This window comes from Cavia porcellus, unplaced genomic scaffold (genome assembly GCF_034190915.1).
Source record: "Cavia porcellus strain 051 isolate PalLab524CR breed Dunkin Hartley unplaced genomic scaffold, mCavPor4.1 scaffold_1, whole genome shotgun sequence".
NCBI classification, from domain to species: domain Eukaryota; kingdom Metazoa; phylum Chordata; class Mammalia; order Rodentia; family Caviidae; genus Cavia; species Cavia porcellus.
This window is the reverse complement of record NW_026947484.1, coordinates 208125143-208269321: the sequence shown is the minus strand read 5'-3', so window position 1 is coordinate 208269321 and position 144179 is coordinate 208125143.

The following is a 144179-nucleotide window of genomic DNA, read 5'->3' as shown; positions in this document are numbered from 1 at the left end:
TTTAGAAGGGTAGGGGTTGACCAGGAATTAAGTTTAGGGCCCAGTGCTTGCCCTGCATCATTGCTGAGCTACATCTCTGGGCCTCATATTGTTTATTTCTAATTGTATTGTTTTGCATCTTTTGTTTGCTTTTATTGGTAAGATCAGATGAGGATCTTTGTATTTTGCTGATTCATTTAGAGAAAGAGCTCTTTGATTCATTGATTCTTTGTATTTTTTTTAGTCTCCATTTTATTGATTTCTGCTCTGATCTTATAATTTTTTCCTTGTACAGTCTCTGGATTTAGATTGTTTTCATTTCTGTAGGACTTGGAGGTGGTTTATTGCATAATTTTGGGGGGTTCATTTTGTTTTTTCCATGTGAGTGTTTATATCTATAAACGTCCCTTGAAAGGCTTCATTCATTGTGTCTCATAAATTCTAGTATATTATATTGGCATTGTTGCTTAATTGTAGGAACTCTGTTATTTCTTCCTTAATTTCTTCAGTGGTGTGCTGTTTAATTTCTATGCATTTACGTAGCTTCTGTGGTTTCTTTTCATATTAATTTTGGTTTATCACTCTGTGATCTGATCATATGGGTGGTAAAATTTTGATGTTTATTAGCCAGTGTGTTATCTCTCTCATAGAAAACAATATCATGTGCTGGTGAAAAGAATGGGCAGTCTATCACTGGGTGGAGCACTATATATCTGTGAAGTACCTTGTTCAAAGTTTTGGTTCAACCCTAAACTTTCTTTCTCTTTTTAGTTTAGTCCAACTACTTACTTACGATAGTGGTATACTGAGGTCCTCGACTATAATTGTATTGATGTTTATCTGATCTTTTATGTCCATTAGTGTTTGTTTTTTAAGAATCTGGATGCACTACGGTCTGATGGATATATAAGCCTTTAATTGTTACCACTTCCTGGCAAATAGCTCTGTTAGTCGTTTTTTAATATCCTTCTTTGCCTCTTTAGGTAGCTTTGGCTCAAATTTCACTTTATCTGAAAATAAGATAGCTAGTATTCCCAGATTTGGGGTTCCTGTTCAATGGATTCTTACATTTTATCTTTTTTGACCTTTAGTCTAGGAATTTTTTGTTTGCTAAATGTGTTTCTAGTATGTAGCATACTGTAAGATTTTGTTCCTTGATGTATTCTGCTAATCTTGTCTTTTGATTGATGAATTGAGTCCATTCACATTCATAGTTAATATTGATAGTTACTGATTTAATCCCATCATTTTACTATTTATCTGTAGCTGCTGACCTCAGATAGATGAGCTTTGACATCATGGGTCTAAGATATAAAATAATGTCTCTGCTGAGGGTTGCGTGACTGTAGGGGAAAATTCCTTCCCAGAATTGACTAGAAAGCAGGTTATGCATTAACTCTAGTCTAAATCTGGCTGTTCTGTCTCTTTCACAATAATGCTTTACTCTCTTTTCTAAGCCTTTCCTAACCACTTGTCTAGCACATGCAGCTGCCATTTTCCCAATGTCAGTGTGATTAATAAATACTAAGGTTCTGACCACCTTGTGGCCTTTTGTTCCTATGAACACCGGGTCATCCCAGATCCCTGCTGCATCGCAATTTTGACTGTTGCTCTTTCTTTTTGCCACATGCTGTAATGCCTGGCATGAGATTGGAGCTCATGCAAGGGTCCCTAATGGTACATAGTGACTTCCTTTATCTCTTCTAATCAGTTTTCATTTGAACTTTGAAAGCAAAATTGCTATCCATGCTTGTTTTAGGGGTCTTAGTGCATATATCATTATTTTCTGTTCTTTGATTTTTAGTCTATAAATAGATATTTGGGTCAGATGACTTTTTTGAGTACAGTAGTGTTGGGTTGTGCTTTTCGATTCAGTCTGCCAGTCTGTGTCTTTTAATTAAGGAAATGAGGTCATTAACATTAAGTGTTGTTACTGAGAAGTCTGGATTTTATTCCTGTCTTGTGTCCTTTTTCTGTTGATGGCTCCTTTTTGTTTCACTGTTTGCTTTCTTTATTGCAGCAGGATTTTTGGCTTTGTTAGGTTCTTTGTATCTGTCTAGGATGTTGCTGAGTAGTTCTGGAGTTCTGATTTGGTGCTCGTATTTCTCTCAAGTTGTTATTTTTCATGGAATATCTTTATTTCTCCATCTATTTTGAAAGAAAGTTCTGGAGGGTATATTAATCTGGGTTGGATTTTTTTTTTTTTTTAATTTTAGATTTTGACATATTTCCCTTCAGGCTTTCCTGACCTTTAAAGTTTGTGTTGAAAAATTTCCTGTAGTCCTCATCTATTTACCTTTATACTGTGATTTTTTTGTTTTGGCTTTCTGTGATAACTTTTAACGAATCTGCTTTTTAGTTGGATACCTGAGATTTTGACTAAGTTGTATTGTGAGGAGCGTCCTTTTTCATTCTAGTTAGTGAATGTTGAAATCTTTCCCCATATTTGTAAGGTTTTCTTTTTATGACTTAGGTAAATAGATTTTTAAAAATTCTAAGTATGTTGTTTTCTAGTTTCTCTCTAGCTGAAATTAACTTAGCATGGTCTTCTAAGACTTTTCTAGTAGCTTTTGGAAGCCTTTTTCTTGTCCTCTTATCAATTTTAAAGCTTCTTACTGAAATTCACTGTAATTTTCCATTTTGTCCTTGATTTCACAAACTGTCTTCCCATGATCATTTCTCAATTTCTGAATTCTATGCAATTTTTATTTTCAGTATTTCTGACACCCCTTAATAGACACTATATCTTCTGTGAATTCCTTATCCAAATTTTAAATTATTTGATCAACTCGTCCAATTTTTTATTTCACCATATTCACATTGGTCAGTTTGTATGAATGTTTGATAGTTTCACGAACTTTTAGGTCCTGCCCTTTGCTTGACAAGTTTCCTTACCTCTTCTATAATCAGTTTGTAACTCTCCACTAATTGGTGTTTGTTTTCTTCTTCATCCACTCACCACTCCACAGCCCCCAGATCTAGCTTGGGAGAGTTGGGAGATATTTGAAGACTTTTTTTGCCTTATTTTTCCATGTTCCACATATGTGCGCACACGCAGACCAGAAGAGAAAGAAAGAGAAGGAGATTATTTTTGGTTTTGGTGCTGTTGGTTGAGGTCAAGTGCACTGGGGAGAGACTGTAGTTGATATGAATATTTTTCAGTTATATTTTGCATTCCAGTGTTGTGCATGTGACTTTATCTTGTGAATCCCTTCAACTATTTAATTTAAATGACTTGGATCCCATTAAACTTTTGTGAGGAAAGAATTATTATTGATTAGGACATCATCCACAAACCTGATCATACATCAATTATATCTGTTAAAAAGCTTATATTTACATTTTTACTCTCTATCCATACCCTTTGCAACCTATATTATGTTTTTATTAACATTTATTGTTATGCTGTAGAAGACAAGAAGAGATGGAGGAATGAGTGAAAGAAGGATGGAAGTCAGATAAAAAATAGTGAATAAAATAATTACAGAGGTCAAACTGTGTTGGAGGTCTTATATAGCTGGAGTAAATGGTTAACGTTGAGATTTAAAAAAGTTTGTAGGAATAGGGAGATGCAGAAAGAGGAAGGTGTACTTTCTGATTGAGGAAAGCTGTGAGGTTGTCAGCACTGTTTGATTATAACAAACCTGTAAGGTGGAGAAGGGAAAGACCAAGGACTAGATAAAATATCAAAGATCAACCAGAATAAAATGTAAATGACAGATAATGAATATATAATAAGGTAGAAAAGACTGAGAGAAAAATATCAGAAAACAAACTTGAATAATGTGGGGGGAATAAGCAGAAAAACAAGAAAATAGTATTGATATAGAAACTAGAATTGAAGCAAATAAATAAGGAAAAGAAAGACAAAATAAAGAACGAGTACATTAAACAAAAATGAAGGACAGCAATAACAGTCCCCTAGGAGCTCTAACCAAACACTCCAACCAGCAAGGGTGCATGCATTTCCATGTTTGCTATTCCACAGAACCTGACCACTACGCGGTTTCCTTCTTGCCATAACTGTGGTCAGTTTGCATGCAGCCACACCGACTTCCTTCTTTCTGTAATGACGAGTGTCCATTTCTTTGGGCCTTTATAAGTAATGCTAGTTGTGCTTTGGGCACAGTTAACTGCAATCATTTGTCTCTGTTATTCAAAATAACAACCTCAGTTAATGGGTAAGGAGGAGGATGTCACATATTTTTTCTGACACCAAGCTCTTTTCACCTACTGTCAGTGTCCTATGCCTCCTCACTTCATTTGGTATTGGCAAACCTTTGTGTTCCTGCTTCGGATATCTTCACTAATATCTATCTGCCCCAGCCTGTTCCATATCTTTCTTTCTGTTTGCACTCAAATCCTGAACCCACACTGTCTGAAGAATTTCCCTTTCCAGCTAGAATCTGATTTGGTCCAGGGCTTGGTTTAGGGATTCCACCCCAGATCTAGATTAGTATGTGATCACTGTTGATGGATTTTTTGCTAAGACTTTTCTGGCCTTTGTGAAAAGAGCAGAGAAGAGGTCACTCTGCTCAGCCAACCAGTCTTGCTCCCTCTACTCTGTCTCCAGAGATGTGGCCTTTGGTGGTTTCCTTCAGGGGCAAAAGCCATTTTCTATGATTTTCCTCTCTGTGTAGGATGAGGAGGGGTTCCTTTGCTTTTGGTGAGTGCTGGGGAGGATGTTGCAAAGATGCAGTAATCCCCAGGGCTTGGGGGTTGATGAGAAGAAAGGGACCATATGTGCAGAATCTCTCCCAGGAGTCCGGCTCTGCAGTGCTCGTGCATTCCTTCAGGTTATTTGGGATGGATGGTCTCATATGGCTGGCTACTCCCTAGAGGAGCAGGCTGGAAGTGGTATGGTCCAGCTATGGCTGCGCCATTTCCACTTTTAATTATCCAGATACTTTCTTTGAGCTACATATATTATCTTTCACATTAATTTTTCCACTTTAGAGTGTAAGTACCTCACCTGCTTTGGATTGAACACCTACCTGTATTGCCAGTGGATTTTCTGAGTATCTTTGATGAGACTCCTCTACCCTGGCTTTCCTGGTTCTATTAATTTATAATGTTTCTATGATCAATATTTATTTAGATTTACTAGCATGTTTTATCTTTCATTAGTTTTCATATAGTCTTACATTTTTGTCCTTAAGCAACTTATTTTTCCATGGAATAAAATATAGCTTTATGTGTTATTTATTATAATTAATTTGTTATAAATATTCTGTTACCTTTTATCTGAAAATACTAGTATTGCATCTTTTTTCTGAAAATGTGTATTCCTGAATTTAGAATTGTAGAATAATTTTCCCCCCACCATTTTGAAGATATAAAGCTGTCTGAGTTCATTGACACATGAGTTCTTTAGGAAGGTAGTGAATCCTCAGTTATTTTTATCAATTTTATCTCAGACTTTGGTTTTCATCAGTATTACTAGGATGTATTTCTTTTTTTTATTTGTATATTTAATTGATGTATTTTAACGTGGTCTAGTTTTCATTACATTTCTTCATACAGGTTCATATATATATTTTTAGTTTTGGAAAATTCTCAAATGTTGCTTTTTCTCCATTCTTTCTTTTTTTTTTTTTTTTTTTTTTGTTTGGACTGCTGCTCTCTTTTTCTGATTTTTTTGCTTCTTTGAATTATGTTGTGGTCATATTCTCATCATTTTTCCATTCTAATTCCTTTCAACTGTGTTTAATATGATGACACTTTAATATTGCTTACAATATTGTATTTAAAAATTATAAATCTTGCTTTTTGTCTGTTAATTCCTTTTTTATGTTTTCTAATTATCTGTCTAAATTCTTAACTTTTTCTTTTAACCCAGAATATATGTTTGTTTTTATTGTCTTCTCCTATGAATACCTACACAATGTTTTATACGCTGATATCTGGGATTTTTTTTTTTTTTCCTTTTCTTTTGTACCAGGGAATGAACTCAGCAACTTTGTGCTTGCCAGGCAGGCGCTTACATAGCTGAGCTAAATCCCTGGCCTGTGTTAATTTTTTATTGTGTGCTGAAAGATGTCTTTAAGATATTTCCTGTGGAAATAATATGAAAAGTAGGCTAATATTGTCTTTCTCCATAAAGACTTCAGTTGGTTTCTATATACCTCTGTGGACACTGCCAGTACAGGACTTTATTAACTTTATTAACTGTACTCTAGGAATTGAGATGGCTGCAATTCACACCCAGTAGAACTAGAGTCTTTGCAATTTAATCTTTAATATTCTGATCTATATTTTCATCTGTTTTCCTAACTTGTTCAGCACTTAATTGCATTGTCCCCATTGTTTCAAAATTCCTGTTCAGCCTCTTATATTTTTTTTCTCCTGAAACTAGGAGCAACCACTTGAAAACATTAATGTTAGCTATGTTTACCTATGTAAATGTCTGTCTTTCCCCAGATTTCAGTTCAGTAATTCTGTGTTCTCATATTGCTTTCCTGGTGTCTTTCAGCAGAATTTTATATAATGTTTTTGGCTATTTCCAGTGGAAAGATGGTTTCAAATACCCATGTTACAATTAGAAGAACTCAGAATTATCAGTTTTCAAATAACAATGTTGCTCTTTCTTAGGGAATATTTTCTGAATTTTTCCTTTCCTCAGAAGAATAGAAAGTTGACTCTCTTTGCAGGTGTGGGACACTGCAGGTTGAAGTGCTGTAATGACTTAAATGTGCTTGCATAAGCTTATTTTTGACGACCATCAAAGTTAGTTTTCATTTTTTGGAATTTTTCCAATCAAGGATTCTGGATCATTTTATTTTCTTCCTTGACTTTTCTTTTCTCCAGTAGTTTTATTCAGTCTCTCCTCTTGGATGTATTGCTGAAGGGTGCTTCTGTTATCCCTTCTTTCCAAATAACCTATGGCTTCTTTGTTCATAATCTGGCTGGATCCCTAGTGCTTTAGCATCCCATCACTGCTCCAGGGTGCAGAAACAGCTCCATTTTGTTAGAACCTAGCACAAAAAAAATTGCAAGTTCATGATTCAAAAATTACTTTTTTTTTTTTTTTTACCTTCCTGGAAACTCACTCAAGATGTGATAAATCTGTAAACTGGGCTCTGTGTCTTTGCTTTTCTCATGTAAATTTCCCTTTTCCTTACAATCCTTCATCCTCGAGACAACAGCAAGGTTAGTGGGGCCAGCATATCTCAATTTTGAACACATGTAAATGGTTTGCATTTTAACATTGTTTACCTAATGAGTGACCCGGCAGACAGCAGAAATATTCATCCTGTATCACCTTTTTAAGGACACCCTCGAGACCACCGAATAACCCCTCAATAAGAAATCTCACTACTGTGGATCTCACTCACTGAATGCTTTTACTCCCTCTGAATGTGTAATCTTGCTAAGTAATTCTTTTCTGTGCCTAATAATGATGAATCCTAAAAACTGTTTTTCTTGATGATAGTCAATAGACTTATTCCATGATTGGGTGAACTGAGAGTTCTCATTTTCTCATTGAGAAATTTCATAGAGACCCTATCCAGTAACAATAAACACCAACCCTGGAATAAGACAGCCTTGGCTCCCCTACTTAGTAGCTATATGTGAACACCCAATAAATGATATGTTAAAATTCTGACCGCCAGTATGTAAAAAAATGAAGTTATTTTTAAAAGAAGGATTTGTGCAGCTAAAAATAGGTAAGATTCTTTCATAGTGAAATAATAAATAGGTTGGGCCCTGTTATGATTTGTGTCTGGATGTTCCCCCAAAGCCTCATGTAGTCATGAGGTAGGAGGTAGGGGTGGGTTTTTCTGAGGCAGCTGAATTCAGAGCTTGTGATTGGTTCATTGTCTAGAGCTGGGATTAGGGATTTGGTTGCTATAGCTCCCCAGGGTGGGTAGCCTGTATGCAGTATAAGGGAGGTAAAGAGGCTTGCTTCTCCCTCTTTACTCCTGTTGTCTTTGTTGTTTTCCCCACATGAACTGTTGCTCCTATGCCGTGCTCCCCTGTCTTAGAGCCAACTGATTATGGAGTGAAACCTCCACAACATGTGAGCTAAATAACCCTTTCCTCTTAAACTTTAGGTGTCAGGTATGTTGTCTCAGCATTAGAAAAGTTACTAAGATAGATCCTTACTCAAGTATGACTAAATGAAGTCTTTATAAAGGGACAGAATCACACATGGAGAATCTCATATAACCAGAGGCAGATTATTGCAAGGATCATAAATCATCACCAGATGCTAAGACATGGTCAATAAAGAATCTGTGCAGTTTTCAGAGGAAGCCAGGGTCTATTGATAGATTGACTATAGGCTGATAAAATCAAGAACAGTGAGAGATGAAATTGCTATTGTTTTTAAGGCATCACTGTTTTGGTACTTTGTTATAGAAGTTATAGAGAACTAATTGTGTAATTTCATTTTTTCTACTTTCATCATTGCAAAATGAAGTTAATAACAGTACTTATTCATACTATAGAGAATTTCTTTAAATTATGTAGTAATTATATAGAACAGTGGCTGGCTTTTATAGTTAGATCTCCCAACATGAAGCAATACCTGATGCTCACAAGTTAAAGAAGGAAATATTTGATTTAGCTCACATTTTTAGGAGATTCAGCCTATGATTGGCTGCTTCCAAGTCAGATACTTTATGGCAGAAGAACACGGCCAAATGAAGTTGTTTAGTTCATGGCATCTGTGAAATAGAGCAGGATAAACAATACCAGAGATGGACAAGAGACCCAGATGCAGTACACAAGGCCATGTGGCTCCATGTCTCATCAAGAGGTACTTATCTGCTTGACACTTCTTAATCCAGTGAAATTGACATATCAGGAATAATGGTCACAATTCACCCCTGTCAACTTCATACCCAAACACATCTCTGTAATCTCCAAATAAAGACAATAGCAAGTTCATGATTCAGCCTAACATAACAATCCTGAATAAAACCAGAATTGCAATAATCATTCCCCCAAAGACTCAACAGTTGCATCATTTTTTAAAGGTCTAAGACCCGGCCTGGGATGTAGCTCAGTGGCACAGCAGTTACCTTGCAAGCTCAAGATCCTGAGCTCAATTCTCGATACAAAACAAAACAAAACAAAACAAAACAAAAACAAACCAAGACCAGATCACTTCTGTGACTCAAGGTAAATGCTTAACTGTTACAAAAATTAAAATATGTTGCATAATCCTATGGTTTTACACAAGATAAATGTTGTTATTCCAAAGGGAAAAATTGATAGAAAAGAATTGGAGCGAAGCATCTGGACGCACAGCAGTAAACTGTGAGCTCCAAATAACTTTAGTGGCCCTAAGCACATGGCCTCTCTCTTGGCCTAACTCCATTTATAACCCACAGTTTTCTTGGGCAGCTGTTTCACATTATTGGCATCTCTGAATTTCTGGGTCTCCACTACACCTTTGAATTCATTCCAACCACTTTCTATATTGCCATTTCAGTGGTTCCTCGCCTGGCCTGCAGGCCTGCCTTGAATGAAACCTGGAGAAAGCTCCTGTGACTCCACAGAATTTACTTTCTACATCACCACAAAACCAGCATCATGTGATGATGCTAAGGGCTTTTGTCAGTGTAAGCAGCAGCCGAGCCTCCAGGGACTGTGGATGTAGCAGCCTCTTCAGGGTTGGATATTTGAACATGGTAAAATGAATACTATGAACCAAATTCCATGGGAGACCCCTCTTCAGCATGAATACCAGGGACTCTTCTCAAATGAAGATTTTACACTTTTGCACCCTTGAGCCTGTGGTGGACGGCATCTTGCTGATTTCTCTGATGCTCTAAAGGCATCTTCTTCTTTGTCTTTGTACAAAGTACTTAGTTTCGTTTTAACGGTGCTAACCTTTTCAGCAGTCACACTGCCTTTGTCCTCCAGTTTATCCATGTTTCCTTCAGGGTCAAAATTTAATTCTTCAATTTTTTTTCTCTACTTTTTCTCACTGATTCTGATGATAAATCTGGTAAATTAGCCAACTGTATCATGCTGCAGCCTGAATGTAAGACTGTCTTGAAATTTCCCCTGCCAGGTTAATTAGTTAACTGCCCTTAATCTCACCCTCCTGTGAAGTCTCAGGAGCTGGGAAAATGTAGAATATTTTGATAGAATGTAACAGACATGCCCTCTATTCCTACTGCCAATGGAATCTTTATTTGCATCTGAGATTTCCTGAGCCTGGGCTTCACTGTCTGCACTCTGGTTAACTTTCTAATGTTCTGAGATATGACCATAATCAGCTATCAGAAACTGCTTACAGCATTGCATGGTTTCTCTAGCCCAAATCTCCAAAACTCTCCAAAGTTTTCCCACAAACTACTTATAGAAGTTTCTCAAAGCGATGAGTCTTCTTTTCCAGTCCATTTATATTAGTTTTCCTATCTCTGAAACACAACCAACCACCACAAATGTAAGGAGGAAACATTTAATTTAGTTCATTTTGGGCATATTCAATCCATGGTTAACTGATTCCAAGGCATAAACATCCTGGTTGAATGGTGTGCAGAGCAAGCTGTTGGGCTGGGGAGTGGGGAGACAGTGCCAGAGACAAAGGGGCTGAGGACCATACAGTACCAAGGCTACACCTCACCCAGACATATCGAGGAGCATGGTCTGCTAATTGGCAAGGCTTTTCTTTCTTTTCTTTTTTTTTTTTTTTTTTTGGCAAGGCTTTTTTTGACATATCAGAATTAATGGTCCTAGTACCTCCTCATAAATGCTAGGTAAGACCTGTCTACAATAATTCTGGAGTATGAAATTTGACCTTGAGATTGGTGATAATAATTTATATACCTCATGATTCCTCCAGTGTATCTAGTGGAGGACTAAATTCATTGCAAAACTGTGTAAATATACACTCAGATATAGAAATGGAAACTGTTGCATTAGTTATTATTTCTCAAGTTTGCTATTGTATGATTTGCAATTTTTGGTCTTTCTAAATTAACTTTGTGTGGCTTGGTTCATGTGACAATGTCATTTCAAATATATTCCTGTTGCTCCTCACCTCTATGCTTATGACAAATCATGCATTAACATGTGGTTTTTGTACATTAATGTGATTGTAGAAAGCGAAAGCAAAAAGGCACCTAAAATAAAAATTTTCAGATGACTGTTGAATCTCAAATATATTTTAAGTGATATTCCTTTCTCAGTGACAGACCTGCAAATGACTTCATGTACCCCATTAAGTATTATGAACTTTATTTCCTCAGCTGGATTATTAGGAGAAATTAAAAATGTTGAAATATTTGATCACTTTTATCAGGTTTTTAAAAAATTATTGTTTCCGTATCATCTGAATTTAACCCTGACAAGGAAAAGCTGGTTGTTTTGCTTTGATTGCATGGCGCATGCAGGAAGCAGCCAGTATCAAACACAACATGTACCTATGAAAAGGCACCTGGGCCTACTCATGGAGGCAGGGGGATGTGTTCCTATATTGTTCTTGAACAGCTGGCTTGCACAGGTGAACCTCACCTGTGCAATCACAGGAGAACGGACATCCAAACATACCCTGTGTGTAAATCCACTTAGTTTAATCTCAGATAAAAAGGGCTCATTGTTCTAACTTACTTCTCATTCATGAATGAGTCATAAAGAGAATACAGTTTATTTTTATCTTTCAGTTTATTTTTACCTCTGCGGCATGTTCCTTTTGCTTATCTGGCCAATTAATAATAATTTTTTGAAAAAAATTAAGATGAACATTTCAAATAGTATTCAAATTTTTAGAAGAGTTTATTCATTCTTTGATTTATTTCTTCTTTAACGATTATGATGCAGTTGCTTTCAGTCTGCCTTTGGTGTCTACTGAAAACTGCATTCTGTTTTGAAACTCTTGTCTTTTTTCTTTTAAAAATAAAAAAGCCAGGGGTTTAGCTCCGTGGCACAAGCACTTGCCTGGCAAGTGCAAGGCCATGAGTTTGATTCCTAATACAAAAAAAAAAAAAAAAAAAAAAAGAAAAGAAAAATAATAAAAAGAGTATTTACTGTATCGTGGCTCCTTCCACTCCTCAAGAGCATCATGAAGGAATATCTGCAGTGTATTGCGCTTTCCAATCCAGCTGCTCTGAGTTATGGCTGATGTCCTGGGCCGCTCTAGAGTGAAGAAGGACAGGGAGAAATCCGTCTTCCGTGGTTCCTGGGTGTTTTCAGTAAGCGAGTCAAAGTATCTGGCACATGGTATTTTATATTCAGTAAGCTTCTTGTTGTAAAGTGTTACCCAGCAGTAAAGTAAACAGTTAGGAAACTTGTTATCTATTGTAAGCCAGAAGCATACTTTCATTTCATAATCATAAACAAGACAGTAGCTGAGCAGTATGCAAGTGCTCAAGAAGCAAGGTTGCTCACTTTGAAGAGCCTGTGGGTGTATTTCTCCAATGGAAGGCCCTTCGGTGGGCAAGGAAGTTTCCATTCCCTGGGGATAAGAGAAATTAGCATGCTGGAATTACCTACTTAGTAAGGGATTTGTAAAATTTGAAGATCACTTTTTCTTTTCTTTCTTTTTTTTTTCAGGCAACAAAGATATTTTACTAAGACTTTTTAAAGAAAGAAGTAGTTACCAGTGTAATTCAGAACAACCTATCTTGTTTAATTTTTTTATATCATGCAATGTTTGATATCTTAAACCATTTCCCACTCTTACTATCTTCCCTGATACAGATAGAAACACTAAGTTTTGTTACAGTCTCTAAGTATAAAAACCTGCATTAACATGTGGTTAATCTTAAGATTAAAAACTTTAATCTCTAAGTATAAAAACGCATTAATAAAGAGATTGAGGGTTAGGGGTTTAGCTCAGTGGCACAAGTGTCTTCCCGGCAAGTGCGAGTTCCTGAGTTCCATCCCTGGTACAAAAAGAAAAAAAAAAAAAAAAAGTGATTTGTAGAAATCACTGTATGGTCACCACTAAGACTGAATGAAACATGGGGCTATAAACTAAATATAGGTACTAAAAGGTTTCAACACAGAAATACTGATTTTCGAGTACATCATAGATTCTAATACACGTAAGGGGTGTGCTATGAGGTTTTTAGAGCACTGTGATCTTCTTCCCACACAGAAAAGATAAAGAAATCAGAACATAAATCTATTGTACATTGAACACAATGATGAGGAGGTAAACCTGTCTCTCCTCAAAACTGTCATTCTGCATCAAGTAAGAAGGAAAATAAAGGTTTTTGTGGAGAAAAGTCTGATTGAAAACACATCATTCAGGCCAATGACATATTAACCTGAAACTCAGGTTTGAACATGTAACCAGCGTGTTTGCGGTACACTGAGCCTTCCACGCGCCAGGAGTCAAAGGAAGAATTGGGGAACAGAGCAGAAAGCATCCTGCTACCCTGAAAATCAGATTAACTGAAGGCAGGTTCTCTCCGAACGCGTGAGGAGGACTCTACAGACTGCAGAGCGGTCATTTTCAGAAGCAAGAACGGAAGCACTACGGTTTCTCCTATCCATTCAGAGAAAATCAAATGCCCAAGGCATTATGCAGGAAGGCGAATTATAATATATTCAGAGTTTTAGGTGGACTTGCCCAGGATTTAGCTCAGTGGCGCAAGCGCCTGCCTGGCAAGCACAAGATCGTGAGTTCGGTCCCTGGTACCAAAAACAAAAACAAAAACAAAAACAAAAAGGAAGAAGTAAAGAATTTTAGGTGGACTGATACACGACAAGGACAGGTTCCAAATGCCCACCGGAGTGCTGGTTTTGAATTAATTTCCATAGGATTTAATGTAGCTTTATGGTATACCAAATATGCTTCAGTACTGGCTGGAAAAGTAAACAGCAGAAGATGAAGCAAAGAGATCCACCAAAGCCTAAAAATGCAGCATGGATTTTTAAACATTTGAAGGAACGTCACATCCAGAAGCGGATCACACCTGCAGAGAAGGAAAGAGACTTAGAGCCCCAGCTGGAGGAAGCTGCATTCTCCAGTCTCAGGCTGAAGTCCAGGAAGCAAACCCTTTTAAAAACATAATGCCCGCTACTTTGTGGTACTTTAATTGGGGCGCATGTTTGAAGAAAGTGAGCTTCTAAGATATTCTGCACTCACAACAATATCTAGCTCTGCTCATAGCTGACAAAATCGAGATCACAGAAATCCTTTGTTGATCAGAAATCCTTTGTTGATCTTTAATCAGAAGTTCTAGAGAGGAATGTGTGAGTAAGGTTAAAGTCACAACAAACAGAGTAGATAACAAAACCTCTTTGATTCTACCCCACAGGGTGACTGTCGAGCTGCTGTAGCACACGTGAGAGCAATTAGGAAAATATTAAGCACGTGACAGGTGTTCAAAAATGACGACAGATCTGAATCCTAGATTCCCTTTTAGTATCTTATTTCCTCAGTACAAATTAGAGCAAATATGATTTGCTCTGTCTGCTACAAAGTATTGTCAGACCATTGAGGAGAACAAGAATGTGAAAGTGCATTATGTGATTTTAGTAATTGTACATCCAATTGCTTCTTTGTTCCATCCATACTTATGGGCCAGTAATTTTGGTTGTTACTGTTACTGTAACCTTAAATAACTATAAAGAAATTAGCACAGTTTCTAGTGTATACTAAATTCTCAACAATTGTTAGCTCTTATTATTAGACTGGTACATTTTTATTATTATTAATTCTGATGTTTTACAGAAATTGTTCTCATACCTCTATTACTCTGACATGGATCATGTTCCAAGAAAATAATTTAGAAATTAATTTGAAGTCACAAATGAGTAATTCCATTTTTGTCTTAAAATGGGCATACATTTGTGAAGTCGTGCTTTTTGAATAATGATTTTGAAAAAATATTGCTTAGTATATTTTTACTGTGTATTCTTAATTTATATTTTTGGTTGTTTAAATGTTTTGCTATTTAGTTATCTCTTCCATCAGTGGAAAGAACAGAGACATTAAGTAGTAGGAGCTATATATCTGTGTAATAAAAACTAAAAGATTGATATTTTCCTAAAATAATTTGTGAAATTATATCCTATTTAACATAAGGTGTTTCTTGTTTCCCTTTTTCTTTTGAAGGTAGTAAAATTCAACAGAACAAGACAGAACAGGGCCGGGGATTTAGCTCAGTGGCATAAACTCCTGCCTGGTCAGCGTGAGTTCGATCCCAAGTACCAAAAAACCAAAATAAAACAACAAAAAAACCCCGATGTTTCTATAGTACAAAATTAGTAGAGATAGTCAAATCACCTTAAATAATATTAGTTTTTGGAATTTGAATAAAGAAGCCATTTAGAAACTGGATTTGTCACATGGATTTGAAAAGACTTTTGAGTACATGTAACTGCTTTCCCTGTATAGCTGTAATTACATTTAATTGCTAGAACCCACTTGCTAGCTGTTATGGATTGGTAACTGGTGGTCAGCTTAAATACCAGCTGAATAGAATCAGCCTGGTCCCGAGCACAGATGGCCCACCTGAGGACTGTTGCCAGCATAAAAAAGACCTGGAAAGGAAGAGTAGCCTTGTGGATTCTCCTAAGTGAATGTTGTTGTCTGGAGCTGTTAGTTCTTTGGGAGCTGTTCCGTCTTCAAGAGAAGTTTGTCATGCTAGCTTCCTGATATGGACTTGGCTATTGTCATGGTCAGAGGAGCTCAGGACTTCATTGTTGCCGAGGATGGCAATGGCACTTTTTGGGGGAGCCCTGGTCCTTATCTTGAGTGTTGCATCTTGGCTCCAGTGCAGAACCCTCAACCTACTAGCACAGATCCTTCACCCCACTGGCATAGACTTTCTAGCTTCCACTGCTGACTTTGGGGCCTTCTCAGCATAGATTCATGAAGCAAACTTGCATGAGTCATTGTCATGGAATCCGGGCCTCCAGTTAGACTCATGGAAGGCATTGTCTTGGGCTCTAGGTTTTCTGCTGAACTCATACAGGATATTGCCTTAGGATCCGGGTCCACAGATGGTTTCTCTAGGTCTTTGATGTGTAGACAGATTTCCTATACTTCTTTTATTTAACTCTTTGGGTGACCATAATATAATAATATAAATTATGTGTCTTATTTTGTCCTGTTCTCCTTGCAACCTCTGACTACAACATTAGTGAACTCTAAAGATTTTTTAATACTAAAATGTCCTTGTCCTAGTATTTATAGTATTTTAATTTTGTTGAGGGCCATCAACTACTTCTTGTTAGGTAGCAAACTATGCCAAAACTTAATTAATTTAACACAGCAACCATTTATGTACTCCTGAATCCATGGATTAACAATGTAGCTCAACCTCAAGGGAGATGTCTCGTGTTGCAGTGATAGGGCTTACTGGGATATTATGGGCTGGGTGCCGACAAGGTGAGTAGTACACCATGTGTTTTCACCAAGCAGGCCTTCCTTCTTCCCCCCAGTGGTAGTTGTGAGGGGGATAGCAATAGCTGTAAGGCTATTCAAATTTTGAACAAACAACCCACATAGCATCACTTCCATCATATTCTTCCAGCTAATATAAAACTCTAAACTCCAGGTAGAAATAGCCACACTAGAGAAGGGAATGAAAATTGAAATTAACAAAATTATTACCAAGATTTTTGTAAGTAATCTACCACATGGGAATGCAATGTGTAAAACATGAGCCCATTCCCAGAAGCACATGGAGTGTGGCCAATTGTACTTGGAAAAGGTGAACATTTTCAAAAAGAGACGGTATCCTGTTCAACAATTTATATCAGTGTAAAGCATGAGAAGTTATCTTTCTTCAAAAATTTTAGTCATGCCTAGCATTTATTGGACATTTAACCAATGCTTTTTGAATAAGTAAATGGGTCAATTTGCCTATAAAATAATTAGATTGCTACCTTCAACTGCGGGCAATGTTTAATACTTTTTAAAATGTTTCCATGGAATTGTCTTCAGCTTTATCATGTTTCTTCTTTATATTGACTTAAAACATATGAAATTTTGTTTAAAAGTATTTGCAGTCATCATCTAGTTCCTTACTTTGTATCACGTGTACGAGTACCTGAAGTCCTAAGTCTTCATCTTCCATAAAATTCCCTCACCCTGTCATCCTTCATTTTTTCTAGTAGTAACTTTACTTTGTAATTTTTAAAATTAAAGTAAAGATTCTTGCATTAATGCATTTCTCTTCAATAATTCTTCTATCTTACTGTTTCACATTTGCAGAGGAAGGTATTTTCCCTGCTTGATCATCTTTGCCATATATTACTGAGATATTTATGTCTAGTGGCTCCCAGTGTCAGGGCAAAGTTGCTGAACTCAAGTTGGCAGGAGATTGAGCAGCTGAGTCCAAGGTGGCAGGAGACACATGGAGTGTTAGAAGCTGAAAGAATCAGGCTCCAATGACAAAGTCAGAAACCAGCCTGAACTTCAGTGGATCCTAAAATACAGGCTTACTGGGATAATCCTCCATCTAGCCAAAAAGCTATGGTTGGCTTGTTTGCTGGGATTAATCAACATGGATCTGGACTTTGTCTACCCAATCTCTATCAGTGACAGCAGAGACACAGGCTTCAAATAGACTTCTTTTCCTTTGCCCTTCAGCCTTGCTTGTAATCTCATCCTCTTCTTCTATTTCTTTATTTTTCCCACTAACTCCCTTTAAATTTTCTTCCCCGAGGGCATAATCATCATACTGAGGGCCTATTTTACTGTATACAATCTCTTGCTTTGTTTTAGATATTTTTACATCACCACAAATCTACTTCATATGGTTAAAGGCGATAAATTAATGGTTATTACAGTTTGTCATTTTCTGGGCTGTGTGTGATGCCATTGTTATTGCTGTTTGTACTGCTTTAGGTAAGGTGATGTAACTATTCTAATCAGTTTTTCTTCCCAGGAAGCCAAGACTGAGATTGTCTCAGGATCATAAATAACACTATAGGCCAGTGTCAAAAAATCAGGGGCCAAGGAGGCAGTAAGGTCTCCTTCCCAATAAACTGAAGGGTCATGAGGTAGCATTTTGCAAAACACTCAAAACCCAAAACCCTGTTACACCTGGAAGACTGCTCTGAGAAACAGTCATTTCCTAAGGATTCTAACTATTAGTAAAAAGGTTTTGGCCCAGACAGGACACTGTAGCTGGTGAAGCCTTAGAGGCAGAACCAAGGAGCTTTCTATCTCCCCCACCCCTAAGAATTTACCTGTGATGCCATTTCCCTGCCCCTAGGAATTTACCTATGGCACAAAGTAGGACCAATGGACCACCCATGCATCCCTGATACCCCTTTAGGTTCCACCCCAAACCGAGGCTACTTACATACCCCCACACCATGGGTCTGCCAGAGAGAAAGCCAGACTCCAGCAGTCGGGGGTTTTGGTTTTCTCTCTCCATATTCTCAGAATAAAGGCCTCTTTTGTTTTATACTTCTCATCTTTTGGATATAATCTTATCATTGGGTGCCATGACTCGATTAGCAGGCGATTGACTCCTGGGACACACCCAGTTGAGTCCCCAGCCGATTCATGAACCGGATTACATCCTGGATTACTCTCTGCTTTTCCTCTCCCGAGACCTGCTTGACTTGTCACCAACCGCCTGCACAAAACACCAGTCCAATTAATCTCAGGTGAGCAAACTCCAGAGAATTCTTGGTGCTGGGCTTGGCCCCAGGGGGGTTTTCTCCCCCTTTGCTTGGGTTCGTGACACTCTCACATCCTTAAGACAGCTCAGGGCAGGGTCTTTCTGGGCAACCTGTGTCCACATTCGAAAATCTCTCACTTCCTTTGGGTTTGGATAGCCCAAGGCAGAGTTTTCTGGACTTCCCACACTGTGAGACCCTCACGTCCCTCAGAGCTTCACGCTCTCTGGGGCAGAACTGTTACTCACCCCACGTGGACTCCACTTGTAAATCTCTCAGTGATGACTGGAATATATGAGTTTTTGGAACCCTGTCCACCATGTGGTGCCACGGAATGAGTGACAGCTTGCCCTCTGGACCATAGCTCGTTTCTTGCCTGAATTAGTCATGGGAAACGTTTTTTCTAATTCCCAAAAGATGCCTCTACAATGCCTAATTTCCAACTTTTGTATTCTTAAGATTAAAAGCACCATAAAAACTAAATAATTAACTTTTTACTGCCAGGAGGTTTGGCCAACTTACCCACTTATTGTCAACCCTTGGCCCAGAGAGGGGACATTTGACCCCTATATTCTCAAAAATCTGTACAATTTCTGCCAGGCTGGCGACAAGTTAACAGAGATCCCTTATGTACAAGCTTTCCTTGTTCTGAGAACACGCCCATCTCTCATTAAATCTTGTACTTTCACTCAGGTACCTTTAGCTAACTCTGCTGTGCCACAAACTCTCCCCTCCTGCCCTCATGAAGTACCCCTGTTTTTTATCGGCTGCCACTGCCTACCCCCAAAATCGTTCGTTGCTGTTACCTCCTGCCATGTGACCGTCTTCCCCTCCCTCAAACCCTAATTCTCCCAGTGGCTCCAATCCCTCTGTTAGCGCTTCCTCAAAGTCTCCGACCTCTTATTCTGAGAATTCTCTATCCCCTACAGCATTCTCACCTCCAGCCCACCATACTAGGTCTCAGTCGCTGTTTCCTTCTGGCAAGCCGCGTGACTGTTCCAGCTTGTGCCAGGAACAGTCACCATGTTGCGGCTCTCTGCCACATGACAGGGCACCGCCATCTTGGGATGGATCTCACAGTCAATGGCCCCCCTCTTGTGGCTCCTCTTGTGATCAGCAACAGCCACCCTGTTGTGGACCACATAATGGTTCACTGTGGACAGCAATTTCATCCCTGCAAGGCACACAGTGAGACGCCATCTGCCAGTGTTTCCTCATCCCAGGGTAACAGGCAGCTGCTTTGTGGCCAATCTACAGATAATCACTCACACACGTCTACCGGACGAATGGCTGCCCAATGGCCATCTACTCCACAATCTTCTCCTCAATCTCTGCTACCACTTCAGGAGCAAGCTGGCACTGAGGGACTTGTTAATATACATGGGTCTTTCTCCCTTTCTGACTTATCACAGATTACCCATAAATTAGGTAGCTTCTCTGTTGACCCACAGAATTATATCAGGCAATTTGAATTTATAACCAATTTTTATGATTTACATTTTAAGGATGTTTATGTGATTCTAAATACCACTGTCAGCTCACAAGAGCGAAATCAGCTGTGGTAAGCAGCTCGAGAAGCTGATCGCAGACGTAAGGCAAACACCGCTGATAATGACCCTGGGCCTGCAGCTGTGCCAGAACAAGATCCTAACTGGAACTATCAAAACGGTGAAGGTTCAACAAAATTACATAAAATGACTGAGTGTCTGATTGTGGGCCTTAATAAGATTGCTCACAAACACACTAACTATAACAAACTTTTAGAACAGGTCCAGGAGGCTAATGAAAACCCAGCTGTGTTCCTAAATCGGCTTCGGGAAACCTTAATTAAGTTTACTAATGTAAACCCAGACTCTCATGAAGGGATAGTTGTTGTTAACTCTTATTTTATTTCCCAGTCTGCTCCTGATATTCGTGTAAAATTACAAAAAGTTGAACATGGCCTTCAAACTCTGCAAGGGGATCTTCTTAAATTAGCTTTCCATGTCTTCAACAAGAGAGAAAAAATTCAAAAAGAGGAAAAGCAAGCTCAAAAATTAATGTTTGCTAAATATCAGTCTGATCTCTTAGCAGTGGCACTCGGAGCTCCCAGGACAAGAAATCCACAGCAAGGTATGGCTGCCCAAGTCCCACACGGACCGTGCTTTAAATGCAGCAAATAAGGACACTGCCCCACCCCTGGCATCCCTCTAGGACCATGTCCATACTGTGACCCTAAGGGCCATTGGAAGAGTGACTGTCCTAGCTGCCAGTGAGCGGTAAGCCATCCTCTAATCCCTCGCCCTCACAGGAGACTTAGCTTCCTAGTAATCCCAACATGTCCCACACCCCTTTTAGGTAGAGACCTTCTTCAAAAGCTTAATTTTTCCTTAACTTTCTCTCTCCCCACAGCCCTAATCCTCCAAACAGCCTCACAATGCATCTCAAAGCCATTCCCTCCCCTTCCTTCTTCTCTGGTTGACCCCATAGTTTGGGACACATCCAATCCCACTCTGGCTACCAATGCCACGCCTGTTTTAATCCGACTCAGGGATCCTTCAATTTTTCCCTGCATTTCCCAATACCCCATAGCTCCCCAACATTTAAGGGCACTTAAACCCATAATTAAGTGCCTTTTGGACAATGGTTTTCTTAAACCTACCCATTCACCCCACATTACTCCCATTCTCCTGGTACTCAAGCCTGATGTGTCCTATCACCTGGTACAGGACCTTAGGGTAATTAACAGTGTTGTTACCCCAACTCACCCAGTCTTTCCCAATCCCTATACCATGCTCTCTCATATCCCTCCCTCCACTACTCACTTTACAGTTATAGATCTCTCAGGTCTCAACAACTTACTTGGACAGTGCTCCCCCAAGGGTTCAGAGATAGTCCCCACTTCTTTACTCAAGCTCTCACTATTGACCTCACAGAACTTGATCTCAAACCTAGTGTTTTTTTTAATACATAGATGACCTTCTATTATGTTCTCCATTCCATATGTTAGCCATACACCATTCAGTCGGTCTTCTTAATTTCCTTGATAGGTGTGGATACAGGGTCTCTCCTGCTAAAGCCCAGATAGCCTCCCCAAAAGTCAAATACCTAGATGTCACTCTCACCCCCACCACTCGCTCCATCACCTCAGATTGTAAGGCAATTCTTCGTGATCTCCAGGTGCACACAACTAAACAAAGGTTACATCTTTCCTAGGTTTAGCTAATTTGTTTCATCTCTGGATTCCTAGCTTTGCAGTCCTAGGTCAACCCCTCTACAAGGCCGTTACAGGTCCCTTATCAGAACCCTTGGACCCTACTAGGCCCATTCATGCCTGCTTTCATAAATTAAAAGAGGCTCTCCTAAAAGCTCCAGCTCTTACCCTTCCTGATCCCACCCAACCTTTCATCCTATACACCACTTGTTAGGGCCACAATGCTATAGGTGTACTAGGACACAAAAAGGGACCTTCTTTTCAAGCAGTAGCTTACTTGTCAAAACAGTTAGATCACATAGTAAAAGGAGGGCTCCTTTTCTCTGAGCTCTTGCAGCTGCAGCCCTCTTGACACAGGAAGCTAAAAAGTTTACATTAGGGCAATCTATTACAGTACACTCACCTCATCACCTACGTGAGCTTATCTGATATAAGGTGCTCCCTGCCCTAATGACCCCTTCTCGCCTTCAACAGGTACACTTAGCTCTCTCTCAAGACCCTTGCATCTCTATTGCAACTAGTGGTCCTCTTAATGTAGCAACCTTACTTCCCACCTCAGAGGGCCATTCTTATCATGACTGTATTGAGTTTCTACAGATGACTCCCACCCCTTTCCCTCACATCAGTAGCACACCTCTCTCTTTAGCCTTTGACACATGGTTTATAGATTGCAGTTCAACAAACACAGACAACCAAAAAAAAGCAGGATATGCAATAGTTAACCAGTCAAAAGTTATAGAGGCAAATCCACTGCCACCTGGCACCTCATCGCAGAGGGCAGAGCTTATTGCCCTTACAAGGGCCCTTACAATAGCAAAAGACAAGATAATAAATATATACATGGGCTCAAAGTATACATTTAGCATTTTACACTCTCATGCCTCTATCTGGCAAGAATGGGGTTTTATCACCACTCAGGGAACCCCCATCGTTAATGCTCCCCTTATCCTTAAACTTCTAGAGGCAGCCCAACTTCCAAAGCTGGCAGCAGTTATTCATTGTAGAGGACACCAAAACTCTACAGATCCTATTGCTAAGGCAATGCCTTTGCAGATTCACAAGCCAAGTTAGCTGCACAAGGGCCCTGCCCTTCTCATCTTCTCCGGTTAGTCCCAAACAGTCTACCTCAGCCTAATTATTAACCAGAGCAGTTACAGCTACTTCATAAAACAGGTTACACACAAAACACTCAGGGATGGATTTTTCAGGGATCTAAACTTGTTCTCCCACATCAACAGGCTTTAGACATCATCACTGACTTACACAACTGTTATCATATAAGATCACAGGCCTTATACAAACTCTTAGCCCCAATAGTCTCACACTGTTCTCTAAAAGCTATCATTCTTAAGATTACTCACAGCTGTGATCTCTGTGCTAGGACCTCTCCTCAGGGACATATGGCACCCCCTTCCTTTCCTACCCATCAGTTTCGAGGACACACCCCTGGTCAGGACTGGCAGATACATTTTACACACATGCCCCGCCACAAAACTCTCAAATATCTTCTCACCTTTGTTTGTACCTTTTCAGGATGGATAGAAGCCTTTTCCCCAACCAGGGAAACTGCTGATGTAGTTACCAAAGTCATATTACAAGAAATCGTTCCAGGGTTTGGTCTACCTCAGAGCATTCAGTCAGATAATGGTCCCGCCTTTATTTCTCAGATCACTCAATAGGTATCTTCAAGCTTACACATCAGCTGGCACCTATACATCCCATATCATTCACAATCCTTAGGAAAGTAGAAAAGGCAAATGGCCTCATAAAGACACACCTTACAAAACTCACTTTACGGCTATACCAACCTTGGCCTCAACTTTTGCCCTTAGCCTTAGCCAAGCTCAGGGCTCCTATTTTCTTAAGTCCTTTTGAACTTATGTACGGCAGGCCATTCTTACTCCACAATCTTCCTACTCCCCAAAATCTCCCCCCTTGCTGACTATGTCCCAGTCCTCTCCTTCCTCCAACACTTGTTGTGACAACATGCTGATCTCTGCCTTCCACAACCCTCTGGAGAAGCCAAACCAGATCCTCCCATATCCCCAGGAGCTCTAATTTATCTCAAATGTTCTAAATCCACAGGACTACAACCAAGGTGGAGTGGCCTCTATCTGGTCTACTTGGCTACCCCTACAGCGGTCAAAGTTGTTAGACTCCCATCCTGGTTTCACATCACTCAGGCTAAGAGGTGCCCTCGCATCCCTAAATCTGATCATTCTGAGTGGTCATCTCATCTGTTGCCCCTGTCTCCGTTTCACGAAGGCCTTGCAGCCACAGTTAACAGGCTAAGTCATGCTTTGTTATCCACTTTGGTTCCTAATTTCTTACATTCTATTAATGATCATTTTTACAGCAGGACTCTTAACAGTATTTCTTACAGACTCTAACATCATGCATACCAGAGACAAGCCTTACCTACCTACCCTTTTAACTTTTACTCTTTCAGATGGGGGAGTAATCACCTCTCATAACTTCACTTCTCCTAACCCCACATTTATGTTTCAGAATTCTGCCTTATCGTGGAAATGATCCTACCTCAACATTGTCCTGATATAATGACATGTCTAAATCAAAGTCACCTTTCCTTTTACCTCACTTAGGTCCTTAAATATGACAGTGCCATGCCTCCTCATAACATCTTGTCTCTTTGTTTTTCCAGTCTAACATACGTGCATTCACCAGTGAAGTTGTCCTGGCTAAAACACCTGGCACCAGTGTCTACTTGGGCATCAACCGTCATCCCATCGACTCCCCTAGACTCCAGTACAGTGCCCCCTGCCAGCAGGAAGTAGTTAAAGAGAGGAATCTTCACCCCTTTTCATAATAATAATTGTAAGGCGGGATATGAAAGGGTTTTTGCCCAGACAGGACACTGTAGCTGGTGAAGCCTTAGAGGTGGAACCAAGGAGCTCCTATCTCCCCCCCACCTAGGAATTTACCTATGGAGCCAAACTAGGACCAATGGGCTACCCTTGCATCCCTGATGCTCCTTTAGGTTCCATCCCAAACCGAGGCTACTTACATACCTCCCATGCCACGTGGCCACCAGAGAGAAAGCTGGACTCTGGCGGTAGGGGTTTTGGTTTTTTCTCTCTGTGTTCTCAAAATAAAGGCCTCTTTTGTTTTATACTTCTCATCTTTTGGATATAATCTTATCAATTACCAATAATGTTACTCATCATAGACAATTTATAAGCATAAACCCAGGAATTAAACTGAAAAAAAAAGAGAAGACCCTTCTTAAATAAGATGCAATCTGAGACTTCCAGCTCACCAAAGGCAAACCCCAGGGGCAGTGAGCTGGACACACCCTTAGCCAAACTCATCATTGTTTCTTGATGTGAGAATAAGAAGAGTGTAGATAAGGACCAAAATGGATAATACACATTGGGAAATAGGAATAAAACATTCAAATGAGGAGGAGAAAGAGGGAGGGGGAAAGGGAAAGAAAAGAAAGGACAAGAATAGAATAGAAAGAAAGCATGGATACAAAGCTTTTGTAAGTGAGAAGTGTATTGAAAGAAGGGGAGGGAATGGAAAAAAAATTAAGATATGTCATGTGGGTACAAATTCCCTATGATGAATATTATCATTATGCATATCCAAAATATATCAATAACATTCTGATAATAAAGTATAATCATTATAAACTTTGTGTTAGTGATGACTCTAACTCTCAAGTAATTTGAGCTATAAAACATGTTAAGTGTACCAAGGAGTATTATATATTGCTTTACCCAATTATTGTATGATACAAACGAATAATTCCTATTTTTCTGATCTACTGTGCTGAGGTCACTCACTATGATTGTGTTTTTAAATTTTTTTTTTCATGTCCAGTGATATTTGCTTTGTGAAGATAAGTGCTCTAATAGTTGGTGCACATATATTTACAAATGTTAAGATATTCTCTGGTGCTGTTTAGAGTGGTGGTTTGGTTTTCATTAGTTTTCCTTTTCCATGTAATATCCTCATTTCTGCATTTATTTGGAAAGAAAGCATTTTTCCACAAGTTAATGTTGGTTGGCTGTGGTTTGCTTTTAGGGCTTGAAATGCTTTAAAATTATCTGGCTCTTAAAACTTTTGTTGAGAAATATGCCCTAACACTAATAGGTTTGCCTTTATAAGTAACTTTTTACCTATTGATAGAAATTTCAGCATGGCTAAAAAGATAGAAATATGAGATAAAAGTCGCCTTTATTTTAAGAATGCGGAGAGAGACCCCTCCCCACCACCACCACTGAGGTCTGGCTTTTCTCTCTGCAGAACCCTTGGTATGGGGGTCATACATAATAGCTTAGGTTTGGGGTGGTGCGTAAGGGACATTACTGATGCACAGGTAGCCCATTGGAATTCATTTCGCTCCACAGGTAAATTGCTTAGGGGCAAGGAGGATAACCTCAAGATAGAGCCCCTTGGTTCCACCTCCCAGCCTCCCACTGCTGCAGTGTCCCATTTAGGGCAAAATCCTTTCACCTATTATCCAACCACTTTTAAAATTGACCTTTGGGTTGGATATCTGGCATCTTAATTATGATGTGTTGTGGGGAGCTTCTTTTTTCATTAGCATTGGTTGGTGTTCTGTAAGCCTGGCTTACTTGTATGCTAAACTCTTTCCTCATATTTGCAAGGTTTTCTACTATGATTTCATTAAAAACTTTATTTTTCCATATATGCTGTCTCCCGACTTCTCTCTAATTCCAATTAGCCTTAGGTTGGCCTTCTTAGTATCATCTAGTAGCTGTTGGATGAACTTTTTCTTGTACTTTTATACTTTTAAAACTTCTCTGTTTAGTAATTCATTGTAATTTACCATCTATCCTCAGTTTTGGAAATGTAGTCTTAACATTGATCAGTTCTGAAATTTATGAATGTTATATAATTTTTATAACTGGTATTTCAGTCTGATATCTTTTATTGGATTATATTGCTTTGGTAAATTTGTCATTTACATTTTGAAATGTTTTTGTTAGCATTTTCAATTTTTTCCCCCTAAAATCACATTGAAAATTGTGTACCATTGTTTCATGTCTTCTTTGAATTCATCATGTTTCTTTAACTCTTCTTCAGTTCATAAAATTGCTTCCTGGGGAAATAATTTGGGAGTATTGCTTCTCTTTCAATTTCATTAAAGAGTTTGAAAAAGTGTCATAAGGTCTTCTCTAAATGTCCTATATTCACAGAGAATCCATCAGGGTCTGGGCTTTTCTTTGTTGGCAGGCTCTTAATTACATCTTCATTGGTCATTTCATTGACCAGTGTTGGTTTATTTAGAACTTTTATATCTTTTTGATTCAGTTTTGGTTATAATATCATCAACAGATTTGATTATACATCACTTAAATGTGATGAAGCTTGCCTTCACTATTACACTCTTTATTAGTACTCTTCACAGCCCGTGTTCAATTGAAATTACCATGTATTCTATGATGTAAAAGATGTGAAGGGTAGAGTTAAACGGATGTGTGACAGAGGAGTAAAAATCAGTAGGGCACTGATGAAGGTAAGAAAAATAATAGGTGAAAAAATTAGATATGGTTTTAGTCTCCATGGGAAGTCTTCTTTATTTTTTTTTTTTTAAATTGGGAATCAAACTCATGTCCTTGTGCTTGCAGGCAGCCACTTACGCTACTGAGCTAAGTGACCTCCATCAGAAGTCTTTTGGTTGGATCGAAGGGTTATTGTTGAGGATTTTTAGATATTTGAGGGGGTAAGAACAGGATATAGGAGGAGGAAAAGGTGTACTTTTGAGTTGAGGAAAGATATAAGGTTGTTGGAATCTCTTGATATATATTGTACATCTGTAAAGTGTAAGAAGCAAGAGAAAACGAGATGAAGTAAATAAGAAGGGCCAAAGTAAAAAGAAAAGAGGTCACACGGATAATACAAAAACAGATAGGAGTAACAGGGAATGCAGAATATGATGAACTAAAAATTTGAGAGAAAGAATTTAAAAGTGAGGGAAACATGCAAAAAATAAGAAAATAGCATTGGTATGAAAGCTTGAATTGAAGAAATGAGATAGGGAGCTGAGAAGAGAAAGTAACACCAACTGAACTGAACCCAAAGACAGTAAGACAAACTAAACAAAACATCACAGACCAAAAAGTCCCTGGTTGGAACTCAAACTAAATGCTCCAGCAAAAGAGTGTACATGTTATTTATATGTGATCAGTATGCCAGAAAGCCTGGCTGTTCAGAGCACTTCCTTCTTGGCTTAGTGTTGGGAGCCGCAGCCCCGAGCCCGGTCGCCTCACTTGGCGGACGTGAGGCCTGTAGTAAAGAGTAAAGCCTGAGGTAGATTACCCCTCCCATCGAGCATGTTAGTTTCCTGCTTACCGCGTAAGCAACCCGCTCAACAATATAGTCTGCCTGGCAACTGATGATGTTAGCCAATCAGCTTGCCTTGCTCACTTTAACATGATTGGACACTGTATCCATATATATACTGGTGCCACCCCTGGGGGGGAAGAAGAAGCCCGGAAGTAGAAGCCCAGAAGGAGCCGCGGGGAGCGGACCAAAGGAGGCTTTGGCTGGGAGCGATCCCAGGGCAGGCTGTACGGAGAAGGAAAATAAAAGAAAAGGTTGTCCACTGCCAGACTTTGTCGTGTGTCCTTCCTGCCGGCCAGGAGCGACATCGACATTTGGAGGCCCGCACGGGGACTGATTACCCCCGAGACGTGACAGCGGACAACGCTCCAGTACAGAGCTGCGAGACAGGTGAGTTGGGGATAAGCCTGGGCTCTGGGTGGCGCGCACCTACAGGGCTTTTAGACTCCCCTCAGGCTCACGCGTAAGTGGCGGATTCCTTGGGCCTCACGCGGTGAGTAACATATTAAAAGATGGGAAACATGCTAGGTAGCAACACTAAGAGCGAGGGTGGTTGTGGAGAAAGCTCTCAAGAGCTTACAAAAGTACGCAGGGTATTTGAGCAGGCCCAGTCGGGGAGCTCCCGAGAGGGGCCCGTCAAGGGGAACAAAGATGCTAAGGAGAAGGACGGGGCTCTAGCCTCGGAGTCGTCTGACTCCGAGGACGAGGGAAAGTTGAATGGCAAGGAGGCCAAAGAGACCAGCTGTCAGGAGCCTAAGTCGCTCGATAAGGAGTCGCAGGGTTCTTTCCCAGTAATTCAGGGTACCACAGAGCCATTTGTTGACTTTGTGGCCCGAATGCAAGATGCTGCCGATAAGATATTTTCTGATCCGGGAGTGGCTCGACCGCTGGTAAGGCAGCTGATTTTTGAGCAATGTACAAAGGAGTGCAAGGCAGCGATAGCTCCTCATAAGAACAAGGACCTCAATGCCTGGATTAGGATATGCAGAGAGATAGGGGGGCCGCTCTCCAACTCGGGAGTGGCTGCTCTCCTGGCCGCGGCTGTACAGCAGAGGGGACTTCGCGGGTTAGAAGGGGAATGTAAGGCTAAAGGGTGTTTTGCCTGCGGGGAGCCAGGACACATTAAACGTCATTGCCCAAACAATACAGATGCTAGGCCTCGCCCTAGGAATGAAGAACCATATGTTTGTGGGCGATGCAAGAGGGGATCACACAAAGCTGAGGAGTGTAGGTCGGTCTTTGATGCTCAGGGCAACCGTATTTGTGGACGAGATGCTAGAGGGCCAAAAAACGGCCAGAGGGGGCCCCCTTCACAGGCGGGCCCCCGCCCCAGAGACAGGACAGCTCAGGATGGCAGCCTTCAACAAGGGCCACCCCTGGGTCAGCAGGTGTGGACCTCAGTGTCGCCTCCAGACTTATATTAGTGCCTGATATGGGTGTTCAAGTGGTTGAAACCACCTTTAAGGGACCGTTACCCGAAAATTCCGTGGGTCTGGTGATCGGGAGATCCTCCACGGCCCTTCGGGGTCTCATAGTAGTCCCGGGGGTCATAGACTCAGACTACACAGGACACATTAAAATTATGGTTCAATCTCTTGTGGGTACTATGGTAATCAATAAAGGAGACAAGATAGCGCAGCTCTTGCTGCTCCCCAGTCTCCACAAGAGATTCCCCTCAAAGCAGAAAATTAGAGAAAGTCAAGGTTTCGGTTCCTCAGGGGAAGTCTTCGAGGGACTCCATATAATACTTGAAAAAAGGCCCATGCTCTCACTTAAGGTCAATGGCAAGAATATAACAGGGCTCCTAGACACAGGAGCTGACCGTTCCATTATCTCTAGAAAGGATTGGCCCTCCAACTGGCCCACCAACACTGCAGATAACACGCTGCAGGGCCTGGGGATGGTGTCAGCTCCTCAGGTTAGTGCTTCAACCCTGCTCTGGTGCGATGAGGAGGGTCATCAGGGCCATTTCCAACCATTTGTGTTGCAGTTGCCAGTGTCTCTATGGGGAAGGGACATCCTCACTCAGATGGATGTCACGCTTACGTCAAACTGCTCCCCCCAGGCTAAGGATATACTCAGGAACCAGGGATATACCCCCGGCAAAGGCTTGGGCAATGCCCTACAGGGTCGGACATCCCCAATACCAGTAGAGAACAAAAAAGGTAGGCAAGGGCTGGGTTTTTCTTAGGGGCCGCTGAAGAAGCTCTCCTACCCACTTCGATCAAAATCACCTGGAGGTCAAATGATCCGGTTTGGGTACCTCAGTGGCCCCTGCCTAAGGAGAAGCTATTAGCCTTGTCAGAAATAGTCAATACACAACTTAGATTAGGACACATTAAGCCGTCAACCTCCCCATGGAACACCCCCATTTTTATAATTAAGAAAAAGTCTGGCAAGTGGAGGCTGCTCCATGATCTAAGGGCGGTCAACGCGCAGATGCAGTCCCTGGGGGCGGTCCAGAGGGGGCTGCCAGCTCTCTCAGCCATCCCTCAGTCCTGGCCAGTTTATGTTATAGATCTTAGAGACTGTTTCTTCTCAATCCCCCTGCATCCAGAGGACACTCATAGGTTCGCCTTTACTTTACCCACCATTAACCAAGAAAGCCCTGATCTCAGATACGAGTGGATAACGCTGCCCCAAGGTATGGCCAACAGTCCCACTATGTGTCAGATTTACCTTGATTCCCTACTGGCCCCCCTACGGAAATCCTTTCCCAAGATAAGATGTGTGCATTACATGGACGACCTTTTGCTCAGCGGCAGGGACCCAGACATGCTAAATAATATGCTCGGCCAGTTGGTCGAGGCCCTGAGACAAGCTAATCTGCATGTTGCCCCCGACAAGATTCAGGGAGGAGAAATGGTGACCTACTTAGGCGCGAAAATCTCCCCTATGCTAGTCTCTCCACAGAAGGTCACCATTAGGACAGATGGCGTTAGGACCCTAAATGACATGCAAAAACTATTGGGAGACATTAATTGGATTAGGCCATATTTACATATACCAAATTCAGATCTCAAACCCCTGTTCGACCTTCTGAAGGGAGACCCAGATATAGCCTCCCACAGGAGGCTCACTCCTGAGGCAAGAGCTGCCTTACAGAGAGTGGAAAAAGCCTTAGGTGGGGCTACCTTACACAGAATTGAACCAGGGCGACCCTTTGATGTCTGTTTGCTACAGACTAGTCTACAGCCCACAGCAGTGATTTGGCAGAAAGGACCATTACTGTGGATACACCCTAAGGTCTCACCTGCAAAAGTCATAGAGCATTACCCGGAGGCAGTCGCTTCATTGGCCCTTGAAGCGCATGATAGAGCTGTCCAACATTTTGGCTCAGGACCACAAGCCATCCGAGTACCCTATACCGCCAGCCAGATCAAGACCCTGGCTGCCTGCATAGATACATGGGCCATTCTGAGATGTGTTTTCCATGGGGATATAAACAATCAATACCCTAAAGACCCTATCTTGTCATTTGTCACTCAGCACCCTATAATTTTTCCAAAGGTTACTGCCTCTGAGCCATTAGTCCCAGCAACTACAATATACACAGATGGCTCCAAGACGGGGATAGGCGCCTATGTGATCCTAGGCAAGCCCCCGGTTACCATACAATTTGAACCTGATCAGCCTCAGGTGGTGGAACTGCAGATCGTTAAAATGATTCTTGAACGGTTCTCAGAAGCCATTAATATTGTCTCCGATTCTAGGTATGTGGTCAATGCTATGCAAGTGCTTGAGACTGCCGGTTTAATTAGATCCACTTCCACAGTGGCTGGGCTGTTCCTGTCTATCCAGACATTGCTTCAGAACAGACACCATAAGGTCTTCACCACCCACATAAGAGCACATACATCCCTGCCGGGGCCCATGGCACAGGGGAATGCGGCTGCTGATACTGCCACTCGCCCGTTATGGATTTTTACCTTACTAACACCAATCGAGCGAGCCCGTGCCTTCCATGATAAGTTTCATGTCAATGCCAGGACACTAGCAAACCATTTCCATGTTTCCAGAGCAGATGCACGAGATATCGTGCGACTATGTGACTCCTGTGCCACATACAAACCTGCCATACCGATGGGAGTAAACCCTCGAGGTTTGATCCCTGGTGATGTTTGGCAGATGGACATCACACATATACAGGAGTTTGGGACTCTTAAATATGTTCATGTTTCCACAGACACCTGTTCTCACATCATATTCGCAACAGCAGAAACAGGTGAAAAAGTGTCTAATGTGATCAATCATTGCCTGGCGGCTTGGGCCACATGGGGCAAACCAAAAATATTAAAAACTGATAATGGACCAGCCTATATAGGCAAAGCCTTCAATGAGTTCTGCAAAATGATAGAGGTTCAATTAAAACATGGTATCCCATACAATCCCCAAGGTCAAAAAATCATTGAGAGGGCTCATAAAAGCCTCAAAAAAATTTTACAAAAACAAAAAGGGGGAATAGGCCAAGGCCTGGCCCCAAAGGCACGATTATCCATGGCACTATTCACACACAATTTTTTAAATTTAAATAATGATAATTGCTCCCCAGCCGTGGAGCACTGCAACCCTTCCCCCAACCATAAAGGGTGGGTGAAGTGGAAAGATGTCCTGACAGGACAATGGATGGGCCCGGATCCAGTGGTCAGCTGGAACCGAGGCGCGGTTTGTGTTTTCCCACAGGAATCGGGACGAGAACCACTGTGGGTACCGGAGAGACTGACACGGGCGACAAAGCCCTCGACTGAAGATCAGACCTGCCCTACCGGAGATCCATCACAGACCAACCAACAAGATGAATAGAAATAGCGGTAGCCCGAAATGGACAAGAAGATCCTCAGGCATATGCATGGCTCGCTCGCCTAGCCTACGACCGAGTCTAGGGGTGGTGAGCTTCCCACACTCCTCCTCTAAAAAATTATGACATAGCTGGGTAGGAGAGTCAATGACGGGTAAGAGCGTACTCCCCCGGTGCGACTCAACCTAAGCCAGGCCCTACCCCATCCTGCACGTAAGCCGCTGGACTGTTAGATGCTGCCCAGGTCTAAATTTCTCTCCGAGGGGATTTCTTTATGGAGAGGAAATGAGTGCAAGCTTGTGTGCATCCAGGTTCCGTCCAGTTTGTGCCTGGCCCTAGAAAAAGGACGAGGGCCTCAGGGCCTTGGCAGACCATGGGACGGCCGACCAGGGTCTAAGCCAAGGACCTACGGTGGGCCTACGCATAGGGCATAAGCCTCTGCACCCAGTCCAGGAAGGGCTACGATGCGCACATGTATAAAAAAAATAAAAAAGGGGGAGATGTTGGGAGCCGCAGCCCCGAGCCCGGTCGCCTCACTTGGCGGACGTGAGGCCTGTAGTAAAGAGTAAAGCCTGAGGTAGATTACCCCTCCCATCGAGCACGTTAGTTTCCTGCTTACCGCGTAAGCAACCCGCTCAACAATATAGTCTGCCTGGCAACTGATGATGTTAGCCAATCAGCTTGCCTTGCTCACTTTAACATGATTGGACACTGTATCCATATATATACTGGTGCCACCCCTGGGGGGGAAGAAGAAGCCCGGAAGTAGAAGCCCAGAAGGAGCCGCGGGGAGCGGACCAAAGGAGGCTTCGGCTGGGAGCGATCCCAGGGCAGGCTGTACGGAGAAGGAAAATAAAAGAAAAGGTTGTCCACTGCCAGACTTTGTCGTGTGTCCTTCCTGCCGGCCAGGAGCGACATCGACAGCTTAGTTGTAGTATAGTTGCAGGAAGCCTCATCAAATCCCCCTTTTATCTATTGCATTCAAAATCTAAATAATCCTAGCCTTAACCTTTCAGCTCCCAGGTGGCCAGAATCTGACCCTGTCCATAGGCTGGGTTTAGAGACTGCCCTCTGCTCAGGTGGGGCCTGACGTCTGACTTGCAGGCTGGCATCCACAGTGTTGGCTGACACACTTGCTGTCTAGTGGGGTCCCGGAAACACCTGCATGCTCAGGTGTGGGACCCTGAATGTTGCCAGGCTCTCCTTCTCAGGTGGGGGTGTGTAGAGTCTATAGGTGGTGGTGTGAGCCTTCGGGAGAGTGTTTGTAAGAGTTGATGGGAAGAAGGGTGTGATGTTTGCAGAATCTGACCTGGGAGGCCCGGCTCTGCAGTGTTCTTCCCTCTGTTCTTTCAGGCTATGTGAAATTCTCCTGCAATTGACTGCTCCAGGATGGGGGAGGGTTGGAGTTGTGAAGATCAGTTGGGTGGTCTCACTTCTCCCCTTCAATGATCCAGGTGTTAGTTTTGATCTACATATATCATCTTTCTGATTAATTTTCTTATTTATTTATTTATCTAAAAAATTTAAAGATAGTAAAATACAACAAAGCAGGACAGAACAAAGCCAATCAAGACAGTGCAGCAAAATTGGTACAGAATTTCAGAGCAGGATACCGGGAAAATAATAATAGCTACCATAGTATATCTTGTTATCTTCACAATAGTTGTGCATTCAATCAGGTATAGCAAAATCAAACCCAAAACAAAAAAACAATAAAACCAATCAAAGAAAATATTGTATAAAGCAAAAACAGTTAAGCAGAACAAAGCAAAACAGTGAAAACAATATTTGATGTCAAAGACAGGATAGAAGAAAATCCTCCATATTTGCAATATAGCAAATTGTCATCCTGGGGAGAGATGCTCAGGTCACTGGCCCAGGCCTGCATAATCAACCAAACAATAAAAGCACTTAGTCATTTTATGTACCTTAGTGGCCATTGATTCAGGCTGTCCTCAGAACCATCCAGTTGCTAATGTGGGGGTGGGCCGGGAAGCTGGGCGAAAAGGTGTTGTTAATTCTCAGCCTGTGCACCCTGTAGGCTTGCACTGCTTACCAGGAGGGCTGGAACTTGCTTCTTGGTTGGTCCCCCAAGTCCTAGCATCTAATTTTCTTATTTAGTATAGAAGACTTTCCCCTACTGCAAAATACTTTTGGCTTCCGTGAATTCTGTTTGAGAACCTCTCATGCAAGTCTTTTGCTCTTCAGCCATGTTGGATTCTCTAGAACTCCTAACAAAAATTTCCAGTCAACAATAGTGGTTTTCAGAAAATATCACTGAATACATATCTACATGTCCACAGTGCAACGGTAATATAGAATACGCCCGAGTTAGATTCGTGAGTTAAATATTTATTCAAAAGTTGCAAGTATATATTTCAAATTAAACAGTAACAATAAAATGAGAACGTAAATAAATGAAGATAAAAAAAATAGAGTTCAGGGTTCTTTTGGTGCAGTGGTATTGGACCTTTGATCTTTTTGCATCTTTAGCTTTTGCAGTTTTTTTTTTTTTTAATTTATAGAAAGAATTTGATAATTATTCTTCTTCTGGGTTGTCACTTTTTGAAAATAGAAATATTTTCTAGACAGATTCTTCTGTTCTAGGGCTCCCCTAGATACAATGAAGCTAATGCAAAAAAATACATATAAAATGTAAATTAATCTTATAAAACAGAAGCATTGAAGGCTACTAAATCTTCCTTTTAGTCCAACAGTCTTCATTTTTTTCTAGTCCATAGCACTTTTCAAAAAAGGTATGTCCTGCATTGGAAAAATAAATAATTTATGATGAATAACTTCCATATGACTTATATCTCTGTGTTTGTGTATGATAGAGAGAGAGAGAGACAGGCAGAGAGACAGATATATCATTGTTCTGTTTCCTCTCTCAAACTTTATCTTTACACCCAAGTGTCACTGAGATATGGGGACATAACAATTAGATTGCACTGGAAAACACTTAATAACTATATCGTGGTTCAATTCAATCCTTTTCTTCCTAGAAATCACCATAAAACACTTTGTAGCCTCTGCAGCTCTACCGTTATTCTGTCACATATTGTTATGCAATCTGAACAAACATTTTCTGTTTCCCAATTAGGCGAGTTTGTGAAGTTAAGATGTCAATAATCCTCACCTTTCACTTTCCATCTGAATACAAGATAGAAATGGTTGTCATGAAGGCTTTCATGTTACTTATAAAGATTTTGTAATATAATTATATTTTGTAATATAATTGTAATAATATCATTTTCCACAATTACCGCTTGTCATGACCAGAGAAGACAAATTTGCCTGGTTAGAGGCAAAGCCTAAGTAGTCACAAGCCAATAGTGGTGTCCCAGGGTAAATTTATTTCATGGCCAAAAGAACAAGGAGAATATACCTGCTCTTCAACAGTTTCATCCAAAAATAAGAATGGGAGCAATTTAAACAGGTGTGCCTTATTCTCTCAAAGTTATGGAAAAGATAACTTACTTTTTCAGGGTTAAACCTATCAGCAGGTAAGGAATGACTTAGGTAGTGACTCCAATAGTGGTCTCTGGACCCGATGGTAAGGGCTCTGCAAACCTTCATTTGGAGTTTTGGTGAAATGATGCCCACCCTGAAAGATTTGTGTAAGATGATATTTTAAAACGTTTTCTGTGCTATGTGACAACATTGTCTTTGTCTTAATTGTTGCTCAAAACTTTACTTTATTAATATTTTATATTTATTGCTACTTATTAATAGTTATTTTCCCACTAGATCTTCAATACATTACAACCACCAGATAATAAAGTTGACTTCATGGATAATCTCCTTTCCGTTGTTTATAACTTTAAATGTTTAGGATTATGGATTCATGCTTTTTATTAATTAAGTTTCTTGGTACATTTTAGTATCCATGATGATCACATGCACCATAGAAACTTTGTACCTATACATAATGTATCTTAATTCTTGTTTTTCCCCATTCTCCTAAGCCTTCTTTAAACCCTTTTCTTCTCCTTATTTACCAAAGATTTGCTTCTAATATCTATTCTTTTCTCATCTATTTTTATCCTTCTTTTCTATTCTCCTTACTCCTTCCTAGTTCTTCTTTCCTTTTGAGCATGTTCTTCTTGTTTGATAATATCTAGCATACATTTTGGTTTTTATTTACACTTTTGTTTTCTCATACCAGATAATAATGCAATGTTTGCACATATGTGTTAGATTTATTTCACTTAAGAGTATATTTAAGAAAAAAAAGAGTATATTTAAGAGTATTTCAGTCAAGGTGTATCTGTTTATTTTCTTTACGGGCGAGTAGTATTCTGTTAAAAAAAAACAAACCTACATCTTATTTAGCCATTCATCATTTGATGAGCATTGGCCTATTTCCAAACTTTTTTAGCTACTACAAACACCTGTTAAAATCATACATGTGCATACATTTCTGTGGTATCGTATTTTAATTATTTTGGGAATATCCCCAGAAGTCAAATAAGCATGTGGAATGGAACCTTAAGCCCTAGTTTTTTGAGGAGTGTCTATACTGATTTCTGCAGTGATTGTATCAGTCTACATTCTCACCAACAGTGGAAAAGGGTTCCTATTTCCCCATATCTCCACTGGCATTTGTTAGTGGTTAATTTCTTGGTAATTGCTATCCTTTCTGGAGTTAGGTAGAATCTAAGTGTTACTTTAATTTGTATCTTTCATTAATGATCAGTGATGCTGCACATTTTTTCATATATTTATTTGCCATTTCTAACTTATTCATCTGAAAATTATTTATTTATTTAGGATGCTTATTTTTGGGTTGGGTCTTTAAATTTGAGGAGTGTAATTTTTTTTTATTTCTTTATATAGTCTAGATATTATTCCCTTGTCTGAGGAACATGAGAGAAAAAAATTTTTTATACTACGTAGGTTATCTATTCATTCTGTTGGTGGTTTCTTTGGCTATGAAAAAGATTTTAAATAATATTAAATCCTAGTGGTTGATTTTTTTGTAACATACCAATGTGATCAGAGTTTTGTTCAAACAATCTGTGCCTGCACTGGCGTCTTCAACAGTTGTACCTATTCTTTCTTCCAGCAGGTTTAGTGTTTATGTTTTAATATCTAGATCTTTGATCCATTTAGATTTTAAATAGTGTGTATTGAGAGACATGCATCTAATTTTAGTCTTTGGCATGTGGAAATCCAGTTTTCCCAGCACCATTTATTTTATTTTATTTCTTTTTTTTTTTTTTTTTTTTTTTTTTGTCTTTTTCATTTTTATCGGTACCTGGGATCGAACTCACAACCGACTGCTTGCAAGGCAGGTGCTTATGCCACTGAGCTAAATCCCCAGCCCACCATTTTTTTTTTAAGTGTTTTTTTTTTGTTTGTTTGTTTTTGGTTTTGGTACTGGGGATTGAACTCACGACCTCACGCTTGCCAGGCAAGCGTTTACGCTGCTGAGCTAAATCCCCAGCCCCCAGCACCATTTATTAAAGACACTATCTTTGTTTGAGTGAAGGTCTCCAGCATCTTTGTTGAAGATAAGGTAACTGAAAGTGTTTGGAGTTGTTTTTGTATTTTATAATCTGTTCATTGATCTTTGAGTCTATTTCTTTTTGCTGGTACCATGTGTCTCCCCCCCAACCTCCCCCCAATAGCTTTCAAACATGATTTCAAGTCAGGAATTGTGATGCCTCCTGCCTTGACTTTGTTGCCCAGAATTGCTTTTGCTATTCTAAGTCTCTTCTGGTTCCAAATAAATTTTAGAATTGTTTCTCTCATTCTATGAGGTCTGTTATTGGGTAGTATTTTGATGCAGATCACATTAAATCTGTTCAGTTTTGGGAGTATGGACATCTTTACTATGTTGGTTCTTCCTAACCAGAATAGGCCTATCTTTCCATTTTGTGATGTTCCCTTCAATTTCCTTTTTTCAGGAAGTAGTTTTACATGTAGTTTGATTGATCCTTAATATTTCATTTTCTGATGCTATTATGAAAGTTTCAGTTTTCTTAATTTCTGTCTCAGTGCATTTCTGAATTTTGAATGATGACTTTGAATCCAGTTATCTGACTGGATTTGCTTAATAAATTTATCTATCTTTTGGTGGAATTTTAGGGATCTTCTATGTAGTATATTTTGTCATCTGAAAGTAATGATAATGTAATTTCTTCCTTTCCTATCATTATTCCTTTTATTTATTTACTTGTCTAATAGCTCTGATTAATGTTTCTACAACTATATTAAATAGTGGTGATAGTGGGCATCCTTGTCTTGTTCCTAATTTTAGAGCTAAAACTTTCAGTTTTTGATCATTTTGTATGATGTTGGCAAGGCTATACTTTCAGGGATCATTTCTAAGGTATGTATGATGTTGGCTATTGTTTTATCATAGACAGCTTTTATCAGCTTGAGATAAAGACTATTCCAATTTTCTGTAGGCTTTTTTTTTTATCATGAATGGGTGTCGGAATTTGTCAAGTGATTTTTCTGCACCTATTGAGATTATCATGTAATTTTTGTATTTGATTCTGTTGATATGGAGTATTACATTTATTGATCTGTGTCCATTGATATTTTGTATTATATTTTTGATTTGTGTATTCATCCCTTGAATGGATCCTACTTGGTCATAGTATATAATCTTGATAAATTTTTGCATTCTGTTTACCAGTATCTTATGGATACATGATATTCATATATCTTTATGGATACATGAAGATTGCATGTATTTTCATTTGAGAGACTGGCCTGTAGTTCTATTGGTTTATTTTATTTTATTATTATTATTTTTTTTTTTTTTTGTTAAATCTTGCCCTGGTTTTGGTATCAGGGTAATACTTGCTTCCAGGAATAATTTTGGGTGTACATATTCCCTTTAAGTTTCATGAAATAGTTTGAGGAGTAATGACATTAGATCCCTAAGTTTCTTATAGAATTAGCCAGTGAGTCCATCAAGACCTAGGCTATTATTTGTTGATAATTTTTAAACTTTATCTTCAATTTTATTGATTGATATTGGGTTATTTAAAATTTTTATATTTTCTTGATTCAACTTGAGTAATTCATATAACTGTACAAATCTGTCCTTTTCTTCTGTGCTTTCCTTCTTACTATAACAAAAGTTCTCAAAGTAGGTATTAATAATCTTCTGGAGTCCTTCAGAATCCATTTCATCCTTTTCATTCCTAATTGCCTTGATTTGAGACTTTTCTTTCCCTTTTGTTTTTATAAGGCTGTCTAAGGGATATTCACTTTTATTTAATCTTTCAAAGAACCAGCTCTTTGACTGATTCTTTTTATTATTTTCTTAGTCTTAGTTGAATTAATTTTTGCTCTGATTGTTATAATTTACTTCCTTATATGACTTTTGGGTTTGACTTACTCTTCTTTTTCTAGAAACTTGATGTTAAATATTAAGTTGTTTATTTGAGCTTGCGGTTTTCCTAATGTGAGAGTTCACCACTTATAAACTTCCCTGGTGGGACTGCTTTCATTGTGTTCCATAAGTCCCAGTATGTTGTATTAGCATTATCATTTAGTTGTAGATATTGTTTAATATCTTATTTAAGAAATGGTTGTTCAGGAGGGTTAATTTCTAGTTGTTTGTGAAGTTTTTCTGATTTCTTTTGCCATTGATTCCAAATTTTATTGCACTGTGATCTGATGATATGCATGGGATAAATTCAGTTCTTTTGCATTTACTTAAGCATGTTTTATGAGCCAGTATGTGGTGTCTTTTGAAGAATGTCACATACAAACCTGAGAAGTAAGTATTCTGATGTTGTGGAGTGGGACACTCTGTAAACATCTACTAAGTTCATTTATTTGCAGGATTGGTTCAATTCTGTTTTTTTGTTGTTGTTGTTGTTGATATTTTGTCTAGTTGATCTATTTGTGATATGAGGTATTAAGGTCCCCATTACAGCTGTGTTCATGCTTATTTGATCTTTAATATTTATTTTATATTGGTGGTTGTACTGATGTTTGGTGCATATATAATTGTGATTGCTATCTCTTCCTCTTGGAGTTTTCCCTTAATAAGTATGTAGTGACCTACTTTGTCTCTTCTGATCAGTCTCAGCTTTACACTATCTGCAAATAGAATGGCTACCCTGCTTTTTTCTAGGTTCCTGTTTCATGTTTTCCTTCCTTTGACTTTCAGTCTATGATGTTTTTAGTTAAATATGTTTCTTATATGCAACATATTGTTAGATCTTATTTATTGATCTCTGCCAGTCTGTTTCTTTTGATTGGTTAACTGAGACCTTAAACATTGATGTTTATAACTGACATGTGTTTACTTATTGTTGTCATATTATTTTCTTATTGTTAGTTCCTTGTATTTTGCTTCTGTGTTATTTCTTGCCTTGATTGGTGGATTCTTTCTATTGATGTTCTTGGAATTATGGTCTCTAGTATATCTTTCTAAAATATCAATCAGAACATTATGGAGAGCTGGTTAGGTGATGATACATTTTTTTAGTTGTTTTTATTGTGAAAGTATCTTATTTCTCCATTGATTTTGAAAGTCAGTTTTGTAGTGCCCATCAGTGTAGATTGGAGCTTGTTTTTTTTTTTTTTTTTTTCAGTACTTGAAGTACTTCACTCCAGCTCATCTTGACTTGAGAATTTCTGTTGAGAAATCTACTGTGATTCTGATGAGCTTTCTTTTGTAGGTAATTTGTTTCTTTTCTCTAACAGCTTTCAATATTGTGCTTTTGTGCGGAATTTCTGGCAGCCTCATTACTGTGTGGTTTGGTGTAGATTTATTTGGTCATAGCTTATTGGAGTTCTATATATCTCACTTGTTTGTGTGTCAAAATTTCTTTATATGCTTAGGAAGCTTCTGCCATTACTCCTTTGAGCAGTTTTTGTTCCACATAATTTTCATTGTCTCCTACTTTGTCAGACATTCCAGTGTTTCTTATGTTGTTCTTCTTTGCATTATGTTGCAGAAGTTTGATTGATTTTTCATGGTCCCTTGCTGTTTTTAAGAAATCTTTCTTTCCCTGATTGGTAATCTCAGTCCTGTGTTTTATGTCTGATATTTTTTCTTTGCCTTGGTTCAATTTGCTGCATATACTTTCAATGGAGTTTTTAATTCTGGATACTGTTGAAATGTGTTATGTGGATTCCCTTTCTTTCCTATGTTAAGCACTCATTTTTATCATTTTCCTAAGATTGTGTAGTTTTTCGGTTTCTGTCTACTCTAAATTCACTGAACAAGTCCTTCTTTTGATTATCATCACTTTTTTTAATCTGAGAGATTATTTTTGATCTGATTTTTCTACATCCTAGGTTATATGATGTTGGTTTGTTTTACTTTTGCTGGTACCATTTCAGGAAATTCAGGTGAGTGGCTTCTGATACCTCTGTCACTGCATTGTTCCCTGCTGTTGTCCTGGGTTGACTGGAGATCTGGAGTTGCACTTTGCTTCTGTTATATATATATATATATATATATATATATATATATATATATATGTGTGTGTGTGTGTGTGTTGATGCTTGTAAATTTTTTATTGTAGATTTCTTGTCACTAGTATCAAGGCTTTCCTAAGCAATGTATTCCTCAGTGATGTATTGTAGGTGGAACTGACTCTTGGTTTTTGTGTCTGCCCCAAGATCCTACCTTCCCAATTTGCTAAGGGTGAGAAGTTTCTATGTCCTTGGTTCAGTATCTCAGTCCTTTGGTACTGGACTACGGTGATGGTTATTATTCCAGGTTGTCACAATGTTGTCAAATGGTGATGGTTATTATTCCAGGTTGTCACAATATTGTCAACTGATTAGAGAAAGTATGACATCCTGGCTAAAGTAGTACAGTTAGCAAGAGCATCAAGCACAGCCTAGAACCTGCCAAACTGTGTTAACTACTAATTCAATACCATAAACCATGGGAACAGTGTATACAGGTGTTTAATGAAATCCAAAGTAAACTAGGAACTTCTATACAGTGAGTTTCCCTTAAAATCACTCTGCTAAATCAAAAGTCTCCATGTACAGATGTGTGGGGAAATTTAAGAAAGATAGGGAAAAAATAGATCAATGAAGAGAAATAGAGTAGAAACATGGCTAAAGGTCAAAAAGTGACCACTCAAGATCTATGAAACTGGAAAAGAGGACAGAAGAGAAAGAATGAAAGAGAAACAAAAAACTATTGAAGTAAACTGGAAAGGTTAGTAACATTGTTCCCTCACATGAAAATATCAAAAAATCAAGATAAATAGTTAGAAACATAAAAAAGCAAATAAAACAAAAAATAAATGTAAAAATCTAAAGGATTAAAAACAGTCAGAAAAAGGAAAATGACAGAAAGAAAGAAAAAAAGAAAGAAAGAATCCAACAAAATTCCTCTGGTGTCCTCAGGTCTATTGTACTGTCCAAATTAAACCCCAAAAGTGTGCTGGGTAGCCCAGCCAAGCCTGTGCTATGATTAGCGCTGGGTGTGAGGACAATCTTGGCCTCTGGATGTGGGGCCTAGGTCTCATCTTCAAACAGCAACTCTCTGCATGTCCCTGGGCATCCCGTCCATGTCTCTTTACCATGTTTGTCTCTACATTGTTTTTTAGTGGTCATGGCACTGTAAATTCACTTTTATATGTTGTTTAACCTATGAAAGAAGGAAGGAAAGAAGGAAAGAAGGAAGTATTGAAGAAAAGACAATCAAGCATGGTATACTATAATTAGACATGTTGATAAAGAGATATACATTCCCAGACTCCAATTTAAAGCATACATAAAACTAGACACAATAAATAAACTTGGACTATTAATTTAACAGTAGCTTTTAAAAGAAATTTTACACTTACATTCTATTTATACACATATGTTCAAATTATCAAATATATTTTATAAAAGTAACAATCGCTGGTGCTATATATGTGTACCAGTGCCCCACAGTGTGTGTAATTTTTAGGTTTTATTAATACATATTAATAGAAATACACATTTTAAAAAAGAGAGTGGCAAGTAAAATGAAATAAATGTGAACAATGAGAAGAGAGATATTTTGAGGAGAATTAATGGTAATGTGCCATTAACTAATATTTAAAAATATTTATTTTGTGTTTTGATATCAACAAATTAAACAGTACATTTGTAAAAATGTCTAGTAAATTGCAAAAAGGCTCATTGATCTTTAACTATTTGTAATTGTCATATAATACTAATGTAGTTTTATCTTCATATTTAATCATAGCATTTGTTTTAGTTACTTTTCTTTTGTTGCTGAGACTAAATATCCAATATACAAAATTGTGAAAAGAAAGGTTGTTTAGGTTACAGTTTATAGAGCTGGCTCTATAAACTGTTTAATCAGCTGGCTCCATAAGGGAGTGGTAGGGCAAAGGGGTAACAGTTCATGGAGACAACAAAAGGCAACAAGAGCCAAAGAGGAGGAGCAAGCCTCTTTTCCTCCCTTATATTGTATGCAGGCTACATGCCCTAGGATGGTGTAGCACTCACACCCCAATCCCAGGACTACATGATGAACCAGTGACAAACTCTAGATTCAGTGCCTCCAAAAAGCCTGCCACTCAATGATCAAATGAGGCTTTGGGGGGACATCCAGGCACAAACAATAACATTTTGCTTCTAGTCCCTCAAAGACTCATGTATATTCCTTTATGCAAAACACATTTAGTCCATCTCTGAAAGTTGTATATAAGTCCAACCATTTTCAGCACCTGGCTCCTGGAGGTCAAAACCCTTTAATTAAGCTCGTGACTCTGAGGGCTAAGCACTGGTGAAAAGTGCTCTGATGTGAATGGCAAACTCTTAGCTGTGAGCTCCTAAGCAGATTAAAAGTTAAACACTTCCAATATTCAATGACATGAGATAAACATTTCCATTTAAAAAGTCACAAACAGGAGGATACAAAGGAATAGGACCAAAGTAAGTCCAAAATCCAGCAAGGCAAATATTAAGTCCTGTAGTTCCTTGTGCCACATCTGAGTCAATCTGTGTCAAGTTGTGAGCTCCCAAGGGCTTGGGTGGCTCAGCTCCTGTGGCATTCTGGTGTTTGTAGCTTCCATGGCTTCTTTCTTGGGCTCACTCTGCTCTCCTCTTGCAGATTTCTTCAGACTATCCAAATTCTTGGCTTCTCTCAACTTCTAGAGTGTCCACTGAAACTTTGGTTTCACCCACACAGCTTCAGGCACTGCCTTCTCACGGGCACAGTGTTAGGCCTGCCAGGCATCCTAAAATCCGGGTGGAAGCCTTCTTAACCCTACAATACTTATGTTCTTCATGCACTTAAAACCATCACCACATGGATGATGCCAAAGTTTGCTGCCAGCTGCAGCAGTAGCTAGGCTCCTCTTGCTGTGAGGCATCTAGAAAAATGCTTAGTTAGAGAACTTTAACATCCTTTATGTGTTACTTCAAGACCTGAGGATTTGAAGCAATGAATCTCAAGGATAAGGACTTATTCTGCATTGCTGATCTTACCTCTTTTTTTCACTTAGTCATCATCCTGCCCCTAGAGTATAAAAGGGAAGGGGGACAGTTTGTGGTGGTGTCATGTCTCAAGGATCAGGAAGCCATCATAGCTTATGGTATTTAAGCCCCATAGAGAATCATGACCTGAATACTTAGAAGATGTGTTTCCTACTTCCAAAATTTATTTTAATAACTATAGTTTACAACTATTTTAATAACTGTCAGTTTTAATAACTGAGGTAATTAACAGTGAACTTTGTGATATTTATTTATAATAAATTTATACTCCTATCAAGATTATATACATTATTAAAACAAACTTTAACCTCTCCTATGACTTGAAAAACTCAACTTCTTTATTTAAAAAGTATTGCATCATGATATTTACAATAGTAGGAAATATATTAACACTTTTATTAAATGATTATGGCATTTTATTTAAAAATCTATCAGGTTCTGACCTAGATCTCTGATCTCCCAAATGAGTGTATGGCAAACGTTAAATAAAAAGAGACAGATTGTATGATTTTTTTAGGGCTCCTGGAGGTCAAAACCCTTTAAGCTTGCGACTCTGAGGGCTAAGACAAAGAGTTTTCTCGATCAGTCCACTTTTATTAGGACCAAGAACAAAGGCAGGGAAACTGAGAAAGGTGCAGGAAATGAGCAGGACCTTGGGAGTCACTTCAAGGACATCTCCAAGTAATGAATCATGTTAATTCAGTAGCACTGTCTTATTATGAAGACATGGTAGAAGTGAGACTGTAGGAGTAATCTTTGCAGCTGCAGTCTCTACCTTGTTAATTGGGGTTGGAGCCAAGTGTCCATAGCTGAGGCCTTATTTTGCCCTTTGAGGTATCTCTGGCCTCACAGGACGCTACAGGTCTCAGCCAGGACCAGTGATTCATAGAGGTTCACTTACTATGAATCAGCTCTTGTCGCCAGGCAAGGGGCTGAGGCCTAGGACAGACTCACAGATAAACATTAGAAACCCAATTAGTAAAATATAAATCCTATTCAAAGGCACTTTGTAGTGGTCTCCAACATAAAATCAGACTTTAATTCTTTTGAGTTCGGTCTCTAGCTACTTTTTGATCAGGTGGCCTTGCTGAAATGAATAGTTTGCAGAAGAGGAAGAGCATACTCCTGACTAAGCATATAGTATAGAGAGGTTATGGGGGTCAGATATTTCTGAGTTTGTTCTTTTGCAGCTTTTTTGCAGACTGCTGGATAATGGACAAGGTGGAATCAGTTCTGAAATGTTCTGCTAACCCATCTGGAAGAACACGTTTGTTTTCCCAAATAGTCACAGAGTTCTGTGAGGTAAAGCCTGTCTTTCTGCAGTGGTGAATGTTTCCCTAAGGTGAACTCTGTAGCAGGCAGCACAGATGTTTCTACGAGGCAAACCAGGACAATGAGAAGACTCATGGCCAGAAGAAATGGACCACTGTGTGAGTCCCTTGGGGTCTAGCGATGTAATATACAGCACTGCATAGCACCTTTCTATCACTTGCATCTCTGGACTCAGGGGCTACAGAGATAAGAGATGTTGGCTGTAACTGGTTACTAATACATCAGTACTCTGGAACTATGGAATTTATGGTTTTAGCACAGCAAAGAATCTTGGCAACACAGGCTGAGTTTTCCATTCTCTAGCTGAGAAAATGAAGCTAAAATTGAACGCTTGACTTGCCAATTATCACAATAGTTAATGGGGGAAGAAATGTGAGGATCCATTATTGAAAAATTGAAACAACCTGAAGCTCATCAACAGTGTGGATAAATAAAGTTATATTAATTCATCCAACTGCATTCAGGGGAGTGTGATCAATTGGTTTAAGTGTGGCTTTCATAGACTGGAAATAAAAATATAGAAATGGAAACCTACATGTTCCTAAATTGGGAAAACTAGAGAGATAGACAAAAAAAATTCAAGTGTGACATCAGGCAACTTAACTTCTTGAGTTTCAGTTTATACTTCCATAATAGAAGTTAATATTGCTCAGTATCCACAACTAGGAAATAGTAGAATTTAGAATCATGTATAAATATAGACACAGACTTTAAGACTTTCCTCTCTTTTCTGTCTTCTAACTTCTATTTGGTAAAGAAAGAAAACATCCTTTCCATTTATTCATCATTTTCCCAGAATACCACGATTACTAGTGCCTTTGATGCCCAGAACAAGCATTTCAAGCATTTCAACATTTTTCTTTCCCTCACCCAGTTAGTTGCTTTGAGTTGTGGAGACTGTACCTGTTACGTGGGCAGCAGTTGTCTTCTTTGAGTGGTAAATGAAGAACTACCTAAAATCAGATCTCTTCTTCCCAGCCTGCCCTGAGCTAAGCTCTGGGAGTTTGTTAGTGCTAAAATTTCCTGTCAGGGTTGGTGTTGCTCTCTCCTTTTGTGCCTAAGTTAATATTGATAGTTCATTCACATCAGCAGGGTAATTTTCACACCTCAAAGGCAAGCTTCTCAATGGTGTTAAAGTGAAAGCTTTCTTCTCAGGGCTCACCACAGTCTCATATATACAGATTTCTTATCTGTGCTTCTTTTTTCCTCTCTGAGGAATATTGTATTAGGAACATGACTAATTGTCAAATTTAAAGATCCTCATACAGGCAGGTGGGATTATGACTGTAGGATGAAATATATTAGAGAATTAAAAAAATTACCTTACTAATGTGTGCTACTTAGAAGAATGAGAAGCCTGGAGTAGAGGATTATTTTTAGAAACATTCATCTACAGGACTGAGTAGAACTCTGAGAGCCAGGAGAGCTGCCCAGGTGTGCGAATATGCACACACACACATCTTTGGTAGGTGGACAAACCAGAATCGCAAGAGCCAGGACAACCAGGTCCTAGGCATGTGGGCACACACATGCCTTCGGTGGGTAGACTGATGGACACATGGAGACCCAGGACAGCCGGACCCAGACAAATGGGTACACACATACCTTTGTAGGGTGGAGTAATCAGTGAGACCAGTAAAGTGGAAGTGTTTGAAGCAGCACTGAGGAGCCAGCAGTTGGGCTCTGGAGAACTCCAATAGAAGACCAGTCCCAGCCCCCACATTTAGAGGCCAAGTTCAGCTCCATATCCAGCACATTTCTGGAATCTAACATGGACACTGTCATAGAACTGTAAACACCAGAGGCATTTTACCTTTTTTATTTTCCATTGTTTGTTTGATAAGCTTTCCCTTTCCTGTCTGGTTGGAGGTGATCTTGTTTTGTTGTGTATTTTGTGATTGTTTTTGTTTTGAGAGTTTTATTTCATCCTCTCTCCTCTCTTTCTCTGGTATCCCATTCTTTCTCCTCCTCCTCTTCCTCCTCTTCTTTCTTTTTTTAATCTTTAGATTTCATATCTTTCTTTTCCATTTTCTTCTATTGATTCTTTTTCTTTCTTCCATCAACTGCTTCTTAAATTTAAACTTTCAATTAAGTAGAACTTTGTTTTTCCCCTAATTACTCCTCTGCATTTAACTTCATTTTTTACTCCTGTGGCTTGCAGTTTGCCAAAACTCAGGTCATCATTCTTTGACCTCCAGGCTTGACTCTTAATACATTTGACCTCAATCACTTTATTTCCCATCCATCTAAAACACCCCAGTCTCTGAAGAAGGGTGAATCACTCCACTAAGGGAAAAATCTCTGAATACAAGTGTATGCTTATGTTTGATTTTGTTATATGACCTTAGAGTTTGCTCCCATGGTTAGAGTTAGCAGGTTAATGGTTACAATAGTTCATCAGCAGTTAAGCTGTTCTTGAAACTATTGCTATTTACTAACTGTACTACTTTAAGCTGGGTGTCATTTGTTACAATCACTTTTTTTCTCCTGTACAATAATGCTGTGATTGTATGGGGTCATAATCATCACCACAACCAGCCTAATACCAAAGCACTGGGTCCTGAGCCAAATAGTAACTTTGTATCCTTTATGAATTGGGAAAGTGAATTCTTGGAATAGCTATAAGGAACCACCTACATCTAGAGTACATCACTGAAGAACAGACATCTAGGAATCCTAAACACTAGTATAAAGCTATCTATCATTAAAAAGCCAGAAACCACAAACAAATAAAATAAAATAAAATAAAATAAAAAAGAGAAAACAGAAAATGACAAAATGCAAAAGCAACATTCAAACCCACACACCCAGCCCACCTAGGAAAAGCCCAGAATTCAATGAGATAGATGAAATTGAATGTCACACACTGGAAATTTCTGAAATGACAGCAGCAGAAATGAAAAAAAAAAACAAGTGGAAAAGGCTATAGAGAAAATAATCTCTCAGTTACCAAAATAAAAGATACTTAAAGTCAAAGATATTAGAGAAGACACAGATAAAAGAGAATAGATGAGTTAAGAAAAATGATGGAAACAAAGATATGCCCAACATAGAAAAGAAATGGAATCCAGCCCATGAAATAGACCCAAAGAGAAATCTAAGAGAGCAAATCCTCCACTGAAATTATATGCAACAGAGTGAATGAAGGATACAGTTTCAGAGACTGAAGATAAAATTGTAGCAATTTACCTGGAAAATAAAGATATCTCAAAAACAGAAAATAAATCCTGAAAAATCAATCAACAGCTACAACGGGAAGCAAAGAAAAATAATATGAGATTGATTGGGGTCAATGAGAAAGCTGGAGACATTACAAATGCAATAAAAAATCTTCACAGAAATAATGGCAAAACTGCCCAAATGTGGATAAAGAAATTGACATACAAATATATTAATCACATAGAAACTCCAAACAGCCATGACCAAAACAGCCATGGCCAAAATACACCAAATCATATAATAACCAAGATTCTAGATACTCAGGAAAAAAACAGATTATTAAATTATGTTGGAGAAGACAAACAGATCACTTATAAAGGAAAGTTCGTCTGAATCATGGCAAACTTCTCAGCACAGAGTGAAAAGGCAAACAACAGACTGGGAAAATATTTTTACGAACTGTCCCTCAGACAAAGGACTTCTATCTAGAACATATAAAGAATTGAAAAAAATTGGAGGCCCAAAATTCAATGCAAAAATGGGCATCTAAGATGAATATACATTTCTCATATGAAGAAATACAAATGCAAATAAATACAGGAAAAAAGTGTTCAACATTACTGGTCATTTGAGAAATGCAAATTAAAATAACACTGAGATCCCACTTACCTCAGAAAGAATGGCTGTTATCAAGAAATTAAGCAGTGACAAATGCTGGAGGGGCTGTGGAGGAAGAGGAAATCTTCTCCACTGTTGGTGGGAATGAAGACTGTGCAACAACTGTGGAAATCAGAGTGGAAATTCTTGAAAAATCCAAGAATAGAGGTCTTATTCAACCCAGCTACTCTCCTGCTGGGTATCTTCCCAAAAGAATTAAAAACATCATACCACAGAGATACATGTGTACCCATGTTTATAGCAGCACAATTTGTAATAGCTAGGTGTTGGAAATACCTAAATGTTCATGGATTGAGGAATAGATAAAAAAAAGTGGTCTTTTTATACAATGGAATACTACTCAGACATATAAACAAAGATAAACTTGAGACTTTTGAGGTGTGTGTGTGTGTGTGTGTGTGCTGGTATCGAACTCATGACTTTGCACTTGCCAGGCAGGCGCTTATGCCACTGAGCTAAATCCCTGGCCCTTGAGACCTTTATAGGTAAATAGATGCAACTTTAGACCATACTCATTAGTGAAATAAATAGGACATGCATGTGTAATCATCATATTGTCCCATTAGTGTGAGGAGCTGAAAGAAATAACATGTATATGTGTGTATATTACATAGATTTTTAAAAAGTAGTTAAGATAGGTATACTACTGATTTCTCTCAATTCATTGAAGAGAAAAACTTGTGCTGTTATTGTTCGGACAATTGAATGCAGAGATCTTGTGCTCTGGGTGAATGATTTGGGGATGACAGTACACAATGTGTGTATCATTGTAGCCGCTGATTGATGTGTTTTGAAATTTAGTTTTAGTTTTTTCTTCTTCTTCTTTATTTTTTTCCTACGTGAAATAAAGTAGATTAAAAAAAAAACCCTTAGATTCCATCTTGTCCCAGTAAGAATGGCTAACAAGAAATGCATCAGTAAGAAAAGCTAGAGGTGTGTTGAGAAAAAGAAATTCTCCACTGTTGGCAGGAGTGTAGACTGGGATAAACACTATTGAAATAAATGTGGAAATTGTTCAAGAAAGTAGAATAAAAGGTTCTATTTGACCCAACTCTGCCCTTTCTGGATATTTTCTCAGAAGCATAAAAAAATAACATAGTGATATATGCAACCACGTTCATAGCAGCACAATATTTAATAGCTAAATCTTAGAAACAAATGATCATCAAGCAACGGGTAAAAAAGATGTTATATTTTTATACAAGGGAGTACTACTCAGTATAAAGAAAGATAAGCTCAAAGCTTTTATAGGTAAATGGATGCAATTTGAGATCATACTCATAAGTGAAATAAATCAGATAAGCATGTGTAAGCATTGCATTGTCTCCCTGGTATAAGAAATTGAAAGACTAAATAAGATCCAAAATCTATACTAGATATTGTGAATGGGAAGAAACTTTCAAAAAACAAAAGAGAAACTGGGATGGGAGCAAAGAGAAAAGAAGGAAGGGGAAAGGAAAATATACATATTGATATATCATATTTGAGATAGTTATGCTACCAATTTCTATTTCACTGAAAAGGTTTGTGTTTATATTGTTTGATTAGTTTTTCATGCCTATATCTTAAAATGTGAGGAGCTACTTTGAAGATAATAGGATGCATGTTATTCTCCTACTTTCTTGTTTTGAGATTTTGTATCATTGTTTTTGTTTTTTCTCTTAACATTAAAAAAAAATCATCCACATCCCACCATTCAATAGTCTACTGTAAACCCTGGGAACATAGTGTCTTAGCAGCTTCACAGTGAAACTTAGCTGACATTCACTGACTAATGAGACATCTCTATTAAGAAGAAAGTAGAATGAAGTATAAGTTTGCTATTGCGAGGTAAGAGTAATACATTAGCGCCTACTAAGCAAAGCAGAGCCATCCATGCCACACAGAACAACAGAAAGCATTTACTACAGGAAATTTCAGAGGTGGTAAGAGACTTGGAAACACACCACAGAAAGGCTAGGTAAGGTAACTTCAGAATTAGAGGAAATCAGTCTCATCATTGGGCATGTAGAAAATCAATGTGGGCCAGAGCTCAGGAATGGAATCACCTGGAAGAAACTGCACCGGGAAGAGAGGACTCACACAGCAGGAAGAAATCTTTTCTGTTGCTGCTGCTTCTCACACTACTGTCTCCAGTGTGTCCCCCAGTGGCTGACACTTTATGCAGAAGCTGCCTGTCCTACAAGTCCGGAAATGTCAGTTTACAGGACAAGGGATAGAGCAGGAGCAGATTATAAGTAAGAGAAAATAGTAAATGGCAGCAAGAGTTGAAGCCACTGGTCCAGTATCTCCTGATGTACAAGACTCCTCAACTTTTCCTATATGCAGACTTTTTTTTATAAGCAAGTTACATTCTTGTAATCATAAAATGATTTAAGTTATTTTTAATTTAATACATTTTTGATAGAACACAATGGTGGTGGTGTTCTATACAAAGGTTGACAACATGTATTTAAAACTTTAAGGATGACTGTCATATTTATTTTGCTGTCAACTTTGTTGGAAATATGAATATTTTATTACAGTTTGTAAGCTCTTAGGAATTTCATTGTTTGACCATAATAACGATTTTATATTTGGTTTATGATTTTTTAAAACGTATCTTCTATCCAAACATATTTTCTTTCTTTTCTACTTTTCCTCAAAATTAATAGCATGGCATTTTTCTTCCTTCACACATATAAAGCAAAACTTAAGAATCTTCATTCAAAACTTTTAACAAAGTCTTATCAAGGCAAAAGAAAATATCACATTTCTAGGTATTTTGGTGCATCCATCGGATCCTGGCATTCTGTGAGGCTGAGGCAAGAGAATCTTCAGTCTGAGCACAGCCTGGGCAATTTAGGGTTTAGTGAGACCCGCTTTCAATATATATATGAAAAGTAGGGAATGTAGTTCGGTTAATACACAGCAATAACAACAAAAATCAAAGATAGAATAATCTATTAAATCTTCCTTCAAATCATATATTGCGTTCCTCGTGTGCCCCCTTGTTCACTTAAGCAGTCTTTTCTGTTCACTATTCCCATCGCAGCCGGCTTTGCATGGTTAGAAATGAGCAGCACTTTGTCCTTTCTGAGCTTTCCTGAGCACTTAGCCTGTGAACTTGAAGAACACTTGCTCACTCACGCATGCACAACTGAAACAGAGGAAGGTACTGCTAGCGTCTTGGGCAAGCTGAACAGAGGAGAGGCGAGAGCTGTTAGAGAGAATGCTGAGTAGGTCTGCACGTATCAGAAGGTTCTGGCAGACAAAGCACCCATGTTGTTAATGGCATCCAATCTAAAAATGAGTTACAACATTAACTTTTCCTCTGCTTCCCAGAACATTTCCCCAGATAAATTCAAGTTATCTCAGTTTTGGATTTGTTGGAGAATACAAGCTAGAACAAGTGGAAAATGTGATTATTTCATGATTTAATCTGTTGTATTTTAATATATTAATGTCTATTTTATTAATCAAAATTATAAAAATCATTTCAATATATATGTGTGTACCTTGTGCTTTTTGTCAAATTTAAAGAATTTATCTATTATTCTGAAGTTATAAAGTAATCAAGATAATTAATGTTTTAGGAAAAGAAGTTAATATATAGATGGGTTAATTGATTTGCCCCTAAATCTCCCTTTTAGTGCCCAAAGAATGTAGTAAATTTTTAGACAACTAATTTAGGACTTGTTTTTATGCAACTGTAACCAAACCATCAACTACATATCTTCCCCTGTAGGTTAATTTTGATGACACTTTATGTAGTGTGTCTTTAAATGATGATGTGGAATAGCTGTGGCATTGGGACCGGTATGGCATACAAATTATCCTAGAAGGTAGCAGTCATCAACAAGCAGATTTTATATTAATGAAGGTTATAAGGTGAGAAAAGAGCTGTAAAGAAAGCACCCAGTAGTAGAATTTTCAATTGCAAAGACAGAGAATAGACTTTAAGACTAGGTTGAGTAGGAAATGCCACTGCTTAGAGTATTCATTATTTTACTCCTTTCTATATGAAATATTGATGTTGGAAGCAGTCACTCTCAATTGCTCAATTGTACACTGATGACCTTCCTAACGAGTTCTCGGGGAGTTAGACCCTGAGAAAATTATGTTTCCTTTTGAAATAGGGAATAATGAGATCTTGAGAACAAGAATCTTGGTCAAATAGCCAGAAACACTGATTCGCAGTTATCAGAAATATGTCACTAAGAGAATTTTGATTTGTTTAAAAATAAAAAGGTAAGTTAACATGATAAATTCATAACATATATATATAATACGTAAGTTATCTCACAGGAGAATTCTATGTCTTCTCCTAATATCTTTGCACTTAGTACAAACTTTTCTCTTTTATCCTATTGCATTGCCTCTTCCATCCTGGACTGTCTTATCTTTTGTTTAGAAAGCAACTGATACATTCTTAAAAGCAAACAGTTCACAAGGGTTCCTTATGTTTTGGACTAATAATTATTAGAATATATTTGTGACTTTTTTTCAGGTGTGTCTGTTCTTAAATATTGCATACTCTACCTTGCAGAAATAAAACTCAGGTGACCTAGCATTATATTAAAGAGCATTCTTGAATGCAATGTTGCATACATTATTTGAAGTTTATAAAGTGTGTTTATTAATCTATTATATAAAAGGAGATTTTAAATACTAAATTATATGAGATATGATCATAGAATATGACAAATATCTAAATTAAAAATGTATTATATTAAAGATATATTGACATTAATCCCCCAAAGACTCCCCCTTACTTTAAACAGACTCCATCATTCTTGGCACTTTCTGAAGTGGTTCTAGAAGTCTTCTTGTGAATATCTTCACCAGTTGGTGAGTGCTGCTGTTGAGTCCTAACTGATGGAAAGGGAGCTCTGCCAGAATGCCATGCTGCATCTTCACATACCTGATTTGTGGGATCTAGTCACTGCACATCTTCTGGCTTTTCTTTTTTTGTCTTTTTCATTTTTATCGGTACCAGGGATCGAACTCACGACCGCCTGCTTGCAAGGCAGGTGCTTATGCCGCTGAGCTAAACCTCCAGCCCCATCTTCTGGCTTTTCCCCAAACTAAAAGTTACCACGAAAAGTAAACATTTTGAATCATTTCATGGCATCACAGCAGCCATAGCAGCACAACTAAAGGCACTCATGAAAGGAGACTTCCAGACTTTCCAGAAAGTACCAAGTATGATGCAGTCTGTAAGAGGAATACCTTGAGGGAGGCTACTGGCAGCATGTCTCCTGTTGCGATAAATTTTTGAAAAATGTTCTAAAAAACATACCTTAGATTTTTGACTTCCCTCATATATACCTCTTAACTATGTTGATAATATATTTATCTTTTCTTTAAATACACAAACATCATTTATTAGATTTTTATGACTTGATACAGTTGAATTGGTTTAGCATAATTACTGGAGAAAGTACTTCACAAGCACCGGGCTTACTAATAGTGGCCTTATGGCAACTGCATTTGATAAATCATTTCTGTCTATCGGGCTCTTCAACTGTAAATATTTTCCTATTCTGTCATTACACAAATATAACACATACATAATAGAAGACGCTTTAGTGCAGGCATGATAAATCTGCAGCCTAAGCTTTACATATGGCCCCTGCCTGTTTTTGTCAATAAATTTTTATGAAAACATATTGAAGCTTGTGTACTGTCTCTGAATGTTTTTGCACTATATCAACACAGGTAAATAATTATGATTAAGAATTTAGGGCTCAGAAAATATTTAATGCTGGATTATTCAAAGAAAATGTTTGCTAACCTCTGCTCAAATATTTTGACTTACATGACAGGTGTGTATCTAGGAAATATTTAAAGTTATTTTTCTTTACTGCATGATAAACACGGGAAAAGAATGTGACATCTTTAATCATTTTAACTGTTTGGCACATTGATTTAGATTTTTTTCTTGGAGCTGTTGCTTATAATTTGTTATGTTTTATAAAGCAAATGCTTTACTAATGAGTTTGAGATTAAAAGTTTAGTGAATAAGTAGAATGTGAAAGCATGGACAGTGGTTTCCATCTTTCTTTAAGGTAAAGATGCTATCAAATTAGGGACAAAAATTAAAGATATGCAACAATATGAACAGGTACAGTTTTGTAACATTTAGTGCATTCTGAACATTGGTGGTTGGTGACTGCTGGTAGTCACAGTCAAATTTCTTGGGGTAGTTTCATGAGCAGATAAATATATGGAGGGTGAAATACATATTTATGAGAATTCAAGTGAAGGCATTTTTGTCTGTGATCATGCTTTTGAAACAGATTGAACTTACACTTATCTGTTGATCTGATTCTGAATGAGTGCATTTTCCATGGCGCAAGATAGTTCTTGGTGGCCACGACTAGTTAACTGTTCAGAACAGCCTAAGCTTTCTTCACTTCTATTCCATAGCAGTCTTAGCATAAGATTTGTATTCAATGATTATTTGTTTTAACTTTCTCATTTTAAACAAGTTGAGAGTGTCCCAGAGAAGTTAAATGATTTGCTGAAGGTGACCTGGGCTAGTGGTATTGAATCTGGACTCAAAACATTGGTTGTTTCTGCTTCCAGTTCCTATATTGGATTGCTCTGTTGTACTGCTAATCAATGGTTAATTGTGAGGATAATTTCATTTTATTTCTTAATAGTATTAAACCAGAAATCATTTGGTTGATTTAAGGAAGTTTCTTTAAAAGATTTTGCAAAGAGTAAGTATTTTTACTTTATTAAAAAGAGATCCAAATAAGTTAGGATTTAATTTCATGTTTATAAAAATAAGCAATTACAGTTGCAATTTCTATTGAGGGTGTTACAAGCAGCTGAATTAAATAGAAATATTCCAGGCTAAATTAAATAGAAATATTACAGAAATAAGTCAGGGCTGGGCCCTCAAGGGAGCCATTGCAGAAGATCTTGAAGCTGTGGGGGAGACAGACACCTCCTCTGTGGGACTAACCTCAAGACAAAAGATAAAACAAATGAAGCCACATACTTCCTAAAGATAAGCATCAGGGATTGATATTCTAAATAGACCAGGAGTCACTAACCCACCCTTCCATAGGGAGAGTCAGGGCTCTTTATGCATGCCTACTTGCTAAGTGACTTGCTTCCCCATTTGTCCACAATTAAGTCAACTTTACCTGAGCAATTAATATTATTGGTTGGCCATAGTTCCGTCCCACTTTGTGCCAACCTTTTGAGTTCTCATGTTTTCCCCACCTTTGTCATGGTTTGTGTTTGTGTCCCCCAGGACTCATGAGTTTGCATTGTTCATTTGTGATGGTTCATTGTATAGTGCTTGGATTGATGGTGTCAGTGCTCCACCCACATAGGGGTGGAGCCAGGATGTGATGTAATGGCAGGAAGAAGGTGTGTCTTTCTCTTTGCTGGTTCGAGTTTGCTGTTGCTGGCTGCCATGAACTGGAGCCCAGCCATGCCTGCCTGTCTTGGAGCCAACTGAGTGTGGACTGAAACCTCCAAAAACTGTAAGAAATAAACCTTTCCTTTCCCAACTTTGGGCTTCAGGTATTATGTCTCAGCGACGAGTAAAAAGTAACTAAGACAATCTTAGACCTGCAGAAGCTAAGATGTCCTATGAGTCATTACCATACGCAGGCTGACTGGGGGAAAGCCACATGCCAGCTGTCTCCTGTGAGTCGGTGTCATTGGTGGACTGCAGGTGAGGAGAACAAGACACAACAAGAACCTAAGAGCTCCCATAAGTCTGTGCTATATGCAGAATGACTGGGGAAAGCCAGATGCCAGCCCCTTCTGGCATGTGGGCAGGGAGACAAGAAGAGCCAGCCTCCCCACTCCTCCTGCCCCCCATAAGTGACCTGCTGATCCAGAGAAACAGGCGGTGATGATGCTATTGAGATGGAATACAATTTAACACTTGTTAATGCTTCACTGACTTTGCAGGTCTAAAGCCAGTAGTCTGATCATCTATGCAGAGGATCACAATACGCAGTGTAGCACCTATGGGGGATCTCCTTCTGAAGGTAGTGGCCACTGTTAATTTTCTATTATCTTGTTTTGAAATCCTGTGTCATTCTTATTGCTTTGTTTGGTTGAGGTTCATTCTGCTTTACCTTGTTTGATTTTCTTATGTCTGATGGCATGGGCAGCTATTTCAAAGATAACAAGATGTGTTATGGTAGCTGATAGAACTGTAGGGGACCGGCAGTGGCTGAAAAGATAAGAAGTATGAAATATAAATGACGTTTATTTTGAGAATGCGAGGACAGGCACCCCTGACCCCCAGGGGCATGGCATCTCCCCCCCATCTGGGCCAGCAATCTCTCTGTGGAACACGTGGAGTAGGGGCATACATGTAGCTTGGGTTGGGGGTGGTGACTGAGGGGGCATTAGGGATGCACAGGTAGCCCATTGCTACCCTTTTGGCACCAGGAGCAAATTCCTAGGGGTGGGGAAGATAGAGCCATAGGTAAATCCTTAGGGGTGGGGGAGATAGGAGCTCCTTGGTTCCATCTGAGGCTTTATCAACTACAGTGTCTTGTCTGGGCCAAAACTATTTCATATCCCATCTTATCATTATTATTATGAAAAGGGGCAAAGATTTCTCTCTTTATTGCTTCCTACTGGCAGGGGGCACTATTCTGGGGTCTAGGGGAGTAGACAGGATGACGGTTGATGCCCAGATAGTTGGTGCCAGGTGTTTTAGCCAGGACAACTTCACTGGTGAATGCGGATATATTAGACTGGAAAAACAAAGAGACAAGATGTTATGAGGAGGCATGGCACTGTCATATTTAAGGACCCAGGTGAGGTAGAAGGAAAGTTACTTTTGATTTAGACATGTCATTATATCAGGACAAAGTTGAGGTAGGACCATTGTCACGGTGAGGTAGAATTCTGAAAAATAAGTGTGAGGTTAGGAGGTGTGAAGTTATGAGAGATGATTAATCCCCCATCTGAAAGGGTAAAAATTAAGAGGGTAGGTGGGTAAAACTTGTCTCTGTCTAGGAGTTGAACTGGAAAAAATAGGGGGAGCAGGTAAGGTAGTGGCTGTACCAGTATAGAGAAGGTAAGGGCCTAGGCTTTTAGGGATGTCATGTTTAACCAAACAGCTGAGGGTAGAAAGAACTAAGACAGTTGTCACATAGAACATTATGAAGATGATCTTACGCATGATGTGGGAGTCTTTAGGAAAGACTGTCAAGAATCCTGCTGTAAAAATGATCATTAATAGAACGTAAGAAATTAGGAACCAAAGTGGATAACAAAACATGACTTAGCCTGTTAACTGTGGCTGTGAGGCCTTGGTAAGGCAGAGATGAGTAGGCAAAAGGATGGATCTAGGGCCTGAGTGATGCGAAACCAGAATGGCAGTCTAGCAACTTTGATCACTATTGAGGTTGCCAAGAATACTAGGTATGGGTCACTGTAACCTGGTTGTAGTCCTTGGAATGATTTGCTGTAACAGAACTTTAGCAAGTATATCAGCAGTTTTTCAAGTTGTGGGAAAGGCTTTTATGTATCCTGAAAAAGTATAAACAAAGGTGAGAAGACAAAAATTTATCTGTCAATCTTGACCAGGGTTGTCTGAGAAATTGGTGAATAAGAAAGGAAGGAGGTGGTCTTATATCACTGAGGAGAGGTTTACTAGCGATAACAGGTGTAAGCTGTTGAGGCCTCAGTGTTTGGATCAGCCTGTATAAACACAAAGGAATAAAAGGCATTTTTAAGATTTAGGACTGTAGAGTGAATGGTGGAGGGAAGATTTCACACCACTGGGTGGACTGGGAAGCAGTCTGGGACCTGCACGAAATAGGCCTGTTTGTAAATGTCATAGGTTGACCTTTAATACCCCTAGAGGCTGAGGATTTAATATAGTGGCCTGAAAACTCAGGAAGAATTCTGTACATATGGCCTCTATGTCCACAAATACAGAGAATGTCTTACCTGAGACTTTTAGTGGGACTTGGACTCTGAGACGGACACACATAAAGGGGGCTGTTGTTGGCTCTGAGCCCCATCAGTTTTTGGCAGCAAGTTTAAGCAGATCTGTCAGCAATGAATCTGGCAGTGTTGGCATTTCCTGTGAGGGCCTACTCACTCTCTGGTGGCTAGGACAGTCCAGTAGCCCTGGGGTAAGGTCCCAAAAGAACTCCAGGATAGGTCACTCTCTTGCCCAATGTCTTCTGCTGCATTTGAAGCATGGTCCATGCGGGGCGGGGCAGGCAGCTCCACCTTGTGTTGGTTTACCTGTCTCAGAACTCCAAGTGTCACAAGTGTTATTATCTCTGTTGTTGAAAACACGAAAAGCCATATTAAGGTCTCTATGAGGTTTGAAGGTCAAGTTTTGCCTTTTTGTTTGGGATCTGGACTACAGTAGAAGGTATCTATAGAATTAAGTAAGTATGCAGGAGTCAAATATAATCAACAGGGTACTTATAATTTTAGTAATGGCTTCTCACAAGGAGGACAGGTCCAGAGAATTTTAGGAACTGACATGTCATTTATGTCATATATATAAGTATCTCTTTATGTTATTAAAATGTCTAATGCCATCTGATTTTTGAAGAATGGCTTGTTTAATTTTTTATCTTTTTATTTAGGAGAGAAATCAGTTATGGTTTTATTTATTATCAGTTGAATATAGTTACTTATGGCCCGGTGGAGGGCTGAACCAAGGCAGGCAGATAGGCTGGGAAAGGTTAAAGTTTGGCTTCTGCCACAGTGCCGGCTTTCTTGTTTTGCATGCATCATACAACCCTTGTCCGGAAAAAGAGCTAGTGGTCCCCAGCAAAAGGAATGTATAATTATTTTTTAATTTAAGTTGTTAAACCTCTAGATTGTATATCTCTAAGCCTATATCTGGATCTGAAAGAAAACATTTGTCATGGCTGGAACACACAAAAAAAGGCAGCAGAAACAATCTGAACTTTATATCTGAAAACACGAACAGCATCAGATCAGCAATATAATGTTATGTGTTATGCCTGTCTGCGCCTGCAGACAGGGCCGGGCTTGAGCTTGGAGGCAGGGACTGGCCTGGTGCACGTGCAGAGCATGCCCAGCATGGGGGCGGTGCACACAGAGTGAAGATGGGGCAAGCACCAGGACATAGCGCGTGGGGCAGGCTGGGACTGCCCTCGGAAATGTGCAAGGTGGAGGCTGTGCTGGAGGTAGCAGAGGTGGCACCGTGGTGCATGGGGGGGGGCGGAGCTGGGAGGCGGAGTTGGGACGTGGCTGGGACCTTATACACTGTGACCCTGGTCAAGGCTGAGCCGCCACCTGGAGCCAGAGCTGCTCACGGGGGCATGCGGATTAGTGTGCGGGCTCTAGAGCCAAATCCCATGTGGACCTGGAGCGTCACATGAGAGCCCAGATACCCACAGAGTTGGGGGGTGGCATGAAAGCCTAAAGCAGTGGTGTCTCCCAACACTGTTTGGGCTGGAGCGTGCTTGAGAGGTTAAAGCAGCCCGTGCGTATTTCTCAACACTGTTTGGGCACACCTCCCCCGTCTCAGCAGGGAATGGGTCGAAACAAAGCGGACACTGAGAAAGCTCCAAAAGGCTGTAAAGAAAAACGCTATTATCTCTTTAAGTGTGGGAAAGGGTAGAGATCCTGGAAGAGTGGGAAAGGACGCACATTCCCAAAATAAAGGCTTAAAGATAGTTTTGTAAATTTGTCATCACTGTGATAAGTCATAGATAGGTATGGGTTTTTTTTTGGGGGGGCAGGAAGTGGTCCCCAAGATAAAATCTGGTGTGGGGTCTGGCCCACAGAGTTATAGCCAGATGAGGCAACAGACTGTGGTCTGCTAAATTTAAAGTCATCACTTTTTACTCTAGACCATTGGGTATTTTATGGTTCCAAAACTCATAATAATTCTCCATCACCAATATATGAGTGGATTTCACATGGGTTTAGTAATAACTTCACCCGTGAGAACTTAAAAAGCTCTGAAGGACTTGAGAGTCTCCCAGTGTGGACAAAGGTTAGCCCAGAAAGACTCTGCCTTGGGCTGTCTAAGGACGTGAGAGTGTCACGGGAACCCACGGAAAAGGGGAGAAAACCTGCCTGGGGCCTGGCACAGCAACAACCTCCGGGGGGTTGCTCACCTGTGATAAATTGGGTTGGTGTTGTTTGTGAACCAGCAAGTTTACAGCTCCCAAGTGTAGAAGTGGGGAATTAATGCAGGATGCAGTCAGGTCCTGGTCCTGAACGGCAGGGGACTCAAACTGGGAAAGCCTCAGGAGTCTCTCTCTGCTGTTCCCGGTCAGGCAACCATATGAAAGAACTGTGGGGGACGGCTGAAAAGATAAGAAGTATGAAATGTAAATGACCTTTATTTTGAGAATGTGGGGAAAGACACCCCCGACCCCCTGAGGCATGGCATCTCCCCCCGGGGTCAGCGATCTCTCTGTTGAACACGTGGAGTGGGGGCATACATGTAGCTTAGGTTGGGGGTGGTGCCTGAGGGGACATTAGGGATGCACAGGTAGCCCATTGGTACTCTTGGCACCAGGGACAAATTCCTAGGGGTGGGGAAGATAGAGCCATAGGTAAATCCCTAGGGGTGTGGGAGATAGGAGCTCCTTGGTTCTATCTGAGGCTTTACCAGCTACAGTGTCTTGTCTGGGCCAAAACTCTTTCAGTAGCCATTTTGGATTTACTATTATTTTGTTCTGAAGTCCTGTATTGTATCCCTTGTTTTGTTTTTATTGGTTCTATTCAGTTCTGTTTTATTGATTTTATTATGTCTAAGGTATGAGCAGCTATTTTGAAGAGAACAACAGGCATTATGGTAACCACTGTTGATTTCCTACTGTCTTGTTTAAATCCTGTGTCACTTACACTGCCTTGTTTTGATAGGCTTTATTCTATTTTATTTTGCTTAGTTTTAACTCTTTAAAATAAAAAAAAAATTTAAAAGTCCCTAGAAAAGACAGTTTTTAGCATCCTATTTGGGACCCCTTGTCTCTCTTCCAGACAAAAGCTTTGTTTCTCTAAATAAATATATTCTGCTCTTAATCTCCATTGTTCTAAAAATGCATTCTTTGTGTTTAGAGAACACGAATTACTGGACATCTAGTGGATTAGGAGTTTCCCTTATATCAAGGGGATACTAAGAAGAATATTTTTGGTAAAAACTCTCTTAATTATATTTATACTTGTATCTAGATTTTATGGCTAGTAATTCATTTCTTTTAGATATACATTGTTCTCTTCTTATATTCTCTTGCATTGCAACTATTCCTGAGAAAGAGTAACATAGTTGGTCATTGGTTCCTTATCATAATTATATGTTTCAAATTTTATTATAATATGGAAAACAGAGACTTGAGACAAACAGTAAATGGAAAGAAAAATGAGATGCATAAAGAAGATAAATTAGAAAAAACACTAAATACAAACTTTGTATATTCAAAGCAAAAACAATATTTTTTGCTAGCTGCATGTACTTGTCAAAACCAATGTCCTATAATTCAAACTTTTCAGAGACAGGAAGCTTTCAATATTCATACATCTGGGACAGTTGGGACAATCAATTTAGACAGTTGGCCTTAATGTTGAGCTGAAATTTGTCATCAGTAGTTTCTCCAATTATTTTCTCATCACTTAAAAAATAGTTTTCAAAAGTAAAGAAGTGATTTGTCCACAGTATGTTTCTTTTTCTGTATATTCCTTTCTAAGCATTTGTGTTTCTTTCTGTAAATACGATTCATCCTCATAAATGCTTCTCAGTCATATTTGGGCTTTTGCTAAGTGTGAAGCTTGGAACAAATTCTCACTACTTTGCTGGAACTAAAACTCAGGTATTCTCAAAGATGTCAATGTGAGATAGTACATATTATTTTATTTTTCTCTTTTAACGTGGAAGCTACAGTTATAGAAAACACTACTGACTGAAAAGCCTTGTACTCAGAAGGGGGATTGGTGTGATAATGAGGCATCTGGGTGCTTTTAAAAAATCAAATCAAACATATTTCATAACCCTCAGGAGATCTAGATAGACATAACTTGCAAAGGTGCCAATTAGGGTTTTAAAAAAGAAGTTTTAAGATTTTCCCATTAGAATAGGAATTAGATTCAAGAATACAAATTCTAAAAAAGAAAACCTGCACAAATCTCTAAACCACAGAACAGTTCCTAAGACTTGCCTCACAACTTTCTAAATATGATGTGATATTATTGGCGAGCCAATTTATATATGTGGACTGTTAGTCCTTTTAATGTATCTTTTTCCTGGCCAGAAAGAAAAAATCCCTGAAGGAAGACTCCTGGTGGTGTTAGTGTTTGTTGTTGTTGGTGGTATTAATTATTGCATTACAGGTAACAAGTGCTTTGTCAGAAAAGACCATGAGGCAGAAAGGGTTCATTTCTGTGTGAAGTTCTTAATATTGGATCATAAAAATTAACCCACCTTGGAGAGAGTGCAAATCAGCCCCCATCTGCAGTCAGATATGTGGCAGGGCACAAAATGCAATTTCAGTGTGAAAGTGTTCTGAGGAATCTAAACAAGTGTGACTAGAGTTTAATAATTAGAAACTGAGATTAAGGCTCCATCCTCTGCTGAGGTGTAAATTAATTTTAAAAAGGTGGCCCACTTGTTATTAGTGTAACTTTTAACCTTTTGGTGAATATTTTGTGTAGTATTTTCAACTGAAGAACATAAAACATTGAGGCAATATAGGGAAAGGGAAGGCTGAGGTTTTGTTCATTTGTTTTCATTTAGGGAGTTTTGGGGCAGTAAGAACTACTTTTTCCCTCAGTAACTGAATCCTGAACCTCTACCCCAAATTTATATCATGCATGACTCTGAGTACTTATTCTTGTCTTTTCTTTTTTCCCTTTTATTCTCCTTTCTGTTGACTTCATCTGCACTCTCATTTTAAAATGGTCCCTATATTTTCTCCCTGAGTCTCTGGTGTGCTCATATTATACCAAATTAAAAGCTTCCATTTCATTATTGCACTTAAATTCTTTTCTTTTTCTAGATAAGGAGACTTAAAAGCATCACTCTTCTCCACACCCTGTACCACTAATGTTTTTATATTTCATCATAAAGTTTTCTGATTCTGATCTGTTGCCTATGTAATGTTTGACATCTCCCATTCTTGAAGCATCCTTTCATCGTGATTGCATTTGATCACAAATTCCTGTAAAGAAATGTTTGGCTTGTATGCAACAGAATGTCACAATTGTTCAGAAGAAGAAGAAGAAGGAGGAGGAGGAGGAAGAGGAGGAAAAGCAGGAGGAATAGGAGGAAGAGGAGGAGGAAGAGGAGGAGGAGGAGGAGGAGGAGGAGAAGAAGACAGAAGAAACCTACTTACTCACTAATCTTTTATATGTTCATTTCCCAGTCATACTCTAATACAGATGTACCTGAGCACCTGGAACTGCCATTAAGTGGCTCTTTCAGCCTAAAATTTTATTTTCAGAAGACCTGGTCAAAATGAATGCAAATGCCCTGGAAAGAATACAATCATCTATTAACAACCATTTGTTCACCATTAGAGCTCAGTTCATCAGATGATGTGACTGCAGTCACAGAGAGCTTATATACAGAAAACAGAAATGAGAATTATGTGGGAAAGTACCAGAAATGTCTGGAAAGTGAGATGCCTCCCAGCCTAGGATCACGCAGCAAGTCAAAACAAATCAGGTAAGGACCAGAGAGGACTGGATAAAGAAAAATATTAGCAATATATTCTACCTGTAGTCAAGCACATTAATACACAATAAATACTTGAGGTAGACAGTACTGACAGAAAAAACCCCAGTGTAATCTATTGTTTATAGTAGGCAAGTATGAGATTCTTGCCAGAGTATTCTCTATTTTTTCTCAGTTGAGGTCTTCCAAGATAAAAGTGTAAACAGAGATGGCAGAGATATCCAGCAGATGACATGGTAACTCTAAGATACAGTGAATGCTAGAAAAGCAGCCTCTTCAATGACACCGAGTTTCTTCTTGGTCAGATGACGATTTGTTTGCATATTGACAAGGTAGGACAGTGAGCGCCACTGGCTTGGAAACCCAAGATAAGAAGTTATCTTGCACTTTCCTGAATTTTAGCCATACTTTCATTTCCGAGAAGGAAGGAAGGGCAGGTAATTAGTTCCCATTATGTAATTTCCTGGTACTCTTTTATTATGCTGATAAATATATCCCTTTTGACAAACTAGATAGTGTATTAGAGCCTTTGATAAAAGCTCTTAAATGTGAATTTCATTTTCCTTAGGGAACTGGATTGCACATTTATTGTTCCTGTTATTGTTCCTTTGGGCTAAAATGAGAGTTTATATTAGAGAAGAGCTCCAAAGAGATGATTATTTTCCACTGGTATTTTTTAATTTCTTACACACACATACACACACACAAACAGTCACACACACACACACACATGTATTTGGGTCCTACTCTGTGGCAGAATTTATAAAATAAGTTGTTGTATTTTTGTATCTTATATTAAAATTTATATTCATAAAAATATAAATAAAGAATAACATCACCCAAAATTTTAGCATATTTTAAAATGTTTCAAGCTTTTGATGTCTATTAATTCATTAAATCAGAAAACTAAATAGTATTCTTACATTGTTTCTGAACAAATTAAGAAATTTAATGATTTTTCTAATGTTGAAAAGTCAAGTGGCAGATTTGAATCTAGGAACATCTCTCCTGACACTCTTTAGAAAAAAATACAGGAACTTTATAATAGGTGTTTTATAAATTGGCACATGTATACATTATACACTTATTTACTTCTGTTTTTTGGGATAATACAGGTTTATGGTACAAAGTTTAATGATATGGAAAGATATAACTAAGAAAGAATGATTACATAGCCCTAAAGCAGTAATTATTATCTTATTGGAGATAATTATTTAAGACATATGAGTTAAAAAGTAATATATTTATTTAACTATGAGTAATTATAAATGTTAGGTAGGCCTTGGTTTGAAGCTTGATCTAATCATTAATAGCTAGGTAAAATTATTTACTCCTTGAAATTCAGTTTTCTCATCTCAAAATGTAGACAATAATATCTGTATTCACTGGTATGTGGATTCTTTGCTACAGTGAAAGCAAAGCAGAGTATGTGGCTCAGGGTAGATATTTAATAAATGTTCGTGATATTCTTTAATGTTTTATTCACATGTACAGATGTATGAGATTTTTACAAACAGAAGATTATTTTGTTCGCAACTAACAGTTTTGATGAATTCTGTTTTTTTCTTTCTATTCAATAATGTCATGGGTATGTAAGTACATCAATGGACTCCATTGTAAAATTGTCTTTTTAATGATTTTTCACTATCATGTGGATGCACCCAAATGTGTTTAATACTTTTTGTATTGATAAGCATCTGAATTGAACATAAAGATTCATTACTAAAAAATAATTCTGAAAAGAACCCTGTCACACATATCTCTCTCTGCATGTTCAACTATTTTATGAAAATAAATTTTCATAAGAGACTCATTTGTCAAAGGAAGCCGTTGCCCAGGAGAGTGTTTATCTAGAAAGTGGTGCACTTTCACATTGTCCAGATAATAAGGTTACTTAGCTGGGTTAGGCTGCTTGAACAAAGCACCACGTATTGGGAGATCTGGAGAGAGGAGAAATTTATTACTCACCGGTCTGAGTTTGGAAGAACAGCAGGAAGGTGTGAGCAGCTTCCGGGGAGGACTTGTTTCTGTTGACTTCTCCCTGCCCCGCTTTCTCATGCCCCTCATGAGGATTCCATTCCCAAAGATCTCACTTCCAAATACGCTCACACTGTGATTAAAGCTTCAGCACATAAATTTCAGGCGCACACAAACATTTAGTCCATTTCACAGAGGAAAAGAATATTTGATTCAATGATATATCAGGAGTTTCAGTTAGGAAGATTTCATTTCAAGAAAGTCTTATGTGGGAATAATAAAATGATTTATTAACTTATAATTAACAGTAACGATAGTTCAAATTCTTTGTATTATTGTATTCTGTCCTAAGCAAAACATCAACTCACCCCTTCCATTTCCGTAAGTGCAACACAAATCCAGTGCAAGAGGAGAATCGCTTTTTCTATCTTCTGTATCAACATAGAAAAAGATGAATAGCTAGATAGATATAAAAAACAAGTCTTGTGAGAGGAGAGAATAATGGAGAATGGAAAGGATAAATAGAGAAGAAAGAAAGCAAGAAAGAGAAAAAAAGAAATACTTGCTTAAGAGATACCTGCTCCGGCCTAGGCATTAGGCTCTTCCTATAATACTTAGAAAACAATCACAAAACAGGACCCCTATAATAAGGACCATGCATCTGAGAATGGGTTCACCAAGTTAATATGACCCTGTAGGAAGACTAGAACTAGAGCTAAAACGAATTATAACTAATTTTTATTTTGGAGGGAAGGCATTTAAATAAAAGTTTTAAAAATGGAAGCCTACGTGTTATGGGTAGAGTGCCATTTTTTAGACATTCCCCTATTTTTAAAAAAGGTAATTATTAACCCTTTCTAAGGCAGCAAGTCTACAATACTGGAGGCCATGTCAAAGATGTTTTCCTTTTAGAACAAGAAGTGAGCACATTAAGGCACTATTTCTGCCTTTAAAGACTATTCTCTTTTTAAAATAGTGATCAATGCCCTTTTGAGCCCAGATATAGACAGAGCACTGCTTTTACTGCAAATAAACTGTAATGGGGAAAAGAATCAAAACTGCCATTCTAATTTCCATCTTGAACCATGTTTACCTGGGTTATACAACAGAGTTTCCTAGAAGTAATGAAGTCAGCATCCCAGATCTACATGAGTAATACAATGAAGAATGTCCCATAATTCATTGTATTGCAAACTTAGAAAGCCTCAGAAATTAAGGGGCAAACGCCTGGAAGCTCACTCTTAATTTCTTATTGTATTCAGTTCAACCAGAGAAACACATAGCTGTCTGATATAGTCACCTTTACAGCTAGATATTAAACTGTTTTTCATTGGGATGATAAAATAAAAGGTGCCATGATAAAATACCAACAATGGGTGCTTTAAGCAAATAAAATTCATTTGCTCACAACTTCAGAAGCTTAAATTAGCCCAAAATCAATGTGTTGCAAAATCTACTTTCTTGACTTACAGAAGGCTGGCTTCCCATTGTGTCTGAGTTTTTGTCTGTACCTGTTCATTCTTGGTTTGTGTATCCAAATTTATTTTTTATACAAATACTGGTCATGTTAGATTAATAATCATGAATGTGATCTCATTATCTTCAACACACTCTTTATAAAGGCTCAATACAGAAATAGAGTCACATTCTGGGGTATCTGAAAAGAGGACTTCAACATACAACTGCAAGAGTCACAATGCGGCCCACAGTTTAATGGGTATAACACCTCCGTGAAATGTAAATGTACACATCTGAATCTATAAGTGTGAATTTAAGCACTAGCACTTCTCACAGTGGCAAGGATATTTCACAGTTTTGTTCTATTATTTCCAAATATCTTTTAAATTTTCTAAGCTTGAATTGGAAAATTACTTAATACTTACTAGAATGCCTTCCACTAAATATAGCATGTAAATTTAAGATTCTTTATTCTTAGATTGTGGTTTCCCCAACATTGTTGTTTTATTTCTTTCCCAACGTACCTAGGCAATAAGAGACAAAGTTCTAGATATCTGCCTTGCTCAAAGCATTTATTTAATACGGTCATTGTTCACTTTTCTGACAAGAACACATCTATAACAGAAACAACCTATCATGAATCAGACATAACCGAGGTGTATACTTGATTTGATTTATTAGAATCTTTGTTTTCCCTTTCTCTTGTTAGTTTGCCTTTTCTTTTTTGTGCCTTTCTTCAAGTCTGAATAGTATTCATTTACAAAACTATTGTTTTGGTGTTGTCATCACATAGTTTTCACCATCATTGTAAAATTTGTTTAGTAATGCCTGAAATAATCATACTGACTGCCACTCAGTCTTATGACTTTATTGATCACTTTTGATAACCTACTCACTAAGAGGGAGTTCCCAAATTCATCTTTTGTTGACTCACTTTCTGTAGATTTCAGAAGATATTCTCAACATTTTAGATTATGTGTTTTATAAGAAAATTTTAAGTAGCCCTTCTTGTATCCAATTTTCTAATCAGTTTCTTCCTAGCCCTATCCAATCACTCATGGTTGCTCATATTTCCACCTGAATTAGAGAACCAAGTGTACCCCAAGTTCTATCCTTTGGAGGAATTTATCACCACCATTGTTTTTCTAGCCTTGAGTAGATCATAGTGTAGCAGAAATACTTGCTAGGTTTATACATGCATATAATGCTGACTGACTCACGAGGCGAGTGTGGTGTTTCCCTTTTCCCCTAGCTTATGACTGCATACTGTGGACTGAGGAAGAAGAGAAAGAAAAGCAGCAGCAGTGGGGATGTGAGAATTTGGATAGTTTGCTTACGCAGCTAACTTTTGGCTCCATTCATGCCTCATTTTGGATTCCTCACTTCTGTCTTACAGCGAATTACTTCTGAGCCTTCCTGTGTTCATAACTTGGCTTAACGTGCATAGGTCTGGTTGTTCAGTCATTTGATGGTCAGTGACCATCTATCTCTATCCTGAGTCAAGGTAGACAAGCCATCTTTGTTACATAATCCTAAGGGTCTATATCATGACTGCATTATTGATAATTGCTATGCATTTCTCACAGCACAGATACTACTACAAATACCACAGAATACCACAATATATGTCCAAGTTGCTAAGCAGGACATATCCTTGCATGATCCTATTGCTAAGACCTTTCCTTCTTGGGACTTCATTATAAATTACTGGCTTTTCTTGGTTTTTATAAATTGGTTTGAGCAATATTCTTAAGTGTATAATATGCTGCCTACATTTGTACTAAAAAGGCCTTTCCTGACTGGTAAAAATTGGTTGTACAATAGTATGCTTTTTAACCATCCAGTGGATGGAGTATAAGACCCTATACTATTGGACCCCTCATTAAAATGTCACTGATTTTAATAATGATAGAGAAAGCACATAGCAATATAAGACTCTAAGATTGTATATATGTGCTCTAACAAAGATATTTGGCATCACAGCTGCAGTGAGACTTATTATTTGCTTTGGTCTGAGTAAGCATGTTATCCTCCATGATCCCATTTGTTCTTCTAGAAGGTCAACTGATGAATTAAGTGGAAACATTATATAAACATTACTTCTGCATCCTGCACCCTGATATAGGATACTTTTTTTACTTATACTTTTCTCACAGAGTAACAGGGAAATTTTAAATATCTCTGCTTCTCTTGTCCACTCTAATCATTCTTTCGCTATAAATGGAACCAGTGCAAATGTCTGGCCAACTCTATAAGTCTATTCCAATTTTATGCCTTGAACTTTTAAAATTATATACTATACACCTTAAAAATTACCACTGAACATAATAAATTCAGTATAAACTGGACCTTACTATAGATCCTCTTTATTACCTATCATCCTTTATTTTATTCTATTTTATTTTTATATTTTGGTACTGGGGATTGAATTTACAACCGCACACTAGCAAGACAAGTGCTTACTGCTGAGCAAGAGGCCCTCACCCTCTATTCTAATGAAGTACCTATGATTTTTGTCTTATTTTTCCAAATAATGTTACTAACTCAGATCCGGTAACCAATAGTACTCAAAATGAGTATCCCATTCCTCCAGTACGTGGAAGGGTAAAATTCTATGTAATCTGTTGAAGTCTGACTTGTCATATGTTCACCTACCATGTAAACCTTTCTCATGGACCCCTGGCCTTTTCATGAATAAGTGGCTTCTAAGTCTGAGAATTCATGTCTGGAAGTGGGCATGAGATGATTTTGTTAAAATACCATCCATCAGCTTCCTGATTATTGATCATCGATTTATTTTGTTTATATGTACGAATCAATAGCCTCTTTCCCTGTGTTTCACCTATGACTGCAATGTTTTATTAAATGTTTCCATAGTTGTGTACAAATGAGAACCTTTTGATTTATACTCTGTCCTATTGCTCAAAACAGTAATTACAACTTCTTGCCTCTGATTGTGAAGTACTACCAAGTGACCACTCGTTTTTCAAACGTTATAATTGCCATTGTTACAAAGAAGCTAGGTCTATGAATCTGTCACTGGGTTCAACCCTTGGTTTTAAAAGACACTCATAATTGACTTTCTTTTAAAAAGTCGGTATTTTCTTATTTTTTAATATTAGAGTGTTACTTGCTTTAATAATGCAACACCTTCATGGCTTTACTTTAAAACAACCATGATGAAAATGTCTGCTATTGTATAGTAAATACCTCCTATCATGCTCAGTACTTCAAGAATTTTGATTCATTTTCCAATGTAACAGCATTTTGGAATTTCTACCTCATGTGATGTGAGTTACCGGTTTTCCTGAGTGTACATAAAACAGTAAAACACAATATTAATATCTTTTTTAGGATGCAAAATTTTACATTTGGAGTCAGTGCTCCTATATTATTACACTCTTTTCATCCAAATTTCTATTTCTCCTTTCATATCCAGCATCATAAGGATGTTGCCTGGTCCTACAGATCTGCACCATGCTGTGCTCTCCCTTAGAAGGCTGTTCTCACTAAGCTGCTGACTTGGCCCTAGTATTAGTGGGCATTCAGCAGGTAAAGTAACAGAAGATCCTAAGGGTCAAAGGAGAATCTGTGTGTTCTTGCAGTGTAGTGCCTCTGTATTGTTATTAGTGAGGAAAATCTCAGCTTTCTAAAAGGATGAGTGAACGACTGCTACCATCCACGGTGCTGGGGATTAATGACTTTCAAGTGCACTGTCACAGATATCCTCATTCTGTTATGTCCAATCTAAGACCAACTCTCAAGACTTACCATACGAAAATGCCATAGTGTTACTTTTACTATTACATCCTGGAACTGCTTTTTAGATTATTTTTTGGGGGGGGGGCGGTAAATAGGTAAAATATTGCACTTAAAAGTTACAACAAGCCCTTCTGAATTTTGCTCTTTACCATTTTTTGGTGATCAATTACCTCAAACCTTTCAGTGTCTTTCTCCAATACATTAGCGATAGCAGGACATGTATATGTTAACATTATTGTTATTTACATACACATTTTCTGTCATTCTATTTAAACTGACTACCATTGAATTTTCTAATGTTGCTGAGAAGTGCATGATAGGAGCTTTTATTATTTACTAGTCATGGTATCCTCACTGCCAGCCAGCCAGCCAGCCAATGATTCAGATTCAAAATCTCCGTTTCTTAGGATCACGTCTGATGCCAACCATCATGGAAATGGATCCTTGGAAACGGATTATTCCTAAAATTTGCATTCAGAGAATTTTTGAAGAGCTATTTACAATGGCATCTATGAGGTTTACAAATTTCAGAATGGAGCGGAAGGAGTTTGGCAGTGAGGAAAGGTTATAAAAGATATTCACTAACACTTTTGAGTCTGAATTGGACTTTTGGAGTCACTGTGTTTTGAGGTAAGAGACTTGGACTTAGAATTCACACTACAATCCAATTACTGCATGCACAGTACCCTTTGGGAGAAATGGGACCTTCATCTGAGTCAACTTGCTTCAGGTGTAGGCAATTCCTGGAAGGAATCAGTAGCTAACATTCTGCGAGGTGAAAGGAAGGAGTACCTGAGTCCTGGAGATTAATGCATGTTTTCTACAAAGTCTACTAAGCCTGTGATAATGAGTTAGGCAGGAAAGAGAAACATAAAAGGAAAGTCCCTAGATTTCAAAGAAAAGAAAGTGTGTAAACATTATCAGTTCTGAAAAATTCACAGAAATTCTGAATAAGAGTGTGGTAAAGTCCCTTCCTCATTCTGCTAATGAGAAGGATGGTATAAAAAGGATTTGGTCATGGGGGAAATTCTAGGGAGTAGTTTGAGGTAAATAGCTTACCATGGAACTTCAGGCTTAAATCTAAGCCAAAATATAAAATAAAGATGAACAATAAGACAGTAAAATTTCTCCTCATCAGGGTAAGGCAAAATCTGCCAGAGTTGTGTCATGAGAGGAAACAGCACTGGTGAATTGACCTACAGCAAGATCTGATCAATAATATAAATAATATAGTAGAGTTTATTAAATACTTTAGGGAACTGCAGCATGCATCCTTCAAACTGTGAAAATAAAATTCAAGTGAAGATTACTTTATTTAACTGTGTTCACACAGCTAATAAGAACTAGTATGGAGATTGTGTTATTTTTAAAACCACCATCCTGAATAACATGCCACAGTTTGAAGTTTGAGTGTAGTGCAATAATTATGAAAAATAAGGATGAATAATAAGAGACAGGAGATTGGATTTTAGACCAGATGAACATATCAAAATGAGTCATAAAAGGGGATGCAGTGTAACAGACAGAGGTTATTTCACTTAATGGACCCAGTATTGCAAAAATGACTGAAAATGGTGAGAGGCTATTGGGATATGGATTGACCTTGAAGCTCTATCAAACTAACTAACTAACTAACTAACTAACTAACCAACCAACAAAAGTAAAACCTCTGAAAGATCTTGAAATGGAAAATTTTTTTCAAGCTTGGCATTTTATCATAAGATCTTTTCAAATATTTCTGTTTATGAGCCGAAGTAAATTTAAGCAGGAAACTTTACAGTTTTCTTTGTGATTACACAGCAGTAATTTCAGGACTGTTTTCCTTGGGAATCCGGATGGTAATTACTAAAACTCCAAGCTAATTATGTTGTTATGCTAGTGGGACCGTAGCTATGGATGAGAAGTCTTTCCATTAACAAGCTCCATTTGTGGGTATCATAATTACACTTTCATCCTAAACCTTTCCTCTTCTTCTTCCTAACCCCTAGGGACAGATGGAGGCAATAATTCAATTGAGATGTCCCTCTGCAAAAGGAGATTTTGTTTGAAAATTATGTTTAGTTAGAACAGAAAACATTTTAAAGGAGCAAGCAATTAAGCCATATCTGAATCATTTGAGAAATTCTGAAAACATTCAAATGTTTTATCTAAAATGGCAAACTAGGCTCCAAGATGACAAAGACCTCTTAAACAAGGCAGAGCTAAGTCGACTGAGTGTATTAAATAATCCTAAACAGGATTGTTGTGCAGAAGTAGTATCTGACATGCCATACAGGCAGGATGCTGTTTCTGTAAGTTTCTAAGTGTGTCATGAGATGTCAGGGTTCAACTGTAAGAGCATAGGCGTGCACTTAGGCAGGCAGTATATCTAAAGTGCCTCCCATTGAAGCAATGACTACTGTGTGTTTTAACAATAACACATTTAGCTAAACACAACAGCATATTTGTTTAAATAGAATACCTTGAATTCAAACAAAGACATGTTTAGTTGAATGGGTTATTAAACTGCCCCCACCCTTTGGTTGTTCTTTTTTTAAACATGAAGAGCAAATTAAACTCATTCAAGGCAGTCCTGGAACAAAGAACATAAATGGCCAAATGCCAAGGCATTCAACTGAAAGCTGACACAGCAAACCAGTCTTGCTATGTATATCCCGTATCTTCATGGAAATAATAGACAGAGTGTATAGGCAGGTTCTTTGGAAAATGAAAATAAGGTTTAATCTCATGTGCAGGATACACTTGCTTTTAACCTCGGGCAAGACTATGGTTATTGTCCTATTTCTTACTTTTCATATTTAAAATAGAGCATGATATGTTATGACGCTAGTGATAAGGAAAATAAAGCTTACTGTTTGCCATAGTTAGGAATATTTACAGTTTAATAATTCTTTATAAAGTAGACATGATTTATTTTGGTAATAGAATAGCCTTTGAGAATAAAATTTTAGGGTGCTCAATGGCACAAAGTGCCTGCTTTGCAAGCGTGCAGTCCTGAGTTCGATCCTCGGTGCCAAAACAAACAAACAAACAAACAAACAAAAAGAATAAAATTTTATAGGAAAATAATTCTAAGATATAACTATTTAAAATGCATGTGAAAAATATACATTTTGGTGGACAGAGCTATGCTGCAGAAACTCTAAATTCTTTGCTTACACTGATTTTGGACAGATTTTGGTTCCAATCTGGCTTCTGCTATTAGCCACACATCTTGATTTTGCATGAAATGTTTAAATTCTTAGCATTTCAGTTTTGATTTTTCTAAAATGTATTTGCTTTTTCTCTATAGTGAGCATAATACTGATATCAGAGTTGTGAAGAATCAAACAGCATAATAAAATATCACTTATTAAAAGTGCTAAAAATATTTTTTGTAATTTCTTCATGCAGTTCTACAGAAAACTTAAAATTAAAAGTGGTTCAAATATTTTTTTAAAATTGAAGGTAAACTGCAATCATCATTGTCCTAGATTTTTGTATTTTTATTTTCCTTCCACCACTCTTAAACAATAGACAATACCAAGAACTAATCTATGATAATACTGGCTACTTATGAATGGGATTTTGCTTTCTGTTACAAAATGAAATTGCTTCTGAAGTGGAAAATTATTTCATGTGGACTTTGTTGATATGCTATGTAGTTTTCTATGACAAAGTAACTTGCTTTTGCAAGCAATCTCCCCTTTAAAAGAACTTGTAGATTAGCAAAGCCCTCTATGCTATACTAAAACTTTCATAGGTTACAAAAAGGTCAGAATTAAAATATACTTACTAGAATGGTGACATTAAGGTTTACTGCATTTATATATCTTATTTATAAAGCACTGGTGATCAGGGTTATTTTATAACCTAGTTATATTTTGAAAAGAAAATAAATTAAAAGGAATTTAAAAAAGAATTGAAGACCATGACTTTGAGTGATGGATGAAAATGATAGGCTAGTTCTCAAGCAGTTATCCTCTATTATTTCATGTTGTTTTACTGAAAATACGTTGAGTGTTCTTAGAACATCTATAACACACTTCAGTGGACAATATCCTAAATGTTATGCTGAAGATAAGAATGATGAAAAACTTTCAGATAATTCACATTTTTGTTACTTAGGTTTTACGACACTCAATTAATTAGAAGAATGTAGTTAATAAGTTCCCTTCATCAAAGTTACACTTCTAACAACATGTTATAAATTATAGTTCTCCATTAAAGACTAAAGTAAATATATTTCCCAGGAATTTGTATTAACTTTTTTGTTTTCTTTGGAGGCCAGCTTTAATTTAAATATAAGGCTGTAGAAAAATATCTTATAAATAGAAAGATTAAACTAATTATAATTTTTGGAATAAGAGCATCAATAAAAACATGTTTTAAACTCTCAAAAATGTTCAGTATCATTGGGCACTTGAGAAATACAAATCAAAACACCAAGATTCCATCTTAATCCAGAAAAATGGCAATCATCAATAAACCAACCAATAACAAATGCTGGGCTATGTGAGCAAACAATCTTCCTCTATTGTTGGTGAGAGTGTAAACTGGTACTGTACAAGCACTATGGGAATTGGTATGGAGGTTTCATTTAACCCAGTTGTTTCGCTTTTAGATGCCTTCCTGAAAGAGTTAAAGTCATCATACCACGGTGATACATGTATACCTGTGTTTATAGCAGCAAAATTTATGATAGCTGCATCTTAGGACCAGCTTATATGCCCAAACAAAATGTCTTTATATACAGTGGAGTACTACTTTGCCATAAATGAGGATAATGTTGAGGCATTTTTAGATAAATGTATTCACCCAAGACCATAATTCTAAGTGAAATAAAGCAAACACGCAAGTTTAAAGATCATATTTTTTTTCTTGTGTGAGTAACCCAAAGGATAAATAAGTAGAAAAATAAAGGATAGGTATTAGGAAGTAGGAATAAATTTTTCAAATAAGAAGAGAAATAAGAAATTGTGGGGAAGGGAACGAAGGAAAGGAAAAGGGATTTAAAGAGAAGAAGAAAAAGAGTGGAAGAGATAAACACTGAATCTGAGATATGCTCTGCTGAACTCTCGCTCTACATTCAAGTTCACCGTCTCTTTCTTCTTTCATCTTAAATGTACTACTGGGCTCATTTAGTAAAATTTTCATTTAAGTTAGTTATGATTTGGGGTTTAGAACATCCCCTTAGTTCTAAGTGTCCATTTTTAAAATTTCATTTTTCAATGATCATTATTTGCACACTTGCTATTGTTTCTTTGAACACATTTATATGTCTCCTGATTTTGCCTGGTTAACCCAATATCTATGCCTACTTTCAATGTATTTCTTTTCACTGTATTTTATTTTCCAAATAAGGGTTTGTTTTCTAGTTTTTCACCTGTTTAGTAATTTTTGTTTAAGAATTATCCATTTTAGAAACTTTACTGTAAACTTTCCTGTGAAGATGGGATGTTAGTATGATTAGCGTGGGAAATGTCTAGGGTATTAGTGAAACACACTGCTAAGTGTGTCGGCTAAGTGTGCTGAGGGCGGTTACCAACACGTGACTTTGTAGTCTCTATGTGCTTCCCAGCCCCCTGCTCGCTTGTTCTATTCTGTTACTCTGCTTCAGGTCACCATGAACTAAGCAGTTTGCTTTACCCTTATGTAATGATGCTCCTGGCCTGGAGCCACATGAGTATGAATTCAGTTCTCCAAAACTGTAAGTAAAATTGTACTTCTCTTCTTTTAAATTGTGGGCTTTGTTATTGTGTCCTAGTATAAAAAACTGATTTACATATCCATATTCTTTTTTTGTTCCTCCAGCAATTATTGACTTCATTTCTGATAGTAGGTATTTAATTTGGCTAGACCAGACTTTAAAAAACTGTGCTCAATGAAGTGAATACACTGATATCTCTGGTCAGATCGATATGTGTGTGTGTGTGTGTGTGTGTGTGTGTGTGTGTGTGTGTGTGTTTGTAAGCCTGGTAGTAGGCGGATCTCTTTAATGTCTATATAATTCAGCAATCAGATGAAGATTATGGGTTTTTTTTCTGACATTCAAGCCACTAATTCCTCCATTTATTAAAAAATACAGTTGTATATGGAATTCAGGAGTTGATTAACAAAGCACATAATACCTTCAATTCTTCATAACTTTTCAAGATTTTCTTGAATTTCTTAGGATTTCCCACCTTCTACACACGACTTTTCAGTGAGCCAGGGATGTGTGGTGGTATTTATTGCTCCAACATTTCTGTGCCTCTTTTTGCTTCCAAAATCTTGCCTTTACATTTTTAGCTTTTCTGCCACCCGCTCTGAACTGAGTTCATTGCCTCTGGGCAGGAAAGCTGGAAATTTTATTGCCTAAGCTGAAATGGAGGACGAGCAATCCCAAGTTTAGAAGATCACACACAGTTCATTCTTCTATGAAGCAGTGAAATAGTGCAATTTTGTGGAGTCTTAAAAGGTTCTATTACTAAAGTCCTGATGGGAGATACATACTTTCTTAGTAGGTTTTTATCTTTTTCCTTCAATTTTGATTTGTCTGATAGTCCTTCCTACCTACATACTTCAGAAAGCCCCACTTTCTGGCAAGTACTGTTCTTGGGAGTATTTCTCTTAGCTTCAGACAAATTTCCCTTCATGACCTACACTTGTCTCACAGGAAACACATATATCACTTGACATAATACATTTTGGGACCTATGACAAATTCTGTGGAGGTATTTTACCCTGTAGGTGAAATTACTTTTATTTCTCTAATATGAGATAAGCAGTGGTATGTAATTTTCATATATCCAAGAAACACTTAACAAATTGCATCTTTATAGGAAAGGTTCTGCATTTCTCATATTCTAGTATATTTTAGTTGGAATAGAGTGGGTAGAAAGCAAATGGTTAGCATTCATTTCATAATGAATTATACATATAAGAATTTTTACTTACACATTTCATACCTGTCTTGGTATTTTGGTCAAGATAAGGTATTTTGGCCAAAATATCAGTTTGAATACATTATAATAAATCTCTGATTTCAGGGTGAGTTCCACTCTAGGAAAATGTTCATAAGTTGAACTTTTTCTTAGGTCTGAAAAAGTGAGTCTTTGCATCTTTGACACAAATATACAATACAAAACATAAGAAAGAAAATATACACACACGAATACTATAAATAAACTATTTTATATTTCCAGTTACCTAAAAATGGCAGTATAGTACAAAAACTGTAAGTAAGCTATTTTTTTTTTAAAAAAATCCTTACAATGATGATACAGTACAGCACAACAACTGACTATAGGAAACTGCATGGAAAGAACTGGAAAGAAGAGAATTACTAACTGGAGGATGAAGGGCAGGTGGGAGATGGTGGAGCTAAGGGATCATCAGCAACAGGAGATGGAGGACAAGAGGCAGTTTGGCCCACACCTCATGATTATGACGGAGTTTTGTGGTTTTTTTCTGATGCTTTCAATTCTGCTACCATAAATCCAGTGGTGTCTGAGGAGTAGCTGATTTGTTCTCATCATAGATGACGCTGCAGCACTGGGTGCTGTTCTGAAGGGCTACTGCAACCTTTATGTGTAGTTCGACTTTGGGATTCTGTGCCTCAAAAACTAACAGTTCCTTTTAAAGTAAAGAGAAAATCCTTTCCTGTGCTGTAAATCTCTTTGATTCTTTTCCTCTCAGCTCTCTTCCTTTTGCTGGACCTCTAGTTCCACCAGGTCTTCATTTGTAAGCTCCTCATATAGCAAGTTCGATAATGTCATCCTCTTGTAGAGCTGGCTCCCATTTTTTTACTAAGAATCACCAAATTGTTGAAGAACTCTGGATTCACTACACATCCTCTCAAGTCTGTAAACTTAATGGACAGATTGCAGGCAAAGGTTCTTTCAAACTCATTCATGGAGACAGCCATTTTATGGCCTTGTAGATTTTATGGTTCTTCCAACATTGTTACAAGTTTGTTCCTTTTTCATTATCTGCCTTCACTTCCTGAAGGAAAGAGTGATGTAAATAATGTCTCTTGAAATTTGCAATAACTCCTTGGTCTGAAGGTTAGACGATTGCCATAATATTTGGTGGCAGAGGCACTACTTCAGAGCTAGGATGGAAGTCATCCATGAATGTCAAGCAGTGAAAGAGTGCTGAATGATACATTTGTCTCCAAAGAATGTTTCTTTTTCTCTTGGATAAAATGGTGAAAAAAGCAGCCCTGGGAAAACAAACTGGTGTAACTCAGGGTTTGGAATTATTCTTCTAAACAACAGGTAGAGAGCTCTTAGCTATGCTTTTGAGAGCTCTTGATTTCTGTGGATGGTAAACTAAGAGAGTGCTCAGTTACATATCACCAGATGTACTGCCACCAGTCATTAGAGTAAATCTGTCCTGTGCTGGTTTGAAACCTGTCATCAGCTTTTCCTCCCTACTGATGTAATTGTGTCATCCTCTTCCAGAATAATTCTGTCTCTTCGATGTTAAAAACCTGTTGAGGTAAATAAGTGCCTTCATCAGTGATTTCTCTAAGTGTTGCTGGACATTCTTGGGCAGGTGTGGTATTGGCATCTGCACCATCTTTTTACCTCAGTACAATCTCGTAGCTATTTTCACTTTGGTTTCCATGGTTATTGCTGTGCACTTCCTAGCCGTGTCCTGCACATCACCACTGCTTGGCCGCTTGCTTCCAGACATCCTGGGATCTAACTGAACACATTACTATGGTCCACTCTTGCCCTGCACAGTAAGCAAAAAGCAGCACAACTATGACAACAGCTTGCAGACACCTGAGCTACTTCTGTGATGGGTTTGCATCTAGGAGTGTTCATGATGCAGGGTCCATTTGTCTCTGCTAAAGTTTGAAACTTGAACATTAATAAATTGGAGACTTTTGTAAAACTTAATATTTTTAATAATTTTCTATAAAACCAGATCATCTGAGACTTATGATCATTCTACTTTAGAGGTAATAACATTCTTACTACTAACATTTGATTTTTCCAAATGATTTGACCTGTCTGAATGAACTTGTATTTTATAAGCTATGAAAAGATATTTATTAGAAAGGTTGGAGATAACAACTTAAAATTAAGGAGAAATGAAATTAGAATTCAGCATATAAAATGAAAATGGACTTTGTGGTGCTTCTAACAGGTGGAGTAAAGTAATGTTCCAGCAGTTACTCTACATTAAAAATAGCTTCTAATCTCCACTGTAGCATTTATTATTCCTGGTATCTAGGGTTAGAAGCCTTACATTTCTTATCCATAAATGTAGCAATATGACACACCTCATAAACAATACAATAGAGTTGTTCTCATGAAAACAATTTGACACTTGTAAGCACATTTGAGCACCAATAAATCTTGATTTTTCCAATAATAATGTTCTTAATACAGTACAAAAGTAGCAAGGAACAGTTGAGTGAGTAGTTATTTTAATTCAAATGGATATGATCATGGTTCTTAGATCAATCATTACAGATACTTAGAAAAATTAATTAGAATCAATGACCAATGTACCTAAACATATATCTTGATTGCGTATAATTGTGTTGGACTGGAGATACTGTTTTTATGTTTTTTGGGCTGTTAATTTGGCTGCTCATCCATTTGTGATAACTCACTAAAGACATAAAATAAGTAAGTCTGATGCAGGAAAATGAGCAAAAAATTTTAAAATATGGGACTAGAGTGGAGAGGGAAAAGATGTACCAGTTTTACACAATGAATGTAATCATTATGCATTACAAACATGTACTAATGGAATTAAAATGATAAAGCAATCAAGGGATGGAGGTTTTGGTTTGTTAGAATACTCTTGTAAAACCTTTGTTCTGCAACTTCTTGGCATAAAGTCTTATTTCTCTTTCACGGTTAGAATGTGACCTTATCAATACTGCATTATGCTTGAGTAAGGTAGTCCTTGGAGGAATACATATTTCTTCCCATTTTTAATTATTATATCTGCTAAGATCCTAATTTGATCTACTTTTTTTTTTTTTTTGGTCTTTTTCATTTTTATCGGTACCAGGGATCGAACTCACGACTGCCTGCTTGCAAGGCAGGTGCTTATGCCGCTGAGCTAAATCCCCAGCCCCTGATCTACTTTTCATTGGCAGCCAACTTGAATGTATGAACTCTAGGGAAGCAAAACCAATGCCCTAAGATGTGCCTCTGTATATGGCCTCTGGATGTAAAATTTTACTTCTTTGTTTGTATTGATCAACTTTCCATTCCTGGGACAGAAGACCTGACATATATAACTTAAAGGAGAAGAGATATATTTTGGCTCACAGTTTCAGAGGTTTCAGTCTGACAATTGGCTCCCAGGCAGAAATATCATAGTGAATGGGTGTGCAGAACACAGCTGCTCAACTCATGGGGCCCAGAAGCAAAGAGTAAGGAGCAACCCGTACGGGTGGTGCCGGAATCCAGGTATAGCCCCTGGGGTCACGCCCTTATGATCACGCAGATGCATCTAGAAGTAGGGTTACTAACCTCTTAGGCCATTTTCAAGCCAATGAAATTGCTCATCAATTTTTATCACATTTAGTAATCAAACTGAGTATTCAAGTTAACCTTACTGTGTGTGTTTCAGTGTGTGCACACAGTCTCAGTTATACACAGTTCATCTAAAATAATGCAATGCTTTGTTTTCTAGATATCCAAAGACATGATTTATACCACCAAAATATTTTAAAAATGGCACTTGCAACCTACTTGGCACTAATATCATGTTCATAGTGTTTTCCGGGGAATCTGTAACTGTTTCTTCAAATGTAAATGTTTATGAATAAATGACAATGGCTTGTTATCAAATTGTTATAAAAAATGTCATTGTCCTTTTTTTCTTCCAGAAGTAGATAGGTCAATCAGTTTTTAGATTTTTATCAAAATGTTTTTAATTCTTGTCATACAGTTGTTAATAAAGTCTATCTTCATCTGAGAATCATTTGAGAGTAGGATCATACTTATACATTTACTCAAAATATTGTATTTCAATGTCAAAACAAAAAAATAGAAAGATTAATACTAAAATTACTTGAGGAAATAATACAATTTCCAGCAAATGCTATAAGGCAAAGTTGAGTTGCCAAATTAACAGAGGTCTGAGAACTGAAGGGATGTTCTTAAAGGGTGCAAACTCAGCGTGATATTTATTAGTGAATGTACTATGACTAACAAGAAAGTTTCCTAATTAGTAAAATTTATTCCATTGCTCATATAAGCAAGTACTGGGAATTTAAAAAATCATGATAAGCTATGAAAGAAGACAATTCATAAAAGGTAAATGTTGATATATCTGATGTTACCTTCAGCATACATTTGCTCTGAGAATTGTACTAGGAATGAGTATTCTTTGAAAGCCTCAGGTATTATACGTATACTGCACTGTACATTTATATATATATATATATATATATATATATGCGTGTGTGTGTACTTGTGTTTGAAATTTCTAATGGTAGACTAAACTATAGTTAACATAAAAATCTAAAAACTAGATTAGTTCTACCCTTTCTCCCTGTTTTAGTCTTCCCTGAGCACTAGAGTCTGTACAAAGTATTACTGTCAATGGCAAGATAAACTTCAAAGTTATCATCAAAAAATAAAATTTGAATCCTGACCTCATCAATTATTATCTAGGTAATACTAAGCTAGCTATTAACCTCCCCCAAAATTTGGAACGAAATACATTGTATAGTTTAAGGGAAATTAAATATGGTACTGGTTGGGGTCCTCTAGAGGAACAGAATATATATATGCAAATGAATTTATTATGTAGGCTTACAGGATCAGAGGTGAGGAGCCCACAATGGCTGTCTGTAACCTGAAAAATTTAGTAGCTGCTTATCCCAAGAAGCTGGAAGCCATGGAACAAGAGGGACTGATGATATGGTACCGGTCTGAGACTAAGGCCTACAGGCCCTGGATGAATCAGAATTGGAAGGCTGAAGAAATTGGAGTTCTAGGTCCATACGTGACAGAAAACGCAGCAACAGCAAATGCGCTTATGTAAGCGGAGCAGAATTCCCCAAAACTGCAACATATTTCATTTTCCTTTTTTATTCCACCCAGGCCACAAACCCCTGGGGATGATGCCATACAATTAAGAGGGGTTCTTTCCCCTCAGTTTGCCAACCTACACGCCAGTCATCTCTGGAAACACTCTTCAGCCATACCTAGAAGTGTGACTCTTAATTTATCCAATTTGACATATCATAACTAAGTCCATGCACCAATGCTTTGTACATAAAAATAGTTAAATGGTATTCATTATGTTGGCTTTTAGTAGTCTCATGATCATCAATACATTTTTCCTTTGATTTATGATTTTTTTCTTTGGCTCCGGAATTGAACCCAGGACCTGGAGCCAGCTTCATGTACTCTTATCACTTAGATAAGCTTATAGATTATGGCTTTTGTTGTTTTTATCAACTGATTCATAAAGCTTTCATTATTTTTTATTATTTCCAAAGGCAAGCACACTATGGCCCACAGAAATCAATGAGCTCTTTTTGATTGAGTAAACCCAAATGATTTTAAAGATTGAGGGAAAATATAGATTACATTCTGTTTCTTTTTCAGATGATATATGTGAGTTAGATTCAAGTGATATACTGAAAACCGGATCCCAGATTTTCTGTTAATTTCCTATTATGTTGTTTTGAAATTCTGTCTTTAAAAAATCTAACTGAATATATAGCATCTAGTTGAGACATCTCTCAGAAGTTTTGGAAAAGAAAACTAAAATTTTACTAATTTAATGTTAATTAATGTAAGATTTATTTTTATATAAAAAGTGTATGTGCATGCATATTATCAAAGATGGGAACTTTAATAATTGTTACATAATCTATATTCTCTCAACTTCATCAATAGTTTTGATGATTTTCTAATTACTTTTTCCTACTCCAGGATGCAGTCTAGAACTACACCTTACATTACTTACCCTCTGGCTTCCTTTTTGTGTCTAAACTTTATTTTTTTTGGTATGTTGTATATTTTTATGTATGTTTTATAAATCTGAAAAGTCGTAATTTTAGGCCACCTCAATTTGAGTTTGTTTAAAGTTCTGCAATGATAAAATCAGGTGGTGTATTTTTGATAGGAACACCACAGAGTAATAGCAGGTTGTTCTCAATGTGCTGTATCACGATGCTAATTATGTAGTTTATTCCAGTATTAGTTAACTTTGGTAATATTCTCATTCTCTGGCTTTACCATACAAAATAATTTTTTGACTTCATTTCTAAATATTTTCTATTCTAAGTATTCAAGACCGTAAGAATTTTTATTTTATGCATATCAGTATAGTCTCATAGATTCTGATGCCATTGAATCAGCTAATAATTTACTACTATCAAGCTGATGTTCAAGCATGTCCTTTTTACATGTTTCCATAATTCTTTGAGCACTTTTTATTTCTCCTATTAGTGTGAGAAGCACCAAGAAAAGCTTCTACTTTATCTGCCCTATATTTGGAATTAAACTTTTATTCATTGGTGAGAAATGTCAACACATGTATTTTTAAATGAATGATTAGAAGAGAAATACATTTGAAGGTGATATTTAAACTTTAAAAATAATGCCTTCTTATGAGTAAATAATTTCATAAGTTTTATAATGAATTGGCTTTTAAAATATAGAAAATGGAACTAAAACATTAATTAGTTTTGCTGAATCTTTTGGATTCACTCACCTCTGCAATCATCATATTGTGAGGAAAAAGTCTTATTGTCTTCCATTGTTCAAGAACAAACCTTCATTTGCTTTTTTTTCTCTCACTCTAATTCCACCTCTAGATAATGGGAATAATAAGATTAAAAGTTTGCCAATGGTAAATAACGTTTTTGTTTCCCTGCTTGTATATATCTCCAAGGGAATAAATTACTCTGTGCATAGCTACCTGTTTGGAACTTTTATATGTTTTAGAGGTGAGAGAGTCTAAAAATAATACACATGAATTAATGTACCAATAAATTATCTTGCCTCTAGGTTTTTCTCCCACACCAGGAGAACATTTTTTTCTTGTTGTCTTGATAACTAAGTATCTAACATATTGCTGCATATTTTTATGTTTAGAAGCATCAGTTTCAGCAGGGGTTGACACTGTGTAAAACTGTCTTCCTGCTGCTCTGGGTTCTTGTCGTGAAGCAAATCCAGCAAGTGAATCAATTAACTCTAAGGGTCTGCGAATTCAGAGTATTCACTCTTTCTAGGAGATGGGGTACACATTGTAAGACTGAGACACTTAAATCATTACAAGACTGATTGCACACCCTTTTGAAAGATCACTAACCACAATATGTACACCTCTTTAGAAAGTAGATTCAAGCCTCAGTGATTAAGTAGTATTCTAAAAATGGGAATTGCTTAATTTATACTACATAGGAGAGATAATAATTCATTACCGTGCAATAACCAGGAGCTAGAGGATTGTGAATAGGGTTTCAGCCCATCTGGAAGGTACTCCCTGAGCTATTGCTGAATAACTAGTGGGAATTCTTCTTCAGACAGTTTTTGCTTGCAAGTGCAAAATGAGTCTTTCCTTTGCACTGGGGCTTTGGAACCTACATTCTTGGCAAAGCATGAAACTCCTTCTGCTCATGCAGAAACATCTGGGAGTCAGCTTTCATTTGTAATTTCCTCAGGGATGAAGTAGACTCAATTATAGCAGGAAAGGTAGCTGTCCCTGGAAAAGCTAAGGATGATGGCTTCTATATTTCCTCACTTAATATGCATCAAGAAGTGGACATTGACCTTCGGTGAGTACAGCTTTCATTTACTGGGTAATGAAGCAATTTTCTGTCAAATTGTTTCATCAGACTCTATTAGACACTGGGGACACAGTGGATACGGACTTTAATTTTATTGTTTTCATGGGACCAGGCTATTGTGGCTGTAGTTAATTTAGGAAGGCACAGTGGAACATGCATTGTCTGTAGATTCCTAAGAAAGAATATTTTAATTCTTTTGAAATGGTGGGTTATGAAAGGTCTTGTAAGTGACTCTTAGGCTTGAGAAGCAGTCCTGTTCCCAGAGAAAAGCTTGCAAGAGTATCCTCTTCACAAAAAAGGACATAGACTGACCACACTGTCGCATTCATCTGACAGTGCTTCAGCTTTTCCCCAGTTTAATTTATAGACAGACAAATTTACCTGAGTGAGTTCACAACTGGGGAAAATGATAGTTATGCCTGAGAGAAATCCCTCCAGCCTGTGTTCATTCCATCACAAGATGGTCCTTCATTCAAATGAGAAGGAAACTTCTTGTTCTATTTCAACCTGGACACCAACTATTCCATCTATATACATGGCACCCACAGCATTTGGATTTGGCCTTTTAATGAAACCAAAGAGATGTAGTAAATGTAAGACGGGGAGGCTGCCGCATACTATTCTAAAGTAAATTACCTTTTTTGAAGCAGAAGGAATATACCATGAAATAAGCATAAAATTATAGTAAATATATAAACCAGCAACAGTTGTTTATTTTCATTATCAAATATTACTATTATTGTTTTGTCTTATTAGAGAAAAACGCATGACCTTTACGTTGAACTACACCCTTAGGCCTTTTTATATCTTTATTTTTATCCAGAGACAGGATCTTAATAGGTCGCTGAATTACCCAGGCTGGTTTGAAACTCGCAGTCTTTCTGTCTCAGCCTCCTAGAGTGCTGAAATTATCATGCTCAGGTATTATTATGCATTATATAAAAATTATATGTGCTTTGGTCTTCTATGACTGGCAGTACATTAGGATTCTTCAGTCAGCTGGCATCACCACAAAATATGAACACTGTGACCTTATGATGGTTGGTAACATGACCGTCATTGTATATAATTACAATTGTAGGTGGAAACATTATGTGACAAAAGAGAGCATTTACTAACTTGAAATATTTACTCAGGAATAATTTCCATGATTGATGCCAAGACTGGATTAGAAATTTTTGTGTGCAAAATATTAAAATTTGGCTGTTTGCTTACATAGATAAATCATAATGTTCATAATCATGTTGTTCATAATGCAATAGTCCTAGGTTCATTTATTTATAGAATGGATCATTTATACTTGCTTTATTTTATAACCTCAGGAAGTCCCTATATTTACAGGTAATATTTAAACAAATATGCATAGTTAGATATTAGGCAAACTGTGTGTGAAAAACCTCAAATGTTGAAATATAAAACCTAAAAATATTAAATACATAAAACAATTGTAATTCAGTTTGAAAATGTTATTTTTCCTATAAAAATTTTTAAGGAAGCAAGTTATTCAAATCCTAACATGTTTTTTAAATCAAAGGATTAGTGTTTAAGACATTCAAAAATTTATTATTATGGAACTCTTAAGTATACATAGAGATGTTTGTTTTCGAGATGAGGCCTCATCTGTTGCTTAGGCTGCTCTTGAACTCCTAGTCCTGACTCAGCCTCCTGAGTAACTGAGAGTACAGATGGATGTCACCTGACCTGTGTGAAGAGGAATTTCAAATGATTGTTTTTTATTTTTTTTTTAGTTTTCAATCTTTTCACTTTACAAGATCCCTAATTCTTGCAGATACATGCTTTTGCTTGAATCCCAGTTGCTAGTGCATATGTTCACTATAGATGAATCAAACAAATAGAAACCTTTAAAAACTCAGAAGGAAAGAATTTTGAGGAATTGGTATAGAGTAGTAAGATGAGGTCAGAATTAAGCATATCTAGCTTCAAATTCAATGTCAACTTTGAGATATGGCTAAATCATTAAAGGTACTAGTTTTCTTATCTGTAAATTGAGACGAATATAGTAAAATTCTCATTCTTAACTTAAAGCTTAAGAGATAAGGACAGCGTAACTGTTAATTTTGTTCACTATCTTGTCAATATTTCTCAGAACAATGCTAGACATAATACAGGTACTTTCACATTTTACTACTGTAATAGAATACCCAGGACTGGGTAATTTATAGTGAATAGAAATGTACTTATTAAGGAGATAAGAAGTTAAAAATGAAGGCACTGCTGTCTTTGAGGCCTGCTTGCTGCCTCAGCCATAGCAGAAAATGAAAGTGCAGTAAGAGAGAAGAAAACGGTCCTTTGTAACCCTAACCCTAATAGTCCCACTCAGGAGGGTGCAGCTCTCCTGTCTCCATGCTCTGATCTCTTTACACTGGTAAAAGGGCAACTAAATTTCTTTTTTTTTTTTAAGTTTTTTTTTTTTTATTTTAGGAGAAAAGAAGAAAAAAAACAGTGAAAGGGTACAAGTCATACAGATTTACAGAAGAAAAAAAATGAACAGTAGGAAATCACTAGTTAATGGATTACATATTGCCATCTTAGAATTAATTGTTCAAGTAACAAAATTAGAGCTTGTAGAGTGGACATTCCAACAATGATACTGCAAACAGTTCTGTTCAATGATCCAATAAAACTCTGTGATATCATTTTCTATCTTATACATTTAAATATACATGCAGTTATATAGTTTAGAGCACTTTCTTTTCCTCTCTTTTGTACAATGACTTACACATTTTGGGTTTCATTGCTCCCACGGTTCTTATTGCTTTTTTGGAAGAGAGTAAAACCAAATGTGACATAAAGAACAGAATCGGTCAAGTCAAAAGGGTGGACATAATAGATAATGTAAAAACATAATACAAGGTGATCAACAATGGTTACCATAATGCCTCCTGCTATCTCTAATAGAATTGCCTATATCATTAGTTATAATACAATTGAACAAAACAGTAAAGAACAAAACCGACAAGACCAAAACATTGGAGACATTGTAGGTCTTCAAAAGTAGATAAAAGTCTATGGGCGTTATATTGAATCTCATTATCTTCACAGCTGATGCCTAAACTTTCGAACCTGATACTATCCAGCAAAACAGAATAGGGGAATATCAGACAAAAACAAGATGGTGAGAGTAATACAGGGCTTCAAATCGAGATAATAGAAAGTCAAAGTGGGTTACTATAATATATCCTGCTATTTTTTTCCCTTTAATTAAACGGATAAAAAAAAATAAAAAAGTAAATAATGGAGTGGAGATTGAGATAAAAGAGGGCATAACAGCGAAACAGCGCAGATCAAAACATAACCAGTTAAGCAGAATAGTGTTTCACCACCAGATAATTCCGACCTAAAAGTAGTTGCCATATTGACTCTTTCCTTGAAGTCCTTGAGTACAACTTCGTATACTGTAGCATTAAGTATATCAAAACAATGTAAAACCATTTAAGAGAATGACAGCATTACAGAGTATTTAGAATCGACTAACAGAAAATGAACAATGGTTTCTGTATAATCTCCTTGTCTTTAAAAGGTTTTTGCTTATACTATCGTACATAATAAAATCCAATAAGATACAACCTATTTAGACTGTTGGAGACAGAAGAACAAAAGCTAGATGAGATTTCAAAATGAGAGGGGAGTTAGCTCAGTGGGGTAAGGGCCGGCAGGCAAGCTCCAGGTGAGTTTGATTACCGTACAAAAACAAACAAACAAAAACAAAACCACACTCAACATGAGTTGTCCTGTATCTAAGGTAAGAAGGTAGCTAGATAGACAGATAGATAGATGATAGATAGATGATAGGTAGGCTGATAAAGACGTCTCACAGAGGTGTGGCATACATTTTAAACACTAATAAATGTTAGTTTCTGCTCTATAGTAAGACTTGATCCATCTTCAGAATAGTGGTTTAATCTTATGTTAAAGTAGTTATTATCCGTTGGAGAAGATAAATTTTTAATCGCTCATGCCAGCAGTGAGAAAAAGGCAGTAACACATGTGTTGAATGTACACCTGGGCTAGTTTGGCACAAAAACTCGGAGGAACATGTCTTTATGTGTAATCTTTTTGTGTGTTTGTTTCTTTTTTTTTTTTTTTTTTTTTTTTTTTGAGGTAGAGTCCAGGCTTGCCTCGAACACTTGGCGATCTAACTGCTTCAGTCTCCCAAGTGCTGGAGTTATAGTTGTGCACCACAATGCCCAGCTCTTGTGTCAACTTTTTTTTTTTTGTTTTTTTTTTTTTTGGTCTTTTTCGTTTTTATCGGTACCAGGGATCGAACTCACGACTGCCTGCTTACAAGGCAGGTGCTTATGCCGCTGAGCTAAATCCCCAGCCCCTTGTGTCAACTTCTTATTCCATAATTGTGTTTGGGGGGGTTATGGTCCCACCTCTGCTGAATAAGGATGGACAGCATGAGCTATTGCAGCAAGGGGACTGGAGAGCAGGAAGGTGAGGTTGGTCTGCTTCTGGAAAGATCAGTCAACTCTTTGTTGCTAAAAAGAAGGATAAATCTGTAAAAAGAAACCATCATATGTTATTCCTTGTAGATTTCCTATTCATTCAGTCTCAAAATGACCATGCAGGAATCCTTTCAGACATGCCAAGTATTACTTGGTATTCATAACTAAGACAGATAAAATTCCTGCCCTTTAGAACTTACAGTCAGAGGTGGGACTTGTACTTTTTTCTACAACTCTTAAGAAATCCTGTTAATGAATTTCTTTTCTCCTTCTAAGCATTGTATCAGGTTTGCTTTCACTTGATTTAATCTTCAAAGGACTATTGAAATGGGAAGTACAGAATTTAGTTACTCTGTATCCCTCTTGTGAAGAGTATGCATACATTATTTGAAGGAAATTGAAGAGCCATAATTTGACTCATTCCAAGTTCCTCAGAGATGGCCAGTTTCACTTAAAGTAGAAAATTTCTCTACCAATGTGGTAATTAAAAACAAAACAAAACAAAAAAAAAAAAACTTACCAGATCCTCTATACAGGAGAACTGACTGTTCATTCAATATTAAATAAGAAATGGTTGCTTGGAATGACATGACTACATGTATCTGCTAGAGCTATACAGTCAACCGGAAGATACAGTTTCTTTTCACATGAATTCTGAGAATTTAGTAAAAAAAGAAAAAGGACTTAAATTACTAAGAACATTTTTCTGGTTTTTTTTTTTTTTTTTTTTTTTGGTTTGGTACTGAGTATTGAACTCATGACTGAAAGGGTTTTGGCCCAGGCTGGACACTGTAGCTGGAAAAGCCCCAGGCAGAACCAAGGAGCTCCATCTCCCTCACCCCTAAGGATTTACCTATGGTGCCAAACAAAGACCAATGGGCTAACTGTGCATCCCTAACGCCCCCTTAGGTTCCACCCCAAACCGAGGCTACTTATGTGCCTCACTCCAGGTGTTCCACTGAGAGATCACCGATCTGGGATGGAGATGCCACGCCCCAGGGGATCGGAGGTGTCTCTCCCTGCATTCTCAAAATAAAGGTCATTTATATTTCATCTTATCTTTCAGCCGCCACGGGTCCCCCACAGGTCTATCAATGACCTCATGCTTGCCACACAGGCGTTTATGCCACTGAGCTAAACCCCTGGCCCATACTAAGAATGTTTTTTAATAATCAGGAGGAGAAATAAAAAGCTGGGTGAAATAGTTAATAATCATTACCATAATTAGAATACTGCAGCTATTTAAAATGTTATTAAAAGGGAAAAGCTAATACCTTTTCCCTGGCCACTTATATTGGTGTAAATTCTTTACACCTCTTGGAGGCAAAAAACATTTAAATAATTGTTTACATTGCACTAGAAAATTGGAAATGCCACCCCAATACTACAATATTGGCAACACTACTGAAAGAGGGAAATCCAGAGTATTGTACATCCTTAACTTTTAACATGGAAGCATCTAAGTTCTGACATTGTTGAGTTCCATGTTTTAATCAGTTAAATCAACTCATATTAAAGTGGTGGGTTTTTGTCTTTGTTTTAATCAATTTGTTCTGTACAGTTTACAACTAAAATTAATTCAGCATTCAGTCGAGATTCATTTTCAATTCAATTTCTTGACCAAATTGCATTTTTACATTAAATTACATTCTATGGATCTAACTTTAGTGTGATTATAATGATTAATAAGGCCATGTAACTTCATAAATTAACCATAATTGGCCACAGAAATTGGTAAGGTAAATTCCATTATAAAGAATCTAATTTGAAAGATTGGAGATACAATGGGTGAGAGAGGGGTTTTCACATCCTTTATCAGTGTTTTGTGGAAATATCCATTAACCTGGAGGGATTAATATTTATTCACTTGTAAATGCATTTCATTTACTTAAACCCTGCTGTTTTTTCAATGAAAGAGTGAATGAGCCACTGACAATAGCAGTTTTCAAGTGCTTCTTAAAATAGTGAAGTACTAATAACAAGTCTATGAATGGAACATAATTTTCCATAAGAAACATATTTTTTCTTTTCACTTTTGAGTGTATTTTGAAGGACAGAGAGCACCAAAATTTGCTAGTTCAAATACCATATGAATCCCATTCACATGCTTAAAGAATTTAAATATATGAAAGAACATGTAAAAACCCTTAAAAACATGAAAGAAATTTCCTAATAGAGCAACAGAACTATTTTTTACTCATGTATTTGGATTACCAAATATATGTTATATCTCCCAGAAATTTATGTGCATTGTACCTAATTTTATTTTATTTTTCTCTTTTCACTTTAGAGCGAAGAATTAGTCCGCTGGTCTCTTTGTTGTCTTTGTGCAGCAATCTCCTTAGCACACTGGCAGATAATTGTAGGTGTACCACGCAGGGTTGTGTCATTCAGGCCTCTGAGCCAGGCCTTTACAGTTAAAGCATTAGTCACATCATCTAGACAGCTGTACTCTAAGGATTTCTTTGGAATTCCTTGCAGATGGTGCTAGGAAAAGAAATGTTATAGTTAAAAGTTTCTTCAAGTAAAAAAAAAAATCATAACAGTTACAAACTTTATACTTGCTTACTATAGGAAAATATTGGCTGGCAAAGTTTGAATAGCTTCAGCCACAGTAAGTGTTTGGCTCTGTTTCTTTAAAATTCCCTCAGTAAATGTGTGGAGCTCTTACAACTGTCTCTTTTAAAGAGGTAGGTTCTATTACTGACTGATCATTTGATCACAATAGCTCCATTTTCCTGGAGATTATTCAACTTCTGAGTACCAAACAATGTATAGAGTTTGATGACTTCTTTTGATACGTGCTAAGTTTATGTGGGCATACAGGAGAAAAATTTCCTAAGGTCTGCTTTACATGAGTGTACCACTTGTGTAAATGGTTTTTCTATTTAAAAAAAAAATGAGAAAAAATAACCATCGTAAAATCATATGAAGACAAAAATGAAATATATACAAATATATTTAGTAAATGTGTATGTTACAGGATATATATTTTTAAAAATTAACCAGTCTCTCTTCTATGTATATAAAACAGTCAAAATTTAACCAATTTCAATCTATGGATATCCCTAGAAAATTTATTATGAGGATAATTTATTGCCTTAAATACACCTACTATTAAACTTGACTTTTTTTTTTTTTTTTTTTTTTTGGTACCGGGTCTTGAACTCATGACTTTGCGTTTACCAAGCAGGTACTTATACCTCTGAGCTAAACCCCCAGCGCTTACTATTAAATTTGAATGACAATTTAAATAACCTAGATATACCACTTTTTCATCCAGTTTATAAACACTACTTTTTATTCCTAAAGTACGTAATATATACTGCCTAATGCCTGTGGCACCCCAACACTTATCAATTATTAGCTACTTCTTAGTAAATTCACATGCTTCTGTTCCCATTAAGTAACTATAGTACTGCCCTATTGTTTATTGCTTGGTGACAAACCATGCCAGTTAGACTAACCTTTATCTTACTGTCAAGTAATTATTATGAAAACCAATAAAAAGGGAGTATGAAAAAATTTACTTCAAGTGAAATGAAATTGACTACTTTAAAAGTGTAAATGATCACGAGTTGCTAAAATCAGCTGTTAAAGAACTATAATGTATTGTGTACATATACCAGTTCTTTACAAGCAATGTAAATGTTATATACAACAAATATTTACTAAAAAGTAATTATCATTTTTGGTGTTTTTATTGGTATCAAAATCTAGAGAAACTAAAAACACGGTAAAGAGTTGAAAGGAGTGACATGGGATCAGACTACTAAGAAACATTCATCATTAGAAGAGCAAGGTAGTGATGTAGGTTTTGTTTAACCATGGCCTCTACTATAACTTCTGTCCATTGAAATAAACCCCTGATTTAGAATCATGGCATATATAAAACCTCACTCTTTTAGTAGCAGCAAGATGATTACACATGACTACCAATGCTTCTGCATTTGTTTTCTCTTTCCAAGTAAATGAGGCCGTAAAGTTTTGGAACATATTAATTTTACTATACCTGGATCACTAGCAGTTTTGTTGATGGCATTTAAAATTCAGAGAGTGAAAAGCGAATTGCAAAGCAAAAATAAAATTTTATAATTGCAACAGCAATATGTTCACTGATAAATTTGTGAAAAATACTCAGTGTAAAAGTGTTGAATATCCTTATCTTTGTTAAGCTTTTAGAAGTGTGGGGTATTTCCAAAAGATGTGCAGGAAGTTTTATCAAGACATTTAAAACTACCTTGGAAGAAGTATTAGAACCTGAATTAGGAGAGGACTCAGAACCCATGGTTTCATTGTTAACAGCTCTATTTTTGTTTTTAAATTTAAAGAAAGAAAGAAAGAAAAAAAAAAAAAAACCAAAACAGTAAAAGCATACAAGTAATACAGAATTTCAAAAAAAAAAAAAAAACAGTAAGAAATCACTAGTGAATAGATTACATATTGTCATCTAAGAATAGTTGTTTATGTTACAAACCATACAAAGCGGACCTTCAAACAGTGAGACTGCAAGCAGTTGTGTTCAATGATCCAACAAAAACTTAGTAATATGGTTATCTGTCTTACACACCTAAACACACTTGCTTTTGCATCCTTGAAAGCACTTTTCTTTTCCTCTCTTTTTTACAATAACATTTACACATTTGGGGTTTTATGGTTTTATTACTCCCACGGTTCTTATTACTTTTTTTTTGGAAGAGAATAAAACCAAATGTGACAAAATAAAGCAATCAGTCAAAACAAAGGAAATAGAAGACAAGGTAATCAACAATGGTTACCATAAATGACTCTTGCTACTTTAAAAAGAATTGCCTATATTATCACGTATAATAAAATTGAACAAAACAGTACAGAACAAAACCAATAAAACCTAAACATTGGAGGCATTACAGGACTTCAAAAGAAGATAGTAGTCAAACCAGAATGGGCATCATAGTGAATCTTATTGCCTTTGGGGTAGTTGCTTATTCCCTCAGACTTGATACTATTGAACGAAACAGAATCAGTCAAAACAAGATGGTGAGAGCAATATAGGGCTTCAAGTCAAGTTAATAGGAAGTCAAAGAAGTAAATATAATATATCCTGCTAATTTTTAAAAAAAATTTCCCTTAATTAAAAAATAATAAAAAAATAAATTAAAAAAGGGAGAAATTGAGATAAATTAGGACATGACAACATAACAATACAGGTCAGAACAGAACAATTTAAGCAACATAGTGTTTCACCACAAGATAACCTGACTTAATAGTTACCATGGTGTCTCTTTCCTTGAAATATTTGAGTATAACTTCGTATACTATAGCATCAAACATATCAAGACAGTGTGAAACCATTAAAGAGGATAAAAGTATTACAAGGTATTTAGAACCAGCTAACAGCAAATGAACAATGGTTTCTATATTATCACTTCACCTATAAAAATTTTGTTTATACTCTCATATATAATAAAATCCAATAAAATACAACATGATAAAAGCAATGGAGACAGAAGAACAACAGTTTGATGGGACTTCAAAACAAAATGATATTAAATCAGCACTAGCTATTATGATGTCTTGTTTTCTTCAAAAGGGCTGTTCATATCATCACAAACAATAAAATCAAACATCCCAGAATAAAACCATTCCAATTAATAAGTGCAAACTTTACAGGGCTTCGAAGCCATATAATGGGGAATCATGATTACCACATACTTTTATGTATTTATATCATTTCTTACACTAGGGAAACTATTAGGTATTCAAACATGTGAGTTTGATTTATTTCACTTATGAGTATTGTCTCAAGCTGTGCCCACTTATTTATAAATATCTCAATGTGATCCTTCTGTATAGCTGAGTAGTACTCCATTATATAAAAATATCACAACTTTTTATCCATTCTACAGTTGATGGACACTTGGGTTGTTTCCAAGATCTGGCTATTACCAGTTGTGCTGCTATAAACATGGGTGCACATATATCGCTGTGGTATGATGCTTTTAGTTCTTCTGGGAATATGCCTAGAAGTGGAATAGCTGGAACCAATGCGACTTCAAATCCCAGCTTACTGAGAAATCTCCAGACTGACCTCCACAATGGTTGCCCCAGTGTACACGCCCACTAACAGTGCAGGAGAATTGCTGCAAGGAGGTAAAGAAACTTTGGTAAAAGAGAAGCAGGAAAGCAGAACTTCATCTGTTATTCTTCAGGATCTCATGTATTGCCACTTCTTTTTCTTCTTTAGTTTCTTCAGTGATTTATAAAGGGATTTTAGGCCTTTATGATAGACAATTTTGATTTATTTGTAAAATGCTTATTTCTGCTAAATCTATCTTATTTTTTTAAGCTGATAAAAAGGCCATATTATATAGCCGGCCTACCCTATGTACCAATATTAAAAAAGTTTTTCATTCTTGTGAATATTAAACAAACATTCCATTTCTTACCTTTCCATTACAATAATTGAATAATGAGAAACAGAAATGATCTGCTGTGTTGAATGTTAGCACCACATTTCATACAACGCCAGAGATAATTTTACTTGCCAAATTAATTCATTTGGCTCTGTTAACAGCTCCAGCACACTGATGATAAACAGGTGGAAGTGCTATAAACAAAAGATAATGAAAAATGGCAGAGGATCAAGAGGGAGGTGGAGAGACGTCAAATGAAATATCCCAGAAGTGAGTGCTAACCAGACTGACTTAGCAACTTCGTGGTCTGGTACATGAAGGGAACAATAAACCGAATGAAATTAACAAGAATCTAGAATGTTTTCCCTGTGACACAAAGATGGCTGAGGAAACCAGCCAGAGGAGTAGAAGAGAGTCATCATCTCAGAAGGACCTGATTTCTTTATTTTTCAAAGGAAAAAGGAATCATTCTAAAAGATAATAAATTGCATTGCAGCAAAAAATTTAGTAAGTCTTAGTTATATGTAAATGAATGTTGCAGATTTCCAGAACACAGTGAACACTAAAAACTCATTAGACTTGTATGTTACTTACTCAATAAGTCACTGCATATTGGGAATAAAATTACATATGATTTCTACAGGAAAGAAACGTAAGCTTCCCCCCTCACACAAAGCTGCAACTTTTCTAAGTTTCACTAAGCCAAACGCTAATTAATAGCCCCTCAAAAACTGGTAAATTACAACGTGACCCATTTTCAAGTCTTTTTTTTTTTTTTTTTAAGAGAGGACAAATGTTTTTAAAAGGCACTGCTATATATTTATTGTGATTTGAGAATAGAATAAGATGTAACCACATATAGTCCCGGCCTTAATAAAGCCTTAAATCGTTAACTGCAGAGAACCCTGAATGTAAATTCCAGCCCTGCAACCATGTGGGTGAATTTTAGCTAGATACTAAAGTTCAAGGGGTCGTAGCTTATTATTTGTTTCAATACATGACGACTTAGAGTATTCAATTCTGTATAGTTACTATTAGAATTCAATGAAATAAAATGAATCTTAGTTGGTTCCATACCTGTTATATATTAGACATTCTCTGTTTTGTTTTTTAAGTGTAGAGACAGGAACAGAATACCATGAGCACAAAGGAAGTCAATCAAATCTTCACTTTCATGAATAATAATCAAGGTGACAAGACACGTTGGTGGTGATTTTTTTTTTTATCATGGGATTGACAGTTCAGAAGGGGAATCTGAAAAATCCTTAGATAACTAAACTTTTATGTAAAGATTTAACTTACCATTTTAAATTAATCAACTTGATTTATAAGACAATTATATGTACTTATGGAGTGGAATGTGATGATTTGATATATGGATAGTGTGACACGATTAATTCAAGCCAATTAACATATCGAACCTTACTTAGCTGTCATGTTTCATTGTGAGATACTGAGATTTAGACTTAGTTATCTTTAAATGTGTAGTGCATTATACTTACTGCAGTCACCCCGCTGTAGAGCTCTCACAGTCTGTTCTGCTCTTCTGTCTGAGACTTCGTGCCCTCTAATCGTCTCCTGCTCCTCCCACCAGTCTCAGGTAACCAACGATTCTAGTAAGATCAAATTTATTGGAGTCTGCACAGAAGGGAAGCCATGCAGAATTTGTTTTTCTCTGCTTTCTGTATTTCACTAGGTGTCTTTGCCTTGTTGAGACAAAATTCCTGACACTCAGACTTAAAGGAAGAAAGGTTTATTGTTGCTCACAGTTTGTAGAGGTTTCAGTTCTTAGTTGGCTCTTTCCAGGGCTGGGTGTCATGGCAGCAAGGCCTCAAACAGCAGGGAGACAGAGGACATCAGGCAGGAAGTGACAAGTGGCAGTGGCAGCTTCTTCTGTCCTGTTAGACTCTTTTTTCTTATTTTAAAGAGAAAAAACAGAAAAATCAAGAAATAAGCATACAATCAAAAGCAAAAACAACAAAAGCACAATGCCAACAACAAAATAGCAATATAGGATTTCAAAACAGGTTGATAGGAATTCACCAATGGCTGTTATAGTGCATATAGTTATCTTTAAAATAGTTGCTCCAGTTATCAGATACAGGTATGTAAGATGGATCAAATAACATAATTTTCCTTGAACAGTTTGCTCCCTTTTAATATATCTATTGTAACTTTGGATCTTATTGAATCTTTCCATTTCTTACACTAGTGAGATAATACGGTGTTTACACATGCAAGTCTAATTAGTTACCTTATGAGAATGGTTTCTTCTTACATTCATTTGCCTAAAAAAGCCTCAAGTTTATCATTCTTTATGGCTGAGTAGTATTCCATTGTATAAAAATATGACATCTTTTTATCTGTTTTCAGTTGATGTGCATTTGGTTGTTTCTAATATCTAGCTGTGACAAATAGTGATGTTATAAACATGGGTGCACGCAAGCAGTTGTATGCTGTTTTCAATTCTTCTGTGTAAATACCCCGAAGAGAAATGGTTAGGCTAAATCAAATCTCTAATCCTAGTTTTTTTGAGAAATATCCTCACTGATTTCAACAGTGTTTGTACCAGTCTACACTCCCACCAATAATGGAAAAGAGTTCCTTTTAACTCTACAGCCCTGACAGCTTTTGTTATTGATTAATTTCTTGATGTGAGCTATTCTTTCTGGAGTGGGATGATATCTCAGTGTTGTTTTAACTTGCACTTCTCAAATGACCAATATTGCTGAAGATTTTTTCATATATTTACTTGCCATTTGTATTTCCTTCATCTGAAAAAGTATATTCATCTCAGATGCTCATTTGTGGATTGGGTCTTTAAATTTGTGGTATCTTATTTTTTTCAATTCTTTATATGTTCTAGGTAGAATTTTGTCTGAAATTTTGTCTGAGTTGGCAAAAATGTTTCCCTAATCTGTGGGTTTTATTTTCACTCTGTGATTTCTTTCAATGTGCAAATATTTTTAATAAGATAAGATCACAATTGTTCTTCGAAGTACTTCCTATGCAGTTTGGTTTTTGTTCATGAACTCTTTTCCTATCCTTATGTCTTTGAGATTTCTACCTACTTTTGTCTTCCAGTAGGTTTAGTGTTTAGGTCTTAATATTTAGATCTTTGATTTATTTTGACTATAGATTAGTGCATGGTGATAGGCATTGGTCTAGTTTAAATCTTTGGCATGCAAAAAGCCACTTTTTGCAACACTACTTATTAAAGAAACTATCTTTCTTCCAGTGAACCTGTTTGACCTCTTTGTCAAAGATAAGGTGGCTGAGTGTGTTTAGAGTTGTGTTTGTATCTTCTGTTCCATTAACCCTCAGGTCAGTTCTTTTGCCAGTACCATGTTGATTTTATTATAACAGCTTTATAGTATAATTTCATGTCTAGGATTGTGATGCCTCCTACCTTGCCTTTGCTGCCCATGATAGCTTTTGTTACTCTAGGCCTCTTGTGGTTCCATATCAAATTTATGAATGTTTTCTTTAGATCTATGAAATATGCTAATAGTATTTTTATTGGGTGTACATTAAATTGTATAAGAGTGTTGGGGGTATGCCCGTTTTCATGGTTTTGGTTCCTCCTGTCCATAAGCAAGGAATGTCTTTCCATTATCTTAGTTCTTCTTCAATTTCTTTTTTCAGAGTACTGAATTTTTAGTGTACAAACTTTTTACTTCCTGTGTTAGATTGATTCCTAAGTATTTCATTTTTTGTTATTGTGAAAGGTATGGTTTTCCTAATTTCTCTCTTAGTGAATTGGTTGCTTGTGTACAGGAATGCTATTGACTTTTGAGTGTTGACTTTTTACTCAGTTCTGCTGCTGAATTTGTGAACTAATTCTAGGAGTGTGGTAGTGGAGTTTTGGGTATCTTTGATGTAGAGAATTACATCATCTGTGAACGATGATAATTTAATTTCTTTCTTTCCTTTCCTCTCCTTTTATTTTCACTCTTGTATAATTGCTCTGTCTAAAGTTTCTAGAACTCTATGGAATAGGAGTGGTGATAGTGGACAACCTGGTCTTGTTCCTAATTTTAGAGTGAAAGCTTTCAGTTTTTTGACTATTTTGTATGACATTGGCTATTGGCTTGTCATAGATGGATTTTATTAGATTGAGGTAAATACCATCTATTCTGGTTTTCTCTAGGGTTTTTACTATGAATGAATGTTGGATTTTTTTCTAAAGCTCTTCTTGCATTTATTGAGATGATGAATTGATTTTTGTCCTTAACTTTGTTGATATGATATATTACATTTATTGATTTACATATGTTGAACCATCCCTGCATTCCTGGGATGAATCCCACTTGGTCATGATCCATAATTCTCTTGATAATTTGCTGCATTCTGTGTACTAGTATTTTTTGAACCTTTTTGCTTATATGTTCATTAGGCAGATTGGCTTGTAGTTATCTTTTTGGGTTGAGTCTCTGGTTTTGGTATCAGGGTAATACTTGCCTCCAAGAATGAGTTAGGAAGAATTGCTTCCCTTTCAGATTATTAAAGGGTCTGAGGAACATTGCTATTAAATTTCTTGTGGAATTCAGCTGTGCATCCATTAGGACGTGGGCTTTTCTTTGTTGGTAAGTTTCAAATTACATTTTCAATTCAATTAACTGATACTGGTTTATTTAGGAATTTTATATTTTCCAGATTCAGGTTTGTTAATTCGTATGTTTCCAGGAATCAGTCTATTTCTTCTATATTTTCTATCATATGAAAGTATGGACTTTCAAAGTAAGTACTGATGATTTTCTGATTTTCCACAGGGTCTGTAGTGATTTCACACTTTCATTCCTTATTACATGAATTTGAGTTTATCTTCACTTTTTGGTAAGATTGGGTAGACATTTATCAATTTTATTTATTTATTTAAAGAACCATCTCTTTGATTCATTATTTTGTATTGTTTTCTTAGTACTAGTTACATTCATTTCTGCCCTGATCTTTATAAGTTTCTCTCTTCTTTGGACTTTGGGTTTGATTTGCTCTTCATTTTCTAAAAGTTTCATGTGTTAGTATTAGGTTGTTTATTTATGCACTTTTTGTTTTCCTGATGTGAGAATTTACTGCTTTAAATTTCCATCGTAGGACTGCTTTCATTGCATTCCAGAGGTTTCTGTAAGTTTTATTTGCATTTTCATTTAACTGTATACATTGCTTAATTCCTTTTTTAGTTTCAACTTGACCCATTGATTGTTCAGGCTGTCAGTTAATTTCTATGTGCTTATGTAGTTTTTGAAATTTACACTGTCATTAATTTCTAGTTTTATTGCAGAGAGGTGATAAGAATGGTTAGATAATATGCATGGGAAAATTTCAATTCTTTTGTATTTACTTATGTTCTAGGGGTAGTATATGATCCATTTTAGAGAACCTCTCTTATGCAGCTGGCAAGAATATGTATTCTGAAGTTGTTGGGTGGGACTCTCTGTAAATGGGCACTAGTCCATTTGTTCACAGGTTTGATTCAGTTCTGTTATTTCTTTGCTCATTCTTGTTTTGTTGACCTGTCTCTTTGTAACAATGGGTATTAAGTTCTCTTGTTATAACTGTGTTATCATTTATATTTTTCATGTCTCTTAATATTTTCTTTCTTTTCTTTTTCTTTCTTTTTTTTTTTTTCTTTTTGAGACAGGGTCTCTATGCAGTGCAGGCTGGCCTTGAACTCACTTTGTAGCCCAGGCAGGTCTTGAACTCACAATGATCCTCCTGAGTGGAGGGATTACAGGCATGAGCCACCATGCCCAGCTATGTCTATTAATATTTGCCTTTTATAGTTGGGTGCTCTCATATTTGGTTCATACATATTTATGATTATTTCTTCCTCTTGAATTTTTCCTCTAACAAGTATGTTATGACCTTCATTATGTGTTTCAATAATTCATGGTTTGCAGTTCACATTGTCTTCAAGTAGAATAGCTACTCCTGCATTTTCTGAGTTCCTGATGCATGGAGTATCGTTTTGTTTCCTTTGATTTTTTAGTCTTTGAATTTCTTTTTGCATTGAATGTGTTTCTTGTATGCAGCATACTGTTGGATCTTGTTTCTTGATCCATTCTGCCTGTCTATTTCTTTTTATTGTTGAATTGAAACCATTTACATTTATGGTAATATCTGATATATATTAGCTTGTCTTTGTCATATTATTTTTCTGCTCTTGGGTCCCTGTTTTTCTACTCTGTTTAACTGTTTGACTTGCTTGGAGGTTTCTTTCTGTTGCTGTTCTTTAAATTCTGGTCATTTTGGTCTCTAGAGTATCTTTCAATACTCTATTTAGAGTGTCTTTCAATATTCTTTGTAGTTCTGGATTGGTTATCATGAATTTTTTCAGTTATTCTAGTCATAGAAGTATATAATTTCTCTATTGATTTTGAAAGATAGTTTTGCAGGGTACATCAGTCTGACTTGGAAAATAATTTTTTTCAGTTCTTGTTATCCTTCACTCCAAGATCTTCTTGCCTTGAGAGTTTTTGTTGAGAAGCCTGCCATGATTCTGATGGGCTTTCCCTTAAAGGTGATCAGCTTTTTTTTTCTCTCTAACAGCTTTTAAATTCTGTTCTTGTGCTGAATTTCTGTGATCTTGAATATTATGTATGTGGGTGTAGATTTATATCAGTTATGACTAATTTGGGTTCTGTGTACCACACTTACCTGCATGTCAGATTCTTTTCCATCTTTTGGAAACTTTCTGCTATTACTTCTGCAAATAGTTTTTTAAAAAATTTCTTTGGTTTGCTCATGCTTTTTCATTGACATTCATTATTCTTATATTATTTTTATTCCATAATCTTGTAGCTGTTGAATTGTTGTTTCCTGATATTTTGCTTTATTCAAGAGATCTTTTCATGGTCATTAGATGTTATCCTGTCTTCAAGGTCTGAAAGTCTGTCTTCAGTTTGATTCAAGCAGTTTTGCCTATTTTCAATGGAATTTTTGATTTCCTGGATATCTTCTTGGATCTGTTTCATACACTGTGTTATTTCCTATATCAGTCATTCACAATTTCCATCCTCTTCCTATCATCATCTATTTTCTTATCTATCTCTGTTCTAGATGTGCTAAGCATTTTATCAATGTTGACATATCTTTTTTAACTTTTAGATTGTTTATGATCTGATTTCCTCTATTGTCTCTTGGATTTTGTTTTCTTTCCTTCAGTTGCTATCATTTCAGAAGTTTCAGGTGTGTGCCACCCATTTTCGTCTATGTTGGTGACACCTGTACTTGTTCTTGGTGGACTGGAGGTCTGAGATTGCATTTTACTTTTTGGTTTTGTCATTTTGTGAGTTCTCAGTGAAGGTGGAGGGGTGATGGGAGTAGCTACCACTGCAGGCTCCCTAACCTGGATTCTGTCCCGTTATATTCTATTTAAGCTGCATGACCTTAGAACAAGTAGTACGTACACTGATAACTACACCATCTAGGGGTGCAATGTAATCATACACTCCTGTTCCCAGCACCATGAACCTTAGATCTAGCTTCCTCAGAAAATTTCCCATCTATGAATGAATGAGGCTTAGGGAGGCATTTAGATACAATTCATTTATACTAGGTATAATGCCTTCCAGATGTATCCATGTAGTTGCAATGATAGATTGCACTTTTTAAAGGCTGAGTGACAGTCCATGGCATACAAATACATTTTCTTTTTCACCTATGGATAGACACTGCTTGTTTTCAAATCTTCGTATTGGGATGCTGTAATGAATATGAATGTACAGATATCTCCTCAGACTATTAACTTCAGATCCTTTTGATATAAGCCTGAGAGTGGGATTAGTGGGTTATTTTTAAATTCTATTTTCAGTTTCTTGAGGATTCTTCCTAGAATTTTTCATTTTAGTTTTACTAAATTACATTTCAATGATAAATGTGTGTTATGTTTTCTCTATATTCTCTCCCACATTGAAACCTTTTTTTGTTTTTTATACAATCTATCCTCTTTTTTAATTTTAATTTTTAAAGTAATAAAACCAAACAAAATAAAACAATAAAGCCAATCAAGACAAAACAGTGAAAGAAATACAGGACTTCAAAGCAAGATAATAGAAAATCAACAATGGCTGCAGTAATGCATCTTGTTATCTTCAGAATAGCTGCCAATAACACCAGACATATTAAAATCAAACCTAATGGAACAGAATAAAATCAATCAAAACAGTAATTGAACAAAGCAGAGATGAACCAGTGCATGTTGACTGTAACTATTAATTGAGACAGCCTTGATGCACCAGTGAGAAGAAACACTGGCAGAATGGATCAAGAAACAAAGTCCATCAATGTGCAGTATACAAGAAACACAATAGCTCAAAAGAAAAGTCATAATTTGAAAGTCAAAGTGACAGTGATACAGATTTCAAAACAAAATAATAGGAAATCAACAATGGCTATCATAATATGTCTCATTATCTTCAAACTAGCTGCCCATGCCATCAGATATAATAATATCAAACCAAATCAAACAAACTAAGACCAATCAAAACAAAACAAAATTATACAGGACTTTAAAACAAAATCATAAGGAATTAATGATGGCTATCACCTTTCCTTTTTAGATGTTTCCCCCTTTTCACTTTCACAATATCTGTTATACATTTTGCATTCCACTAACTCCTTCAGTTTTTTTATACTAGGGAGACAACATGATGGTTACCTATATGAGTCCAAACCATTTCACCCAAAAGCATGATCATAAGTTGCATTCATTTACTTACAAGAGCCTCATGATTATTTCTCTTTATAGCTGAGTACCTTTTCATGGTATAAAAATGCTACCTTTCTTATCCATTCTGAGGTTCACGGGCAAGCTACCCCTATTTTTTTATGGTTCTCTGTCACATGAAGCATTGTTTTCTCTTCTTTGACTTTCAATTTATGAATTTCCTTTTGCATTATTGTGTTTCTTATATACTACAAATTGATAGACCGTGTTTCTTGATCTACTCTGCCTGTGTAGAAACACTTGTAGGTGCATCAAAGTCCATCTAAATTAATGGTTATAGTCTACATACACTGGTTCATCTCTGCCATGCTTTTTTCCTGCTGTTGGCGCACGAATTTTCCCTAAATTCAGTTTTTGGTACTGCTTGGTGATCCCAGGTAGAATCACCTGCTTCTGTTCCTGGAACTGTGATCATTTTTATCTTTCTCTAGAATATCCTTGAGTACTCTGTAGGGTTGGTTTGATGGTCATGAATTCCTTTAGTTTTTCTTTGTCATGGAAGCATCTGATATTTCCATGAATTTTGAAAAATAGTTTTACAGGGTACATCAGTCTGGATTGGAAGTTATTTTCTTTTGGGACTTGAAATATTTCATTCTAAGCTCTTCTTAACTTGATGGCTTGTGTTGAGAAGTCTATTGTGATTCTGATGGATTTTCCTCTATAGACGATTTGTTTGTTTTCTCTAACAGTCTTTAATATTCTGTTCCTGTCCTGAATTTCTGTGATCTTGATTTATGTTGGTTATGGTTATTTGGAATTCTATATGCCTCACTTATCTGTATGTCAGATCCTCTCACATGCTTAGGAAGTTCTCAGGTATTAATTCTGTAAATAGTCTCTGTATGTTATTTGTGTTAACTCCTGCTTTTTCACTGATGCCTATCATTCTTAAATTATTTTTCTTTGCACCATCTTGCAGCTGTTGAATTGCTGGTTCCTTGTTATTTTAAAGATATCTTTCCTTTCATGATTGCTAGCTGCATGTCTTCAAGATCTGAAAGTCTATCTTTAGCCTCTCAAGCAGTTTTGCTAGCTTTTGATGGACTTTTAAATTTAATCAATATTCCTTTGAGTTTATTTCATGCATTCCAATTCTTCTCTATATTGTTCATTCAAGATTTCTTTCATTCTCCTTTCTTTTTCTGTGTCTTTTTAAAGGTACACTTAGCAACCTTTTGTTATGCTTGTGATTTCTTCTTTTACCTGAGGTATTATTTCTAATCTGATTTCTTTTACATCCTTATGAAGTAGTTTCTTTACTTCAGTTGCCATCATCTTAGAAATTTTAAGTATGCAATTTCCACTTTCTTGTCCATGTCTCCTGGACTTATTCTGTTTTGGCTAGAGGCCAGAGATTGTCTCTTGCTCCTTCATCTTGACATTTCCCTGGTTTTTTCTGGACAAGTGCTTCCCACATTAGCTACCCATCCACAATGTAGACACCTGTGTTTCTCCTAACCCAAGTTCCTCAGGAAGTAGTGGTATGTGGGACAGTCTTCTCTAGACACTTTTAGTTTCTCCAAGGCATGGCTGGTTGGTTCTCCTTGCTCAAATTAACTACCCACCAAAGAGTCCTAATGATAGCTGCCTTGCCTGCAAGGCTGGGCTGGCTGTTTTTCCTTGCCCATGCTGACTACCCACAAGAGAGTCCTGATGTCATCTGGTTTTGATATAAATCATTCTAAAAGATTAGCCTTAAATAGTATTGAATAGTATTAAATAGTTAGCCTTAAATAGTATTGAATTCCACCATAGAAATTTCCACATATGTGTGAGGAAGTCTGTGCAGTGCATTATAGGACAAATTCAGAAACTTGCTTTAAATTCTGAAATTTAGATGGTAGTCATGTGTACAACACCTTTGGATCTTACATTTTTTTTTTTACAAATAAACATAGGCCTCACACTTGGAAGAATGTGGGCTAAATGCAGGCATGAACTGTGTTCTCAGGAGCTGAGAGACATGAGATGTTTATTGGGAATAGAATCTTTGGAGAGACCTTCTATATGTCCAAGTTCTTTAACCTATGAAGGTGTCTTCCAGAGAACAACCTTTTGAAATAAAGTGTTATGGAAATTATCCTTGAAGTAAATACACATAGTTCAATGATTTTTTAATTTCTTCATCAATTCTAATATTTTCAATTTACTTTTCTCAACATGGAAATATGTACCACAGTATAGAAACCAGTCAATGTAGTATTTACTGGGTAAGATCAGAATTTTAAAATGGGAATAAAGATATATTGTCTATATTTATATTTCATCTGCATAGAAACTGTTGACAACACATTGGTGCATCATTTATTTATAATAATGCATTAATCATAATAATGAGCTATCAATTTTCAGATGTTAAATGAACACTCAGAATAGGAAACCCTGTCATTTAGAAGGCCAGTTAATGAGTATAAAGTGGAAAATATTGCTTGATTAGACAGTTGACTTTTTAAATACAAATGTTTGTGTCTATGAATTTAGTCTTCTAAAAAACTGAACTTCTTTATGTTGCTTTTTAGCAAGTTAAAGAGTAGTGACTGCTTTCCTGTTGGAATCTAAACACAGCAACTTCATTGAATACATACTTGGTGCACCTAATATTGGATATAATTGATCCACTGCTTTTGTGATAATTAGGAGGAAAGGAAACTGCTAACTTCAAATTAATGGGTAAACTAAAAATTGGCAGCGTAAAATTTAGCAGGTTGATTTGATCAGGAATACAATCTCAGGTATCAGAAATACTATCTATAGATAGATTTTTTTCTGTATAAGATACATATGTGTGTGGTATGTGTATAGATATATGCACATTTCTATAAATAGATTTTCATGCAGTTTTTATATATGAACAGCTATATATATATACTCATAAATACATAAATAAATGTATATTCCTTCATCTGAAATAAAAAGTTCTCTTTCGTTTGGGAGCAACTTGGCCACCAATTATGAATAAATCTTTATAAGTTTTAAAAAGTGTGAATGCTATGTAGATAGTTGTAACATTGGTTGAGGCAAGGGCCCGCAGCTCCTGGGCTTTGAACCAGTGCATGTCCATGACTTGTTAGGAACCACACAGCAGGATGTCAGTGGCGGGCAGCAGAGGAAAGTTTCATCTGCATTTACAATAGCTGTCTGTCATTCATGTTACTGCCTGAGCTCCACCTCCTGTCAGATCAGTGGTGACGTTACATTCTCCTGGAGTGAGAAATGCACAAGTCAAAAATCTAGATTCAGTGCTCTTCATGAAAATTCAATGCCTCATGCAGGGAATGGGTGCAGTTTAGCTTAGCGGCATAAGCACCTGCCTTGCAAGCAGGCGGTCGTGAGTTCGATCCCCGGTACTGATAAAAAATGAAAAATACAGATAAATATTAACAGAGAGGTTTGACTGCATGAAGACCACGATAACTCAGTTACTTGAAGAGCCAAATCAAAATCTATGAGTGAGTGGCAAGTGACAATTAAGCTACACTTGTTGGCAGGATGTAGGTCAGAATCAGACATTTATTTTAGTCTCATCTGGCCCACCCATTACTTGACCTCTTCCATCTTCATCTCTTTCCTGCACTGTGCACTTGTCCAGGTTACAGTTTTGTTAAGTCCACAAGCTACTCCTAGCTAGAATGAGTAAAAAACAAATACTTCTGGAGAGCTACTTTGAAAAGGGTTGAGGACACAATGATGAGACAGCAGAAATCTCTGCTAAGAAAAGGAAGTTGCAATAAAAAGAAAATAGCAAGTATCCTATTTAAATTTAAAGCAGATGATTGACATTCTCCAAGCTTGAATTGCATAATTCATAGTACTATAGTATTGTGTGTGTGTGTGTGTGTATATATATATATATATATATATATATATATGGTTAATGACTATATGTATGATGATTGCCATCTATGACACTTTCAATACTGCTTTGGCATATGGAGACCAAGCATTCTGTGTTAAAAACATGAATATGAAGTGCTCTAAAGGATATAACTCTATGTTTAAGAGTGTAAGACAGATACTAAGTTTATTAAGTTTAATAATTTCTTACTAATTTCACCATATTACTAAGTTTTCATTGGATCACTGGTTTGTACTGCCAGTGTTTGTCTGTCCACTCTTTATGCTTTGAATTTGTAAGTTGAACAACTGTTTCTAAGAGGACAATATATAATTTATCAGCTAGTCATTTATTAGTGTATTTTTTAAAAATTCCATATTACTTCTACCCTTTTTTTGTTTTGTCTTGTGTTTTTATTTTTTCTTTAAATAAAAAAGACATGAATATGAAGAACACAAACTATGATTAGGGGTCCCCAGTTGATCAAGTGTATCTGCCTGACAGTATCCTTCTTAGAGGCTAACTGCATTGCTAACGCTAAGAAACCCTTTACCATTGTGAAGAGTTGATCCTGCTTACTGCTAAGGACATTTGTTTCTACATTTTAAGAAAGGCTGAAGTTCAAAAGGTCTCATGCATTCCTCCTTTGGCTAGCACCATAACTACACAGATGGATGAAATAAGGAACTGAAGCACAATTGTTAGGATTAGTGATTCATTGTGGAGCATAATCCAGGTTGACCAATTGTTATGAGTTGTAGCTAGATGTGCCCTCAGAACCTCATGTGGTCATTGGGGGATTTTTCAGACATAGGCAGGTCTAGAGTGTGTGATGCAGGGATTAAGGATGCGTTATTATTAAATTAGTCCACAAAATGGTTTGACATAAATCTGAATGTGAGAGATACCTGTCCTGAGGACAGGCAGTGTAGATAGGATTTAAAGGGGCAGAAAAATGTACTACTGCTACTTGTTGTTTGATGCTTGCTACTTTCTGACTGATAAATGGATGACTTATCCTCTGTGATGCCCCTCTGCCATGCCACCCTGTCTTAGAACCAGCCAACTAAGGACTAAAATCTTTATGAACTATAAGCCAAATAAATCTTTCCTCTTTTGAGTGTTGGGTATTTTGTTTCAGCAAGAAGAAAATTCATGAAGACACAGTCTACCAATGTTGGCAAGGCCACAATGCTTGCTTCTGGGCAGTATATGTTTGAGGAAAATGTAAGCAAGGGTATGTCACATGCACTTTTGTTGCCAAAAAACACAATAATTACAACTTCAGAATTATTCAAGTCTTTGATTTCATATCAGGAAAGCTGAATGTGTCATTTAGTGTTGGTATACAATGCTGTGTCACTCACAGAGAAATGGCTATCCAAAAATGTCACCTGAATTTAGCAATGTTTTGAAGATGTGGTTAAGTTATCAACCACACTGAATCACATGCTCTAAACTCATGCCCACACAGTGCTATGAGGAGACGAACACAAAGCACTCATCTTCTTTTATACACAAAAGTGGGATGGCTCTCTTAAGTTAGATCACTGGACAGAGGAGAGCTACTCCTGAGATTTCTTTTAGAACTGTCGCCACTGGCAGCACATTTCAGTAATACAATATAAGTTGCAAAACTTGCTCATTCATGTAACCTATTTAACCTGTTCAATGAACTCAATATATCACTTCAAGCGAGGAAGAAATCTTGAGTGAAATTTGGCAGATAAAGTGGATACATTCCCATTGAAATCCAAATGGGAATTAGGGGAGATGAGTGAACAATAGTATTTCTGACATGACACATTGGCAGATATTTTGAAAGAGATGGAGCCAGAACCTTCTTCCTATCAGCTGGTACATTTTCACATATATCAGCTTTCAAAAGAGTTTGAACCTTACTTTCCAAATACAATGACCCTCAAACTGTGAAGAAATGAATAGGGACCCCTTGTGAATAAGCCAAATGGTCAATGTTACCTGTGCTAGAAGATCAACTGCCTGAGATCACATATGTCAGTGGCCTTAAAGTATGTTTGAAATAACTTCAGACACCATACATTCTAGATTCAAGTCGAGGTGGAATATTCTGAGATGGCTACAAGAGCACTGAAATCCTTTCTCCATTTCTAACATCTTATATTTGGGAAACAGAGTTTTCTATAGTGATGACAGCCAAAATGAGATTTAGTGGGACCTGACATAAAAACAACACACTTCAACTGTGTCACTGTCTCCTGTCACCTGCATTTGGAACCACACTTAGGGAAAATACACTTAGAGATTCCACTGCTTCTCCAGGATGGTTAGATGTATATTGATATAGATATCCCAATGTGAGAATAAATAGAAATAAAGTGCACAAAATATTTCTATTAAATAGAAATAAAGGAAAATCTAATTCCTTGAATCATCCCTAAATCATCCCTACTTTTAGCCTGTGGTGGGGGGGGATATCTGTCATGAAGCTGTTCCTGGTAACAAAAGGATTTGGCACAATTAGATTAGGAATAATGACAAGAGAGACAAATCAATATCATGCAATTTTTAAAGAAATATTTTCTACCTAAATTATGCCAAATCTGCACATGTGAAACTTGTGGATTTGATGGGCTGATTGTACTTTATATGCCTTAGCACAATGAGTTCCCATAATAATACTTCTTTCTTTTGCTGATGAGAAAAGAGAAGCAGAAAAGATTTTGTATAAATATTAGAATGCTGCTCAAACACTTTGTTCTCCAAATTTATGGAATTCAAGACCCTGAAGTCAGCCTGTAATCAGCCTGGAGGAGTGTCATGCTCTAGCACTACCATTTGGCCAATCTCTGGTTCTCTCTTTAATGTTAACACTGAAATGCTGTGATTAAGTTGTAGTGTGTTTTATTCATTTGTTCAAAAAATATTATATCAATGCTTATGGGTGAACTGTCCAAAGTTTACAGTAACTAAATGTGTTATGTCCTCAAAACATTAAAAAAGAGGTGCTCTCAGATGTATCCTTGTGCACAGAGAATTGAATGACAGTGGAAAACTTTTGTAGTGGCTCAGTAGTAACACACAGCTGATGAGAATGATGTGACACTCTTCTTGTATTTGAGCTAAGTGAGACAGTCTTGTGGAATGTAGTTAATTTACATAATACATACCCTAAAATAAAATCCTCATGGTTATGTACACACTATGTGTGTTTAGAAGTTAGATGAATCATTTATAGTTTTTAGCAAAATTCAATTATTACAGATTTCCCTTTCCAGCCTAGACTATTCTGTCCAGTTTCTTTTCATACCTTCAACTTACAGGAGTGGCCAGAAATTCAGATTTTCCTACTTTGGATAAAATAGAAGATATTCATAAAAATTCATCCTTTTTGTAAGCTGTGCGGGACAAGTGGACCTTTTATTTTAGAGAGAATGTATTGGAAATGGGGCTGGAAAGGAGATTGTAAAGGATGCTGTTTTTCTGCAGCAATCTCAGAAGGTGGCAGGAGCTCAGAGAAAGACAGACTAATCCTAGGTCGTACCCGGTTCCAATCTCACAAGCATGCATGTTTGTCAAGCACAGAACACTGTGCTCATGGCTCTCTAGGACCCAGCTTGGTCCAGCCAACGAGATATTAGTGCTTCTTATAGTCACTAAAAACTGAAGACTCTCTTCCTTTTGTTGACCACCACGTTGGTTTCTGGGCAATTTTGAGAAGGGACTAATTCACCAGATAATTTTTGTTAATGAATTTTACTCTCTTCCAGCAGAGCAGGAAAGAAGCTTTTATATGATACCATTTGAATTACAGAAGATAAATAAATGTGATATCTCTTGCATGCTAGAGTTTGTGGCATAACATTTACAATCACAACTACACATGTACAAATATGCAAAACACATATTTTCCCTAAATTGCTTTAACCATGAACTTTTATGTTACCCTTTCTCTGAGTCACATAAAACTTTGACAAGATGAGAATGGAAATGATTATCCAGCTGAAAAACATATAAATACTTGCTTCAATTTCTTAGCCTATTACATGAAATGTGGCACCTTGGCTCCACTTATAAAGAGTAATGGCATGGTCTTTAGTGACTACTTTTCACATCTATTTCTACTATGTTTGCACACATTCCCTGAAGCTTTTCTGTCTCATGCTTGTTTCGTTTTGTTTTGTGATTTCTCATTATGAATGAAGATCCAGGATATTTAGGTTTTTAACATATTTTCCAACTGAGTCATAGTGTAGCCTCTGACAGCTGTTTAATTTCCTTCTACCAAAGGGCAGCAATCACAAATACCCAGTAGAAGTATTCGGTAAAACCTCTCAGAGTGCATTTGGTATTTTTACCTAATTATAATTGGTGAAGAATTTGAGATTTTCTAATGAAAGCACCTATTGAAAGGCAATATATTGTAATTTAATTTGGAACTGTTTTTCTGCCTTATTCTGTTGTTAGAAAGACATTCAGAAATCAAACATTGACTCAAATAACATTCTTTGTGAGGTAAATGACAACAGTTGAGAATAAAAATGGGATATTACAGATTCCATTCAGAAGGGCCAAATAGTCAATTTTAGAAGAAGTAAAGGATTTTAACTTACCATAAGTTTATTTATTGCAAGGAAGGAAAGTGCTACCTTTGTGTCTACTGTTTATGGCATTTTAAAAAAATAGCATGCTATGTTTTAGAGTAGAACTAAATATACTATTTTCTTTTCTCTCTGCTACTTATTACTGAGGCTTTCTTTAGGTCCATAAATTACTTTTATTTCACTTGGGACCCCTCAGTGCTGGCAACAATGGCTATTTGGAGATTAGAAATTGCTGTTATTTATTTATTGTATTTCTTTAACTTTCTAGAGATCTACTGGAAAATGCCGTAAAGAACCCTAGCTTTTACATAAACAGCCATTCTCTGTGGTGGTATTTGGAAAGGGCACTGAGTAGCCATTCTACAGTGGCCTAATTTAATTTGAAAGAGTTATACTTTGGTTATGATTCAGATAAGACATGATATTTGAAGACCACTAATAAATTCTTGTTTCTGTCTGTGAGCAGAAAGTTAAAATAGACTAAGCTTCATATAATATATTGTTCTCACAAAAAATAATTTTTAAAATGACCGATCATTGATTTCTTGTGAACTATAGAGGAATGGCTTCTCTGAAAATAGGGACAATATGTAAGTAGCTGCAAAATGTGCTATGAAATTTTGAAAGGCCCTAAATCTCTGGAATATGCCCCAGCAACAACACTACACGGTCAGAAATGCTTCCAGTCTATTTAGCTTCCTGATTCTTGTTTGCTTTTACCTTTCAATTTAAAAATCCCTAGGCATATTAAATGTAATTATATATTCTTATTCACCAGTAATTGCAGGTGGATTGTGATTAGTTGGGAGCTGAATAATGAGAGCTAACAGATAGATAAACATCTTCTCCAAGTGAAAAATCTAACAGGTGAAAGGAAAAAGAATGAAATATCATGTGCTTAAAAAGTTCTCTTTAGAAATACCCTGACCATAAGCTTGCACATGGCCTACTTCTGATATAAAGTTGTCTCACAGTATTTTTTTCTTAATAAATTCTTTGATAATATTGAGTGTTATGTATGTTAAAAATCTTGTGGTAGTGTGGGTAATATTTTTCCTTACCTTGTAGTCCAATGCATCTTTATTTTTATTTAATATTCTCCTCTCTATATCAACCTAGTACAATCCATTTTCAATAGGGTATGTTTTATGACAACACTGCTCAACTATTTTTTTTTTTTTTTTTTTTTGTCTCTCTTTCCTTTTTATCGGTACCAGGGATCGAACTCACGACTGCCTGCTTGCAAGGCAGGCGCTTATGCCGCTGAGCTAAATCCCAAGCCCCTTCTGCTCAACCATTTTAGCATCAAGAACTGGTTTTGTAGAAGACAATTTTTCCACAGTACAGAGTGTCTTTTTAAGTTTCTCTGTTTTTATTAGTATATGCTAGTGATATATAACAGTGATATCTGCCAGCTTTAGCATCACCACCCCAGCTCCTCCTCATATCATTAGCTATTAGATTCTCCTAAGCAACACATACCCTGATCTGTCACCTGGGCAGTTCACAGTAGAGTTTGCTCTCCTCTGAGGATCTGACAGGATATGCTGATCTGACAGGAGGCAGAGCGTAAGTGGTGATGCCAGATAAAGCTTCACTTGTGGACTGCTCACTGCCTGCCGTGCAGCCAGTTCTAAGAGTCCACGGACCAGACTGTTGGGGAGCCCATTTAATGACCCAAAAGTTTGCTTCTACTCTTAGAGATTGCATTTGTCAGGACTCTTCCTAGTAAAGCTGGCCCTGTAACTCAGGCCTCGTCAAAGGCCTAACCACCATGAGCTATGGTGTCTGCGGGCAGAAGAATGGATGTCCCTGTACACCAGAGTGCATTCACCCCTCTGCCCTTTTTGTGTTCCTTTGGAATTTCAGTGGATTGGATGATGCCTATAAACATGCACAGGGGACTCTCAGCCTACCAATTTCAATGCTAATCTTTATCAGAAACAACCTAACAAATACACTCAAAAATAATGTTTTACCAACTCTCTGAACAGCCCTTAATCCAGTGAAGGTGATGCACTAAGTTAACCATCCTAGAGAAATAACATTGCTAATACTCTAGAACGCATTGCCTCCAGTACAAGAATACCTCTTTTGTTTTCTAGCTGTGTGGCTATGGTAAATTATTTAATTTTCACGTCTCTTCATCCACAAAAGTAATAAAAATAAGGATAGCAATACTAATTACCTAGGGCAGTTATTTTGTAAGGTTAGAGTGTGTGTGTTTCTCTGTGTGTGTGTGTGCCTGTGTGTATGTTTGTGCATGTGGGTATCATTTAGAGCCTCATCTGGTACATAGTGCAAAATAAACTCAATTATTGTTTTTTAAGAAATACACATTACATGCCTACTATTCATTGAGTATTGATTTAGCATCAATACTAAGACAGCAAAAACAAAGTAAAACAAAGGCTACATTCCTATAAGCTTATAGTTCAAATTATAAGAATTTTCTGTTTCCTGTTATTCCTTATATCATGGATAGGTTTCTCCCATAGTTAGACAATGGAAATGCAGGAGGTCCCAAATCTTTTAATCTGGAAAACTTGCTTTTTTTCTTGTAGTGCAAGTATGAACAATAAATAGCCAAGACAAAACAGTAAAAATGATAATGAGAGACTATCATAAACCAGGTTTAAATAAAAATTGTGGCTCTTTGCTGTTTTGATCATCAGTCAGCCATTTCTACAGGAACATTAACATTTCATATTTTGATGACAAATTTCCTCAACTTTGAAAACATGTATCATCATTTGACTTCTAATGACAATTCTAATGAACTGTCATTTCAAAAACCAATATACAATGATTCAATAAAACCTAATATTTTATAGAAATAAATATCACTTTTTAGATGTTATAATACTATCCTTATTACTTGTAAACACTCCAAAATGTAACACTTTTCATGGCATTTCATCCCTGTCTTTAGTGAAATCTAAGAATACTTTTGGATTACCCATTTAGTTTTTCAAGTTGCTTCTCTCAGGTAATGGGTTGATCTTAAACCTCTTTTAATAATTTAAGAGGACAAAGCATAATTTCTAAAAGTCATTGGAGTAAGTGGCTTATCTTACAAAACAAAGGAATTACAGAATTTTACAGTAGAGAGAAAGAATATAGGTCATAAAATCTTTGGTTTTTAAAGCAGTGTAATTATTTTTCATTAAATTTATACAAGGAGTCCAAACAAGTAAAAGGAAAGATTCTCTGACTGAAATGACATGCAAGCTGTTGTGCTTAAAGCTCAGCCAAGGAGTTTTAGTTTAAACTTCTGTTCTAAATTCAGGTCTTCACTTTGATTATTTAATTTGATGAAGACTAGGCTGGTGTTTATATATATATATATATATATATATATATATATATATATATATAATTTGTTTACAGTCAGAGAAGTAGCAGAGACAAGCTAAGATTAGAAGCAAAGTCTCCAGATAGCTACTCAGGTTGCTTGTCCCTTACATTAAGAAATAATATTCTGCACTATAATTACATTGAAGGATAAACTAGGTCATGCACTACTGTTGCACAGCCAAGATTACACTGGAATACACATAGACTCAGAGACATTGTTACAACATTTTTGAAAATAGAATCTGCCACATTCTTTTCTCTGACCACATGATTTCACATTCCTGTAATGTGAAAAAATTCCATTCCCTCCTCCTACATATATTCAAATTGCATTGCATTATTGCTGCTGCTCAAAGTTCATGGATCACATTACCAAAAGCAAAGACCCAAATACAGTTCTTTTGAAAACTCTTCCTCTTGCTTTGAATACTAATAATTCAAAGACAAATTATCTGAAACATCTTACCCAACAACCCATGATGGGATAGTTGTAGGATGACTCATGATAAGAAAAGGAGTATAGGGGCATTTAGCATATGCTCATCCCCAGTAATTCAGCATGACCAAATGCTACTGTTCCCTTGACTAGGGTTCAGCCTTGCTGTCCAGAGTTATTTCTGCAGAGTTCTGGACTTCATCCTCTGGCTTCTTGTTTCTCCCAAGCCATCTGTTCTCTTCCGTAATAAATTACTGATGCTTGTTGCTTAGTATTTTTCTCAGATAATATTTTTTCTCATACTAATTCAAGAGACTCTAAAGGTTATTTGTAGTTTTATACTACTTATAATTCTCATTTATGGTGACAGTGTTTTCTCACTTGAAAATTTGTGGGATCTCAATAATTCTTATTGGAGTTTAGTCTCATACAAAAGTCATATTCTGACTTTTGTTAACTTCAGTCCTTTTCAACTTGGGCTTCTTTTAAAATTGCTGTGGGATAGTATTATCAATATACAGAATTAGAGGTCGAATTCAAGGTGTGCTTTAGAGATTCTTAAACTACAAGATCCTGGGTGACTTCTTAAAATTTTATTTTATTAATACATATGTGTGATTACATAATTTTTTCATTCCTTGAGGAAAGTTGGTGCATGTACGTAACATGTCTTATTTTCTTTTGTCATCCCCTTCTCTTTCCTCCCTCCTTCTGTTGCTTTGATTCTGTTGCTTTTTACTTTTTTGTACGTATTTGCAGTATATAATGTGTGTGAAGTTGGTGTATGACATCCCAATTCCCTTTTCTCACCCCCATCCCTTATCTCCTTCCCATTCCTTCCATTTCTTGATCCCCTTCCTCTGGGAAAAAGAAGACTGTCCCTACTTCTTGTTACCTACCTTTTATTTTGCCTTTGGTTTTTGTTTTGTTTCTCATATAAGAAAAGTCATGTGATATTTAAGCTTGTGTATCTTATTTATTTCACTTAAGATTATGTTCTCAAAGTATATCCATTTTTCTAAAAGGATTCATTTATCTTTTTTTAGGGAACAATAATATTGTGTGTAAATATCACATTTTTTTATCCGCCCCTTTGTTGATGACCATACAGGCCAGATCCATGATTTAGCTATTATAAGCTGTGCTTCTGTAAATATGTGTCCCCAACAGTATAGAAGACTTCTTTTTCCCTGCAGCCTTTCCAGCTTTATTATTTGATTTATTGATAACCATCATTCTTTCTGAGGTAAGATGAAATCTCAGTGTTGTTTTAATTTGCACTTCTCTGATGCCCAGGAATGTTGAGCACTTCATCATGCATTTATTGGCTGTTAATATCTCCTTTTCTGCGAAGTGTCTGTTCATTTCACTTGCCCATTTTTTGATTTGGTCTTTTATTTTGAGGGATCTGGTTTTTTTGAGTTTTTTGTATAATCTGGCTCTGAGTCTTCTGTCTGTGGACTCACTGGCAAGTGGTTTACTTCTCCCATTCTATAGATTTTTATTGCCCTGTTGGTTGTTACTTTTGTGGTGTAGAATAATTTTAATTTGATATAAACCCATTTGCTGAATCTCAAAATTGTTTCCTGTGGAACTAGGGTTCTGTTAAGAAAGTCTGGAGCCAAGGATACAGCTCAGCAGCACAGTGACTGCCTAGCAAGCACGAAGTCATGAGTTTGATTCCAGGTACTCATCCCCCGACAAAAACAAACAAACAAACAAACAAACAAACAAAAAAACAAAAAACGTCTTTGAGTGTGCTTATGTTGTGCCTATGACTTCAAGAGATTTATTTATTTATTTATTTATCTTCCAGCAGGTTAAGTGTTTCTGGTCTAACAGAGTTTTGATCCATTTTGATTTTAGTTTAGTGTGTGATGAGAGATATGGGTCTAGACTCTACCTTTTGCATGTGGACAACCAGTTCCTCAACACCATTTATTAAAGTTGTCTTTTCTTTCTTTCTTTCTTTCTTTCTTTCTTTCTTTCTTTCTTTCTTTCTTTCTCTCTCTCTCTCTCTCTCTCTCTCTCTCTCTCTCTCTCTCTCTCTTTCTTTCTTTCTTTTTTTTTTGTACCAGCAATCGAACTCCAGACCTTGTGCTTACCAGGCAAGAGCTTGAGCCCTGAGCTAAATCCCCAGCCCAATACCATTTATTAATGAGACTACCTTTCCTCTGTTGTTTTGGCCCCTTTATCAAAGACTAAATAGTTGAATTCACTTGATGTTGTTTCTCCTTCCTCAGTTATGTTCAGTTGATCCCCACATCTGTTTTTGTGCTAGTATTACACTGTTTTTATCACAGTACTTTTGTAGTATAAATTCATGCTTGAGGTTGTGATGCCTCCTGCTTTGCTCTTCTCACTTAGAATTATTTTTGATCTTCTGGGACTCCTGGCTTCATACAAATTTTAGGTGTGTTTTCTCCAGTTCTATGAAAAATCTTATTGGAAATTTGATTGGCATTACAGTGACCTATATATCAAGTTTTTAGAAGTATGGTCATTTTGACTATATTGGTTCTGTCTATCCAGAATGGGGATTTCTTTCCATTTTCTGATATCCTATTCAATTTCCATTTTCAGACTCCTGCAGTTTGCACTGTAGAGATCCATCACTTCCTTACTTAGGTTAATTTCCAGGTACTAAGTTTTCTTGCTGAAATGGTAACTGGTAAGTGGTCCTGGTTTCTTTCTCAGTGTGTTTATTATTCATGTACAAGAGAGCTATCTATGTTTCATTTTGATTTTGTATTGTGTTTTATTACTGAACTTGGTTTTTAATCCTAGTTCTTGGTGGAATTTTGGGGATTCTATGGAAAGTGCCATGTCATCTGCAAGTAATGATACTTTGACTTCTTTCTTTCCTATCTAAATCCCTTTTCTTTTTCCTGACTAATTGCTTTGCTAATATTTTGAGTATTATGTTGAGCAGAAGTGATGACAGTGGACATTCTGGCCTTGATCCTGATTTTAGAGGAAAGATTTTCAGTTTCTATTTAACATGAAGTTTTCAGTAAATTTGGCATAAATGGCTTTTATCAAATGAAGCTAAGGTCCTTCTATTTTCTTCAGTGATTTTTATCATGAAAAAATGTTACATTTGTATAAGGCCTTTTCTGCATTTATTGAGATGATCATGTGAGTTTTGTCCTTGCTTCTGATTATGTGATGCATTACATTTATTGATTTCTATGTGTCAAACCATTCTTCTTCTCTGGGGATTAAGCCTCCATGGTCGTGATGTATGAATTTTTGATGAATCATCAAAAATTTCTGTTTGCTAGTATCTTGTTGAGGATTTTTGTATCAATCTTCATTAATAAATCAGTATGGAATTATCTTTTTTAGTTGGATCCTTGTCTGGTTTCAGAGCCAAAGTAATGGTAGCTTTCAAGATTTTGGGAGTACTTTTTTGCTTTTAACTTTATTGAAAATTTTAGGGTATATATGTTAGAACTTTGCTGAGGTTTTTGTAGAACTCAGAAGTGAAATTGTACTGACCTGGGCTTTTCTTTCTTATTTGATAGGTTATTTATTACAGTTTATTTTCATTGATTGTTGTTGGATTATCTCGGATTTTCAACTCTTCTTGATTCAACTTCGATAATTCATGTATTCTAGAAATCTCTCCATTTCTTCTGAATTCTGCAGTTTATTGGTATAAAGTGTTGTAAAGTAGGTAAAAATGTTTTCGATTTTGGCAGCATCTATTTTGACTTGATCTTTTTCATTTATAATTGCATTGATATGAGTCTTTTCTTTCTTTTTTGTCAAATTAGTTAAGAATTTGTCTATTTTATTGTGGAACCAACTCTCTTTTTATTTTAAAGAGAATAAAACAAAACAACAAATCAGAGCAGAGTAAAACAATGCAAATAACAGGATTTCAGAAAAAAGACGGAAAGCAGGAAATCAATGGACGCTACCATACGTCTCTTGTTTTCTCTAAAACAGTTATCCATATCTTCACACACAGTGTTAATACAAATCAAAATAGTATAAAAGCAATCAAAACACAAGAATGAGAGCCTCAAGGACTTTCAAGACCAGAACCTAGGAAATCAATAATGGCTACCATAACGTCTCTTGTTTTTGAGGAGTCAACTTTTTTTTTTTTTTTTCTTTTTCTTTTTCGTTTTTATTGGTACCGGGGATCGAACTCACGACTGCCTGCTTGCAAGGCAGGCGCTTATGCCGCTGAGCTCAATTCCCAGCCCCTGAGGAGCCAACTCTTAAATTTATGAATTCTTTCCATATTTTGTCTCTGTTTCATTGATTTCTGCTTTGATCTTTATAATTTCTTTCCTTGTGGATTTGGAATGTTACTGTTTTACTAGGACCTTGAGATACATCATTAGGTTATTAATTTGGGCTCCGTTTTTGCTATGTGGGCATTCACAGCTATAAATTTATTGCTTAGAATTGCTTTAGCTGTAGAAACTTTCTTATTTCTTCATTTATTCTGGAACTCATTGTTAAGAATGTGTAGTTTAGTTTCTTTTTATTTGTATGATTTTTGTGGTTTGTTGTTGATTTCTTAACTTCATTGTGCTGTGGTGTGATAATATGCTTTTGATTATTTTTATTATACTTAATGCTAGTTTATGGCTAATGTGTAGCTTATTTTTAAGAAAGTTCTATTTGCTCTAGAAAAAAATGTATATCCTGTTGTTGACATCTATAGATTAAGTTTAATTGTTCAAATGTTTTGTTCAACTCTGACACTTCATTGTTGATTTTTTGTCCAGCTGATTTATTCTGTTAGTGGGGAAGTTAAGGTTTTTGTATTTTTCTGATCTTTTATGTCTTATTGTGCTTGGTTTATGAAAAGGAGTACAGTTGTTCAGTGCATACATGCTAATAACATTACCTCTTCCTGCTGACTGTTTTGTTTTACCTTATTTAACATGTAGTGACTTTTTAAAAATTAGTTTTGGCTTGAAATTTACTTTGTCTAGATATAAGATATCTATACTTACTTTTATGATAATTCTTGGTGCATGGAATATTGTTTCCTCATCCTTTCACTTTTACTCTATGATTTCTTTTGGTGTTAAATGTGTTTCTTCCATACAGCATACAACTGAGTTTTGTTTCTTTACCCATTCTTCAGTCTATGCCTTTTGACTGAGGAACTGAGACCATTTACATTGAGAGCTATTAGTGACAGCCACTGATTTATTACTGTCATTTCCTTATTTTCCTGTTGCTGACTTTCCTTCTTTCCTTTCTACCTAACTGCAACTGCTACCTTATTCATTCATTCTAGTAAAACTTGTTATGAAAATATTGTCTAGTACAACATTATTTTTTTCTAGGGTATTTTTGAAAATTTTTTGGATTGCTGATTTGGTGGCTATCTTAGTTACTTTTTACTCGTTGCTTAGACAAAATACCTGACACCCAAAGTTAGGTAAGGAAAGATTTATTTCTTGCAGGTTGGAGGTTTCAGTCCATACTCAGCTGGCTCCAAGTAGGAGGGTGACATGGTGGGCTGCCAATTATTGCAAGCTGCAAACAACAAAGGAGAAAGACTTGCCTTCTTCTCACCCTGACATCATATCCTGGTTCCACCACTAAGCAGTGTAGCACTCCCACCAACAATTCAAGCACTAAACAACGAACTGATCACAAATGCTAGATTTGGTCAGATCCAGTACTGCATGAGGTTTGGGGACCACTGACATAAACTATGACAGTGGTCATGAATTTTTTTAGATGCTCTTTATTATGAAAGTATATTATTTCTCCATAAATTTTGAAAGGTAGTTTTGACAGATATGTCAGCCTCTCTTGGTAATTTGGTACCGAGGAGTGGGGTCGTTTGCTGTGACTGTACCTGGCCACGTTTTTCAAGAGGCTTTGGAAATGGCTTGTGGGCAGCATTTGGAAAGGTTTGGACATATCGCCTGGATGCATAGAGCTGAAGCAGCTTAGGCTGTTCTGTAGAGGAGATTCTAGTCAGAGCTCAGGAGACGAGAAAGCTGATAGAAAGCCTGATGGTAAAGATCAGGCTTGGGAGGTTTCTGCTGGGAAGGACTGCATTGGTTGTTGGACTCCACATGATGTGTGTTATGGCTTAGCAGAAAGTTTGTCTGCATTTTGGTCCTGCCCAGAGACTTTGCCTGAGACTGAGACAAAGGGCAATGGACTGATTAATCTTGAAAAAGAAGTTAAAAAGCAACCAAATGTTGAGGCTGTGGCATGGCTATTGTTGGCGGCTTTTAGCCAGCTATATGTTTCAAATCAGGAGCAAAGGCAGGATAATTTACAATGCTGTGAGTTTGGCCCGAAGGAAGATTCCAGGAAGGGTGTGGGTTGGAAAGACAGAGTTGAGATTTTGATTCCTGAGGAGAAACAGAGAGATAAGAAAGATGGCCCCAGGGCATCCCAGGAAGCAGGTCCCCACCCTGTGCAGGCTCACAGCAAAGATGAAAAATTTTGCTCAGAGGAAAAATCTACAGAGTGTCAAGCTCCAGAATGGCGACAGAGGCCAAGTGAGGTTCCAGAATGGTGACAGAGGCCACGTGAGGTTCCAGAATGGCGGCAACATAGAGAAGCTTTTCATCACAATCAGGTAAACAGAGCCCTGTGATCCAGGCAACTGACCCCTACAGCCAAGAGAGAGGAAACCCTGGCTACTGCTTCAGCTAGCAGCAAACCTTGGCAGCATCCACAAGGTGCTGATTTTAGTTGCAAGGAAAATGCACAAATTCTGAGGATAAAACGGTTTCCACCTCAATTGCAAAGGGCCTGGGAGGCCAAGCAGTGTGCCCTTGAGAGGGCAATTTGTGAATATGTAAAGGTGAAGCCGAAGGTGCAGTGGAGACCCCAGAAGTTTGGAAAAGCCAGGAATGTGGATGATCCAAGGGAAGCTGCAAAAAGCAAGCAGAGAGGATTTAAGAGAAACACTTTGGGAGTTGAAATCGCTGGAAGTGCCCTGGGGGTGGAATCACCCAAGGCTTTTGGAACTTGCAACCAGATTGCTTCAGATGCTGAGTGTAGAACTCTAGGACTTAATGTTTGCCCTGCTGGATGTTGGAATTACTTTGTTTTGAATGCTTTCTATTCTCCTGTTTGTAACTTTTGGAATGGTAATGTTTATCTTGTGCCTTTGCATTTCAGAAATGTTTAACCTTGTTTCATTTGTACAGGGGCTTACAGTTAAGAGTTTGCCATAGATCTTGGAGGAGACTTGGGACTTGGACTTTTCAGCAATGTTGAAGCTGTTAGGACTTTGGCAACTCTTGGAGGTGGACTAAATGTCTTTTGTATAAAGGATGTACATGAGTCCTGGGGGCTGGGGTGGAATGTCATGGTTTATGTTTGTGTCCCCCAGGCCTCATGAGTTTGCATTGTTCATATATGATGCTTCATTGTCTAGTGCTTGGATTGATGGTGTCAGTGCTCCACCCACATAGGGGTGGAGCCAGGATGTGATATAATGGCAGGAAGAAGGTGTGTTTCTCTCTTTGCTGGTTCAAGTTTGCTGTTGCCAGCTGCCATGAACTGCAGCCCAGCCATGCCTTCCTGTCTTGGAGCCAACTAAGTGTGGACTGAAACCTCCAAAAACTGAAAGAAATAAACCTTTCCTTTCCCAACTTTGGGCTTCAGGTATTTTGTCTCAGCGACGAGCATAAAGTAACTAAGACACTTGGAAATTATTTTCTTTTAGTGCTTAAAACATTGCACTCTAACTTTTCTTGGCCATTAAAGACGGGTTTTCTTTAATGCCCCTTGTGGTATCTTTTGATTTTTCACAAATTTCCATTAATTTTAGGTTAGTATTTTTTTGTCATTAGAAGCTGTTATATCCATTTTTCATGTCTCATCTTGTGTTTAAGGTGTCTTCCATTAATTGGACACTTACAAACCTCTGTTATGCCAACCTGCCTTGGAGCCAACCAGTTGTGGACTGAAGTTTCTATGAATTGTGAGCTAAATTTGTAGCTCCTTTAAATTTGGGTGTTGGGTACCATCTCAGCAATGAAAGAAAAGTAACTAAGGCACTTATATCTTCTGTGAACTTGCCAGGTGCCTATTGAACAGTTTTGTTATTTCTTCTGATACCATTTCAAATAATTCCAGTGTGAGGCCTTTGGTTTTCACCCCTTTCATTCCCTATTAATCAGACTTTTGGAAGTTAGAAGTTTTTAGAGTCATTTTCTGGCTTGTCTTCTCATACTTCTATTTTTGTTTGTTTTGTATTGAGAATTACGTGTTTATTGTAGTGGGAAATTTTGTTTTTTTGTGTGAAGTCCACTCTAGTTAATATACACTATTCAGTGGTGTTCTCTAGGCATAATTATTGGCTTTTCCTTTGTCCCAGGACCCAATCAGCTCTGCTGACTTGCTATATATCTAGCACAATATGTAATTCTCTCAGAATAGGTCACAGTGTTATGAATGATCCCAAGGCAATCCAGATATTGGTATTTTAAGACAACCAATTAATAGCAACTACTATGTCACATTGGCTACAGTAATAAAATCAGCATTATTTATAGCATTAAATACAAACTAAATTTTGACAAACAGTAGTGACCAGTAAAGTACCACCTGGGTCCCATAGAAAAAAGATGTCTTTTCTATAGAAATAGAATTATAGTCCTAGTATTAAGGACTAAAATAGAATTATAGTCCTAGTATTAAGCTAGAATAAATATCTCCTATGTGGAATAACTTTACCTCTACTAACGATAGCACTATATTCATCATCAATAACATAGTTAACTATCTAGACATGAATAATAATTAATATTTGTATTAACAGAGGTGGCAGGAGTGGGAAAATGGAAAATAAAAAGAGCAAAATTTGAAATGTTAGTTGATGGAAGATGAGTAGGAGAAAAAAAGTAAGACAGACCATCCAGTCAAGGGGTAAAAGGAAATTTACAGTGTACAAGAAGAGTGGTGGGGAAGAATGAACATGAAAAAAGAAGGGAAAAAGATGAACAGCAAAAACAGGCAATAAAAAAGCATTAAAATGGAAGAGAAAAATATAAAAAGAGAGAGAGAGAAAAAAAAAAAAACCTAAAAGAATGTGTGGGAGGGACCCCAAACCTTGGAAAAAATGGAAGGAAAAATAAAAGTAAAATAAGGTAGAAAAAAAAAAGACGGAATCAAAGAAAAATTCCTAGTGTTTTTGAATGAGTTTCTTTCCTTAATCTGCATCTTGGAATCCAGTCCCACGTGATTCTCTGTGCCTAAACTGTAGGGCCTGGGGGCTTTCAGAGGCCCTCCTTGTGATAGAGGCCTCTTTGTTCATTCCCCCCATACTGCAGACCTTGACAGTGCCAGTGGTGGTCCTGCTCCCATTGGTAGGCGGGAATGTAATCAGCTGTCTGTTTACAGTCGGATGCAGGTGGCAATGTCAGAGTGCACACGTTGCTGTACTATTGTCTACAGTGGTAGGGTTTGGTTGCTTGCTTCTCTCCTTGAGTGTGGTCCTTATCCAGGATTGAGTCAGTGTCTTCTGCCTCTGGTGCTTCATGCTCTGTTCCTCTGACTTGGGGTGCTACTCCCCTGGTAAGTGTCAGCTCTGGCATAAGGGAGTGGGGTGAGATTACTCCGGAATCAGTGGATATTTTTACATGGGGGAGGGGCACCACTCCTCTGCGGGGGTCTGGTCTCATGTCGGGATGGGTAGCTGCCTTTCTCATATGGATACGTGGAGCTGTTCCAGATTGGCTTTCTCAGGTGGGAGTGGGCACTGCTCCTCAGGCACCAGTGGGCTCCTTTGTGTGGTTGGAGCCTTGCTCTACCAAGCAGGTCGGCGGCCTCATACAGGGCAGAGCACCATCCCTAGGGTTTCAATCTGCTCTTTCCCTGAGTGTCTGTTTGAAAGTGTATAACATCTAAGGTTCTTTTGAAGTCTTAACAAAAGTCTTTGCAATCTTATTCTTCGATTCATCTTTGAACAGTGTTTTTAAAGTGTTTTTCTGACAGTTCTCTAGATTTAATGTCTATCTAGAAATTATTAATTTTAGTATCTTTTATTTTGCAGAGAGGTGAGATGAAAATGGTCTCAATTCACCAATAAAAAAAAAAAACAGAGTGGCAGAATAGGTTTAAGAAACAAGATCCAACAATATATTGTATATAAAAAAAACATTTAACTCAAAAAAGAAATTCATAGACTGAAAGTCAAAGGATAGAAAATAATATTCCATGTGACAGGAACCAAGCAAAAAGCAGAGATAGCTATTCTATTTGCAGACAATATGAACTTCAATGCAAGAATGTTCAAAAAAAGATAAAGGTCACTACATACTTGATATAACAATCATAAATTTTTATGCACTAAACACAGGAGCACAAATACTAATCAACATGAAAAATCAGATAAGCACTAAAACAGTCTCAGTGTGGAAACTTAATATCCACAATCACAAATAGATAGATCAACTGTACAAAAAAATCAGCAAAAAAATACAAGAATAGAAAAACAAATCTATGAACAAATGGACTTGACCAATGTTTGCAGAGTATTCCACTCAACATCACCAGAATACACATTCTTCTCAGGGAGAATTACCTAAAATAGACCACATACTAGCCCACGGAACATTCTTAAGTAAATGCAAAGGAACTGAAATTATCCAATGCCTATTATCTGTCTATAGTACAATGAAATTGGAAATCACTGGCAAAATAAACTGCAAAAACTCCATAAATGGATAATAAATAACACTTTCCTGAACCACCAATGGCTCACAAATGAAATTAAAGAGGAAATTAAACAATTTCTACAATTAAGTGAAAATGCTGATACAACATACCAGGGCTTGTGGAATACAATGAAAGCAGTCCTAAGAAGGAAATTCATAGCAGTGAATTCTCACATGAGTAAAACAGAAAGAGCCTAAATAAACAACCTACTATTGTACCTCAAGCTTAAGGAAAAAGAAGTGCAAGTCAGGTCAAAAGCCCAAAGATGGAAGGAAATTATAAAGATCAGAGCAGAAATTAATGCAATCGAGACTAAGAAAACAATAGAAAGGATCAATTAATCAAAGTGTTGGTTCTTTGGAAGATTAAATAAAACTGATAAATCTTTCACCTATCTTATAAAAAAAAGATTCAAATACATGCAACAGGGAATGAAAAGGGCGAAATGAGTATGGATCCTACGGAAATTCAGAGCATCAGCTATACTGACTTCAAGAATCGTTAATAAGATGGAAAACACAGAAGAAACAGACAGATTCCTAGACATGTATGAATTAGTAAAGCTGAATCAAGAAGATATAAAATTCTAAATAACTCAGCATCAATTAATGAAATTAAAAATGTAATTAAAAACTTACCAACAAGGAAAAACCCAGGTCCTAATGGATTCACTACTGAGCTTTAATGCCATTACTTCTCACACTTTTTAATGAAATTTAAAGGAGTCAATATTCCCTAACTCATTCTTGCAGGCAAGTATTACACTGACACCCAAACCAGAGAAAGATCTAACAAATAAAGAGAACAGGCCAGTCTCCCTAATGAACTTAGATACAAAAATCGTCAGTAAGATACTAGCAAAAAGAATGCAGCAAATCCTTAAGAAGATTATGCACAATGGCCAAGTGGAATTCATCCCTGGAGTGCAGGAATGGTTCAAAATATGCAAATCAATAAATGTAATATATCATATCAATGGAGCCAAAGACAAAAATAACATGATCATATCAATAGACTCAAAAAGTTTTTGACAAAGTGCAATACCTGGTCATGATAAAAAAGAATCCTACAGAAAATTGAAATAGATGATCTTTACTTCAATTTGATAAAAGCCATCTATGACAAACCAACAACCAACAAGCTGTTGAAATTTAAAATCAGAATCAAGGTAAGGAAGTCCACTAATACCACTTCTATTCAGTATAGTTCTGGAAACATTAGCTAGAGCAATTAGACAAAAGAGAGAAATAAAAAGAATAAGGACAGGAAAGAAAGAAATTAAATTATTATTTACAGATGACATGATACTTTATATAGAAAACCCCAAAACTCCATCAAAAACTACTAGAGCTAATTACCAAATTTAGTAATGTAGCTGTACACAAAGTCAACACTCAAAATCAGTAACATTCTTGTGCACAAGTAACAAACTAACTGAGGAAGAAATTAGGAAAACAATACCTTTCACAATAGTGAAGAAAATGAAATACTTAGGAATCATGATTGTTGGATTTTTTGTGTGTGTGTGCATAGATCTTGTAAGTTGAAAAGCTGGTTCTAAGATAACAATATACAATGTATTAACTAATCTTAACTTCCTACTAATTTTTGAAGTTCTGTTTCATTTCTATCTTTTTTCATTTCTGTTTTGCTTTTTAAAATAAAGAATTAAAAAAAATCTCTACATTGAAAACTACAGTACTCTGAAAAAAGAGATTCAAGAGGATATCAGACAATGGAAAGATACTTCTGGCTTTTGGGAAGGAAGAACCAAAATAGTGAAAATGTCCCAAAATTATTATACAAATTTCATGTAATTCCAATCGAAACATCATTAACGTACCTCACAGAATTAGAGAATATCATCCTAAAGTTCATTTGGAGCCAGAAGAGATCTAGAACAGTGAAAGAATTTTTGGACAACAAATGCAAGGCGAGAGACATCACAATCCATGACTTTAAGTATGGTACTGCCAAAAGACAGACCACAATATCAATGGGACAGACCATAAGACACAGAAATGACCCCAGACATACTTAGCTGTCTTATCTTTGACAAAGGGGCCAAACACGTTCATTGAAGGAAACAATGTTGAAGACTAATAGTAGACCCAAGTCTATTACTATGCACTAAGCTAAAATTAAAATGAATCAAAGTTATAAATGTTAAAACAGAAACACAAAATCTGCTGAAAAAGAGAATAGGTAGAACTCTTGAAGACATGGGTTTGCCAAAAACTTCATGAACAAAACCTTGGTTGTACAGGAAATACTATAAGGAATCAAGAAGTGGAATCTCAGGTTTTGCAAAGCAAAATTACCAGCAGAGTGAAAAGACAACTCTAAGGATGGGAAAAACATCTTACCCAGTTGTTTTTCAGACAAAGGACTGCTAAAGAACTGAAAAAAGGAAGATCCCCTAAATTCAAAGAGCTAACCCCCAAAAGAGCATCTGGGATAAATCCACACTTCGCAGATGAAGAAATACAAATGGCAAATAATACATGAAAAAATGTTCGGCATCACTAATCATTCAAGAGATGCAACTTAAAACAACACTGAGATTTCACCTCACTCCAGAAAGAATGGCTTCTATATAAAAATCAACCAATAAATAATGCAGCCAGGGTTGTGAGGAAAGGGGAACCCTTCTCCACTGTTGACGGGAGTGTAAAATCAGCGTGGAAATTCCTCAAAAAGTTAGAACTAGAGATTCATTTGACTCCACTGTTTCTTTCTTGGTATTTTCCCAAAAGAAATAAAAGTATCATACCCCAGTGATATAAGCATACCCATGTTTATAGCAGTCTGGTTTATAATTGCTAAGTCTTGGAAACAACCCAAATGCTCATCAACCATGAATGGATAAAAAAGATGTGGGTTTTAAAAATATAATGGAGCAGGGCTGGTGATTTAGCTCAGTGGCATAAGCGCCTGCCTAGTGAGTGTGTGGTTATAAGTCAATCCCTGATACCACCACCACACACACACACACACACACACACACACACACACACACACACATACACACACACACAAAGAGTACTCTTCTCCCATAAAGAAGGGTATACTTGATGTATTTATTGCTAAATGGATGGACTTTGAGGCCATTGTCTTAAGTGAAATAAATTGGACACATATGTGTAAATATCACATTGTCTCACTGATGTGAGAAACAAAATGTAAACAACCAAATTGTTCAAGAGATATGGTGAAATGGAAGAAATTGCTCAAAAGAAAAGGGGATCTGGGGAGGGAAAAGGGGAAAGGAAGGAAGGGAAAAGAAAAAGTGAGAAATGAGGGGCAAAATGGAAACAAAGTTTTTTAAGTAGGATAAGAGAGATTGAAGAGAAGAGAGGATAATGGGAGAGAAAAAAAGAAATTACATCACACACAGGTACAAATTCCCTATGATGAATGTAATCATTGTATATAATAAATTGTACCAGTAAACTTAATTAAATTTTAAAAACAATGCCATCCAGTTCTCTGCCATGACATAAAAAAAAAATCTTTTCTCCTCTGATTCAATCCCATTTTTCTCACTTTTCTTTGAGTCTTCACTGACAGTCTACTGGTATCTGTTTCAAGGGTTTTTAGCATCTGGCCCCATGCCTCTCAAAGGCAGTGCCACACAGTTTTTGTTTTAGTCCAAGACTGTCCCATTGTTCTGGTTACCATGGCTATATAGATAACAGACTACCGTGATTCTAGCAAAGGGTAACAAGGGCACTCATTTACTCTGATTTTTTTTCATGCGTTTGGAAACTGACTTAGCAAGAATTCTGTTTGAGGTGTTTCATGCAGTTGAAGCTGGAGTCATCTCTGAGGCTTTCTGACATAACTAGATACTGATTTCTATGGTCTGGAATCTCAGCGTTATCTGACCATGTTGCCTGGGTTTTATTTTAATACAGTGACTGGCTCTAGGAGTAAGTTCCACAAAAGAAAACCAGGAAGAAAGATTATTGCATTCTCTGGAGCAGTCTCAGATGTTATACACCATCACGTTTATATACTTTGGTGGTCAAGCATATAGTAATGTTCCAGCTCCATGTGGCTGCAGGGGGACAGCACAGAGTGCCTCGTCTAGATGGAGGAGGGTGAGGGTACAGGGGGAAACAGGCTAAGTGATGAGACACGATGCCATAAAGTCTTTGGAAGAAGGAATCTGCCATTTACCACAAAATGTCAGCTACATGTATCAACTAGTAATGGGAAAGTGTAATGAAAAATTACAATTATATTAAACTAGTTTACATTGTGCAGAGGAAAACAGCTTAATATATGTTCATTAAAAATAAAAATCACAATAGTGTTTGTAAAACTAATTACACCAATATTTCGATGTTTGACAGATCAAGTGAAATGCATAACAGCTGCTCCGGGGAAAGTAAATATTTTACAATATATGATTGTGGAGAGATACAATGGCCTGACTAAGAAAAGGATGATTGCCTTATGAAATTCTAAGATGTAGTTATGATAAGCCATCCTTTCGAAAAGCTGAATTTTAACTTTTTAAACTATTTTCCTCTGTTTCAAGTGATCTTATTGTAAGATAAAGCACATCAAAATTAAATTAAAATTAATTGCCTTAAATGCAACAGTTCTTATTGGTCAGCAATTATTATGCTTTCTAATACACATGAAAAAATTTTCTCACACTTGCTTGTGGGAAGGGAAATCGAGACTAGATTAGTATGTTGCAAACTATTAGAATTTTGTCTGTCTTGTGTCAGAAAGTGGTGAAGGCATAATCATATGAGTTTCAAACAGAAGGCAGTCTTCAAGAATGCCTTTTCAGATCTCCCTCTGTGAATTTAAACTTACCCCTCTTAGTGACTCTGTTTATAGCCATCCCTCACTGTTCTTTTGCTTTTATGTCTTTAAAGAATTTAAGAAACAAAAAATACTTCTTTTATGTTGAATATATGGGGAGGGCTATAAAGGTCTTTTTTTAAATTTAATACATTATCTTATCTTTTTCCTCTCAGGGTCCACTGTGGTATTCATCATCTTGTCTTGGAGTTTGTCTATGGCATGATTTTATTTAAGAATTAGTTTCATGAAATTGAATATATATAATACACACACACACACACATATATATATATATATATATATATATATATATATATATATCAGAATGAATAGCTACATCTACCACCCATCTTAAGAAATACGTTGTAAATAAAATTGAAGTCTATAACTGTTTCTGTCTTGATCCTTTCAAAGAAGTAATTATTATGAGTTCATTATTCCATCCATGAAACTTCATATTGCTTTCCATATATCAAAATACATGATTGGTATCTCCTCTGTGACATTTTTTTCATGAAATACATTTACCTTCATCTATGTTGACACAGAAATGGTTAATTCATATGTGTTTGAGTATGTATAAGCTGCATAACATTTATTTATCCATTTTTAAGGTAATTACATCATTTAATAGTTTTCACTGGCACTATCCACGCTGCAATGAAAACTTGAGATACTACTTATTGTTTTTTGTCTAGGATCAGAGTACAGTCCTTCAGACCTATCCTATCCTCTCTAAATATAGTTTGCATTTTTTGTTAAATCAACATTTGTTATCATGAACATAAAATATGATTCATAACTAAAGCACATAGTGAATCATAGTTTGTTTTCTCTTACTAATTTTGATGACTAATTGTGGTTCATCAACTTGACTGGATTAAGAAAGGCCAGTGGATTAGCAAAGCATACTTTGGTGCTTATGGAGGTATTTTAAGAGGTACCTGGGGTATAGTTCGGCGAACTAAGGGGAAAGACTCACCCTGGTCATGGGTGGCATCAACAAATCGGCTTTGGCGTAGGTTTTAGCCAGAAGGGAAAGGCAGGAGTTGGCAAGTTACAGTATCTCCCGTCTGCTTGAGCAGAGCATCTTTTGTTGCTCTCATATTTGGGCATCGTCCTCCAGTCCCTTCAGGTTTCCTACACAGACTCATACTGTTGACTTTCTGTTAAGTTATGTTGTAAATAAAATTGAAGTCTTCTTCTTCACGAATAGGGAAATAGGTGAAAATTGTTTCTAGTATAGTCCTCGACCTCAGGAGGGTGCTGCATTTGATCCTTCTTCAGCAGCTCTGAAATTCTCTGATTCTGCAGCCTTGAGACAGCCATCGTGGGCTTGCCCATCTCTAATATATCCACCTGCAAGTCATGCATTATTTTCTATCAATTTTTTTCCTCTATAGAACTACAACTTGAGACTGTTTTTTGCCATTGTTAGTGTGGGGTAGGGAAATAGGTGAAAATCGTTCTTTGTAAAGTTTGTAGTCTTTTAAAAGCACACAAATGGCACTTTGATAAAAACTCATGTCAGAGGAAAGATTAAAAAAAATGAGGAGAGAAGAGCATAATTTGCACTGGATTTTTGTTTTTTGGTTATGTCCCAGTTTACATGTATCTTTCATGACCTTTCATGGCCAATGACTTGGAGAATTGGTTTTCAGTTCAGTCCTCTCAAGATAACTAACTCTTTATAGCCTGATCAATAGAGTTGTTCATGGAAGTTCATACAGGAGACAAAATTTTTACTAGACAAGCAAAAAATGGTAACAGGTTGCACTCAACTCCTCCAAAATAAAACAAAAGAGATCTAAATTTGAACTAACTACTGGAGGAAGTTAGCAGGAGGCTGGTAAACATGGTAGTTAGATCATTTGTGTTTGCTATTTGATGCTCATTACGGTTAAGTGAGTACCTCTTCGAAGATTGGGAGGCAGAGGCACTATCCTTTGTGATGGTATTTTGAATAGTTTGCTTTTAAGTCCTTCTCAAAGACATTACTAGGTTGAAAGTGGCAAGAGGCTGAGAGGAATTAGACCTCAAAGAGGCAGAGGAAGAATTTAAGAAGTTTTGTAACAATATATGTGTTCCAAGAAAAGAAAATCCAGAGAGCATATCTAAACACAGGAAGAAACTTTACTGAAGTTTACCAAGGCCAGGGGAATATTAAAGCCATCTATTGGTCATTAAAGAATTTTCTATTACTGAGCACTCATTCAAAACTTGGGCAGGGGGAAGGCAATTAAACTTTCATTGTACCTGAGGATAACTATCACTGTTTAGCAGATGGAGTGGATAGCGCTGGCAAATACTCGGCAATGTGGGAATCGACTCACATAATAAAAAGAGTTCTCCTGCTGCAAACATCAATAGTGTACCCATTGAGAAATGCTGAAATTAGCGCTTTCAATGAACATATTTGAAGTTTTCTGGACTATAAAGCTTAGCGGGTAAGTGGTGATTGCAGCTCTTTTGTGCTATTTCACAGGACAGGATGTACTTCAGTTAATGTTCTGAGTCTCTGAGGGAGGACCTTTTCTCAAATATGACGAGTGATTTCCCAAGTATAAAGGATTACAGAGTTTCTGACTTTCTTTGGCAAAAGGCACAAAAATATACAGCAAATCATCCCAAGAAACGTTCTTTGATTGCTCACAATTCCTGGAGTTTAAAGTAATTAGCGATTATTTTACCAAATGATTAATGAAACACCAAACTGTTTTTTTGGCAGTACTAGGGATTGAACTCCAGGCCTTTAGACTGAGCTATGTTCTCAGTGCTTTTTCAGTTTTACTTTCTACTTTGATGTAAGGTTTCCTGAAGTTACCAAATCGCTCAAATTGGCCTCAAGCTTGAGATACTACTGCCTCAGATTTCTGGAATACTAGGATTACAGATGTGTCTTAAACATCCAGCTTTGAGCCCCAAATTGATTGAAAATTATGCATAAATTCTTATTGGTTTGTTTCTTATCTTTAGAAGAAGTCTTTCTGAATTCCCTTTCTTCATAAATAAAGGCACAGCCAATAAATAATATCTGGAGTATATGCTTGCAATTCTGTCAGCTCATGTCATAGTTTAAAATAGAGTTTGTATAGAGTAATAATTGGATTATACTGTCTATATTTTTCTTTGCTATCAATCTTTTTAGCTATGCTATTAAAATATACTATCTGTGAAGAATTTCAGAAGTTTGATTATGGTTGAGTAAATATAAACTGAAAAATATCACAGATTGCTACTTTGCTAAGTGATTTACAAGCTGGATTATAATACATACTGTACTACGTAATTAGAGTTTTTGGATCTTTTACTTACTACTGAATTTCATCATTTTTCCCTTATTAAAGAAACTATTATTTTTTATTTGAAGTAAAAAATTCAGGCCCTTCATACATAATTTTACTATTATACTACCACGTCTCCCTCTTATATATATATATGAAATGCCTCACACTCTCTCCAACATCCAACTATGTTTTTACCCCTTTTAGCTGGCTATCTAATCATATAGCAAACACTGTGTCAAAGCAAATTCTAAGTTTCTGTGCCTAATGCTCTCCCACCTACTTGATCTGTGGAGTTAAACTCCTTGGAATGACTATGGATTTCTTTTTTAAGCTAACCCCATCACATTCAGTCCTTTAGAAAATGTTACCCACCTTAACTACCGTCTGTTCACCTCTCTTTCACTGTTCCAATTCAAGTCATTGCCACCGCTTGCCTGGACACTGCAAAGGCTTCCAGAGGTTCCTTTGGTTCTGCTTTTCCCACCACCTTTGCTATATATAAAATCCATTTTTCACATAGCTGTTAAAGTGATTTTTAAAAATAAAATCTGAAAAGCAGAATCACTTCCCTATCCTCTAGTGGAATCACATTTCATTTATAGTGTTATTCAAACTCTAAGCTTGTTTATTAGCTCACATTATATAAAATCTGCTATTTTTATGACTTCATGTCATAGAACTCTAGTTAGCAGTTAAATCCTAATGTGCAGATGGACCTTAAATTTATTGTCTCACCTGCAATTCTTCCTCACATCTCGGTGGGGACTTTGTATCATTCTAATTTCACTTTTAAGATGAGGAGGCCTTCTTAGTCATGAAATGTACTGCAGTCATCTAGTCACTCTCATGTGCTGTCTCATTTCTCTGCGCAGAATTTACGTCTTTTTTCCTCGTTTTACATGTGTTGATCTGTTGTGCCTGGTACATGGCAGTTGGTGTCCCTCATCCCCTGATGGGTGTGTCTCTGGAGACTTACACAGTGCTCATCGCATAATATGGCACTGTGTGGTGTCACCTTGTCAATGAAATGTCTCTGAATCTCAAATTATTTTCTATGTAAGGCCTGTGAACTATAAAGTACCTCACATGTGTACAATACTTTGGCAATATATATATGAATACATTGATAGTCTGAACCAAACTCATTATCACTAAAAAAAAAAAATAAGTACCAACTTTCGACAACTAGATGCCATGGGAAGGGATCAGATAGAGTATTGCATATTCCAGCTTCATTTCTTTTGGTCTTTTCCCCTAATTTGAGAATGGCCAGATGAAGATCACAGTTCCCTGAGCACCGTAATTCAGTGCAATGCTACTAAGATGCTTTGTGGGATGCTGGTAATGGGGAGCTGGCTTTTTTTTCCCCTCTCCTGCTGCATCTGTTGTCCAAGATCTCAGTGAAATCAATCCAGACAGTTGGTGGAATCACCAGTCTCACTGAAAAGCCAAATGACAGTCTTCACTTGTGGGAAAGTTCTTCCTTTAATGCTAAGTAGCTTTAATGTTCAGAAGTATTTCCTAGGTCTCTATCTTCATAAATGTAGGCAAACTCTATTATAGATACCAAATCTGCTTGTTCCCTTTTGTATGCTCTCATTTCAGTTAAATTAACATGGGTGTCATGATTTTTGAATAGAAATTATTTACCAATTTGTGATTACAATTAAGATTGTGTGTGCCACAGGATAAAAGGGTAACTAGAAACTTTAACAAGTATTTTTGTATAAGATAAAGTATTTTTAATTTGCTTTACAATATATTAGTTTTAAAAATGTAATATTCATGAGAATTCACACATTTTCATAGAAATATTTCCTAATGTGGAAAGAAACATAAATTGTGTTTCAAATTTAGTGACATTTGTTTACTGATAAAATGAGTGATACCTACGAATAAAAATGTCTTTCCAGAATATTATCTCCATTACAAGACATTTAATAAAATAGGAATATGGTAAAAAATTAATTATTTTTAGAGTACCATGAAATTCATCGGTTGCTAACATCAGGAAAGACCAAACACCACATGAAAGTGCTGAGGAATTTGATTTTAAATTGTGTAGAGGAAGAAGATGTCCTGGAAAATAAAAGATGATGCTATCATGTTGTCCCATTAGCCCTATAAACTACTATTTGGAAAATACAAGGCTGAAGCCTAACAGGACCATGCAACTATCGATTTTTATAAACATACATTAAAGGCCCTATGTGTCACTGCTTTAAATCCTGCACTCATATTTCATGGAAATGTGGTCGTTTTCCACCCCATCCTAATGTGTACTTTCTGCTACCTTGACGATTTGGCAACGTTATTCTTTTGTTCCTGGTCTTATATTTTCCTGTAATAAATCTAAGGTATTAAACTTGGTACTTGCTTCCTTGGTGACTACGAGGCCTGGGTTGGGAGTAGCAAAGGATGTGTCAAATTCCCTTAAGATACAAAAGAATGAGGATATTGCCTGAAGCCAGGCTTCCCTTTCTGAGATGGACACAGCTCGTGGTAGTAGAAGCATTTACAATGTTTTCTGGCCAGTAGCATTATATTAAGGGGCACTACTTACATTTTGCAATCAAGAATTCATGTCTAACGTTACATCTTCTATACTTTTTCTGCTTTCTAATCTACACTGGATTATTTTTAAGCAAATCCAAACACCTTACTAATTCATCTATAAAATTCATTATGTTCTTTTAAGACATGGATGGACTCTAGCTATAAACTATTTCCACAACACCATCATCCCACTCAAAAATAAAAATTCAGTAGCTTTGCATAAGCAAGATGTGTCTAAATTTCCCTTATGATTGTGTACATTCCCTTTCTTTTTAAGGTGCTGGGTACTGAACCCAGGGCTCAGTCATGCTAGCCATTGATCATGCTACCACTGATCTATAGTCCAGATTTTTTTTGTTTTATTCTGAGACAGGATCTCCTTAAGTCATTTAGTCTAGCCTGAAACTTAACATCTTCTTGTCTGACCTCACAAAGAGCTGGAATTACAGATATGTGCCACCATACCTGATTTTTATTTTTAAAAGTGTTCACTTAAATTGGTTGATTCACCTCTTAAGCTATTTTTAGTTTATATTAACAGTAACTATCAATCACTTAGCAATGGAATATGCAAAGCTTTTTTCCTATACTTGCACTTTGTTTTTCTAATCTAAAAATTAAATTAACTGATTTAATCTTTTAATAGGAATACAATACAGTAAATAAAAACAAATTCCAGTTTGGCTGTAACTGTCAAATTATCTCTGAATGGAATAGCCTAGAAAAGCAGAATTTCTGACATTAGAGAGTGAAAGACATGTGGAGATTTAAATATTTAATTGATTGCTGTATTTCAGATCATATAATGTACTACCTAGTACTTCACCCTCTTCTCTTTTGTTCAAGTCTCATGGCAACTCTTGATTGTCAATAAGGTTTTTCTCTTTGTTTCTCTTTTTTTTTCCTGTTTCCTACCACAATTAGCTTTTTAAGCCTCTAGTGTGTTTAAGGAATTTATTCCAATTAACTGGGGTCAGAAGGTGATGTTTCAAATGTCTCTAACATAGCCAGTTATTGAGATGTCCATGGCAATTCTGTTCTTAGTAAGTGAGCTGGGTGAAAGAAGCCTCTAGAAGTGTGGGATACACAGATTAATAACCCATTTTCACAGTGTGTGTTTTCAGAGGGAAAAGGTAGCTAGAATTAAACTATGGGTTGCCTTTCAGGATCAAGTATCATCTAGCAACATAACAAAATCAAGGAGACAGTGCATCCCAGGTAATGATTCTCAGGAGCTGCAGACTTTTCACGTGACTACTGCTCTCCTGTGATTATGACCAGAGTTCAGCCTGACAAATTCTTTCTTCTAGATTTGACAGCAATCCTTCTCCAACTTTCTGCAAGGTAAAAGCCCCCCACAGCCCATATTTTCTATGAAAACATGCTACAGACAGATTCTTTTTACTGTGAACTACCAACAAAATAAGTATTTATTTCATGTTTTTGCTTTTAGATGCTGCCTCTTTTAGACTAGGCACAGTTAAAATGTGAGAAGAGTTTCTTTTCATACTTTTAGTTATCCTTGATCAAATTCGAGTCTCTCTACAGATTGCTGTTTTTAAAACCACTATGCCAGAGTTAAGAGTTTGTAGTCTTTTTTCTTCTGAATTATTAAAATTTATTGTGTACGCATTTGTCTAATGACATAACTTTTTGATGTAACACAGTTTGTTATATTACTGTGATTATTAGAAAAGACACAAAACATCATTTATTGAATTGTGCTATTTGCTGGTGTGGGTTTTGTTTGGCATGTCACACTTTTTAATACATACTCCAAAATTATTTCTTGTAATCTTTGTCATCTCTCAGGGGCACATAAATATCTTTATTCAGGTGAAAAAAAATCCAAGTTTAGAAAGAGTAAGTAACTTGGCAGTGTTACAGAATAGGAAATTGTAGAGCTGGTATTTGACATCATAAATGTCTAATTGCAAACCTCATGATTTTCCTTAGTCCTTTATTTCAAGCCTTCCCTACTCAGAGAGAACATCACAGACTTTGGAAAAATCTGTCTTCTCTTATCCATGAATTCTTATATGGTATAAAATGTCTTACATGTGCACGAATTTGGCAAGCAGGAAACTGCTGCTATAAATGCCAACTACAATTCCACAGGATATTTGTAGATTTGGTAAATGGCAAAATTTAGCTTTTAGTATGTCTAAAAGGGAACTCAGTATCAAAGTCTATCTTCTGACATTCTAACAAAAATAGAGAAAAGTATTTTTAGAATATAAATGTGTCCTTGCAATATGTTGCCAGAAAACCTTTTTGGAGTTACATTTTTAAAAAATGCCCCTATAAAAATTTACAAATTGCATCAGGCACTAGTGACACGACCACAAACCTTGAACTTAATAACTCTTTGCTTAGCTCAGTCACATGTCATCAATATGAAGTAGAATACTGGATTCTTTTTAAGTAGACGTCTTTAAAAGTTGGATTTAGTTTTTCACAGCTATAAGAATTAAACTGTGCCCTTCACTAAGCATGGAAATGCTACTAATTTTAGTCAATACTCTGTCCAGAAGCTAGCTTTCTTTTCTGCATTATTTAGTTGTCTGCGTTTGTACAACTACAATGAATGACCATGATGAGGAAACATTTAGAACAAAGCTATCATAGCTTTCTAGTTGGTCACATAGTGAGAACAGGTAAAAGGTTACTGGGTAATCATCAGTGGTAAGACAGTGTGTTAAAGGCTAAATATAAATTGTGGAGGTTAGTTTAGAAATGTACTCATTCCAGTGTCTGTCTGCAAAAATAATGGTGCGTTTCAAACAGAAAGTGGGAAAATTAATTATTAAATCTGTCTGCACTCATAAAGACCTCCCATCTAAAGAATAAATATTTCAAGTTGTAGTTTGACCTTTCTTGCACCTCTCACACAGGCTTCCTTTCTTTTACAAAATGTTACAGAGAATGGAAGTGTTGTCAATTAAGTAAAAAGGGTGTTTGCATCAACCTTTTCATGTGTGGAA